At 41.4% G+C, this 144,179-nt stretch overlaps 7 protein-coding genes, 1 long non-coding RNA gene, 1 other non-coding gene and 1 pseudogene across 27 annotated transcripts in view; 7 read left to right on the top strand and 3 right to left on the bottom strand.

Annotated features, from left to right (window-relative positions):
- The window catches only part of pes (pescadillo), a 7,213-nt gene extending 5,969 nt beyond the window's left edge, over window positions 1-1,244 (top strand). Inside the window, exons 13-15 of the mRNA XM_077521044.1 lie at window positions 265-392; window positions 491-649; window positions 873-1,244. Of these exons, the coding sequence (XP_077377170.1) occupies window positions 265-392; window positions 491-649; window positions 873-947 (362 nt within the window). The 3' untranslated portion in view covers window positions 948-1,244. The remainder of the gene's footprint in view (window positions 1-264; window positions 393-490; window positions 650-872) is intronic.
- Window positions 1,245-3,764: 2,520 nt separating this feature from the next.
- On the top strand, window positions 3,765-9,564 carry gal3st1a (galactose-3-O-sulfotransferase 1a). Of its 10 annotated transcripts, none has more exons than XM_077521048.1 (3): window positions 3,765-4,096; window positions 5,797-5,928; window positions 8,112-9,564. In XM_077521048.1, the coding sequence occupies exons 2-3, from the start codon at window positions 5,801-5,803 to the stop codon at window positions 9,259-9,261; spliced, it is 1,278 nt and encodes a 425-aa protein (XP_077377174.1). In that variant the 5' UTR covers window positions 3,765-4,096; window positions 5,797-5,800; the 3' UTR covers window positions 9,262-9,564. The 10 variants fall into 10 exon arrangements, with proteins under 10 accessions (XP_077377174.1, XP_077377171.1, XP_077377172.1 ...); XM_077521045.1 differs by having other exon boundaries at window positions 3,767-4,096; window positions 5,777-5,928; XM_077521046.1 differs by lacking the exon at window positions 3,765-4,096 and adding an exon at window positions 5,176-5,279 and having other exon boundaries at window positions 5,777-5,928.
- Window positions 9,565-12,823: 3,259 nt separating this feature from the next.
- On the top strand, window positions 12,824-28,568 carry lztr1 (leucine zipper like post translational regulator 1). The gene is made up of 19 exons (XM_077522529.1): window positions 12,824-13,331; window positions 13,408-13,470; window positions 13,541-13,597; window positions 13,667-13,746; window positions 13,836-13,944; window positions 14,072-14,155; window positions 14,235-14,292; window positions 14,375-14,514; window positions 14,586-14,787; window positions 16,882-16,992; window positions 17,201-17,293; window positions 17,356-17,451; window positions 19,415-19,589; window positions 19,673-19,842; window positions 24,347-24,630; window positions 24,712-24,861; window positions 27,384-27,489; window positions 27,583-27,663; window positions 28,012-28,568. Exons 1-19 carry the CDS (start codon window positions 13,180-13,182, stop codon window positions 28,126-28,128), a joined length of 2,328 nt encoding a protein of 775 aa, XP_077378655.1. The 5' UTR covers window positions 12,824-13,179; the 3' UTR covers window positions 28,129-28,568.
- A 2,975-nt stretch (window positions 28,569-31,543) lies between these two features.
- Window positions 31,544-32,455, top strand: cldn26 (claudin 26). The gene has a single exon (XM_077522549.1). It carries the CDS (start codon window positions 31,559-31,561, stop codon window positions 32,204-32,206), a length of 648 nt encoding a protein of 215 aa, XP_077378675.1. The 5' UTR covers window positions 31,544-31,558; the 3' UTR covers window positions 32,207-32,455.
- A 9,518-nt stretch (window positions 32,456-41,973) lies between these two features.
- Window positions 41,974-73,620, top strand: aifm3 (AIF family member 3). 2 transcript variants are annotated; one of them, XM_077520906.1, is made up of 20 exons: window positions 41,974-42,344; window positions 51,399-51,571; window positions 53,572-53,785; window positions 55,313-55,422; window positions 55,501-55,610; window positions 55,684-55,728; window positions 55,811-55,907; window positions 57,393-57,505; window positions 57,760-57,846; window positions 62,295-62,386; window positions 62,461-62,591; window positions 62,743-62,858; window positions 62,953-63,024; window positions 64,845-64,908; window positions 66,282-66,358; window positions 66,681-66,798; window positions 69,231-69,329; window positions 69,391-69,466; window positions 69,600-69,704; window positions 72,651-73,620. In XM_077520906.1, the coding sequence occupies exons 1-20, from the start codon at window positions 42,283-42,285 to the stop codon at window positions 72,691-72,693; spliced, it is 2,004 nt and encodes a 667-aa protein (XP_077377032.1). In that variant the 5' UTR covers window positions 41,974-42,282; the 3' UTR covers window positions 72,694-73,620. The 2 variants fall into 2 exon arrangements, with proteins under 2 accessions (XP_077377032.1, XP_077377033.1); XM_077520907.1 differs by having other exon boundaries at window positions 51,358-51,571.
- On the bottom strand, window positions 51,105-53,788 carry LOC144018588 (uncharacterized). The gene is made up of 3 exons (XR_013283478.1): window positions 53,632-53,788; window positions 52,822-52,916; window positions 51,105-51,605 (listed from the first exon to the last, which is right to left on the bottom strand). It is a non-coding gene; the product is annotated as an uncharacterized LOC144018588 (long non-coding RNA).
- An 81-nt stretch (window positions 73,621-73,701) lies between the features above and the next one.
- Window positions 73,702-92,549, bottom strand: LOC144018587 (uncharacterized). 5 transcript variants are annotated; one of them, XR_013283475.1, is made up of 13 exons: window positions 92,300-92,549; window positions 91,625-91,736; window positions 91,222-91,315; window positions 88,134-88,188; window positions 86,064-86,204; window positions 85,838-85,998; window positions 85,638-85,736; window positions 83,639-83,784; window positions 83,389-83,560; window positions 83,018-83,130; window positions 82,654-82,741; window positions 80,452-81,393; window positions 73,702-76,019 (listed from the first exon to the last, which is right to left on the bottom strand). XR_013283475.1 is itself a non-coding variant. In XM_077520908.1 (13 exons), the coding sequence occupies exons 1-12, from the start codon at window positions 92,538-92,540 to the stop codon at window positions 81,340-81,342; spliced, it is 1,410 nt and encodes a 469-aa protein (XP_077377034.1). In that variant the 5' UTR covers window positions 92,541-92,549; the 3' UTR covers window positions 73,702-75,058; window positions 81,334-81,339. The 5 variants fall into 5 exon arrangements, 1 of the variants encoding a protein (XP_077377034.1); XR_013283474.1 differs by having other exon boundaries at window positions 92,366-92,549; XM_077520908.1 differs by having other exon boundaries at window positions 73,702-75,058; window positions 81,334-81,393; window positions 92,366-92,549.
- A 30,513-nt stretch (window positions 92,550-123,062) lies between these two features.
- trnak-cuu (transfer RNA lysine (anticodon CUU)) lies at window positions 123,063-123,140 on the top strand. Its single transcript has one exon. It is a non-coding gene; the product is annotated as a tRNA-Lys (tRNA).
- Window positions 123,141-134,513: 11,373 nt separating this feature from the next.
- Window positions 134,514-135,052, bottom strand: LOC144019555 (hemoglobin subunit alpha-1 pseudogene; annotated as a pseudogene).
- Window positions 135,053-139,328: 4,276 nt separating this feature from the next.
- Window positions 139,329-144,179, top strand: part of LOC144019732 (ribonucleoside-diphosphate reductase large subunit-like) — an 8,796-nt gene continuing 3,945 nt past the window's right edge. For 2 of the 5 annotated variants that reach the window (XM_077522989.1, XM_077522990.1), the window contains exon 1: window positions 139,329-142,264. Coding sequence is in view for 2 of the 5 variants with exons in the window: in XM_077522986.1 (XP_077379112.1) it covers window positions 143,421-144,179 (759 nt within the window). In the remaining 3 variants the exon portion in view is untranslated. The other 3 variants (XM_077522987.1, XM_077522988.1, XM_077522986.1) reach the window with 2 other exon arrangements.

Genomic DNA, 144,179 nt, shown 5'->3' with positions numbered 1-144,179 from the left:
TCAGATGAAGGGGAAGCTAATTTGCTTGTGAAGCGATCAATGTGTACTTGCATTACCAAGTAAGTGCCTCAATATTATTAGAGATTGTAGGTGGTTTATATGCATTGCTGTTATGTACAAAAGCACAACATTGTGCTTTTTTTAGTATGAGCTCCCCCCAACAATATTGTGAAAATTATTGTATCGTGATAGCGTATCGTGATGTTTGGATATCGTTACATCCCTAGTGTATTTGTCATTACTTTTTTTCAATTAACAACACAGCCCAGCAAAATGATGAGGAAGAAGAGGAGAGTGCAGAGGAGGACGATGATGATGAAGCCGAGGAGGAAGAGGAAAAGGTACAAGAGAATAAGCTCAAGAAGATGGAGGAGCGACGATCACAGCCCAAGGTTTGTGACTCATGAGCTATCATCATCATCATCATCATCATCATCATCCCTCACCCGATACTTTATAGTTAATTAAAAATGGAACTTAATGATTTCAGGTCAAAGTGACTCCCGGTATATTGAAAGTGGATAATCCAGTGCAACGGGAGCAGCAGGAAAAAGCCGAAGAGAAGCGACTGGCCATCATGATGATGAAGAAAAAGGACAAGTACCTGTACGACAAGATCATGTTTGGGAAAAAGAGAAAAGTCCGAGAGGTTTGCCCCGTTTCTTATTGATTTCCATCCCGATAAGTCTGTTTGCACTGATAAGTTGCACATTTATAACATACAGTGCGTTATTTACATTCTTATCGTTGCCGTGTGGGAATGTTAAACACTTTAGCAAACGTGTTTCAAAAAGAATGTGCAGGCCATGTGACCTCTGAGTCAACTCTTTGCATTTGTGCTTATTGGACTCGATATTTGTCGTCTCTCACAGGCAAACAAGCTCGCCGCGAAGAGGAAAGCTCATGATGACAATGAAAAGGCCAAGAAGAAAAAGGCCAGAAAATGAATTATGTTATGATTGTGTTTAACTTTGATATGTTGAGTGCTGCAAGCCCACATTCTATTCAAGTCCCTTTGGTGAGTCACATAAGTGTATGGATGCATCAATATTTGCATAGTTAGCTTTTGGAGCATAATGATTACCAAGATGTAATTGTTGATGTTGACTGTTTATCATTTTGTTGACACACGTTTCTCCACGCCATTTGAACTTGTGGACTGCATTGGCAACATAAAGCAATTACTTTTAATCATACAACAATAATTCAATACAATTAAATATTCAGCCTGTTTTCACACATCACCTGAGTGTCTGATCCACATCTGTGAGGTTGCAGTCTGACACACTGCCCCTTGAGATGCTTCTGTTGTGGTTCTGGTGGGCTCTATACCCCCCCCCCCCCCCCCCCCCCCCCCCCCACACACACACACACACACACACACACACACACACACTCAGTATCCTCATTCAGTTCGGAGTGCGTCCTCTTTACCCCGAGCTGCATTCCTTGCAAGCCCACCCAGTTCGGGTCTCAGCCTGGCACTACGGGTGCCTGAAGGAGCACGATGGGTGCTCAACAAAAGAAGCAGTGTCGAGCCGGCCGGCGTGTCTTACACAAATCGGGCCACAATGTTTATGCGCTGACCGTGTCAGATATTTTTTGCAAACATACACACGCAACCAAATAAAACTGGATGAAAGATGTCACTATTCATTCATTCGTTACAGTATTAGATATGCCATGTAATGAGATCCAGTACAAGAGCTGTATCAACAAATCTGCTTTTGCAAATTCAGTTTGGAGTGAGTCCAAATTTAAGTTGGTTTGTTTAAATTAGGGGGGTCAAAATTAGTTCTTTTAATGCCACTAATTTTTTTTAACATCACAAATAAAAATAACTGCGGACCAACGATACAATTTGAAAGGCCATGACTAAGACGATCAACTTTTAAATGTTTTATTGAAGAATCAATTCTTTAATTGAAGAACAAAAACATGAATATTGAGTTTAATATTGCTCACCAGTTACCAGTGACCCAACCCATTCAAAAATCCTCCCCGCCTGATCCCCCACCCCAATTCTAAGAATACCAACAAAGTCCCATTCAAAATGTTCACAAGAGCCACTCTTCTGTCAAAGAAATCAAGATTCTTAGAAGTCATCTGTGCATGTGATGGAGGAATGCAAAGTGAATCTAGCCAATGTGGATTGAGGAATAGCATAGATGTGCTGTATTTATAGTAAATTTCCTGTAGCCAACCTTAATTTTATTTTATTTTTTAAATCCTGTTAATTCCCGTAAACTCCCATTTATTCCCCTGGAATGTTTCCAAAATAGAATTGTGTAACATTAAAATCAGATAATTTAATTATCCTTTCTTTTGTGAACCAGGTAGATAGGAAATCTCATTCTTTGCAGGAGCAGGTAAAAACATTTCATCAATCTCAAAAGCAAGTCTCGGTCTCACCTTTTCAAGCTCAGACAGGCCAAAATGACAATAGACCTTGACAAAAACACATTATTAATATTTTTAATACATGGGATCCTTGATTTACGGTAGAGTCTGTGGCCACTGGCCTCAATTTATTATTTTGGACATAAGTTGGAACCTATCCTAGACCTAGCCTATATCACTAACCTTTGCTACTACTAACACTACTAAAGTATATTATTAACAGAAAATATTTGTATGGAAAAATACTTTACACCATAAACATAAAAAGATAACATAAAAAATCTGTAACAGAGTATTGCAGTGATTACCATTTATTTAATTTTATTTATTTATTTTGGAGATGTTTTACTCCCTATTTGATAACAGATATTTATACTTGTTTTTTTATTTTTATTTTTTTTTTATATCAAGCCCCCCCCCTCCCCACGCCAAAAAAAAGGGAAATGTCTTCACAACATAAAAACAGTAAGATGCAGTTGAGATTGGTTGATGTTGAAATGAATGACTTTTTCCTTTCAAAAATACATATGTAAGGTGTATTTTTTTACAGCTGTATTATATTTATGAACTTTTTTTTTTTAAGGATATTTAACTTATTTAGCCCATTATAACAATAAAAAGTTAATATTTTGTCTAAAATTAATTTAATACTTTATTTATTTTTCACGTACAATTAGAACCTTTAAAAACATTTTACAACTTGCTGTCGACTGAAAATTACATCACAAGGGCTCAGCTAACCAATCACAGTTCACCTGTTTTCTAGGTTTGGTCATGTGACATTCACAAGCTGAGCTGTGATTGGTTACCTGAGCCCTTGTGTTGTCATTTTCAGTCGACAGCAAGTTGCAAAATGTGTTTTTAAAGATGCTAATTGAACATGAAAAATAAAGACGGTATTATAGGCAAAATATTCATGTTTGACTGCCAAAAATGGCTAAATAAGTAAAATATCCCTTTAAGTCATTTTGCATTTCCAAAGTTAGGGAAACATGTTTTAATAGCAACAGTAAGCATGAGCCAATGCTAGCAAATTAAGCAATTTCTTATTTTTTATTTTTTTATTTTTATTTTTTGTTGACAAACTGTTTTGTGTGCACAATTAAAGTTGTATTGAACCCCCAATACATTCCACATGTAGCATGTATAGAAGGCATGTCAAAGAACTCAAAGTCTTGATTGAGTGGTACAATTTGCGCCTTTGTTGTTCTTTTTATGCTGATTTCCACCCCTCCTATCAGCTTGCAGCTCAGACTCCAGTGTGTGCACTCAATGGCCTTCTGTGTGGAGACACAGAATAGCGACTATGCAAGCCTCTCCTCCCTCGCTCCATCACTCCCCTCCCCCTCTCTCACAAGTGCTTGTCCCCTGACGGTGACCCTGATGTCGCAGGGACACAAGCCTCCCCGCAGTGCTTCATTCAGCAGAATGGATCTCAGATTAGAAAGTTAAGAGGGGGGAGGTGGCCCGAGGCATCAGGTGTGCCTGCAGCGGCGCCGTGAAACTGGAGATCGGTCAGATCTGTTAACTGTGGACATGTGATGAGTTTGAGCACGCACGGAACTTTGGCCGCCTCTCGTCTCAAGATCAGATGCGAGAAACACCGCAGGAGCTCGGTCAACTTGTTTGAGTCAAGTTGAATACGAAGGATGATGGACAAGCGTCGCGACCTTCCAGGTTGGATTTATAAATGAAGGTAAGAAACCACAAGCATTTATGTTGTTGATTTCCCTAAATGAGCTTATTTTGTCATTTCCGTAGCTGCCAATGTGCATTACATGGACATGTTTAGTAGTGTACATGACAACAGTCTTGTATTTAAATTTATAGTTATTTGCATTTTATTCACAAGCCCCAATATTTTTTTTCTACATCAAATCAATACAAAACGCTATCAACAACACAACAATAATTCATTCAATTATGAATGTAAGTTACATGAGGCGGAGAGGTGCAGTAATCTAAAACCACACATTCCATAACATCATTACTAGTAGTCATTAACCTAATCTGGACTGAAAATATTAATAAAATAAAAATAATTCTAAACACTACTGTTTGTTTTCATTAATTATTTAGCTGTGATTTTTTTAAAGGCCTCTAGAGCTATCTTAAATATTTATGTGCATTTCAGTTATTAAAATCAACCAAATGATATACTATAAATATGCAAAAGTTGGTAATAGTGTGAGGTCTTACCATAGTAACTAACAAATAAAGGAACTATCAACAAAGGCTAAATTCCAGAAGAAATCCATTACAATTTAATAGTGTCCTATTTTATAACTACTAATTGTTACCAGGCCACGGTGTTAAATGACAAAGCGAAGGCACATGATGTCTTTGGTATGCTGATGGTATCACATAGTGCCAAACACGTTTTACATAACTAGCACTGCAAACAATGCTGATACGCAATAACTTCATGCTAGCTTTTGCTGACACGGCAATGTGGCTCAAGTATTTAGCATGTAATCTGGCTTCCTCTCAAGTCCCAAAAAGATGTTTCTTAAAAGTTATGTGAAGACTATAAATTGCCCTTAGGTATGGAAAATTAATGCTGAGCCAGCAGGTGATGAACATAACGTGTGTAACATTTTGCCAATGATGACTTGTTCATCTTTTGGGACAGCTTTGAAACAAGACTAATCATTATGTGTTGCCATATCCACCTGACTACCAGCGATTCAAATTTGTCCTCTGTAGTGGACCTTGAAAACTCAATATCTCCCACCCAGGGCATACGATTGAATTAACTCATTTTGTGCTCTATAGGGGACATTCGGAACTTTCCAATGATGACAAATGCGTAGGGCTTTGATGCATCATAAAAGAAAATTGCTTCCCTCAGTGCAAGCACTTTTTAGGGAAGGAGAAATGTAAGTGTATAACACTTTTTATTGAACAAATTTAGGTAAATGTTGTTAGCATGTTTTCTATAAGACTATTAAGAACACAAAGTATTGTTTGACTTACGGTATTTTAACTGTATTTGAGCCTAGCATTTAAGTTTTAAAAAATGTCCTCTGTAGTAGACACATCAAAGCTTAAAAATAAAAACGGTTTTGTTTTGTTTTTCCCAAAAATAAATTATTTTGCAGTATTAGTTACTTCACAAAGATCAGGGAATACTGAACATTATTGGACAATATTTATTTTCCTGGTAGTCAGGAGAATATAGATCATCAGGGAAGTATTTACAACACTTCCACATTTTGTTATGAAGCGCTGTGAATAATTCTTTTGTATGCTGAATGACATTATGTGAATGAAATATTTATGAGATTGATTTATAATTCAACATCAAGTACTTTAATGTGGACACTTTCCTTTTCCAGCTAACTCATTCTACATGCATACCTTGTTAATTTTTCAGGTAACCTTTTGAATTTGCAGGCCCATGGCAGGAAAACACGGGAGGCGTTGGAGGTCCACGTGCAAACGTGTGGTCCTGGGTGTCCTGCTGACCAGCAGCATCATCCTCCTTTACTGCCTGTCCATGACCCAAGTGCCCCTGAGCATGCCTGAGTATAGCGCAACACACGCATGTGCATGTATACAGTCATTCAAGTCAACGCATAATTTTTTTTAATTTTCTTCTTTTTTTTTATTTTTTATAATATGTTCTCTGTAGTCCCACTCATCTAAACACGGGATTCGGATTAATATTGCATTTGTGGAATAGGAATTAAGCAGCAAAATCCACCTGTTTTTATCCATCCCAGGGGGCGGCCATTTTGCCACTTGCTGTGCTTGAAGGGTCAGTTTGGGGAGTGGGGGGGGGGGGGGGGTGAAAAGAGCCAATACGAAATGCAATGCAGTTAGACCACGGTGCACTACAACCACAATAATAAACATATTGAGTGTTCTTATCTTTGTAATTGCAGAATTTCCATTACAGATTTTGTTACGCATCTCATTAGATCCCTGGGCCACATACAGAAAATTGAAGAATGTAAGGCCACTTTGCTAAAAGCCATCAAATAACTGTGTATATTTATTTTTTTTATTTTAGCCATTTAAAAAAACAACAAAAAAAAGTTATTTTTAACTTTCTGTTAAAGGTGATAAGGCAATCCATTTTGGATTTATCGTGGTTTTGCGGTGGCCCCCTGCCCTGATCAAAACTTCCCAATCTTTAACCATATTTAAATTAATGTGTACTTGAGGTTCTTAATAAATGATTAATGCCGTATGTTCACATATCAGACCTTGACAGCGACAGCAGAAAGTGGTGGAAAACATTTTATATCGTGAAACTGAAATATCTTTATTCCTAAGACACTGTAAAGTGAAATGTTACAATTTTAATGCATTGTTTCCTTCCATATCTACAAATAAGTCAAATTTATTATTAGTAGCAGATATTGTTATTATTGACATATTATAGACAATATTATTAGTAGTATTAGAGGCCCCGTCAAAAGTTTATATATATATATATATATATATATATATATGGCCATAAATAGCCCCCAGGCCAGAGCTTGGAAATATTTGGGTTATACTGTAGATATAAAATGGACCTGAACTTGATTTGGTTTTATAAATTATTTTGGCTATGCTTAAGATTAACTGTTGAAGATACAGTTTTGGTGCAAAGTAAAAGTAAGGAAATAACGTTATTATTATTATTATTAGTTATTATTATTACATATAATTAGTATTATTAGGCATAATAACTTTTTAATAATAATTATCATTAGGCATAACATTTTCTTAATAATAATAATAATAATAATAATAATGGTCAAAAAGTGCTAAATAATTCTAATGTAATAATAATAATAATAATAATAATAATAATTACTATTTGGCACAATAACTTTTTAATGATGATAACTATTTGGCATAATGACTTTTTAATGATGATATTTCCTCAGAATTATTTAGCGCTTTTTGAATTATTTTCTGCCTTATTATTAATATAGAATAATAATATAAAATAGACCTTAACTTGATATGGCTTTATAAATTATTGTTTTGGCTATGCTTAAGATTAACTGTTCAAGATACAGTTTTGGTGCAAAATAAAAGTAATGAAATAAGTTGCTATTATTATTATCATTATAATTATGTATAGTAATATGAATTATTTAGCGCTTTTTGAGTTATTATACATAATTATTATTAATATAAAATAATATAAACTAGACAAACTTGATTTGGTTTTATAAATTGCTATGCTTAAGATAACTGTTCGAGATACAGTTTTGGTGCAAAGTAAAAGCAATGAAATAACTTATTATTGTTGTTATATTATTATTATTATTATTATTATTATTATTATCATCATCATTATTAGTTATAATAATAATTATTAAAAAGTTATTATTATGCCTAATAATAATAATAAATTATTATTACACAAAGCAAAATTATTATTATTATTATTAGGCATAAAAACTTTTTAAATAACGGTAAAAAAGTGCTAAATAATTCTGATGTATTATTATGCATAATAATAATACTATGCATAATATAATAAATAATAATAATAATAATAATAATAGGCATAATAACTTTTTAATAATAATGCATCAGAATTATTTAGCGCTTTTTGAATTATTATGACGCATAATAAGAATAATTATTATTAGGCATAACTTATTATTATTATTGATAATAATGCTGCATCATAATTATTTGGCACCTTTTGACCATGTTTGTTTTTCAGGATGTTTCACAACGTGTATGTTTGATTATTGCAGAATTCCAGTACCTTACTCCTGCGCCCACCACCCATCCCAGCTGCCCAGCAGACGAAGCAGCAACAGCTCCCCTGAAAGCGCAGGTGTGACATGCACCCCCAAAGTGGACATCATGTTCATGAAGAACCACAAGGCGGCAAGCAGCACCTTCCTCAACATCCTTTTCCGCTTTGGAGAGAAACACCAGCTGAAGTTTGCTTTTCCCGACAGCAGGAACGACTTCTTCTATCCCGCCTTTTTTCAGCGCTCCCACGTCAAAGACTACAAACCCGGAATGTGCTTCAACATCGTCTGCAATCACATGCGTTTCAACGCCGCCGAAGTGGCCAAGCTACTTCCGCTCGATACGGCCTACGTCACCATCCTCCGAGACCCCGCAGAACTCTTTGAGTCCTCCTTCCACTACTTTGGCCGCCTGGTGCCGTTCACCTGGAAGATAGCAGGAGATGACAAGATGGCCGAGTTCCTTCATAACCCCCACTACTACTTTGACCCGGAGGGTTTTAACGCATTCTACCTCAAGAACCTGCTGTTCTTTGACTTGGGACAGGACAACACCCTCGAGCTGGACGATCCGCGGGTTGACGAGGGAATCAAATCCATCACCGAGCGTTTTCAGCTCTTCATGTTGGCGGAACATTTTGAGGAATCGCTCATCCTGCTCAAGGACACCCTCTGTTGGGACGTGGACGACCTCCTCTTCTTCAAACTCAACGCCCGCAAGGTTTCGACCGTATCCAAGCTGACGCCCTACCTGAGGGCCAGGGCACTTGAATGGAACGCTCTCGACTGGAAACTGTACCAGCACGTGAACCGCACCTTCTGGAGGAAAGTGGAGGCTTACGGACTGCGGCGCATGGCGGAGGACGTGGCGGAGCTGAAAAGGAGGAACGCGGAGATGGCGGCCACCTGCATCGAGGGGGGACATGCCGTCGATGCCGGCAGCATCCAGGAGAGCGTCATGCAGCCTTGGCAGCCAATCGGGCAGAAATCCATCATGGGATACAATCTGAAGAAGAACATCGACAAGGTTCACGGCCAGCTGTGCCGCAAGATGTTGATGCCGGAAATTCACTACTTGAGTGAATTGGGGGTCAACCTGTGGATCACCAAGCTGTGGGGTCGCATTAAAAACATCATTAACTGGTGACTAATTATGAGCAAGTGTGTGTAATGCGGCGTAAGGGTAAATAAAAGCGACTGATGGAGAGATAAGGGATTTAGATTTATGTGACATTTCAATCATCTCCACTTATTCTAATGGGTGCTTGAGAGAAATATTTCACAATCTGTAAGTACCGAACTGAATTATATTATGTTTATTGAAGTAGTAAAATATTTATACACATTATACTGTATAAGCAATAGAATTATGTAGCTTACTATTGATATTTTCCATCTCTGCCAACTTGTGTTCATAGACAAACTAATAAAATTATTACACAATCTTTAATCAGTTGTTTTTTTAAGCAATTTCCTATGATGACATAAAAACCATGAATTCAGAAAAAGAGTAGAAAGCAAAAAGTTTCACTTCCTACGGCTTTCAGACTGTGAATTATGTCATTTCTTCTAAAAGAGCCTTAATAAAATAAAATAAAAATAAAAAATACAATACTTTACTGTGTTCCCCCACCCCTCCAAGTTCAATAACATGCCAGAGTTATCTGACTGCATGCGAGGATTGTCGGAAGCCGGATATTTCCGAGTTGGTTTTTCCCAGTTCCGACCATAAAGCGTTCGAGGCGAAAGTAAACAACTAAAATGGTGGATAGTGGTAAATGGTTGATCCCATACAGTTCAGTAGTTCACTTCACCGTATAATTTAATGCAGAGAGATATGGCATGCGGTCACGTACGTTGTGTTATGTGAAGTTATGCCAAATATTTATGAATGAAGAAAACTATCTAGTTTTATATTCGAGTAAATTGTCTTTTACCATTCTCGGTCTGTTTCCATTTCCAAAGCGGTCGCCATTGTAGAGTGACACCACTTGTAGACCATCAGTGAAGTCAGGTTGGGGTTTTTTTCGGGGTCGACTTCTCAGGTGGAATTTCCGAGTTCAAGGGGGTGTTCCCGTACACACTTCCTGGTTTGAACTCGGGAAAAGTCCGACTTCCGACTATCCTCGAATGCAGCATTTGTTCTGTCATGTTTTCCTTGTGTTCCTTTTGTCTATGCCCATCTCATTACGTTATTGTGTCCACATGTGCAACTCAGTCCCTTGTTTGGAACAATCAGCTCCCTCAGCCATGTGTGTCTTTTCCATCCATCCATCCATCCATTTACTACCGCTTATCCGAGGTCGGGTCGCGGGGTCAGCAGCTTTAGGAGGGAAACCCAGACCTCCCTCTCCCCAGCCACTTCAACCAGCTCCGCCGGCAGGATCCCAAGGCGTTCCCAGGCCAGCCGAGAGACATAGTCTCTCCAGCGTGTCCTGGGTCGACCCCGGGGCCTCCCGCCGGTGGGATATGCCCGGAACACCTCCCCAGGGAGGTGTCCAGGAGGCATCCGAACCAGATGCCCGAGCCACCTCAGCTGGCTCCTCTCAACGCGGAGGAGCAGCGGCTCGACTCTGAGTCCCTCCCGGATGACCGAGCTTCTCACCCTATCTCTAAGGGAGAGCCCGGACACCCTGCGGAGGAAACTCATTTCGGCTGCTTGTATCCGGGATCTCGTTCTTTCGGTCACGACCCACAGCTCGTGACCATAGGTGAGGGTTGGAACGTAGATCGACCGGTAAATCGAGAGCTTCGCCTTTTGGCTCAGCTCTTTCTTCATCACGACGGACCGATACAGAGTCCGCATCACTGCAGACGCTGCACCGATCCGCCTGTCGATCTCCCGCTCCATCCTACCCTCACTCGTGAACAAGACCCCAAGATACTTAAACTCCTCCACTTGGGGCAGGATCTCATCTCCGACCCGGAGATGACACGCCACGCTTTTCAGACTGAGGACCATGGTCTCGGATTTAGAGGTGCTGATCTTCATCCCAACCGCTTCACACTCGGCTGCGAACCTCTCCAGTGAGAGTTGGAGATCCCAGCTTGATGAAGCCAACAGCACCACATCATCTGCAAAAAGCAGAGATGCAATACTGAGTCCACCAAACCGGAACCCCTCAACGCCTCGGCTGCGCCTAGAAATTCTGTCCATAAAAATTATGAACAGAATCGGTGTCTTTTCCAGGTGTTTCTTATTGCCTCGTCAGTAAATACAAGTCCTGTAAATACAAATCTGGGTTTCTTTCTATCCTCGTCCAAGTAATTGTTTTTCACAGTTATGAACCTTGTTATTTTGGATGTCTGTTGATTTAGTTTTTTTTTTTTTTTTTTTTTTTTTTAAATCAATCCAGCTACCTTGTTTGCCTCTTGTTCTTTTGAAATAAACGTTTTTTTTTCTTCTTGAGTGCACACCTGCCTCATCTCCCTGTTATTGTGTCCTCAAACCAAACCTTAAAACAGTGATGTCAAATCAGCATTATATAGATCTTTTTTACCCCTTTGCTTACTATTGAATATTGTTCAATCCATTTCCCATCCGATCATATATATTTGGATCAGGTTTTGAATGGTATTCCTTTCATGAATGAGCAGCTATATGACAGAAATGTATCTACCTCAATTTTCAAGGTATGAAAAGATTTGGGGCAAAAGCAAAACATTTTCAGTCAACTGAGTCTGGAGACAGGTCACCGTTTTGAGTCATCTTCTCTTGTTGCTGCTTAAGAGGGTCATGTGGTTTTCAGCTTCGTCTTCACTAAGTGAAATGCATATTGTCTTAGGTCAACCATTAAAGAATTTTTGTTGTTGCCTTCATAAAATATTACCTGTTAAAGCTGAAAGTCCACATTTCAAAGTAAACACACATTGATTGAAGGTAAAGTACTGTATTACAAATCATCAATCATAAGCTGTCACTTTGCAAATAGCCTACTTCTTGACCTTCGAAACAGTGAATTACTTTTATTGTAATTCATACTTTTTGTACTGCCTATCCTGGAGTTACCACACAACAGGCACTGCACTGTTAAATTGTTATCCTAAATTAATGTATGTTGTCCATGTATATCAGAAGCTCATCAGTTCCAGTTACGCTACGGATAAAAACGTTAACAGTTGTTAGAGAGTGATCCAATCTGTTTTTAGACTAATCTCTTAACATCTCAAGATTCTCCTTACATGTCTGTAATACGGTTCTGTTTATTGTTTATGGTTTGTGTAACTAAAATATAGCAACGTGTGAGTTGAATTTCGCCTTATGGCATTGTAATAAGTGTAATAAAAATAAAGTAGAGTAGTGGGTGGGATGTAAATTTGCTTCTAATTCTGAAAAATTACACATACATACTTTATCGGTGTGTCTGAGAGTGATGTGGGAAATGATCCAATAAAGTTTAATAATTGGTCAGAAAATTCTTATTTATTTACACAAATAATTAAACTTTGTTAATATTTCTGACAGTGACACATATAGTGACAGGAATAACAATTAAATGATTTTCCACAATTCATACAACAGTATAAGTAATGGCTTCCGGCGACCTTCATGTTCAATTAAACGGAACCAGATTTCGTACAAAGTAAGTACTTTTTTTTTTCCTTTTTAGTAAATTGTGAAGACATCATCAATATTTCCGTACTTTTTGATATATTTTTGTTTGGTGGTGTGCAGCTTCCTCCACTAGAGGCAGTCATGAGCTCTGACGCAAACTCGGGGGCGTGGCGGGGCGAGTGTGCAGTTTCTTGACAGATCTCGTGTTTGCTAGTTTAAGCGTTCATTGTTTGTGCTCTCATTTATGTGGAATACAAGCCGCACGCCAACAAATTTAACGGAACGGATGAAGCTTTTATTATATGGGGTTGCTCATCCATACATATTGATAGATCTGTCCTTTTTGTCGCCGTATGGCACCTTAGCATTAGCGGTGCAGCTAGCAGTTGTTTTTAGCATCGTCTGTTTAGCTAGCAGTTAGCCGGAAGCTTTCGTTCTGTATAATTTGAGGATGACATTGGCTGCAGATGTGTGATGCTGATACGTGCTCACGTTGGATGAGTCGGGAAAATGTCGTGCAAATCAACCAAAGTTGCCCCCAGTGTTGACTTTGACCACAGTTGTTCCGACAGCGTGGAATATCTGACACTTAATTTTGGACCTTTTGAGACTGTTCACCGTTGGAGAAGGCTGCCTCCGTGTGATGAGTTTGTTGGAGCAAGGTAACGTGATGACAAGCTAAATATGTACTATTAATTAGGTCAAATCGTGTTTGTTCACTTTATATTTTCAATGTAGGCGCAGCAAACACACTGTTGTGGCATATAGGGATGCTATCTACGTGTTTGGGGGAGACAATGGGTGAGTCAGATATTTGACACGGTTATATTTACAACATTAAATGATGTTAAAAATGTTTATGTCTCAACAGCAAGAATATGTTGAATGATTTGCTTCGCTTTGATGTGAAGGACTGCTCATGGTGTCGGTAAGATTTGATTCAATTAAAATCATGAAATCATAAAATGTGATTATTGACTCTTAATATAATCCACAGGGCCTTCACCACAGGAACTCCACCTGCTCCCCGCTATCACCATTCAGCAGTTGTCTACGGCAGCAGCATGTTTGTTTTTGGTACCCTGAAAGCGTCTTTCCTAACTATTGTCTGCAAATGTTAAATATACTGCATGTAATGCTGATGTGCTTTTGAAATTTCTTTTCAGGGGGATATACTGGAGACATATACTCCAACTCAAATCTTAAAAACAAAAATGATCTGTTTGAATACAAGTTTGCAACAGGGCAGTGGACTGAATGGAAAGTGGAGGGGAGGTAATATATATTTAAACTTGTTCACACTTTAATAGAGTACCAATTTGAACTATGTGAAAGTTAAAATAATGCAAACCATTTATGGTTAAATGAAGCTCTGTTACATTCCTCCTGTTGTGTGTTCTAGCTTGCCAGTGGCTCGCTCTGCTCACGGAGCCACAGTTTACGGTGATAAGTTGTGGATATTTGCGGGTTATGACGGGAATGCCAGGTATGTTTTATATTGCAGTGTATGGCACTTTTATTAACAGCAACATGTGCAATTATGATGTTTATTTTTCTCCTTTTAGGTTGAATGACATGTGGACCATCAGTCTGCAGGACAGGGAGCATGCCTGTTGGGAAGAGGCTAGTTTCTTAGAATCATTTATGACAAAACCCACACAAATAAGTTCATGTGCTGACATTCATGTTTCTGTGTCAACATCAGATCGAACAGAGCGGTGAGATTCCTCCATCTTGCTGCAACTTCCCCGTAGCCATTTGCAGGGACAAGATGTTTGTGTTCTCGGGCCAGAGTGGAGCCAAGATAACAAACAACCTCTTCCAGTTTGAGTTTAATGGGCACATGTGAGCTTAACCAATGCTATTGTATGTAACTTGTACACACAATTTAGCTAACAGCCACGTCATCCCTGCAGGTGGACGCGCATACCCACTGAACATTTACTACGTGGCTCTCCGCCACCTCCACAGCGGCGTTACGGCCACACAATGGTCGCGTTCGACCGACATCTGTACGTGTTTGGCGGTGCTGCAGACAACACTCTGCCCAATGAGCTGCACTGCTACGATGTGGACTCTCAGAGTTGGGAAGTGATCCACCCCAGCATGGACAGTGAGGTATGAATTGACATGGCCCATTATTAGAGAAATTAAGACAAATAAAGTCAATGGATTACTCCAAAATAGGCTTTTGAAAAAATGGATATATATCATGGGGGTGTCAGGTGATTAAAATTTTTAATCGTAATTAACTTATTCATTCCCAGCCATTTTCACTCAAGCAATCCCGTTCGCTCTCGGCTGTTTTACTGGATTTTGACTGATTTTGCAAGGCCCACAGAATATTTTGTTCTTTTGCTATAAAAACATGGAAGCTACCAAAAGAAAGATTAAAGTCTCTTCTTTGATCAGGAAAAAAAAGTATATTTCTATCTGTTTCCGTTTTGCAGCAATTAGCATTAGAAGAGAGCTAAGTTTCACCATTATTCACAAATCTGCTTAGAATTGTAATTGAGCTTTTTTTTCCAACAACGCCCTGGTTGATCTCCTTTGTTCTGCTGCCACCTGCTGGCCGTTTGTGTAATAACTACCATTTCTTCAACCGTTCTTTGCAGTTGAGAGGCTGCATCAAAGCCTTCTGTATGCTCTAGCATTAAAAAACAAAAAAACACAAAAAACATATAAATACGTCGTTGGGACACTTAAAACATAAAAAAAAGAAAAAAAAGACGTATTTATACATTTTGGGAGCAAATAAGTTAATCGCATGACTTCAATAGGTAACTCACGATTAATTGCAAATGTAATATCTGTTCTAAATGTACAATAAAATGTTTATTTTTTTAATTTTTCATACTCTTGTTAACATAAAAGTGGGAAAAAAAACTAATAGAAATTTGGTTGCAACTTTTAGTCATTGATATATTTCATAATAGTTCATAAAATTGAGTTTAAAAAAATGTACTTTAAAAAATGAGTGTGATATTTGTGGTATTCTGTATTTTATTATGAATTTGATGTTTATTTATTTACTCACCTACTTATTAATCTATTGATTTAAATCTTATTTACTTGTATACTTACTTACAATGTTTGTTTTGTTCTTGTTTTACTTATCTTATTCTTTACTGCATGACCGATTTCTGTTCCATGTGCAGCACTTTGTATACAGCAATGCTTGTTTTAAAGTACTTTATAAAGTTGAGTTGAGTTGATTTGTAGCGGTCATTTTTTTTGCCACTAGATGGCATAATTGCCTTTGTAAGACACTGGTGACAGCTCAGTGTGTTTTTCTTTTCATATTAAGAGCTATCTAATCTGAACATGAAGTAACTTGTGAAATTGTGCACATTTTTAAAATTGTAAAATACAACTTGACCACAGTCTCCACAAATATATGCATCATTATTATTATTACATTTATTACTGCTAATTTTTTTACATGGACATGCGTTGCAATTGGAATTCCACCCGTACAGGCTTTCCAAGTAAGGGGCAGTCATTAATTGTGCGTTTAAAAAATTAGTGGCGTTAAAGGAACTTTGAATTAACTCAAAGTTAATGCACTCATTTGACACCCCTCATATATAATAGAGATGTAACGATAATGTAATATCGTGATAATAAAACTGCCACAATATCTTCTTCGTCATGCTCACAATATTTAAAGGGAACACATCTGTTAAAAAAGTCAGTTTGATTTCCATTTGTGCAGTTCTAGCACCCTCTGGTGGCTAATTAGTGCAATTTAATTTTCATTAGGGATGTTTTGGCCTTCTATGATTAAAATCTACACTAATTGTCAGATGAAGGGGAACGTAATATGCTTTTGAAGCGAGTCAATATGTGGATGAACTCAATGTGTGTGTGCATAAACAAGCAAGCACCTCAATATTGTTATTATTACAGATAGTAGGTGGTTTACATGCATTGCTGCTATGTACAAAAAACACATTATTGTACTTTTTTTTTGTTTTTTGTTTTATGGTATGAACTCTTATTTTTTTTTAAACAATATTGTGACCTTTTTTAAATATCGCCAACCCCCCCATATCGTGATAATTATCATATTGTGATATCGTACCGTGATCGTTACACCCCTAATATATAACCTAAATAAAATGATGTCATCAGGGATATTTTCCAAAAATATTTGTTTGACATTCCAACATGAGTTGAAGTTCTTGTATATTTGTGTCCTTGCGTTCTCAGATGCCCAGTGGGAGGCTCTTCCACGCAGCTGCCGTGATTCAAGACGCGATGTACATCTTTGGCGGGACTGTGGACAATAACGTGCGCAGCGGGGAGATGTACAGGTTTCAGGTGGGCATGTGTTCATCGTTAACAGGTTTCTTCCTTAGTGGCACTTTTCATTTGGCTCCATCAGTTTGCTTGCTGTTTATGCAAAGTACCTGGAGATAACTTCTGTTGTGAATTGGCGTTTATATATAGATCAAATTTATTAATTGCACTTGACTTTTATTGTCCTAATTAATCACTTTTTTTCCATGTATATTTTTGTTCCTCACAGTTTTCATGCTATCCCAAGTGTACTCTCCATGAAGACTATGGCAAATTGTGGGAGAACCGTCAGTTCTGTGACGTAGAGTTTATTCTGGGAGAGGTGGGTTTATGCTACGTTTGTGATAATTGCCTGAGTTGACTTATGTAACATATTTTTTCAAGCGGGAAGAACGAGTGCTGGGACATATAGTCATCGTGACCGCGAGATGCCAGTGGCTACGCAAGAAAATCCTGCAGGCTCGAGAAAAGCAGCGACAGGTCAAAAGCTTGAATTATTTTTTTTTGTAGCAATACTTCATGAAGACTTGCGTGCATGTAAACCGCATACATCATATCACCACATGGCTTTGACCGGCTAGCTTTTAGATACTGCATGTGTAATTGTTGGCGTGAGACATTTTGGGCTGATGTGTTTCGTTTGGAGCTGACTGCCCACAATTACAAAATCAGACATAGCCACTCCTTTTCTTACTAACCGCTCAGTGCCTCAAATGCTGACCTTAGAGGAAAATAACTGGACAACTCTTGAACAGGTTTTTCGTGATTGTATATTGGCTTTGCAATGTGCTTTTTTTTTTTTTTTTTGCTCAGACTTCACTTTATCACTTTAATGCTCGTCTACTTTTGGTCCTGTCTGGCATTGTACTATGCAAAACTACAAAACAGACACTTAAAAATGAATTAACGAATTGAATACTTAATACTTCGCTAAATGCACTATATATGTATACATATGTTTATATACAGTGGGGAAAATAAGTATTTAGTCAACCACCAATTGTGCAAGTTCTCCTACTTGAAAAGATTAGAGAGGCCTGTAATTGTCAACATGGGTAAAGCTCAACCATGAGAGACCGAATGTGGGGGAAAAAAAAAAAACTCAGAAAATTATATTGATTTTTAAAGAATTTATTTGCAAACAGGGTGGAAAATAAGTATTTGGTCAATACCAAAAGTTCATCTCAATACTTTATGTACCCTTTGTTGTCAATAACGGAGGCTAAACATTTTCTGTAACTCTTCACAAGCTTTTCACACATTGTTGCTGGTATTTTGGCCCATTCCTCCATGCAGATCTCCTCTAGAGCAGTGATGTTTTGGGGCTGTCGTTGGGCAACACAGACTTTCAACTCCCTCCACAGATTTTCTACGGGGTTGAGATCTGGAGACTGGCTAGGCCACTCCAGGACCTTGAAATGCTTCATACGAAGCCACTCCTTTGTTGCCCTGGCTGTGTGTTTGGGATCATTGTCATGCTTAAAGATCCAGCCACGTCTCATCTTCAATGCCCTTGCTGACGGAAAGAGATTTTCACTCAAAATCTCTCGATACATGGCCCCATTCATTCCTTCCCTTACACAGATCAGTCGTCCTGGTCCCTTTGCAGAAAAACAGCCCCAAAGCATGTTTCCACCCCCATGATCATGGGAGATTATCAGTGGTCTTGTATGTCTTCCATTTTCTAATAATTGCTCCCACAGTTGATTTATTTACACCAAGCGTTTTACCTATTGCAGATTCAGTCTTCCCAGCCTGGTGCAGGTCTACAATTCTGTCTCTGGTGTCCTTCGACAGCTCTTTGGTCTTGGCCTTAGTGGAGTTCGGAGTGTGACTGACTGAGGTTGTAGACAGGTGTCTTTTATACCAATAATGAGTTAAAACAGGCGCCATTAATAAAGGTAACGAGTGGAGCCTCGTTAGACCTCATTAGAAGAAGTTAGACCTCTTTGACAGCCAGAAATCTTGCTTCTTTGTGGCTGACCAAATACTTATTTTCCACAATGTTTGCAAATAATTTCTTTAAAAATCAAACAATGTAATTTTCTGAGTTTTGTTTCCCCATATTCTGTCTCTCATGGTTGAGCTTTACCCACGTTGAAAATTACAGATCCCTCTAATCTTTTCAAGTAGGAGATCTTGCACAATTAGTGGTTGACTAAATACTTATTTGCCCCACTGTATGTGTGTGTGTGTATATATGTGTGTGTATATATATAACATATAACAAAACCTCTTAATGGGATGCAACATAGTTCTAAACAAATATTAATCAACGATTCAACCCAATGCATTTTTCATTCCAACTTTTGATATGTCATTAGATTGCTCAAGAAAATCTAACATTAACTTGAGTGTATATCCTCATGCAGACACTTAAATGAGAGACGATCATGCGTCTGAACGTAAAGTAAAAACTCTTCATTGTAATGTTTTGTGTTAGAGGACCAAACAGGACAGCAGTGAGGAGAGTGACGAAGGGGCCAGTGGAGGAGGGGGCCGTCGCCCATCAGGCAGACAGCCAATGCTGGAGGTGTCCATCAGGGAAGCCGAAGCTCAGCCCTTTGAAGTCTTAATGCAATTTCTTTACACAGACAAGATCCAGTACCCACGCAGAGGTCATTTTAGCAGTTCCACTATATTCACATTACGTTTTCATTCCGTTTGAATTTGTGAAGTCGCTTTTCTTTCCTGTTCTCAGGTCACGTTCAGGATGTTCTACTAATCATGGATGTTTACAAACTGGCCCTGAGTTTTAAGCTCTCTCGCTTGGAGCAGCTGTGCGTTCAGTACATTGAGGCTTCTGTCGACCTGCAGAACGTTCTCAGCGTTTGTGAAAACGCCAACAAGCTCCAGCTCGACCAGCTGAAGGTACTTTATGGTGACCAACAGCGGTGATGTAGGGATGTAACGATATCCAAACATCACGATACGATATTATCACGATATGAAGGTCACGATATGATAATTATCACAATATTGTGGGGGGGTTGGCGATGCAAAAGAAGGTCACAATAATATATACTAATACAAACAGTACAATAAAATGATACCTTTTTTTAATTAATAAAATAATTAATTAATTAATTAATAATTATTTAAATTAAATAAGAAATTAATAAATAAAATAAATTGAGTTCCTCCACATATTGACTCTCTTCACAAGTATATTATGTTCCCCTTAATCTGAGCATTATCATGGATTTTACACATATAAAGGTCAAAACATGCCTTGTGAAAATTAAACTGCACTAAAAAACTAGCCACCAGAGGGTGCTAGAACTGCACAAATGGAAATCAACCTGACTTTTTTTTTAACAGATGTGCTGCTTTTAATATCGTGACATGACGACGACGATTTATTGTGGTAGTTTTAATATCACAACATCACGATATTGCCATTATTGTTACATCCTGTCAGTAGGTTCGTTTACCATCAAGCCGTTTCTCGCCCACGAGAGATAAAAAAAAAAAAAAAACTGTCATACAGAGACCGGATCAAATCTCAAATTTCTGCGTGCAAGTCAAAGCAGAAAAATTTTAAAGTTGGTCACTTGTAAGTCTATTTTTTATTTTATTTATTTATTTATTTATTTATTTTTTGAGAGCTCAGAATTGTTCATTCAGCAATCTTACCGATTCAACATATCATCGTCATTGCTCGCGTGTAAGTCTAGATAATCCTGTATAGGCCTGCATGATTATGGAAAAAATAATAATCACAAATATTTTTGCAATAATGGAAATAATTATTCAAACGATTATTTAGTTTTGGGCACAAAACAAGAAGATTTTTAAGCATTTAGAAATTATAAGACAAATTATAAAACAATAGAAACACTATAATTATCTAAATTCCTTTTAGACCAAACAGAATTCATGACCATATTTATTTATGTATTTATTTATGTTGGCAAAAACTTGAAGTTGGGGTGCAGTTTGTGCACTGTGCGATCTTTTATTTTTTGGTACAAAAACAAGAAAATATTTAAACATAATAAACAAAAAATATTAAGACAAAAAAAACGAGAAACTCTACAATTATGTAAGTTCGTTTTGGCCCAAACAGAATTTATAATAATATATCTTTAGAATAATATATACATATTTATTTATGTTGGCAAAACTTTGAAGTGGAAGTGCAGCGTGTGCACTGTGCAGTAGGACGATCATTTATCTTTCATTTTTTGGTACAAAACAAGAAAATATTTTAACGAAAAAAATATATAAAGACAAATAAAATTCTTTGAAACACTAATTATGCAAGTTCCTTTTGGATGAAACAAAATTTATTAAATGAGTTATTTTAAAAATTAAAAAATGTTCATATGTATGAATTTAAATAACTGCAAAATTAATATTAATAATCTTTTTTTTTACAATTATGCTGATTTTGTAATTTTGGAGTGTAATAATTAGGGCCCGAGCAGCTACCGCTGCAAGGTCCCTATTGTTTTTCGATCGGATTATTATTATTATTATTATTATTATTCTTCTTTTTCTCCGTAAACGATCACGATTTTGGGTACCTAAACATTTACGAAAACTCACCAAACTTTGCACACTCCTCAGGCCCGGCGAAAAATTTGATATTATGAAGTCGTCATAACAACGCGACTCTATAGCGCCCCCTAGCATAGAAAAATAAAAACCAAGCCCGGCATGTTTGAGCTAGAGCAACGAAAATTGGCAGGCACGTGTAGCACCCCGAGACGCACAAAAAAGTCTATTGGGACCATGTAGCTAAAATGTACAGGAAGTGAGCTATGAATTTTTTAATGTCCAATTTTGGCCTATTTTGGCACATTCACTGTGGTCATGCTTTTAACCCCTTTGCAAACATTTTTCATCCAATTGACTTCAAACTTGGTATTTATCATCTCAAGACCTGAGAGAACAACTGGGGAAAAAATCTTGCCTTTTCGAAATACTATATGACGGGGGCGGGGCATCAAATATTGCCTTTAAAATTTCATTTGTCCAGAAAGAGCAAATGCTTAATAACTCCCATGTTCAAGCTCCAAAAAATCTCAAACTTATCAGGCAACTTAATAGTCACGGCCTGAAAACATCTATATGATAAAATTCAGTTATCCATGTAGCGCCACCTAGTGGCAACAATAATTGTCAGACTTTACGTTTTTAGCTACTGTGCTGAGCTCGTTGAAGGGATCCAGTTGAAAATTGGTCAGAAAAGCCTTAAGATGTTGATCATGCCCCACACCGAATATTGTAACTTTTTGCCAAAGGGCGTGGCCGCTACGGTGCCGCAAAGTCTGAAGATTTCTCGTGACAACAAAAGCTGCATTAACTTGACCGAGATGATGCTATCTTCTCAAAATTGTACACAATTGATGAGAGTCCAGCTCTAAAGACATCTACTAACTTACATTTCATCTAACTGATAGCGCCACCTAGTGGCAATTTTTTTTCTTACGAATTTTCTTCTACGTTTTTCTCCAAACACGTTAACTGGACCTACCTCATATTTGCTCAGATGAGGGTTTCGGCCTTCATGATGTCACAACACGAAGTTTGTGAGTTTTCGCGAGTCGCTGTGGGCGTGGCTAAGCGCTGTTCGCTAAGAAAACAACGCCAATTTTGAGGGCCTAAACTGGCACAGAAACACACGAAACTTGGCACACACAGCTGGCCTGGCAAAATGAGCAATTTTTTATCGCCGATTGTGCTATTTTTACAAAAATGACTCAATAGCGCCCCCTAGAAATCTTTAACGAAACAGCCCCAGTTGTACGTTTAAGCAAGAACGACGAATATTTTTAGGTGTATGAGGGAGCCCAAGACCTACAAAAAAGTCTCTTGTACCCATATGCTAAAATGAACAGGAAGTGAGCTACGAATTTTTGAATGTCCCATTTTTGACGATTTTTGCACATTCACAGGGGGCAGACTTTTGCCCACTTCTCCTACACGTTTCATCCGACTGAGTTAAGACTTGGCCTGGACCATGTCAAGACCTGAGCCAACGACAGGGGGAAAAATTTTGACTTTTCAAAATACTATATGATGAGGGCGGGGCATCAAAATTTGTGTTTCGCAATGAAAAAGGATATGCTTGATAACTCCCCGGTACATGCTCCAAAAAATCCCAAACTTGACATGTATGTTTATCGTCAAGGCCTGAAGTTATCTCTTTGACAACATTCAGTTATATATGCAGCGCCACCTAGCCCTTGAGGCATAAAAAAAAAATACCCCACATACGGTATTTTGTACAAAAAATGTAAACTCATTCTAAGTGTGATAACTAAGTCATTTATGAATATTCTTTTAGTTTCCACCACTCAAAATGTTCACTGGCATCAGACTTATCCAAACATATATATATTTTTATTTATTTTTGATAGCCTTTATGGACATTAAAAGCAATATCGTGAATGAAGGATATGCTTAATAACTCCACGGTACATGCTCCAAAAAAAATCCCACACTTGACATGTATGCTTATAATCAAGGCCTGAAGGTATCTCTATGACAACATTCAGTTATAAATACAGCGCCACCTAGCCCTTGAGGCATTTATATATATATATATATATATATATATATATATATATATATATATATATATATATATATAAAAACCCACATACGGTGTTTTGTACAAAAAATGTACACTCATTCTAAGTGTGATAACTAAGTCATTTATGAATATTCTTTTAGTTTCCACCACTCAAATTGTTCACTGGCTTCACACCGATCCAAACGTATGTACGTTTCCATTTTGTTTTATTCATTTTTGATTGCCCCTTTAGACAATAAAAGTAACATTGTGCAATGAGTACAACGAGCGATGATGTGTATATACACTTTTACAAAAAAATACCAATCAGGGCAACTCATTGCCTAAAAATAAAAAAGGACGCTGATTTTTGCAGGTATTAACAACCACCAAAACCCGTTGAGCTTGACACACACACTGGCAAAAAAATATTCTACATGTAAACGTTTATTATGCCATTTTCAAAGAAATTTTGCTTCCAATATGCCAGTACCCCAATGTGCCAGTACCCCAACGTGCAAGTACCCCAACGTGCGAGGACCCCAACGTGGCCCGGGCTGCGAGGGCCCTTTATAGCTGCTCGCAGCTCTAGTTGAAATTGTAATTGAATTTCAATCAATTGCACAGCCCTGATCCTTTATATACCTCTGTGCAAAACTGTCTATGTCTGATTCTAAATTTAGACTTAGCAAAAGAGGTTTGGAATTGCTTATAGATTCCATAATACTTTCTTGTATGTACTTTGTTTCTATTAGACAAAGCTATGGCCGGAATTTGTGAATGCCGTAACACGACTACGCAGGGATTCACTGTCTCCAAATGACGTGTTGCCCCCCCCCCCCCCTCCTTCAGGAACACTGCCTTAATTTTGTGGTGAAGGAATCCCACTTCAACCAGGTGATCATGACGAGGGAGTTTGAACATCTGTCCACGCCGCTGATCGTGGAGATCGTCCGACGAAAGCAGCAGCCGCCTCCCAGGCTGTACTCGGACCAGCCTGTGGACATCGGGACCTCCCTGGTGCAGGACATGAAGGCGTACCTGGAGGGAGGCGGCCTGGAGTTCTGTGACATCATCCTGCTGTTGGACGGACACCCCCGACCTGCTCATAAAGCCATACTGGCGGCTCGGTCCAGGTACTGATTTTATTAATCTGTTTTTTGTTTGTTTGTTTGTTTTTTACACCAATTCATCACCTTGACTCTTTGAACCCTCAGTTATTTTGAGGCCATGTTCCGCTCCTTCATGCCAGAGGACGGCCAGGTGAACATTTCCATCGGCGAGATGGTTCCCAGTAAGCAGGCGTTCGAGTCCATGCTGCGCTACATCTACTACGGGGACGTCAACATGCCTCCGGAAGATTCTCTGTATCCTTGTCAAACTCCAACCCTTCTTCGCATTTTTACTGCAAGGAGTTTGCCATATTGTACCAGAGCTTGATGGAATAATGGATACAAATACCATTTAAGATTTGTTGGTGACTACAGTGCTCTAGAAATATAGAAAGATTGAGAACCATACATTTGTAGCTGAGTGGGGACCAATTTAAAGAAAAAAAAATCTGCTGTTACTTTTTTTTTTTTTTTTTTTGTTAACTCTTCTACTGCCACACTCTATCAATAAACCAACCCCGTCATGTTTCATTGTAATTCCATACACCGGCAGCCCATTGAAAAAAAAATTGAAAAGAGATACATTGCTGCCATCTGCTGGTCATAATTAGTGGGTGTTTTTGATTTCACAACCAATTGACCAAGCAGCGCTGCACTTAGACATTGCATTGTCGATTGATTAAAAAAAAAAAAACAAAAAAAACAAATGTAGTTGACATCATTTAAAAACTCATTCACTGCCTTTGACAAGTATACTTGTCAATTGTATTTTTTAGAGCGTGGCTAAATGGGGGCGAATCTGAGCATGCTCCACTGTAAATATTAAACTTGGAAACAACTTTACTGATGACCAACCACCGGTAGATGACATCATTGCCCCATTTCATACGAAATAAACACAGAGTCAGAGTCCATGGGATAAATGGCTGTATTTTGGCAAACCTACATTTTTCTACTGTCAATTATAAAAGAATGGGACGGGGCTAAAAGTAGGGAGTCTATTCTGTTATTTGGTAGATTCGGTTTATTTATAATTATTGAATGTAATATCACGTGAGTATTGACAATTTTAAAATTTTCTAAAATGACTGGCAGTGAATGAGTTAACGTTTACGGCGGCATACATCGTGATTTTACTAATCGTTATTAAACATTTTTGGTGGTCAAAAAGTTAATTAAATATATTTACATGCTGATTTTTCTCTTCAGCTCACCTTCCAGATAAACAAAATTCCACAGATTAGCATCAAATGTCACAGTTCAAGATGAACACTCTAAAAAGGCCTACAAACGTTTTTTTTTGCTTTTTTTGTTGTTTTTTTAACCTTAACTCATTTGCTCCCCAAAACGTATTAAAAGCATTCTATTTTGAATATTGCTGTCATCCCAAAAATTTATTTGTACGTTTTTTATGTTTTTCGTGTTTTTTGTTTGTTTGTTTTTTTGTTGTTGTTTTTTTAATAATGCTAGAGCATACAGAAGGCTTTGATGCAGCTTCTGAACTGAATGGAATGCTTAAAGCAAAAGTAGTTATAACACAAAGGGCCAGCAGGTGGCAACAGAGTATAAGGGATAGTGATAGACCTATGTGGGGGGGTTTTCAGCGCCGAGGCCGATAACGATTATTAGTCGCCAGGGAGGCTGATAACTGATATTGCAAGCCAATATTCATTTGCAGTAAAAGAGAAAATAGCATTTAAAAAATGAAAAAATGACATATAACATATATAACATATAAACAATAGACAGCTTTGTTTAATTTAAAATTTTTACAGAAATTGTAGCGAACTTCCAGGGTCATCAGCTTGTGTTAAGCTAAATTCAAAACTAAGCAAGTAAATAAATAAATAAATAATAATAATAATAAAAATAATGATAAATAAATATTTTTCCCCAAAAAAAGTTATGACAAAAAAGTTTTGACAAAAAAGTTATGACACAAACGGCCAGCAGGTGGCAGCAGAGTATACAAGATAATGATAGACCGATATGTTGTTTTTTTTGTTTTGTTTTGTTTTTTTTCAGGGCCGATGCAGATACCGATTATGTACCGAGAATGTTTTGTGCAAAATCCACCCATTGTATCCACCTCAGGGCGCAGACATTTTGCCTCTTGTTGTCGACTGAAAATGACATCCCAATTGCTCAAGGTTCAGGTAACAACCAATCATGGCTCACCTAAAATGGCCGCGGATAAAAATGGGTGGAATTTGCTGCTCAACTCGTATTCCTGTGCTGCATAGAACTATTATTGTAAAAGAAAACTTTGGGGTTGACTTCAACTACTTGCACACAATTATAATTACAGTAGCCATATCAGTTGGAAAAATTGCAGTCATGCTTGTTTCTTTCATATTTCATTGCATGTCAGTATTAGAATTTTTTTGTATAAAGCACTTATCTGTTAAAAAAAAAAAAAAAAAAAAAAAAACTTGATGTGATAGAGAAAAACTGAGACCACTTTCGTATTCTGTAGCCAAAAATAGGTTGAAATCAACCGTCAGGCCTAACGTAACAAAAATTGTTCCCCACTGTTAAGAGTTAGATGGCGCCCTCTTGTGGAGGTTGGTTAATTTTGCCTCAGTGAGTCCCGATCCAAACGTGACTGCAGTGCCTTCCAGTGGTCATTTATGGTAACTGCGTAATACACTCGCTGCATTTTGACACACAGGCGCTAAATCAAATCCATGCACTTTCTATACTGCTCATTAGGAAGTAGATGTCATAATATAAAGTAATAGTCTTTTTATTTTTTTCCTTGACCTTTTGTTCTCCAGTTATCTGTTCGCTGCCCCATATTATTACGGCTTTTCAAATAACAGGCTACAAGCTTACTGCAAGCAGAACCTGGAGATGAATGTCACCGTGGAGAACGTCTTGCAGGTATATTTTTGTGTGAGGCCACAGAGACCTGATTGGACGCTTATGTGCGTGATGTTTATTATTATTATTATTATTATTCCCCCCTCGTTGCAGATTTTGGAGGCGGCTGATAAGACGCAAGCTCTGGACATGAAGAAGCACTGCCTCCACATAATCGTCCACCAGTTCATCAAGGTGGGTGGGCTCGTATCCGACGCCCCGGGGGCTTTGCTGCCCACTGGCTTACAGCTGAGCTAACCTTGCAGTCACGTCGTCTTTGCAGGAGTCTTGACACTGTTGGCCTGCTAAGTGGACGTGGCCGGCTGAACAAGCACCAACTCGCGTATCCACGAGGCCCAAAATGGCTTCTCTGATTTGTTATTGTTTTGTTTATTCGGAAAACAGCTCACCCCTTTTCGTTGGGCTTGCTTCATATTTTCCAGCATGAGCTTAATCGAGCGCTGTTTGTTCCTTATTTGACTGTGTTTGACTGTTTTTTTCCCTCCTTTTTTAATTTTTGCTTCTCCTCCTCCCCTTCCAAAGGTATCCAAGCTCCCCAACCTGCGATCCCTCAGCCAGTTGCTGCTGCTGGACATCATTGAGTCTCTCGCCACACACATATCAGACAAGCAATGTGCCGAGATGGGCTCCGACATTTAGGAGGATGACGCCAGAGCTGCGCTTTGATTTTTTTTCTTTCCCCAAAACTGTTTACAATATCTCCGTGCCATTCCTCCCTTTTTATACACTTTTTTTGCACCTTGCATGTTTTAATCTCACATGCCTCATTCATTTGATAGCAAGGTGCTTTATCTGCATATCATTGTGTTTCGTCATTTAATTTATTTTTTTATACAGCAACGGGTTCAAGCTCCTTGCATGTTTTATTTTGCTCATTTTTTTTCTGATTTTATTTTACTGGGGGGAAGCAAAACATCAACCATACTATTGTTCCCACCATATCCCTTAACAGCTGAAACTACCAAATGATATAACTTGTATTTGCTGGATCAACATTATTACATTACACAATAGGTATATTATCATATACTTGGTATATTCTCATGCTATACAGTATTATAATAAATCATTATTGATAACCATGTGTGTGATATTAACCATGCACCACTATTAGACATTACAAATGTTTATGTGACAATACAACAAGGTATATTTAGTGATCTGTTAATACATGTTTACCCATGTGGGTTAAAATGGACTGTATTAAAAAAAAAAAAAAGGTGTTTTCATCTCCAAAATTTGATAGAGAGTATATTAGACAATTGAATAGATCCAAGACAATTGTAACACTGACAACAATGGTCAACATTTTTGATAAAATATGTATTTTCTCGGCTCTGGTGGCTGATAAGCTGGCACGTTTTTCAACATTTTGTCACGGTTTTTTCTCTTTTTTTTTTTTTTTTTCTTTGTCAGTGTAAAAAAACCAAAGGGCACTCACTGAAATACACTTGCAAATGGAGGGGGGCTCTTTGGGGGACTAGCTTTACAGCTGGTGAACACAGAAGTTTCAATTTCCAACTCTTCAGGTGGAGCAAGAGCATAAATTAAAATTAAAATCTTTATTGTATCTTATAGAAAAGGGTTATTATTGACATCATTTTAAGAAGGTCAATAGTGTAACGTAAATTTAGTCAATTTTCTACGTTTCTCAAAATGTACATGACACAAGATTGCATATAACATGGTCAAAAAGCTACACTTTTGTTCATTCACACACCTTATACTGGTTACTTGGGGTGTGGCAGAACCAAGCAATTACATTTCCAAACATTTCAAAAAGAAGAAATATACAGAAATACAGTATGTATTGCAAAAGGGTGTGTTGGGAACAGATTGATGGCATTTCTATTAATTTCAATGGGAAAATGTATTGACTTTGTGAGTCCATTGGGATATTTCATTATGGCTAGTCTTTACCTAACCTGGCAATAGCCAGATGGATCTAGTACAGGGGTGTCCAAACTTTTCCTCTGAGGGCCACATACAGAAAAATGGAAAGCTGCAAGTGCCACTTTGATTTTTTTTTTAAAAGTTATTTATTAACACATTCATTGCCAGACCAGCAAAAAAATGCATCATTTGACGTCTTTTTCCGTCAATGGCAGTGAATGAGTTAAACATAGTAAAAATCAATGAAGCAATTATAAATTGTTGATATAATGTACAGTTACTTATTGTAAACTGCTAACAGTCACAAGGCAAATAGTGACCCCTGTGTGCCACTATAATAGATACGCCTCTCCACTGAGCAGCAGCTGAATCCCAACTTGACATTCTGAACCACAACAGACCACACTTAAGAACCATTAATTTAATGTGATGTTTTCACAAATTGGACCTTGACACTAAGCAACAAGTGGATGAAACTATTTTTATTTCTGAAACTGAATTATTAGCTGCAAAGTTGTCTTTGCGGAGCTAGAAATGTTTAATCCACTCTCTTTGTTTTTTTTTTTGTTTTTTTTTGTTAAACAGTATTGAAAAATTATTTTTACAATTTGCCGCGGGCTGCCAAAAAATGTATGGCGGGCTGCAAATGGCCCCCAGGCCGCAGTTTGGACACCCCTGATCTAGTACCGCTCCACAGTAATTTTGTCGGGGAAAGGCGGTACATGGGCTACAATAATTCGAGCTGATTGGACAATGTGACATTCTATATGTTTGTTTTAACCAATCATAGCCAAGGGTGAAAATTTCGTGTTAGTTCTTGTCGAAGGGGGTGGGGGGGAAGCACGGACATCTTAACAGCTAAAAATGCCCGAAGTGCCTCTCGCTGTTCAACATTGAACAAGGAAACGGTGAGTAATTCTGCGAGAACAGAATTAATTGTAGCGTCCATTCGTCCATGTTAGGTTTGTTTGTTAACCCCTCTGCGTCGACGCTGGCTTCCTGGTTTCGTCACAGTTGCATATCCCGCCCCCCAACACAATGTCGCTCTGTGATTGGTCTGAACCACCAGTGCTTCGGGAACGGCGGTTATCAGTGGGAGCAGTACAAGATATTTTCTCCGTAGTTTGTGAGCTCACAAATACCATGAGAATTCACCTTGCGAGAGGAAGGTTAGTCTTATATCTCACTTTGACTTTTATTTTTGAAATGCCATTATAGCTTTCGTCCATTTTTGGAGTGCATTTGTTAGTTTTATGTTATCAAAAACGTTTTAATTTATTTTTGTTTTTAGTTTTAGTATTGTGTTAGTTTTTTCCAATATATGTAGCACTTTGTCACATGCATGTTAAAAAAGGTCACTAAGTAATAGGGATGGCCTACTAGCAATACCCGGTATCTTTAAGGTATCTTGGAGGCTGCCGATACCAGCCACCAATACAGTACTTTAAGGTAATTTTTGTTGTTGGTGTAATTACGTTAAATCAAATTTTATATATCAAAAGTACGAGAGATTTCGGTACTTCGTATAGTGAGTACTCAAAGAGTAAGTACTCATAGTGATATCGATCAGGAAAAAACGTAAAAATAAATACAAACAAAAATTTTGAAAGCTCATGTATAAAAATAACTAACAAAGACAAAAACAGACATTTCTGCTGTAATAGTTTTATGACATATAAACACAAAATGTAGTTGTTGTTTTTTAAGCCCTCTTCCTTTTATTTCGTTAACATTTTTTTTTCCCAAATCCAATTGTTTGATCACAAAATAAATTAAACTTGTTATTCAAGCTACTACTTTTTGTAAGTTTATAATGGTTATAAAAATCATGCCTGGGGAAAACCCAGCCTAAGACTTCCCCTTGAGTCTTGTCAATTCCCACATTTTAATTAGACACCAACTCTGTACGCGGTTGCAGAAAGGGGCCTTTATAGCGGCTGCTTCTTTTTTGTGCTCATGTTTCATTCGTTGAAGGCGTGCCCAGGATGCCATCGGCACTATAAGGTTTCATCTAAAACAGAGTTCATTGTCTTGATACTGAAAACTGAAACAAAACAGTAATTGTCTCCCACTCAGTATCTTTTTTTTTTTATGTGAAAGAGCCTCACTACATCAGCAGGTGGGCCAGACTGAATTTTCAGAGTGCACCTCTGCCAGGAAGTACAGTAAGTCCGTGATGGTTCTCCTCACCACTAAAACCATGCAAAGGACGGCAGTCTTTGTCACCTTCGGGGGACTGGTGACCTCCTTGATCACCACCTTCCTCCCACTGTGGAAGACAATGAATTCGGACTTGAACGAAGTGGAGAACTGGTACTCGGGACTATGGCACATGTGCCTCTACACGGAGGAGGTCGGGGTGCAGTGCAAAGCCTACGACTCCTTGCTGGGACTTCCCGCGGACTTGCGGATCTCCAGGGTGCTCATGTTGGTGTCGATATGCACCGGCGTTTTGGCTCTGCTGGCCGCCATGCGGGGACTGGACGGGGTGCGCGTGTCGTCGGACAGGTGTGCAAAGAGGAGAAGCTTCCTGATCCTGGGCGGGGTGCTGTCCTGGGTGGCGGGGGTCACCACGCTGGCGCCTGTGTCCATCGTGGCGTACACCACCGTGGTGGAGTTTTGGGATGGAGGTTTTCCCGACGTGATGCCGCGCTGGGAGTACGGAGAAGCCATGTTCTCCGGATGGTTTGGAGGTTTGGCTTTGCTCGCTGGGGGGACTTTGTTCTTCGTGGCTGTGTGCATGGCCGACTATGAGCTGAGGACAACAAACGGTCCGCATGGAACCCACAGGACACCGCAGTACCGCAGGACTGAGGTTTTGTAACACATATTGTATATGGAACGAAAACCGATTTGAATTGTAAAATCGGGTTGGACTTATCGATTGAATTAGTACCATCCATCCATGTATTAAGATATGTACTGAATCATCTTTTATGAGAGATGCACACCAGGTATAAATCTGTATCAATTAGAGATTTTTTTTTTTTTAAAATAGGAAATTAGTTTGAATAGTTTGGGCTTTGGAGAGAGTTTATATGTTGTTACATATTAAAAAATGTGACAAAATCTACAGCCGTAACAAACTGAATCAGTGATTTATTTATTTTTTAATTGGAAAGATGCACACCAGGCGATTAAAATTTGTAATCATAATTAATCATATGACTTAATTTAGTTAACTCACGACCAATCACTAATTTTATATTTGTTCTCAATGTACATCCATCCATCCATCCATTTTTTGAGCCGCTTGTTCCTCACAAGGGTCGCAGGGGGTGTTGGAGCCTATCTCAGCTGGCTATGGGCAGTAGGCGGGGTACAACCTGGACTGGTTGCCAGCCAATCATAGGGCACTCAAAGACGAACAACCATCCACACTCACACGCACACCTAGGGACAATTCGGAGCGCCCAATTAACCTGCCATGCATGTCTTTGGAATGTGGGAGGAGACCGGAGTACCCGGAGAAGACCCACGCGGGCACGGGGAGAACATGCAAACTCCACCCAGGAAGGTCCGAGCCTGGACTCGAACCGGAGACCTTGTTAACATAAAAGTGGGAAAAAATATTCAACTAATAGAAATATCGCTGCATTTCACCTGCCCCACTCCGGTAGAACTCCTGGCACCCCGGGCGGGCTCCGGTGGCCGGTGGGCTGTCCAGTAGCCCTGCTGCGCTGGCCCTGTCCGCCTATCGTGGTGCCAGATGGGTGGGGTGGGGGGCGGGTTGGGGGGGGGGTTAGCTGGGGGGCGGGCGTGCCACCTACACCCGCCGGGTTGGGTGAGGCCCCGCTGGTCGCTCCTCTTACTCACTTCACTAGTTTTGCACTATACACTTTGTAAATATACACATAGGGCACACAACACATTTCTTGGTGGGGTGGGGAAGGGTGGAAACACCGTCTTCACCCTTCAACTCCCCTCCAATTTTAATGCACTTCATGTCCAAGGGGAGGGGTGAGTTGGGGCGGGGAGCCATCAGAGGGGATGGACTGCAGTGCCTGGCAGCGCTGTGGTCCCCCCCATCTGTGTCCCTGCCCCACCACTTTGTCCCTCCATTTCCTTTTTTAATGCACCACACATATACATATTCATTTTTTGGGGGGGATGCGGGTGTGTCGGAGTAGGGGAAATTTTTTCGCTTTGCTGGACCGCGGTTGACGGCTTCTTTCTTTGGTGGTGGTCCTTATGCATGCCAGATCCATCGCACCAGCATCTACTGAAACTCAACAGAAGTACCCTCTCCCTCCCACAGCCCCTTGAATCAGTGGGTGCTGGTGTCTGTGGATCTCACTTTGCTTTTTCTATCCTTCCCTCCTTCCTCTCTTTAGTTTTTCCTCTGGTCACTTGAGATCTCAATTTATTGGAAGTTTGAGGCTTCTGGGGTTGGCATAAGACTCTGGTTTTGTAACCACGCAGGAGGGGTTTGGTTGGTGCTGGATTTCACTTTGATGGATTGGATGTACTGGCTTCTATGGATCTCACTCTGCCTCATCGATCCTTCCCTCCTTCCTCTCTTTAGTTTTTCCTCTGGTCTCTTGAGATCTCGCTAATTTGTTGGAATTTAGAGGCTTCCGGGGTTGGCGTAAGACTTTGATTTTGTAACCATGGGGAAGGCAGGAAGTGTTTGGTCGGTGCTGGATTTCACTTTGATTTATCTTTCTTTTCTCTTTATTTTTTCTGACCTTTTCTCTGGTCTCCTGACCATTTGAACCTCACGACTCTGGCAAGATTCTGAAGTACCTGGTTAAGGCGAAGGGTAATGGGATATTTATAAGGTTTTAGGTGAATTCATGAGTATAAATTTATACGTATTTGCACGCACGCGCACGCACGCAAACGCACGCACACGCACGCACACAAAAAAAAAAAAAAAAAAAAAGAGCAATGATGATAAGACGTTGAATCGGTAAGACTACCGAATGAACAATTCTGAGCTCTTTTAAAAAATAAAAAAAATAAATAAAAAAAAAAATAAAAAAATAAATAAAAAAGAAATATCGCTGCATTTTTTTTTGTCACTTATACAATAATTTCATAATTATTCATAAAATTTAGGTAAAATTCAAAAGATGTAGTGTAGGCCTACTATAAAAAAAAAAACAAGTGTGATATTGATTTGTGTTGAGGTCATTTTTCTGCCACTAGATGGCATAATTGCATTTGTAAGACATTGACAGATCAGTGCATTTTTCTTTTCATATTAAGAGCGATCTAATCTTTAGCATGAACTTGTCAAATTCTGCACATTTTTTAAATTTACCCCAGTCTCCACAAACATATGCATGGTTAGAGCTGTCAAACGATTATTTTTTTTTAAATCAGATTAATCACATCTTAGAATTTTGATTAATCACAATTAATCGCTTATTAAAAAGACTTTTTTATCAACATTTTTTTGCCCACCAAATTTAAAGAGCACACGTTATTTAACAGTTTTAACATTTAATGTAATGAGGACGTCTTCAACATGTTTTGACTGCAAATGCTCATCCTCCTATTTTTCTAATCACTTAATTGCTTGCAGAATTTTTTTGTGTGTGTTGATTGGGGCAGACAAAAGTTTCACTTCTTTCTGTCCCCTTTCATTTCTTTTATTTTAAAGAGTGAAATAAAATTGATTTGATTTGAATTTAAGATGGAAAAAAATTACCCCAAGAGTTTGACATGAACAAATATTCTGAATGTCATACACAAACGTTTATTAAATCCTTTACTGAGCATGTAGTTATGTTTATTGCTCAAACACAACCTGTGTGACCTTTAACGGAACCATCCGCTGTCAAGCTAAAGGATCATCTGTTCAAACTTGCTAGTGTGAATAATCTGCGTTAGTTTTGACAGCACTAATTATTATTAAATTTATTACTATTAAATTTGGAATTTATATATATATATATATATATATATATATATATATATATATATATATATATATATATATATATATATATATATATATATATATATGACGCATTTTTGCTGGGGTGGCAGTCAATGTGAGATATATAAACAAACATGATTAGTGCTGAATGATTTGTTAAACATCCAACAAGTCATCATATGTAAATGCTGAGATCAACTTGGAATATGGTAAGGAGCACTAAGTATGTTGCATTCCACAGCTGCACAGATGCGGTATTGAATTTCTTGTCAGTGAGGGTGCATGGAAGGTCCTTGGCTCATCCATGTACCGGGAGGGTCGTTAATGCACACTACTTGATTGTGATGATTGGAATTCACAAAATGTCACCCAGCGCCTTGCTGACATCGACCGAATGGATATCAATCTGCCTTCCTTGTTCCTTTTATGCGGAACAACTCCCAGGATGGCTCCAACCTGCTGGCAGCTGACACTGCATGTACTTTACATATTTTCTTCACTCAAACCAATCTTGATGTCTACTTTGCATGCGGCACCATAATTCAATCAAAGCGGCTGAACTGTTGTCTTGCTGCATCTTGATCATGCTCAAAGGAATCTGAAAGGGGTTGTCAGTGACCTTGTCAAATTATTAGAGACATAATTATGCAGTTTTGGTTTATTTTACAGTCAAGGTGGTCTACACTGAATACTAATGACATGGAGTTAAAACAATCATATAAACTACGAAGCTAAAACTGTCATGGTTTGGGTAGGGTTTTGGTTTGTTTGTTATATTTTGCTTTTGTCAGGGTTCTAGTTTTGAGTGGGTTTTGTTTGAGTTTATCATCATGTTCCTCTAAGTTTCTGTTGTGATCTGCTTTCCTTGTGTGTCTCCCATTGTCTCGTCAAGGATTGTCCTGCCCACCTGTGTTTGCCTGACTTCCTCGTGTGTCAACCTATCAGAATCCTCTACCACTTGTGTCTTGCCCAGCTCTGTCTCGTTGTGTCAATTAATGTGTGTGTATTTAGTCTGTTGTCTCCCCTCTGTCTGTGTCGGTTCATTGTCATTTTCCTCTTGTCATACTGCAGGTTTTGTTCCATGCCTTGTCTCGTTTACCCTTTTGGATTTTGTTGTTTTGTTGTTTCTTAGTTTGTCGCTCATTTTTGTCTCCTCGTTTTTGATTGTTAAACATTTTTTTTGACGGCATTCTTTACCTCCTTGCCCTGCTTCCCTGCATTTGGGTCCACCACCACACCCCTGACGTGACAAAAACAGTGTTGAAAATAACTCAAATTCCAATCTACTTGACTTGTTTTGACCCAAAACATCTTTGTTAATCACGCTCCATGTTATTTTTCACTGATATTGTAATTCCATGGACAGATTTTGCTTATATCTCATTTTAGGACTTAAAGCAAATTCTCTGCAGTGCATGAATATGCCACTGCCCAGACAGGATCCAGCCTGGTCAGCCCTACAGGTGGTTACCCAGCCACCAACAAAACTCTTTTGAAGCCACTGACCAGGTGACAAAAGGAATTTATGCGTCTGCCGAAGGAGTGTATTTCAAGCAGTCTTCTCGGAGCCCGAACAAATGGCTCCAATGGTTTGGAATACACAAATGACCGATCAAAGGAATGTTCATGACTTCTTATCAATCACAAAAGGATACTCTGGCGCCTCGCCCTTCCTGGAACGTCTAGATGGAGCAACAACACCTCCAAGTGGCGAAACTTGGAACTATCCTTAGTGACAATTCACATAAGTAACCGCATTTTACACATTTATACCATGATAATTCTTGACAGACAACTGAACTACGAATGATTCATGTTATATCTTTGTGTGTATGAACATCCTATTTCATGTGTCCTCCATAAAGAATGCAAGATAATCAATATCTCTCAGCTCAGTCAGATTAGACAAGTAGAAGTTACCTCACAAGTTAGTTTATGATGCATTAGTTATAGTGTGTGTTAAACGGGTTGTGTGGGAAAACTGATTTGCCAGACTGACCAAATTTAATGCCAAATTATTAATCTTTTTAATAATTTTCCTCTTAAAGTCTGCGCGAGCGAACAGAAGGGTGTGCCATCACCTGCTGAAGCCCCACCCAGAGACTTTAAAAAGGACGAGCAGACCCCCGCTCGCTCTCTTGCCCTCTTCCTGCTCTCACAAGCCTCAACAAAAAAACTCCCTGGCACGACCCGCAAGTGTCCCAGGCTGCTCGAACTCTTTGTTCTAACTGGCCAACCACGTGGCTTTTTCTTTCCTGGCCGTAACGGTTGACGAGAGCGGATCCTCGCTCCACGCCACGCCAAAGCAAGTGCAAACTGCAACGCTGACAAAAGACTCTTTTGTTTTTTTGTTTTTTCACCATCGGTGCTTGCCCGCCCGACTCCGCGGCCCCCGGCGTAACTTGCAACGTAGCGCCGGGCTCCAGGTTTTGCACCTAAGCCGCGCACCTCACGTGCTATTCGCTGGCGCTCCGCCGCAGTGCCAACGCACCTCCAACGGCTGGCCTTCCCCGTACGCAGGCGCGTACTGACCGAGCTGCAACACCTGAACTCGGACAGCTGCCCAGCAGAACCAACCTCGCCGGATCGCCGACCAATCAAGGCATGAGCCGCGCAACTACGCCAGGCCTGCGAGCGGCTTTCCCGGGCTCACCTGTGGAATAAACTTTTTTTTATTTTATTTTCTTGCCTTTTTGGAACGAACATTGACTATTTTTCCCCCTTTTGAAGACCTTTCTGCTCGTTCGACGCAAACGATACTCGTAAGTCTGCATTTGATTCCCAAATTCGTACCACTGCGTGCAACTTACGTTTGAAACATCTCACAAATCTGGCAGGTCAAATTTTCTCTTTTCACTGTTTCTTTATTCATTCGCATTCCTTCCTTATTTTCATTCGCTTTATTTTATTTATTTTCTTCTGACGGTAGAATAGTTAGATAGGCAGTATTTTGATTCTGTAGTATAGCAATCGTGAATAAATGCATGTTTTATGAACTATATTCCGCCTAAGTCATCTGTGTTTCCGAGTGGATTATTATTCTTTTGTTAGTACAACGAACCACTGAATATCGAGTGTGGCGACTTTAGATTATCAATGACTGATGAAAGAAGGATTTTGGTCGTTGTTTGCTCCTGTTAACCCAAAGCAAAAACAACGTGGTGCCCCAGAGGTTATCGAGGTAAATACAATTTACCTCTGTAACGTCCAGATTATTAATTCGTCCAAAAGACGACCCAATTATCGCTACACGGAGAAGAATAATAATAAGAATAACTAGAGCTGCGAGCAGCTATAAAGGGCCCTCGCAACCCGGGCCACGTTGGGGTATTTGCACGTCGGGGTCCTGGCATGTTGGGGTACTGTCAAATAGGAAACCATCTAAATTGTAAACGTTTTTGCCATGCTTTGTGTTTTTAAAGTTTCATGGAAAGGCCAAAAACGATGCACAATTAACAAAATAAAATCAAAATGGATTGGCACATGGCTATATAGAATACTTTTTGAATATATTCGGCATGCCTGCCAAAATTCACACATCTAGCTGAATCATATAATCGGAAAGACTTCATAAAAATGTCTAGAGGGCGCTATTGAGCCATTTATTACAAATTGCACAACAAATCTCTAAATAAAATATTCATGTTCCAGACAGGTCTGGTGTGTGTGCAAAGTTTTGTGAGTTTTCACCCATATTTAGACTCTCAAAAAAGCATTTTTCTTCACAAACAATGCATGGCTACAGCAAAGGAGTGTGACAAAATAAAAAAATTCAATAACTTTTCATCTTAAATATCTTAAGATGAAACACGCCAAAGAATGAAGACGATCTGATAAGTTCTGTTGAAAATATGACCCCTATAAAAGGCCCCAAAAAATGGCTACAAATACCAAAGTAAATCAAAATGGCAGACTTCCTTTTTGATTCAGCATATGGCTTTAGAAACCTTTTTGTAAGTCTTAGGCTGATAGGTATCCCAATTTTTACAAATCTAGCTGAATCATAAAACACAAAACATTTGCAAAAGCTTCATAAAAATGTCTAGAGGGTGCTATTGAACCATTTATTGCAAATTGAATAAGAAATCTCTAAAATATTCATGCTGATGACAAGCCTGATGTGTGTGTAAAGTTTCATGAGTTTTTGCACATGTTTAGACCAAAAAAAAAAAGCAGCATTTTACTTGGCAAACAATGCATCGCCATGACAACGGCGTGCGACAAAATAAATAACTTTCGATAACTTTGCATCTTAAACATCTTAAGATGAAGCACACCAAGTTTAAAGACAGTCGGATAAATTTTGTAGGAGGAGTTCGTTAAAATATGACCCCTAAAAAAGGCCACAAAAAATCCCAAACGTCCCAACGTAAATCAAAATGGTGGACTTCCTGATTGGTTTAGCATATGGCTCCAAGAGACTTTTTTGTACATCCTGAGCTCTTATGTTTGCCTGCAAATTATCATAGCTTTCGGTGAAACGTACAACCGGGAATGCTTTGTCTGTTTAATCAAAACGCAAAATATGGTGTGCAATTCCAATGCATTGCTATGGCAACAGCGTGTGACAAAATAAAAAACGTTCGATTACTTTGCATCTTAAACATCTTAAGATGAAACATACCAAGTTTGAAGACAGTCGGATAAATTTTGTAGGAGGGGTTCGTTAAAATATGACCCCTGAAAAAGGCCACAAAAAATGGCAACAAATCCCATCATAAATCAAAATGGCGGACTTCCTGTTTGGTTTAGCACATGGTTCCAAGAGACTTTTTTTGTACATCGTGGGCTCTTATGTATGCCTGCAAATTATCATAGCGCTAGGTGAAACGTACAACCGGGAATGCTTCGTTAAAGAGGAGTTTTTTAGCTCAAAATGTGATGCCCGGCCCCTGGGGGACTTCCTGTTGCGTTTAGCACATGGCACCAAGAGACATTTTTGTACATCCTGGGCTGTTACATATGTCTACAATTTTTCGTCGCTCTAGCTGCTTCGTACAACTGGGAATGCTTCATTAAGAAGGATTTTTTTCCAGCGGTCGCTGCTCGGGCCCTAATAATAATTTTTACAAAAACAATAGGGACCTCGCAGCGGTCGCTGCTCGGGCCCTAATAAGAATTCCTTGAAAAACAATAGGGCCTCGCAGCGGCACCGCCGCCGCCGCTGCTCGGGCCCTAATAAGAATTCCTTCAGGAACAATAGGGACCTCGCAGCGGTCGCTGCTCGGGCCCTAATAATAATAAGAAGAAGAATTCCTACAAAAACAATAGGGCCTCGCAGCGGCACCGCCGCCGGTGCCGCCGCTGCTCGGGCCCTAATAAGAATGAGCAGGGTGACTCCAGTTGGTGTGCTCGGTGGTAAATTTCGCTTTAAAAAACACCCCAACGGGACTTTAGATAAAACAAAAGTAATTTGCGTTTAATTAATTGCTGAATTGCACCCAATTGTTATGATGCTCTTACGTTTTGAGCAATACACGCATGTATGCAATTGCGTACATGCATTTAATCAATGTTTGCAAATGACATTCAGATAATAAAATGCATTAATGTCAAAATATTACGGTATTTTGTATTTATTTTATATTACGCAAATACACGAGTAATTTAGCTGATTAATCGTGATTAATCAAAATTTAAAAGTGTGATTAATCAGATTAAAAATTTTAATCGTTTGACAGCACTAATTTTAATAACAAAATTATAATGCATTTTCATTATTTTTTATTTGACGTCAATTTAATTAACCAACTATTTGATTAAATTAAAATGTTTTTTATTTAACCCTATAAAGCCCATGAAATATATGAGAGAAGATTCTGATTCTTTGTAAATAGAATATTTATCTGGCCTTTTAAACAAACAAGCCATTTTTATTAATCAACTTCCACATATAACTTTTAATTTGTGTCATATTTGATACATCCAGTCACAATTCTTTAATTTCGTACATTTATAACTGTCAAAAATATAATAATAAACAGACATATCAAACATACGAGTATTTCCCAAAATCAGAAAGAACATTCCCCACGATTAATAAGTAGAGGTGCAAGGTCGCTGGAAAAGCCATCAACTGGGTGATACTGCCCTCTAATGGATTATCCGTGCAATGCATATGTCAGGTCATATACGTCAGGCCGGTCAGGGTTTTAATGGGGAAAAAAATATTATACTCATGAAATAGAGGGCTCAAAATGTCTTGTATAATATGATACGTTATTTACAGCAACTTAATTGAAGAGTAAGTTAAAAAAAAAAAAATAATCCTCTCTGGCCCGATTTTGTACCCCAAATTTGATTTGCATGAAACCACTGCACCTGAAGAAAACCAACCAATCAGAGACAGAAGGCGTCAACCATTTCCAGTTTGCTGAAATGATGGCGGAAAATCCACCTCTGGATTTTGTTTTTATTAGATTCCGAGATCACACGTCTCACCAAGTGTTATAATAAACAACCTCCCTTTGCAAACACACAGGCATCACATTGAGAAGATTAACAAGCAAATCGAGGCTGAGAGGGTCTGCGCTGAAAAAAAGCCAGCATAGAGAGAGAGAGAGAGAGAGAGAGAGAGAGAGAGAGAGAGAGAGAGAGAGAGAGAGAGAGAGAGAGAGAGAGAGAGAGAGAGAGAGAGAGAGAGAGAGAGAGAGAGAGAGAGAGAGAGTGTGTGTGTGTGGCGGAGCGAGGTGCGAATTCATGCTGTGTTAGCATCCCCTCAGCAACTCCATCAATACTGCATACAGCTAAGAAACTGGCAAAGGTCCTTTGTGCTGCATTTGCAGGCTCTGCCAGCAAAAGCCAACAACTCCCACGACCGGTCGGCTCAGTCTGCTGGAAGCGCTCACTCACTCACTCACTCACTCACTCACTCACTCACTCACTCACTCACTCACTCACTCACTCCAGTGCTGCATCAAGAGGGAGCAAAGAGGGACACACTGGCCGCGAATACTCCAGTGGGGAAGAAGCAGTCCCACAGATGAAGTGGATTGTTGGGGACTGGTGCAAATATGTTGGTGTGCTCTGCACTGCAGCGCTCCACGCACCTGCTCCGTGAACACAGCTCTCTTTGGTAAGCTCTGCTTGACGTCTTTTTTGATCTTCAAGTTATTTGACAGTAGGATGCGAAATGGACGAATCAAGTATGCATGGGAGAGTGGCTTGTTGACAGAGTAATGGCGCACTAGTAACTTTACAATGCCGGGTAAGGTTTTTTTTGTTTTGTTTTTTAAAATTTGATAGCTGCTAAAAAACAAACAAACAAACAAACAAAAAACATGTGCGTGTGGCAGTAGTAAAATAGTTGTATGGGGGCAGAATGGAAGCTTAAAATGTCACATTTTACTGTTCCAGTATACGTCACAGAGAGTTTAAAAGTTCCACTCTAAAAGCTTTCTATCCACCAAAATGTATATGGGGTTTTTTCTCCACCCTCCAGGGGCGCTCTTGTCAGTGGACATTTATTAGGTTTTGCGCTGGATTTTTCCACAAGCTTACATTTAATTTTCCAAGCAAGCGTCAGCGATACAGATGCCACGTCTGCTCTACAGGTGCTGTGGTATTGATGGCTACCGTGACAAATGGTGAAAAAAAAAACGTCATCGTAAAGTTGTTTTTTCCCAAGAGGAAAACGTTTGACAGTAATTTGAGGCATTTGTTTATGTATTAATTCATTATGTATTAATTCTATGGACTGTTTATCTATTTAATTCCCAATTTGCCAAGTGACAGACAAATTAATATACACTATTTAGACTAGATGAAGAGTCACCAAACGTTTTGAGCTACTTCTTGGGTGCCAATTTTAAGGGCTACTAGCTTGATATAAAGTTCTGAAATAACAGATTTGCTCAAGACTATTTGGGGGTAAATCATCTCATCGTCAATGTGCCGGCTAGCTTGCCTCTACAAATGCTAATTATGACATTTGAACTATATTAATGTTTAAAATTGATGTCATTACCAAATTTGCACCAATACAAGTGTGATTTTAAAAAACAGTAAGTAGACCCTTTCAGTGTGATGTCACATGGAGGCCAGGGCGTCAATTTGTTTGTTAGCAGCTAGCAAGCTAAGATAGCTTTAAAACTTCGATATACAGCAAGACAAGTATATCCGGACACAAACGATTTAATGAATGACAATTATGAAAGTAGTGATCGACGTACTGTTTCAAGCAAAAACATACCTTAAGCTTCCGCTTCCACTTTGCCTTCCAACATTTTTGTAGCTAGTGGCTCCAAACGGCTGGTTTCAATGAGTCGCAGTAATGTAGTGTCCTACTCGGGATGTTTTTCGTGACACTTGACATAGTTCCCACCTTTTAACAAAAACGCTCGCCGAAAATCAAGCTCTGTACATTCAATTGTTATGGGATGTTTGCCCTCCGTGAGGCGCAGCGGAAGCTAAGCAGTGATGTCAGCTGGAAGGGTCTATAAGTGACAAGTCTTTTCTTTTGTTTGTTTGTTTAAAAAAAAAAACATTACACACATCTCACTGGTTGACTAATTTTAGAACATGCCTTCGTGTTACTCATGTTGGGTGCTAAGTGCTAACTGTTACCCACGAGCACCATCTTGGTGACAATTATCTAGAAGGAAAAGAAAAAACAAAAGGAAAACACATGTTGAAGTATTCTGAACACTCATAAAACTTTCTTTGTCTCAAAATAAACACTAATCATTTTTACTTCTATGCACAAGCCCAACACACAACTGTGTATAAGAATATTAATTAGCATTGACGCTAGTGCTATCATAGCATGAGAGGCATCCTGCCTGGTGCGCCAATGTTTCTCAGCTCTTATTTGAAGGTAAAATGGTTAACCTGTCGTGTTAAACCTTTTGGTAAACAAAACGGATGACCTCTGACAGCATGGCGAGAGGGCAGTTTTGCTCAACAGGCGAGTAAGGCAATCGGGGGATGATTCCAGCGGCTTATCTTGCATGCAAAGTGAGGGAAACGGGCGTGGACAACTATTTAGTAGGTGGCTAGATTGCAAGGAGATTTCTAACAAGAGCAGAGTCACTAAAGGAGTCAGAGGACCAAAAAAATTATACTAGCAAGTGTATTTGAACTGTTTTGGATGAGTCATTTTAGCTTCTTTTTTTTTCTTTTTTTTTTTCCTGTTTCAACTAGATTTGTTGTTCAAACAGTGTTTTGACATCATGAGACCATGACGGAAGCTACTACATATTAGTTTGAGCCTGAAATTTTGCTTGGAAGTTCATTACACCCAACTTTTTTTTGTAGTATACAACAAAATCAGTAGTGTTAATTCAACACCTACAAGTAAAAATTAACACGTCAAAAGTGTCTATATTGGTCCACTCTAATTTACACTGAGATGGAGTTAAAACAACTAATGGTAGTTGTATTAAAACAATACTTCTATAGTGTTGTACTTTTAACGCTCAAAACACATTGATTTCATTAGAATTATCACTAAACAAAACTCATGGGGCCAAACTCCTGTTCAAAGCTTGTTTTTCCTGCGAGGAGGAGGAAAATGGCGCTGACATGTTTCTCTCACACTGGAGAAGTGCAGGTGCAAGTGAAGGTGGAGCTTAATTAATTACATCGCTACAGAGCTAATCTTACACTAGGTGATCAATTCTGTAAAATTACACCTACTGTAATCCGGACTATATTTAACTCTGAAAATGAACTCCTGAAAATTCAACCTAAAATTTTAACACTTATTTTTGCTGTGAACACGATGTAGAATACAAACGTCGTCCTGTTCGAAGAGGTATGGGCGTTCCGCTTAGATTCGCGGCATTCATCATTCCTGCTTTTCTTGGTCTCAGTCAGGTTATGGATCGGGTGAGCAAGCTGCTAATTCTCCCCCGACATTCCTCTAAGCGGTCTTACATTTGTAGGGAAATGAGTGAAGGTGACAGCTTCTTTGCAGACTGGATTATTAGCATTGCTTGGGGACGGGCCCAACCAACAGCCAGCCGCTGCCATTTGCGTCATATGTTGTGACGAACAAATCTGCTTAACCTACTTTACTTTGGAACAAAATATCTCTGGCTTGTTGGAACGCCCGGATGGTTTGTTGTTCATTAGAAGTGGCAACAAGTGCAGGAGAAATGGTCATTTGGTGCGAGGAGTCTTTACAGCGGCAAAATCAAAAGTAAGAATCAGATTGGGGATTTCCAGTTGTTCATTTGCCACTGAGAGGTTTCTGGTTTCACAACTTTTTAAAAATTCCAAAGAATAAAAGTCAAAGGAGTTCATAAAAAAACATAAAACAAAACATGTCAAATTGATCTGTCCATCTACTACATCCAGGGCTGCACAATTTCGGAAAAAACCTAATTGCAGTTTTCAGACTAATATTGCGATTGCGGTTCGAGTTGCGATTTTTGTATTTTACACATTAAATGAATGAAAACACTACAATTGTGAGTCAGTTTAGTTTCAGACAAGTAATTTGATCAATATTTTAACAATGCAATACTATAATGTCACTATTTGACTAAAAGATCGAGGAGGAAACGTCCTCTTCCAGTGAATATGCTATGCTTTGACCTACATTATGCTTCTAAACCAAATAATTTGCCAATAAAAACAAAACATTGAGGCTTAGGCTATGGTGAGCTTATATTATAGTTACATATCCAGAATAATACCACAGAATGGAAAATAACATCCCAATTATTATTATTTTTTTGTAGCATCATTAAATTCAAACAAGACAAAGAGAACCATTAATAACTGAATGTAAACAATCTTCAAGTATGAAGTGTCAACATTTAACAGGTAAACATTGCACACTATTATGCACTTATATCAAGTAAACAAACCTTTAAAGCTCAATATGGTTGACCCCATTCTAAATGCCCATATCTCGGAAACTACTTGTTGGATCTTAATGAAACTAAATAATGTTTATGTTGAAGGTCATAAGTTTTATTGGTTAAATTTACGAAGAAAATAAAATTTGTGAAGAAGGCACGCTGCACTGTCTTCGGTGACTGAGTCCGAGGATACAATAGAACACGCAAAATGCCTTTTCTTTTGAAGTGAACAGCATTTCTTAACCTGAAAAGATAGAAATGCCAAACGTTACACACAAAAACTTGAAACGTTTCTACACAAGCTGTTAAAATTTGAGGTCATTCCAATGAAAATTGTCAAAATTATTGGCCTATGAAACGAGGTCAAAACATTTTGGAACACCCTGTATAAACAGTGCGAAACTTTGAGGTCTGTCCATTGTGTGCATGAGGTTTTTGAAGCCGTCCCCTGACACAGAATTTAGGGGAATCATTTCCTTGACAATATAACGCGTTATAGCCCTTGTAATTTCTTTGTGCCTATGCAAACTTTTTTCATAAGGCGTGACTAACGTGAATGCTGCTGTTAGTGATGTTTGCTAAGCACGGCCGCTACTTGTTGCCTCCCCTTCGTCAGTCTTTTTTTTTTTTTTTACCTGCTTGACAGGCTTCATACTGAAGTTGGTGGTGTTTTTTAAGTGTTGATATAAGTTGGTCGTGTTGCCTCTTGATCTGGCTACTAGCTGAATAGCACATTTTGTATCTGGCGCTTTTCTTTTGGTCTACATCATTTTTGTCAAATCAGAAAATACGTCCAAATAACAGACATACCACCCTTCTTTGGCACAAGTCGCTCTCTCTCCCCTCCTTTGTAGTGGCAGAAGTCCCTTCTTCCATTAAATCCACTTCGGTGCACGGCAGTCACAGCAAGCCTCGAGGTGCACTCGTTACGGTTGCGCTGTACAGAATGAAGGCACCGGAGCACAGACTTATGCCAACAACGCTCATTGGCCAGCGACATTTAGACTCGCGCATCAGCAATTGTGGTTGGCTAATACAGCTATTACTCAAACACCAAAGGGGGGAAAAAGAAAAAATATCTAAAACCGCACTGTTTTGCGATTAGGTTATTGCACTTGGTCAAACCTCGATGTCTGTTAGATTTAGATTTATCGTGCAGCCCTAGTGGGTTGGTAGCTGTTTTTTTTTTTTGGGGGCGATGATGGACCTTGAGCTTAAGGGAAGAACCGAAAGCTCACCCAAAAGTGACTTAACTGTACTTAACTCGTTTTCATGAGTGACTTTTAATTTCCAGTAAACCACTTAAAGATGTATGTCATATTAAAGCTCTTGATGGGGGCTCTTTCCATCATGCTTAACTCACTGTGGTCTCATAATTGACACAATGGGTCCTATATTGGTAGATAGGCATTTGTGCGCTTCGTGTAAAAAAAAACACCTCACTTTTAGTCTGGTCTAGCAAGTTGGGGGGCGTTTTTTCAATCAGACTGCCTCCAAATAATGGATATACAATAAATCAATGGCAGCTTGTGGAAAAGGTTTTGGTGCTGATTGTTAAAGTTCAACCCTTAAAAGGTAGAAGAGCAGCATACAATAGAACACAGTAGAAAAGCAGAAAAGCAGCAAGGGTAGAAAAGGCATCAAGTAATTAATTACATGGAGTCAAGAATGATGGCTTTAATCTAACTAATAATAGCTAACACCTATTAAGTAAATGCAGTTTTAATAAATAACAACAGATATTTACTGCTAGAAAACCTACAATGCCTATCTTTTAAAGCGGTGGTAAATTTAGTGTAAAATTGCTGCAGTAATTAAAAGACATCTGTCACGAGTAAGTAACTTTGTAAAGTTGATCTCCAGTGACTCAATCACAGCAGCAGAGAGGCCAGTCACAGTGGGGATCTTTCCACGTCTCATGTGGAACTTTGCAGCGCACGCATCTCATTCAGGTCCGCATACTTTTTTTTTTTCTCCCTTCCCTGAAGTTCAAGGACATTAAGATGTGATCAGAATAGCAAGTAGCTCTTTTGGTTTTTCCTTCACACGGGTAACTGGCTAATGGAGAGCTGGCTGCGTGTTGCATGACGCAACGCGTACATCCGCACACATTCAAAGCGGCCTGAGCTCGGTGGGGAGTCACTGCATATAAAATGCATATAAAATGGGTCACTCCACAACTACTGCACTTACTCAAATCACTGATTATTGGTTAGAGGAGATAGATAATAAGAAATTAGTTGGTACAATATTTTTAGATTTGAGTGCAGCTTTTGATGTTCTGGATCACAATAATTTATTGAATAAGTTAAATTGTTATGGATTTGAGTTATCTGCGTTAAAGTGGTTAGAAAGTTATATTAATAATAGAGATTATAAGGTTTATTGTAATGGGAGTTACTCTGAACTTAAACAAATGGATTGTGGAGTACCCCAGGGAAGTTGCCTGGGACCTCTTTTGTTTTCCGTCTTTATTAATGATTTTCCATTGGTGTTGAAGCATGCCACCATGGAGATATACGCAGATGATATTACATTGTATGCTGCTGAACAAACAATAGGTCAACTCAATAATATTTTAAATGAAGAATTAGTTTCAGTCACAGACTGGATAAAAGTTAACAAATTGTTTATTAATACTGGAAAAACTAAATGTATGGTTGTTGGTTCAAAATATTATTTAAAAGTGAAACCTTTGTTACATTTGATTCAGGAAAATGGTGTAATTGAACAAGTGGAAGAAGCAAAGTTATTGGGTGTAGTAGTTGATGCTAATTTATCATGGACAAGTCAAGTCAACTCTGTACTTCAGAAAATGGGAAGGAGTATGGGCACTATTAAATATTGTAAAAAATGTATTCCTCAGTGGTCGGTCAAGCAGTTAGTTCAATCTTTGGTACTTTCATATTTGTATTATGCATCAGTGGTGTGGTCAAACACTAGTGAAAGTAATTTACATAAGTTGCAGGTTGCTCAAAATAGAGCAGCAAGAATTGTGTTGGATTGCCCATACCGAACAAATGTGATAATAATGCATGAGAACTTGGCTTGGTTAACAGTTAAATGCAGATTGAGATATTTTTTAATAACGTTTATGAGAAATATTATTTTAACAAAAACACCAGAAATTATTTATGGCAAAGTCCGTTTTTTTTCAGATCATCATGGTTATGGCACACGTCAGGTTAATGAAGCAAGGTGTGTACTGCCGTCATGTAGAACAAATTAAAAGCAGCGACCTGTATTTTATCGAGCTATGGTTGCTTGGAATTCATTGCCTGGATTTTTGTTATTAGAAAATAATAAGATACATTTTAAAAAGAAGTTGAAACTTCTTTTGTTTACACAATAATGGATATGATATGAGAATTTTTGAGCATTGGAACAATAAGTTAAAATGTTGGATTTATATATTTTGTATAATTGAAAATAATTGGAGCATATTTATTTAGTTTGACTATTACAATTATGTATTTAATGTAATTTATTTTTATGTTTATTTTTGTTTAGTATATGTATGTGAGAGTAGGTGTGTATATGTCTATATGTTTATTAGAAATTATTGTAATGAATGTGAAAAGACCCCAGGAAGATTAGCTCCTGAGATGTCAGGAGCTAATGGGGCTCTTAAGAAACGAAACGAAACGAAACGAAACGAAACGAAACGAAACGAAACGAAACGAAACGAAACGAAACGAAACGAAACGAAACGAAACGAAACGAAATGAAACGAAACAAAACGAAACTGTAAGCATGCGACGCTCCAATACCAAAGCTGTTCGAGATGGGAGCGCAATGAGGCAAGAAAAGGGAAGATTTTGAAAATCAAGGGGCCCCTCGCTTTACTTTAATGTGCACTGTGACAAGAAAGTTAATAGATGGCGGACAGCAGTTAATATTTAACAGCTCCCCCATGCAAAATGCATGAACAAAGGTGGACTAATGTTGTCAATTAGCAGGATTGCTTCCTTTTTACAAGCAGCAACAAATGAGACAAATCATACTGAGATTTGGGAAAAGTGTATTTGAAAATAAAATGGTGATTATTGATTTATTTACTAATGTTTTGCTGTAAGAAGCAACATCACACTTTCATTTTTATTTTAAAGGGGAAGTCAATCCCAAACCTTTCTTTACAATATGTTCTATGCAGCCACACCAGTCTAAATAAGAAATAAATATGAATAAGGCAACAAAATCAACCTATTATTCAACCAACTCAGGGGGCGGCCATTTTGCCACTGGTTGTCGACTGAAAATGACATCATAGGTACTTAGGGATCAGAAAGCGACCAATCATGGCTATGCTTGCGAATGTCACGTGAGCAACAGGTGAGCCATGATTGGTCGTTACCTGAGTAACTTTGAGGCGACAGAAAGTGGCAAAATGGCCACTCCAGAATATTGGGGGGAAAAAAACAGGTGTTTTTTTTTCTGTATAGTTCATGTTCCACAATGCCATGTTTACACTAGTGGGTGCACAGAACACTTTATTTTTCGAAAATCTTTAGTTTGGTTTCTCATTTAACATACATTATGGCAATTTATGTAAAATAAAAAAAACAATACAGGGAAACTGTATAAATTTGACAACAGATGACGGACCTTTACAACTGTCAGGTTTACCTGTTTGACATTTATTAAACACAACAAAAAGGATAGAAGATACTCGGTTCAAAGCTCGAAAGGAGAGATGAGAGGAACTGACTGATACAATTCACTAGTGCACTCTGAAAAAAATCCTCTCCTCACCCTCTCTTTTTATTGGTGTCCACGCCCCTAGTTACATAGGCGTTCCAACCTTAATAATGCAAATGCAAAACATAGTTGGAACACAATGTACTTGTTTGTCTATGTGTGTGTGCATGTGAGTGGAAGATTGCTGAGTACATGTGTGGTCAAGCTTGCAATCATTTCTTAACAGAAAACAGGCGGTCTCAGCAGACTGGCTCTAACCATTCTGCTGCATTAGATGTTCTGGTTCTTGTACTTCTTGAGTCATCTTCTGTTAAGATAACATATAGCTAGGCTATGTGAATGTGAGTGTGGAGCAGAGTAAAGCATTCTTCATTGCAAGCAGAAGCAATTCTTATAAAGGACAACAAAATATTGCTATGAAAAGCTGTTTGACTTTAAAGGTTGCTCTTTCGAGTGGCTTAGTTGATATTACGACTACTACTGGTACGACAACGAGATACTGCGGACGTTCCTTCTGAGGTGTGATGGCGTCACAAGTGACTGTGCATATTGATGATGGGATACTATCTTGTGTCTATGCAGATGATGTGGAGGGACTGACAATGTCCATTGTGGACCTGCAGGTTCTCATACCTTCACTTCCGTGACGTCGCTGCAACCAAGCATCCCGAGGGTAGTAGAAAATCGGACCCAAACTCGCCTCCCCTCAACTCTCTCTCTCCCCCCTTCCCCTCTCCCTCGGTTTCCATCAATCCTGGACCCACCATGGGAGGATGCTTCTCCAAACCCAAACCAGGTGACAGATGACTCTATTGGTTTTGCTAGGTGATCTGGGAGACACAGAAAGGGAAAATAGTTGGGTTTTTTGGACTCTGATAAATGAAGTCACTCTATTTTAGAGGTTGTAGAGAGGCATTTTTCCCATTTCGGATCATTTTTAAGCATACAACCCGCCTTCATGCGGGGTAAAGTGCACCCTTTTACGTACAACCTACTCTGCTTGCAGTATAGTGTTTGACGGGGGAGGAATTTTAATGCTATTGTGGCATCTTACTCAAGAGGATTACATATACATGAAAATGAAAATGTGACATTGTGCGTTTGCGTGTGTTTTCGCGGTTTGAGTGCTTTTATTTCTGGCCTGATTGGAAGATGAGCGTGCATCATTGTAGGTTTTGAATTAAACATCACCTAATCTTGTATCAATATAAACATTTTAAATATTAATAAGTATAAATACAGTACAAGATATTAGCCTATTTCTAACACAAAGAATGAGCTTAAGTAAAATGACAGCAACCCTAAATTGCATGTATTGCATGTACCCTAAATTGCATGACAACTTGACACAAATTCAAACAGATCATATCTTTCATTGTGTCCTAATGTCTCATTTAAGCAAAGCACACCTTCAACTCTGGAAAGTGTTCTTTTTTCCCCCCTGCCAATTGCCCACACTACTACGATTTTCCATTAGTTTTAATTAAGACTTACTCAGCGGGAGAAAATTCCAGCCAGATTACTTTGTAAGACCTGGACAATCAGTACATTTTCCAGTCAAACAGATACAGCCTGCTGCACTTTTAAAAATACAACTAAATACAACTAAAATTACAATTATATTTTCATATGCAGTAAACCCAAATAGTGACATGCCAGGTGGAATTAAAAACATTTTAGAGTGTACACCTGTTAAGCAGGTTGTGTTTACTGTCTTCCTTTCCACATTGGAAAGTAAGAAAACACTTCACGTATTTTTTAACACATCTTCTTTTTTAACACATGTTCATGTCATAATTATGCTTTTTAATTGTAATTTAATTATAAGTAAACATAATTGAGCATCATGACTATCAACAACAAATGACTTAAGGATTTTCATGCAAAACCGTTCAAATGACTGTTGACAATTATTATAATGACTAATAAAGAATGAATGGAAAGGGGTTCATTTTTCAAATATATCATTAAGAAATTCATAATGACAGCCATCTAAAAGAAAACAAAGAAAGCAGGCAAGTTTGCCCTTTAAATGAGTCCATTCACCTTTTTCCTGCTTTCATTTGTTCCACTTGTGGAGATGTCAGACTTCATTTGTCCATTATTTGCATCCCGATGGCCCATCTTATTTGAAAGCTGCTCTAATGAGAGACAAGACAAAAAAAGTTATCACTGTAAAAACAAAAAAAAGTCATATTTACTTGGGGGGGAAAAAATAGTAAAGTTTTTTTCACTCAGAAATTCTAAGTAAATTTTACAAGGAGAGTTTTTAGTACATTTTACTAGTTTATAAAAAAAAAAAAAAAAAAGGGGGGGGAGCAGATTGGGAGACCACTCTACCACCTGAGCCATGCCACTCCTGCTGTGTGTTACTATATTGATGGTGTCAGGCAGAAATCTTCGACCTCTGAGCCGTTTTTGGTCTCATATTGGACACACTAGCAATAGTGTACAATGGTAAACAGCAAGAGTGGCATGGCTCAGGTGGTAGAGAGGCTGTCTCCCAAGCTGAAGGTCATGAGTTTGTTCCTCAACACTTGGGTAACTTTGTTTTTATATATATATATATATATATATATATATATATATATATATATATTATTTTATTTTAAATAAATTTGTAAAATGTACTTAAAACTCTTTAAATTTAAAATTTCAGTGTGGAAAACTTTACAAGTTTTTTTTTTTAAAGTAATAATAATATTATTATTATATTTTATTTTTTACAGTGCACAATGCATCTGAACAGTCCCACTCTCCAGTATTTGGTAAAATGACAATATTTGTGTTGTGCAGTTGAAGTCAAAGTGGAACTCTCTCTCCTGGAAAACGAAAAAGAGGTGGATGGCCTTTCACCTAATGGCAAGGCGAGTCCCTTTGCAGACTGCAGACCGAACGGGGCCCTCGGACACAGCTCGGACGACGACTCTACCCTGCTCCAAGCTTACCACAAATCACGGGACTATGTGGAGGCCTCCGTCTGTCATGTCAAGGATCTGGAAAATGGACAGTGAGCAGATGACATTTCATGTTGTATGCAGTGACCATAGCTATGTGAAAATTAGGGGTGTCAAAATTAGTGCGTCAATTTTTAGTTAAAGTTCCTTTAATGCCACGTTTTTAACAAGCAATTAAAACTCATTCACTGCCAGATTTTTAGAAAATTTTACAATTTTCAATACCCACACGATATTATGTTCAATAATATAAAATATATATAAACCATATATAAACCTAATCTACCAAATGACAGAATAGACTCTCTACTTTTTGCCTTGTCCCGTTCTTTTATAATTGACAGTAGAAAAATGTAGGTTTGCCAAAATACAGCCATTTCTCCCATGTACTCTGAAACTGTGTTTATTTCGTATAAAATGGGGAAATGATGTCATCTAACGATGGTTGTGCTTGTGCATCAGTAAAGTTGTTTCCAAGTTTGACATTTACAGTGGAGCATAATCAGATTTTCCCCCATCTATCCCCGCTCTAAAAAATACAATTGACAAGTATACTTGTCAAAGGCAGTGAATCAGTTTTAATATGAAAAGAAAAATGCACTTGACTGTCACCGTCTTACAAATGCAATTATGCCCTCTAGTGGCAGACAAATGACCTCAACAAAAATAAATATCACACTCATTTTTTACAGTACATATTTTTAATTTTAATTCAATTTTATGAATCATTATGAAATTACTGCAGCAATGACTAAAAGATGCAGCCTTATTTCTATTAGTTTAACAAAGTTTTTCCACCTTTATGTTAAGAGTATGAAACTTAGAAAAAAAATATTGGACATTTTATTGTACATTTAGAACATATCAAATTTGTGATTACTTGTGAGTTAACTACTGAAGTAATGTGATTAATTACGTTTACAAATTTTAATCGGCTGACACCACTTGTGAAAACACAAAAGTTGCTGAAAATCATTATTTGTTTTGAATTGAATATCCCTATGAAAAGATCCAGCCACCTCCTTTTTAGCTAGTGTTGGGTTTACACACCAAAACATATAAGAATGACAACACAAGGATGAGAAGACAAGACTTATTTGTTTATACTCGCAGCGAGGAGAGCAGAATTGCAAGGTACAAGCTGTCAAAGATGCTCTGGCAATTCTCTTGTGGCCTCTCTTTTTATTGAGGATTATTTCCTGTCCGGTTACAAAAAATAGCGTTGCACTACTAAGGGGTGGGTAAAGCGCAATAGTGCAACGCTGCATTATCTTAAAATAACATATCTGTCTGCTTGGATGTAAGTACGTTGCAAGTAAGCATGTGATTATCCATTAGCAATGAAAGTTCTCGTTTCTGCTTCTGCCCCAGATGGTGTGACTCATTTTAAACACAGCCACACTGTCTGGTACAGTTCATCAGAAAAAAAACCCTATACTTTAAACGTAACAGCTAGTCAGAAACATTGCTAGTGACATAAAACTGAAATTGTCGTACTGGGATTTAAAAAAAAAAAAAAAAAAAAAAAAAAAAAAAAAAAAAAGAATAGCTAAAGTCAGAATATGAATATCATGTTCCAGAATGCGAGAGGTTGACTTGGGAAGCGGAAGAGCATTGCTGATTAAAGAACATGGCGAGTTCTCAGCAATGGGCCACAAGTGCCCACATTACGGCGCGCCGCTCGTCAAAGGTAAATATTGAATACTGCTTACGAGATGACTTGACTTCCTTCCTGTGATCGTGCATGAAATGTGTTGTGTGGTTGAAGGCGTGCTGTCAAAAGGACACGTGCGCTGCCCGTGGCACGGCGCTTGTTTCAACATTGCAACAGGCGACATCGAAGACTTCCCCGGTCTGGACAGCCTGCCGACCTTCCAGGTGACCTTAACACGTTCTCTGCCTACTCACAGCATGTGTGTACACAAGGCTTACGTCTACTTGTTTGCTTCAGGTCAGAGTTGAAAAGGACAAGGTCATCATCAGAGCGAACAAGCAGGTAAAAAAAAAAAAAAATCATATAGAAAAGAAGGGATTCATTCAGTTTGAATAACTGATTGAGGGCTTCAAATCTTTTCCAGGCTCTTCAGTTTCAGAAGAGGTCAAAAGCAATGGCGAGATGTTTGGCAGTCATTAACTCCAACACAGGCTTCACTAATGTTTTAATTATTGGGTCAGGTCAGTGCATCATGCTCTTTTTTTTTTTTTTTCTCTCTTTCTCGGATGAATGATGAGACAGGATTTACACTAATACACTAATCACAAAATATGTGGGGGATTTCAGGATTAACCGAAAAATATAGCAGTTGGAATTCCCTAAACTTTTGAATGCACATGTCCAATTTTTCAGTATTTTAGTATTTTTTGCCCAACTTAAAATTCTGATTTTTTTTTTTTTTTTCACATCAGATGTTTGATACATCAATCGACCACTACCAGTGGTGGGCGCATCAATGAATGTTGACGGTCTGTCATTTAATTGGTACACACGTCTGCCATCGTCAATACGTCATCGTTATTTTAACCATGCCAGCCAATAATTGTGATGGTACATCGTTTTTTAATCTCTTATACTAAGTATGGCGAGCAAAAAAAAAAAAAGTGGTCGGAAGAATATGTGCAACAAAAATGTATATATATATGTATAATGGAACATGATGTTCCACAGGGTTCATTTCTGGGGCCTCTACTGTTTTCATTGTATCTGCTCACCCATCTTAAAAGCAGTAGTGGTTGTTTTTGATTATTTTGATTATAATTATATATATATATATATATATATATATATATATATATATATATATGTAGATATAGATAGATAGATAGATAGATATAGAGAGAGAGTTTATTTGAATGATGAATAATTGTCCTAACTGCATGATTTGCAATTCAAAGTTGAGCAATTCTAGTCCAGCATTCCAGCACAACTAGCTAACTATAGCAAAACTAAAGGAACACTTTCTTATTAAGCTGCACGGAGTTGGGGAATATAACTGCACTTTCTGAATTCAAGGTGAAGATAGAAAATTTGATTTAAATGCAACTCTCCCTGTTCATTTTGCTCACCAGTACAGCTGTATTAAATTTTGAAGGAAAAAAAAAATCATTTTTATTTTTCAATATAGGTTTGGTGAATGTGCATAGAAAACAAGGTTAAGCACTGCTATAAAGTAATAAATTATACTGCGTTTAATTAATTTTGCGCCTTAAGTTTTACTGATTTGAATACAAGTACTAGAATGCTTCACATATACAGCATTACCCTTTTTTTGCCGAGGCTGCTCTTTCCTTTTAGAAACCTAACCAAAAATAAAAGTAAAACATTTAGCTTTAGTGGCCTGATGCTTGCTTAACACATCTCATGAGATGTGCTGATGTCTTGCTTGACGTCTACCGTGACGGCAGATCAAACTGTGCAAAATTTGGAGGCACATTTCATATTTTGGTTTGCATTCCAAAGTGTGCAACCTCATGGGTGTTCCCACTTAAGAGATTCGCAAGATCGACTATTTATAAAGCGTCCCATCAGATTGTGGTTATGTCACCCTTGTACTACTCACATCCACTAGGGGTCATGTGGAATATGCAATATGCTGCTTTATAATATGTAGGCTATAAGTGAATTTGAATATTTTAGAACGATATATTTTTATGTGTGTGCAGGTCCAGCAGGTCTGGTGTGTGCAGAGACGCTGAGGCAGGAGGGCTTCACTGACCGCATCGTCATTTGCACCATGGACAGACATCCTCCTTACGACAGGCCTAAACTGAGTAAGGTTTGTACACAGACCCTCCACCAGGTCATAAACAGAAAGACCCGAGAGATGGCTCATGCACAAATTGCACATTACTTTTTTTTTTTTTTTTTTTTTAAGAATAATAATAGTTACAACTATAGACACGATGGTCTCGATAACATTCCCAGATTGTTTTTGTTGGACTCAAAAATTGTGGGAGAGACGTTCTTCCTTTGACAAACTTTTTTTTTTTATTTGATAGCTGCATTCATCACTAATGTACTCACCCTCAGTCCCTAGAGAGCACAGCGGAACAGCTGAGGTTGCGTTCCATGGACTTCCTGCAGGATCACGACATTGAATTGCTCACAGAAAAAGAGGTGAGAGAGGTGGTGAACTCACAATCGAAGATGAAAATAGTAACTCACACAACCACATTCATTTAGTTGGGTGAAATTTATGAACTATTTACTACAAATAGTGTATCCTTGTTGTTCATCTGTCAGTGACGTTCAGTGATAGAAAGAACAATTAAATGCTCTACCACTAGATGGCAGAAGGTACACCTGATGTGCCACTATCCACCAGAGCCTCAGTATTTCAGTATACAGTGTTCCCTCGTTTTCCGCTGGGGTTAGGTTCCAAAAAATACCCGCAATAAATGAAATCCGCGAAGTAGTTAGCTTTATGTTTTACAACTCTTATAAATGTTTTAAAGCTCTAAAATCCCCGACCGCACAATTTATACACTTTTCTCATTGAGGCATTTACATGTTCTCACATTTCTCTCTTGTTCAAACATTGACAATGTTCAAACCTTCATAAATTTTATAAAATGGGTATATTACTGTAAAAAAAATATGCAAAATTGCACTTAAAAAAAAATCCGCGATACAGCAAGACCGCGAAAAGTGAACCGCGTTATAGCGAGGGAAGACTGTACAGTATACTTGTGCCATTTATGCTTGCTGGTTTGTTGTGAGACTTTTCTAATGGTAAAAATATCTGCCTTGGGTCGATACCATTGGCTTAACATGCCGTAAGTAAAACTAAAATTTGTTCATGGTGCCGAAAAACAGCACATTACAAGTTTGATTAAATTTATTCCAAAACACAGCTGCAAAAATACAATTGTACACTTACAAATGAAAGAAAAGAGCGTGCAAAAGGCAAGAATCAAAACCACCTAAACAAGAATACTAATAAATAAATAAATTAAAAAAAAAAAAAAAAAAAAAAAAAAAAAAAAAAAGACTAGTTGGGCAAAGTCGGCAAGTCAGCAAGAGGATGAGCCCGACAAATTGGTGTACTCAGCTGCCAAAGGCAGCCTAATCAACACATCCATCCATCCATCCATTTTCTTGACCGCTTATTCCTCACAAGGGTCGCGGGGGGTGCTGGCGCCTATCTCAGCTGGCTCTGGGCAGTAGGCGGGGGACACCTTGGACTGGTTGCCAGCCAATCGCAGGGCACACAGAGACGAACAATCATCCACACTCACAAGCACACCTAGGGACAATTCGGAGCACCCAATTAACCTGCCATGCGTGTCTTTGGAATGTGGGAGGAGACCGGAGTACCCGGAGAAGACCCATGCGAGCACGGGGAGAACATGCAAACTCCACCCAGGAAGGTCGGAGTCTGGACTCGAACCCGAGTCCTCAGAACTGGGAGGGGGACGTGCTAACCACTCTCCACCGTGCCTCCCCTAATCAACACAAAACAACACAAAACAGTTGTGTGGGAAGAAAGAAGAAAAAACGTGATGCTCCTCCGCTCCCATTCATTCCTTGAAGCACGAAATGCATCTTGGGATCTATTCACAGCCAAGCATTCACCAAGCAACACCGATGCATCCTTGGTTTATAAGCTAGCAATAAAGAACGACATCCGGGTATTCCGTGTGGTCTTGGCTTATGCATACTTTCGATTGGAACAGTACTTGGGCCGCCATTGATGACGTCTTGTTATTTTGCTGGTTTGTAACAATGTTTGACCTGATGGCTTGTACTTTTTCACTAAAGTAGCAGGCAAATTCATTGCATTTATCTGTTGAGAGGAGTTCTGGCGCTGTTTGATTTGGGGGATTTTTAAGTTTGTCAACCACGGCAAATAGAGTGCGTGTATTGTTGAGGTTCCTACTAATAATTTCAGAAAAGTGTTGTTGTCTAGCTATTACTAACTCTTGGTTAAAATGACAAAGACATTGTCTGTGCAGGTCAAAATGAACTTAGAGTTTAGTTTTTCTCCACTTTCGCTCTGCTTTTCTGCATTTAGATTTCAAAGTCATTATGTTTAGTGTTGTTCCGATACCGATACTGGTATCGGCAGAGGTGCCGATACTGCATTAAAACAGTGGTATCGGTATCGGTGACTATTCACAAGTAACATGCCGATACCATTAATTCCAACGCTAATATAGGATTTTGGATGCAGCATCTTGTGTCTTGCTGGTGCACGACATTCACTGGTATGTGCCATGTTCACTGCATGCCGATCCAAGATATCCTATTGGCCCTTGAATGCTCTGAACCAATGGCAGGACAGCTTTTTCATGTTGAGGAAAAAAAAACCTTAAGTATCGGCATGGTATCGGTATCGGCCGATACTGCAAAGCTGGGTATCGTATCGGTATCGGGAGCCAAAAAACGGTATCGGAACAACACTATTATGTTGGTAGCACACCTCCAAGGTGTTTTAGTTCGGGATGAAATGGTCTTAGTTTTAATAGGAGCAACAGCATCCAAAACATTTGAGATTTTTGAGGTGAATTCATCCAGAAGTTCATCAACGGTCTCTGCATTTACAGTTGGTGATGCAGCCATTTATTCCATAAACATGTTGCTTGTATTCTCATTTATGTACCTTTTTTTTAATAGAGACAGTAGTTGTTTGAACTTCTGGGATTGTTTGTAATTCAAAAAACACAGGAATGATCTGAAATAGGCAGATCTTTCACCTTAACAGATAAAATGTCAACACCTTTAGAGATGACGAGATCAAGAATGTCACCTTGATTGTGTGTTGGACCTTTTACATGTTGTGAGAGACCAAAAGTATCAAGTATATTACAAAATTCTTTGGTATTTTTATCCAAGTTGTTGTCAACATGAATGTTAAAGTCTCCAGTTAAGACCAGATAATCATAGTCGGGACAAATTATTGACAGCATTTCTTCAAATTCCTCCATGAATCTGCCTTTTTGTTTTGGAGGTCTATAAATTATGACAATGACGATGTTTGGTTCACCTTTTACCAAAAGACCAAGATATTCAAATGAATTAAAGCCTCCCAATAACATTTCTTTACACTGAAATAGAGATTTAAAAATGGCAGCAAGTCCGCCACCGTTTTTGCCATTACGACATTTGTTCATGAAACTAAAATTTGTTGGTGTTGCCTCATTCAGAACAGTAAAGTTTTTAACCGATGTATGTTGCACAAACACATTTTGAAACATCCAAATAGTAGTACAAATCCATTGAAAGCAAGTCACATGATATAACTGCGATGAATTACGGAAATACGCCAGCGAGATATGCGTGCTTGGGAAGTACGTTCTTGAGACCGGGCTGACCAAGACCCTGCTCGTTGCGTCACAAGAACGTACTCTGTGTTCTGGATATTGAAAAACAGCCTTGGAAAACAGGCTGGAAAGGGGCTCACGAGGACCCAACTTGGCCACCCCTGCCTTAACCTGAATCCAAATGGATGGCATAAAACTTACAGTAATGCAAATGACAGAAAAAAAAAAGTCAAATTTTAAGTCAAATATAATAAAATAAAGATAATACAATGCATTTAGTAGTGAAAATTGAAGTTGTAGTGACAATCATTTTTGGAAAATTACAATTTTGAGCTCCTTTGAATTTTTTTTTGTTCATTCAGAATCACATGCAAGAATGATATTTTCCTGCTATTATTTGAAAAAAGCAGCAAATACGGTAAATCAAAATGATCAATGATTATTAAAAGTAAGGATGTTTGATACCATTTTTTTTTTCAGACCAATACCAGCATGAGTACTCAACTCTTCAGTAGTCACCGATACCAAGTACCGATATCACAAGTCCCTTTGATATATAAATCCCCCCCACCCCACAAAAAATACTAATTATAAAGAACAAGCAAAACAAAACAAAAAAAATCTCAATATGGCATTTCCCCTTCAAATATCGGTAATTTCTATTTTTCTAAATTATAATCTCTATTTCCTAATTATAACACAGGCACAAGGGGGTGGCTACGAGTACTAATACCTAGTTAAAATAGGGCTGGTGGAAAATTAAAAGACTTCAATTCACAAGAATATAGAAAGCTGAAGAACCACAACATCCAACGCAGCAGAATGGTTCGAGCCAGTCTGCTGAGGTCGCCTGTTTTCTGTTAAGAAATGATTGCAAACTTGACCACACATGTACTCAGCAATTTTCCATTCACATGCACAACACATAGACAAACAAGTACACTGTGTTCCAACTATGCCTTGCATTTTTAGGGTTGGAACACCCATGTAACTCAGGGCATGGAAAACCAAATAAATAGAAAGGGTGAGGAGAGGAATCTTCAGAGAGTGCGGGAGTGAATTGTATCAGTCAGTTCCTCTCCTCGGGAGCCCTGAACCTGAGTGTCTTCTCTGCTTTTTGTGTTGTGTTTAATAGATGTCAAACAGATAACCCTGACAGGATTGATCTTATATAATTAAACAATGGCCCCACACTCAAATAAAATACTTTTTTACTTGTTGTTTTGCACATTGATTAGTCAATCTAGGTTCTCTTATGTCAGTTTATTCACTTCTCAAAGCTGACACTTGTATTGTCTGCAGGTTGTGGCAATAGATTTGAAGATGCGCTCTGTCACCTTTGAAGAAGGCTTGAGGATGGAATACAGAAAACTCTTTATCGCTACAGGCAACAAGTTAGGAAGTCCCGTCTATCTTTTGTTTAATTTTGCTTAAAATAACCCAATGTTTTTCATTTCTCGTTGAAAAGACCCAAACCTCTAAACTACAAAGGCGGGGATGTCAGGAATGTGTTTCACCTCCGGACGCCTGAGGATGCTAACAGCATAGCGAGGCTAGCTAACAACAGGAACGCTGTGATTGTGGGAACATCTTTTGTTGGTAAGAAATTGAGTGTCGAATGTTGATTAAAAATGTACTCATTGACTTTAGGTTGGCTAATGCAAAAGCTACAGCTACAAGAGTGCCATTTATAAACAGATTTTTATGCATATACAAGTGTTTTTTTTTCTTCTTCTTCTTCTGTGTGAAGGTATGGAGGTGGCAGCCGCTCTGACTGACAAGGCCCACTCTGTCTCTATCATTGGGGTCGAGTCAGTCCCATTTAAAAAAGCCCTCGGTGAGAAAGTAGGGAAAGCCATAATGAAGGTGTGTACGCTAGCAACAGAAAATATCTTACAATTTAAACTACAAAGTCTGCGTTCATTTCTCTGTCATGTCTATGTTGATTCTCCCCTGGCAGCTTTTTGAAGCAAACAGGGTGAAGTTCTACATGCTGAATGAGGTGTCAGAGATGATCGGCCATCATGGACAGGTATTCACAAAGTGAGAGACACAGCATGATGCTCAGTTGCATGAGTTTAACACACATTGAAATTGTCACGCAGCAGTAGTGTCATCTGAACTAGAATAAAGCTTAGAAGAATGCTGAACAATGCTAAATTTGTCTGACCTGCTTGAAAAGAAAACGAGTGCAAGGCCATACTGGTCCTTTCTAGCCGTGTAGGTGCAGCGCCATCTGCTGGACCACTTGGCCCCAGTGCTAGTGGACTGTAACAGAAGAGTTGTCGTGTCACATTTTTGTCACGATTAACACTATATAGTATTTTTATCTTTTAAGACTTATTACCCGAAAGGAAGTGTGATATTTATTTAAAATGTGTTTTTAATAGTGGTGTCAAGATTAGTGCATTCATTTTGAGTTAATTTAAAGTTCCTTTAATGCAACAAAAAAAATTATAATGACCGCCTTTAAAAAAAACAAAAAACTTTCTGACAATTTTTTTGGGGAGCTTTGTTTTTTTTGAGTAATTTTTTTAAAATATTTTTTTTCTGTCATAAAAAAAGTATTCAGAAAAACGGGAAAAATATTCAGAAAAAAAAAAAAAAAAAAAAAAAACAGGAAAAAAATCCAAAGAACAGAGCACCAACTTCTGTTTTTCTGAGTATTTTTTAGTTTATTTTTTTTTTACCTCTGAACTCCAAATGATTTGTCGCAGATCACTGACGGCTTGTACAAGCGTGTATGGGCCATCGGCTATCCAGTCATACATACAGGTCAGTGGTCTGCAACAAGTCACTTGGAGTTCAGAGATTAAAAAAAAAAAAAAAAAACAGAAGTTGGTGCTCTGTTTTTTGGAATATTTTTTCTGGTTTTTAGATTTTTTTTTTATTATATATTTCAGAATAATGTTTTATTATATAAATATTCAGTAAAACAGCAAAAAAAAATACTCAAAAAAAAAACAAAGCTCCCCCAAAAATTAGTCAGAAAAACAGGATTTTTTTCAAGTGAATGCAACACATTAGGTAGCTATTAATATGAAAAGAAAAATGCACTGAATTGTCACCCTCTTGCAAGTGGAATTATGCCATCTAGTGGCAGAAATATGACCTCAACACAAATCAATATCACACTCATTTTTTTTTTTAAAGTACAGTACATCTTTCTAATTTTATTATGAAATTACTGTCTCAATGACTAAAAGATGTAGCCATATTTGTATTAGATTAACATTTTTCCCACTTTTATGTTAACAGTAAAACTAGTAGTATGAAAACAAATACTTTATTGTGCATTTTGTTGTACATTTAGAACAGATAAAATTTGCAATTAATCATGAGTTAACTATTGGTCATGCCATTAATTACGATTAAAAAATTTAATCACCCGACACCCCTAATTTTTAATATTAAGAACTTTCTAGTTTGTTATTGAGCTACGGATAATAAAGTGACATGGGGTGAAAGCAAAAGGTGAAATAAAGTTTTTTTTGTTTAGAATGAGAAACATTCCTGTTAGGGTGAGAAACTTATTTACCTGCGAGCGGTAGCTTATTTAACAAATGAGACTTCAGAATTTTTAAATGTCTCAGACACAACAGCAATGCCCTTATAATAAAGTCTCGGGTGAAAATATAACCAAACTAGGTCATTTTCCACTCACATTTAACCCAAATGTCACTTAAGGGCTGCGAATTGAGGGACATTTTGACATTAGGCTACTGCTTTATTTCTGAAAAGTGCAAATTGTTCAAATAGAATCACTTTTTAGGTTTTGCACATATCTTGTCTGTTTTTCAAATTAAAACGTTAAAATAAAACATACTGGTGAAATCTGTATCATTCTTTTAGCTGAAGGAGGTCGTACTGAAAAGTGGTAAAATCCTGCGAGCGGACGTCTGCGTCATTGGAGCAGGTGAGCAAGTCAAAATTCTGCTTCCTTTTTATTGTGAAATTTTTCATGGAGTAGTGATAGACTGATATGGTTTTTTCAAGGCCGATACCGATTATTATTAGTAGTCAAGGAGGCCGATAACCGATATATTTGCAGTTAAATAGAAAATAACTTTTTCTTTTAAACTATACTGACAGATTTGTTTAAAAAAAAAAAAAAAAAAAAATTGCAGAGCTTCCAGGGTCATTAGCATGTGTTAAGCTAAATTAAAAAATAATAATAATAACATAAAATAAATCAATAAAAAGCAAGTAAATAGATCCCTAAAGATTTCTACTGTAAATAAAGTCTTCTAAAATTTCAACATAATTTCTTGATTTATTATTATTATTATTATTATTATTATTAAATAAAAACTGTAGGGAGTTCCTATTTTTTATAAAGTGGAAATTTAAATAGATCCATAAATAAAAAGTTCCCTGCATCTTATCCATCCATCCATTTTCTTGACCGCTTATTCCTCACAAGGGTCGCGGGGGGTGCTGGCGCCTATCTCAGCTGGCTCTGGGCAGTAGGCGGGGGACACCCTGGACTGGTTGCCAGCCAATCGCAGGGCACACAGAGACGAACAACCATCCAAACTCACACGCACACCTAAGGGACAATTCGGAGTGCCCAATTACCCTGCCATGCATGTCTTTGGAATGTGGGAGGAGACCGGAGTACCCGGAGAAGACCCACGCGGGGACGGGGAGAACATGCAAACTCCACCCAGGAAGGCCGGAGCCTGGACTCGAACCGGAGTCCTCAGAACTGGGAGGCGGACGTGCTAACCACTCATCACCTCCCGCCCTCCCTGCATCTTACTAAGTGACAAATGCATGTGAATGTATAGCTATTTTTTTTTGTTAGGGTTTGTAAAACATTTCGAAAGATCTTTGTAGTGAAAAATTGTATGAATATGTTCCAAATGTGTTTACGACAAGTAAAAAGTTACTGTGAACATCTTACAATTCCCGATGAAAACTCCAAATTCGCTGCATTTGCAAGTATTCACCGCTCAGTGAGATATCAGCTTTATCGGCCTTCAGATTCAAAGAATGGCCGATGCCGATATTTTTCAAAATGCCAAATATCGGCACCGATAATTGGTCTATCCCTATCATGGAGCAACCCAATATTGAGATCTTAAGAATTACTGTAGTAACACATGATTCAGCACTTTCTAAAGCCAGTGGCAGCTGAGCAAACTTCATCCAGTATAACAAACAGTACTTTCAGGATGAAAAGCTCATCTCTTCTCTACTATTTGGACAAATGCTGTTTTTCTAGACTCGACAGAACTGACACTTACACCTGTATGTTAGCGTGCTCACCACTCGTCTCTCTTGCAGGCTGCGTTCCTGCAACGAGCTTCTTGAAACAGAGCGGCATTCACATGGATTCAAAGGGCTTCATCACTGTCAACAAGGTATTTTGCTGCACTCGACCGTCTGCGTACGTCAACCAGCCCAGTCGTTGTCCTTTAAAAAAAACAGGAAGAAAGAATTGTGAATTCATTTCTTGCTCTTTTGCCAACTTCAAACCTGTCACAGTTTTGTCGCTTTCTATGTGGCATGTCCAAGATTTCTTTAAGTCTTCGACGACTACTTTTCTTCACATTGAGCATTCTGCGTACTCGTGTGTAGTGATCTTGCAGTCATGTGATCATGATGAGTACAAGCTGGGAAGCGAAGCAACTGTATTGAACTTTCAACCAGGTCAAATGGACATCTCTTGTTGCTCTCTTTGAGATGATGCAGACAAACGTGGATGGGGTCTTCGCCGGGGGAGACGTGGTGACCTTTCCTTTTCCGCCACGAAACAATAAGAAGGTTAACGTCCCCCACTGGCAAATGGCTCACGTGCACGGTGAGTGCGTCATGATTGTTTTCACCTGGCGTCGGAGATGGAAAGTAACGAAGTGCAAGTAAAGGGAGTCCTCGAGTTAAGGCACACTCGATCTAATGCCGATGTCAGACTACGCGATTTTTTTGTCTTACATGACAGTTGCGCTGTCACATTACCCGACAAATTCGCTCCGTGTCGTGTAGTCACACTAGTCTGAACGCGACAAGACACCAGCCGATTCGTGTGTTGAGGCAAAGGACAGTGAGTGTTTGCGTGAATGGAGCACGCACCGGGCAAGTGTGATGTGAGCGCATTGCTTGCGCTCCCTGCTCCTCAATAGTGTTTAAAATATTATTTAGTAGCCAACACTGTATTTTAATTTATTTAGGCCTACATGCACCGGGGAAATATAGCCGATTTGTTAATTAATTTGCGGGATGACATCTTGTTTTATTATTTTATCCAACACTGAAATATTATATTGAGTATTTTTTTATACTGCTTCATTTATTCATATTTGACTTGTTTTAGTATGGTGCTTTGGATAGTACGCCACTCACTCCGAGGGGGGGAACTTTCAAGTGAAAGCGGGTGACAATTAAGGCGGCCAGGCCTGGTCAGACTATATGAAAATGTGATTGATCCTCACTAAATATGTGCCCATCTCTACTCATATGCCCAAATCTCTGAAATTATTAGAGCAACAGTCACAATATGTATATATATGTATATATTTTTTTTTGGTCCTCTATTCATGTCGCCATTGCCTTACGATGAGTTGCATGGATGCGTGCGCGCTCCATGCCGCAGCGCTGCAGCTGAGCGCTGTTCCCCCCCCCCAGTTGCACCTGTCTGGCCCCATCCCATGAGATATCCAGGGGATAAATAAATAAATGAATAAATAAATGAATGAATGAATGAATGAATGAATGAATACACAAATTAAAAGAGCTATAAAGTGCTGTTCAGTGTGTGATTGACGTTTCGCTCCCTCTCGCTATTGGTCAATGCTGTGGAACCAAACGGACGACGACGTAGGTATGTCACATTATGCGTCAAGACAAGCAAAAATTCTAACATGCTAGACTTTCGTCGTGATGGTCGTGAACTGTCCCGGATAACAGGCGACCAATCGTTGAACGTGGCACACTACACGAGCGACGCTACGTCAAGACGACCCAAAATCGTTTACGGCATGCCTCGTTTGTCCGACACATGGTCGGGCTAAAATCGGGCTCTTTTCGTGAAGTCTGACCAAGGCATTAGGCGTTTCGAATTGACCACGGTTACACCTGGTCCACCATTTTGGCTCCTCGTCCGCTGTTTAGCCCTTAGCTAGTGCTAGCATTCTTGCACTTGTGTGAGTATCTTTGGCTTTTTCGCGCGCCCCCCCCCCCCCCCCCCCCACACACACACACACATTAGCCTCCCCACCCCTTCTTTTCTATCCACCCCTAAGTAGTAATGATAATTAGACCATCTGATGTTTTTATTTTAATGTATTTTAGATTTTTTTTAATGCAAATTATTTTGATGTAAATATTGACTTTAATGGGGAAACTGGGGTTACATCGCTAGCGTAGGACCGGACCTCTGACATAACTCAAGGACTCTCTGTACTTTACTTGAGTAGTTTTTTTCAGACCTTTTTTTTTTCCTGAGTATGTATTTTTTAAGACTAATTTTTACTTGTATCCATTATATTTTAACATGAGTATCTGTACTTTTTACTTGATGCATTTTCAAAACGAGGTTGTTAACTTTTGTTTTGTTTAAAATACTTGACCTGGAAGAAAAAGCAGCATCAATGTCTGATGTGCAAATTGGCGAGATTAGAATAACCCGTAAATATAAGGGAAATGCGAACTACCACTACGGAAGATAATTTGAACTTGATTGCAAGTCAGTGAGTCAAATGTATCCCCATTTTTGCTTCGTTAGCTAATATCTTTCAAGAAAACATCCGGTAAAAATACTTAACTCATTTGCTCCCAAAATCGTACATTCTATTTTAAATGTTTTGAGTGTCCCAGACATATTTATACTTTTTGCTAGCATACAGAAGGCTTTGATGCAGCCTCTCAACTGCAAAGAACGGTTGAAGAAATAGTAGTTATTACACAAACGGCCAGTAGGTGGCAGCAGAGCAAAGGAGATCAGCCAGGGCCATGTTGGGAAAAAAGCTCAAATACAATTCTAATTAGAGTTTAAACTTAGCTAGATTCTAATTGCTGCAAAACGGAAACAGATAGAAATATACTTTTTTTCTTTCCTAATGAAAGAAGACAAATATTTTTGGTACGTGTTTTTGAGTGAGTACTTTTACTAAAGTTTTTTTTTTTTTTACACATTTTTTCCCACTGCCTGGTGTGGTGATTAGTTGGTGAGCTAAGTCATACTTTAAAAGTTTTTTATTTATTTATTAATTTATTTATTTTTTTCACTTATGACAGGAAGAGTAGCAGCTCTCAACATGGTGGGCAGAGTCACCGAGATAAAAACAGTGCCTTACTTCTGGTCAGCCATGTTTGGGAAGACCATACGCTATGCAGGTATGCTTATTTCACGGGCCGAGCTCGAAAATCTTTGAACCGTCAATTTTTTTTTGTCAAGGTTATGGGGATGGATTCGATGATGTCATTATCCAAGGTGATCTTGACGAACTGAGATTTGTCGCATTTTACACGAGGCAAGTGTCATTTATATAGTTATGTAACAAATGTCAGTGGGGGTTTTTTTCCCCCATAACTACATTTATTATTAGATTTGAATGTAATGGCACATGAACATTGTTTGTTTGATCTTGTCTGGGTCATTCACAGGGGCGAGGAGGTGGTTGCAGTGGCCAGCATGAACTATGATCCTATTGTGTCCCGAGTGGCTGAGGTCTTAGGATCCGGAAAGACGATTAAGAAACGAGATGTGGAGTAAGTCGCTATCCAAGATTTAAACCTGGTTGCGATTACAATAGTCTTTATGTTCTGTACAGTTTTCAAGCTTTTGAAGGGACACATGAACACAACAGCTTGTGACTTTCATCACATGACAAACAGGACTGGAGTTGTCTTATTCAAGCATTTTGTATTCTACAAAGGATCTACAGGAATATATTGCATGGCTCAGGTCATATTATATACATAATTTCTAGGATACTTTTTTATTTATTTATTTATTAATTATTATTATTATTATTATTATTAGGGGTGTCAGGCGAGTTAAAATTTGTAATGGTAATTAAACGCCTTACTTCAATAGTTAACTCACAATCACAATTTTTTTATCTGTTCTAAATGTACAATAAAAAGTGTAATAAGTTGTCATACTCTTGTTAACAAAAGTGGAAAAATAAGGCTGCATCTTTTAGTCATCCATCCATCCATTTTCTTGACCGCTTATTCCTCACAAGGGTCACGGGGGGTGCCTGCGCCTATCTCAGCTGGCTCTGGACAGTAGGCGGGAGACACCCTGGACTGGTTGCCAGCCAATTACAGAGCACACAGAGACAAACAACCATCCACACTCACAAGCACACCTAGGGACAATTCGGAGCGCCCAATTAACCTGCCATGCATGTCTTTGGAATACGGGAGGAGACCGGAATACCTGGAGAAGACCCCGTGCAGGCACGGGGAGAACATGCAAACTCCACCCAGGAAGGCCGGAGCCTGGACTCGAACCCGAGTCCTCAGAACTGGGAGGCGGATGTGCTAACCAGTCATCCACCGTGCCGCCTTGCTTGAATCTTGTCTGTGGAATCATATCAGCTATCACATCAAAGCCTGATGCAGAGTGCCAGTAGTCCTCCATGGCCGGGGAGTCAAAAACACCCATGAAAAGGAGCATAGCCAGGAAATCTTCGATCTCTGTAGGATTAGTCTTGATTGGATCCCCCAGCTCTCGGACAGAGTACAAATTGGATTGATGAGCAATATGTTGAATCATCTCATCTGTGAAGATCATTTTGAAGTACTGAAAGGGTGTCTTGACCATTTTGGGGTGTTCAAAATTTGAATCAGGAACCTGGATGTCCTCAATATCTACAATAGCTTCTAAAATTCATCTGGCTTCTTTTTCTTTTTTTTCTCGCTTTCTTCTTCTTGCCAGGGGTTGACAGTCATTTACTGTTTTTAGGGTATTTCCCCCCCTTTCTCTTCCTTCTTAGCAGGTGTGCTGGTTGAGGGCACCTCATCTTCATCCATAGATTCAACCATACCACTCTGCTTGTTTGGGCAGATAATCAAGATACCCAATTTCATCATCAGAATGACAGATCAGCCTCAGAGTCTTGAGGATCTACTGGTACAAGGGCAAGAAAATTCCTTGGCCTTGAACCATAAAATGATTTAGCGTCCATTACCCCCCGGAAAACAAATAGAGGGAGGATAAAGAAACGACTCACCATCATCAAGCATGTTTGCTAAATTGTACAGCCTATCAATCAATCAATCAATCAATCAATCAATCAATTTCAATATAAAAACACTATAGTTAAAACATATTGACAACAATGTATGAATAGAAGTGTTTTTATTGTGTAGAAAATTGTAAATGTCTGTGAAATTAATACAACTTCACTGACCTGTAACCATATGGTTGAGCTGCCCAGCCATGCTAATTTTTACCATGAACACGCCATCTCAACCATTTGGTCAAGCATGTTTTTAAAAAATTATTTGACCCTTATAACATGTTTTTGTGTTGCATCAACTGACATAATTTGGCTAAGTAACATGTTTGATGATAAAACATGTTTGAAAAAAAGCAACTTATCTTTCAAAGTTCAGCCAACGATAGTGCCCATGTCAGCAGTGATTTGCAGGTTTCTCACTTGCTAATGGCAGGATGACAGAAAGCTCTGTCAAAAAGTAGAGTAACCTCTAGTGGTTATTTGTGCTTGGCATACCTCAACCAAGTGGTAGAGATGGCCCAATCAGGCTAAGTTCAGTTCAACACATTTTCCAATAGAATATAGTGACTCAAAATGTGGTCTCCCAAATGGTCGAGCAGACCATTTGGCCAGGGTTAATTAAGAAACCTTTTTATGTCATAAGCTGCATCAAAGCCTTCTGTATGCGTTTGCATTAAAAATAAATAAAATAAAAACGTGTAAATACGCTTTGGGGCGTGAAGGACAAAGTATTAAAAATGTGTTTACACGTTTTTGGGTTTGAATGAGTTAATCGCATGACTTCATTAGTCAACTCACGATTAATCGCTAATTTTATATCTGTTTCAAATGTACAAAAAAATATTTTTTCCGTAGGTTTACTTGTTCACACTCTTGTTAACATAAATGTGGAAGAAAATGTTAAATAGAAATATCGCTGCATTTTTGGCATTGAGAGTTTCATAATTATTCATAAAATTTAGTTAAAATTAAAACGATGTAGTGTACAGTAAAAAAACAAGTGATATTGATTTGCGTTGGTCATTTTTCTGCCACTAGATGGCGTAATTGCATTTGTACAATGTTGGTGACAGCTCAGTGCATATTCCTGTTCATATTAAGAGCTATCTAATATTTAACATAAAGTAACTTGTGAAATTCTGCACATTTTTTAAATTGTAAAACACAACTTGACCCCAGTCTCCACAAATATATGCATTAAATTTATTATTGCTATAATTTTGATGCGCATGTGTCTGCTGCATTGCGACTGGAATTTCTCCAGTACAGCCTTTCAAAGTAAGAGGTGGTCATTAATTAATAATCGAGCGTTAAAGAAAATTAATGCACTAATTTTGACACCCCAAATTGTTATACCAAATTTTTATTAATATTAATTTTTGGAATATGACCGGACTCCAGGAATGTCTCACAACATAGCCAACACATGACTAATTTATGTCTTTCTGCTGGCTGTTTTATGCAGGACTGGAGACATTTCCTGGTTGATTGACAAGGGCTCCCAATAACATCACATGTACACGTGCATGGACCAGGTATGCACTGGAATTCTGGATGCAAACACTAAAAAAAATGGTGCTGAGACAAAAGGCAGCTATTCCTAGTTTTAGGGAGAGGATTTTTGGCTCGTTTCAACTAGCAATAGTGGTTTCGGCTGCAAGATGTCACGTACATGTACACTTTGTTTATAACAAGCCATGAATGGGCATTGGTGTTTTGTATTCATATTGTATATAGCTATAATCCTGAATGCACTGCAACTAAATGGAACTTCTATTTGGGATGATTTTTTTTTTTTTAAATATAACGGAATGATAATATTCTCGCATACAGGCCTTTTATCTGCATGATACTTTTTAAGTTTTGTGTAGAGAAACTTCACTGGACCCTTCCATAGGTACACATGTATAATGCAGTGAGATCCAATACAAGAGCTGCATCAAATATTGTTATGGATCTCTTTCATTGTGTAAATGTACCTATCGGTGTGGCTTGTGATTGTGTAACACACACGCAGCTTTAATTTGTACTTAATGTTTAAAGATTGAAATATACCTCCTTATTATTGGCTGCCTTGCTAGATTGCACAAAAAGTTTGATTTCTTTGATTCCACATTAATGCTTTTATGGTAGATTCAAGTATTGTCTAACACAATACAGTATGATGATGCTAATTGTTAATAGCGGTCTCCTCCATAGGAATGTTTATTACTAACTCAGGGAACAAAGGTTTGTGGCCTCTATGGTACCCTGTAATTTTTCAAGAAAGGCATTTCTTGGTTTAATTTTTATTTTCCAGTTGTTACATCTTCACTGATTCTGTCTGTTTGAATTACTTCAGGGTAAAACAATGTTTTAAAAATATATATGTTGTTCTTCCTGCAAAGGAGTAAGGGTGGGATTTTTATAACTTTGAAATAAAGGTCTTCTGCTTCACACAATGGTTCATTATTCCAATAGCAGGACTATCTGATTCCATGCATATGTGAAATAAAAAGCAAAACACAGAAAGGAAATTGTCACGGGAAAATATTTAATGAGTTCAACAGAGGCTGCAAGGTTCATGTGTGTGGTTGACATATTTCATTCTGAGGCAGAAAGGTATTAGTGTATGAATGAGGCTTTTTCTCCCATTTCATATCACGAAAATACAATTTAAAATATATAATTTAAACTCAAAAAGATCATACGGAGACGTGATTTTACGTAAAAAAATTAAAATATTCCTTGATATTTACTTGCTAGGTCATGTTATGGTTATGGTGGAATGGCGGTCACTGAAATGTAACACCACAGTCTCACTATATCATCACATGCTCCAGTAGAAAAAAAAAAAAAATCATCAAACAAGACACATTTTAAGCAAAGGTGAAAGTTGTAAAATGTTCATTTCACTTTATTGCCGCATCGTCTGTACTGTACTCATAACTACATTATTTAAAAAAAGACAAAACAAAACTCACTGATGCACCTGCACAATGTAATAAAATCCAGTCTATAAACTGATACTCGTTACAAACACATTACATTATAAAATATTCAGTACAATAGATATTACATATTGTAACTGTATTAAGCCTCATTATTTGTAGACAATAAGAAAATATATGTAATTAAGATTATTTAAAAAGTTGTATAAATACTAAGGGTGTCACGATTTCGATTTTTTATCGAAATCGATCGAAATTACGTCACGATTTCGAGCATCGAAATAGAAGAGAGGACACACGATTCGATGCCCCCCCCCGCGCCCGCCGCCACCGCCGCCACCGCCACCTCCCAGGAAAGCAAATGAGACGCAGCCATTCAGCTACTAGCTAACGGCACTTGTTAGCTGACTTCTCCTGCAGTCATGATGGCAAGCGCGGACAGACACAGCAATGGTGCTTCAAGCCGCTCCCGCTTCTCTCGTCACCAGTTTGGAAACATTTTGCGTTCCCGGTGAGTTATGTCGACAACGTTCACGTTGTCGATAAAAAGACCACAGTTGCAAGATATGCTATGTGCGCGTACTGTACTCGGCCACGGTGTTACGCCCGGCTCGTCAAGGGGAAGGGAAGTAACACAATAACAGAAAATATAGAGTAGATAAACACGGGTCGACTTTAACATCTGAGTAGTTTTAATTGAAATTTCAGGCAGGGGTTTGACAAGGGAGTGAAAGTGGAAGGTGAACAAATAATAACCGCATTTGACAGAACTGACAGAACGGAGGAGAAACAACAATAACCAATAGGGGTATAATACACGGATACACAATAGCGTCGCGCTGGCACAGTCGTCCAATCGGAGTGTCGCGCTGGCACAGTCGTCCAATCGGAGTGTCGCGCTGGCACAGTCCTCCAATCAGAGTGTCGCGCTGGCGCATTCAAACTGAAGTACCATTATACGGGCACCAGCCGACACAAACACACACATACATACTATTTATAGCAGCAGACCTGCAGCCTTGGAAAACGCTGGATTCAAACATTTAATTAGTGTACTTGAACCACGCTACAGTATGCCCAGCAACTGTAAATGTTGGGATATAGTTTGTTCAGGCTGTATTTGTTCCATGACTTTGGATACAATATATTTTTTGTTGTTGTTGCACATTGCACATTATTTTAAGAGGAACGCACAGCACACTGTTGTAACCAAAAACAGTCAATAGATGGCAGGCACCCACTGTGACTTTTTGTTTTTGTTTTTTTATTTTTTATTTTACACTTCAGTAAGAACAAGACGGTTAACTTTATATTGTAAATAAATTCTTTGAATTTGATCATTCCTGCCTAATGTCAATTATTATATATTACATAAATTTACACAAAAATAATATGGAAATTGCATCACCTATATGTAGCCGATCTTTTGAAATAAGATTTACTGTACAATGAATTGAACCAATGATCATAGACTAGCCTTAGCCTACAGAAGCATATGCCTCTGTGTTATAAAGTGGGGGAGCGGAAAAAAAAAAAAAAAAAAAAAATCGAAAAAAAAATCGAATCGTGACCCCAAAATCGAAATTTAAATCGAATCGTGGAGTTGGCGAATCGTGACACCCCTAATAAATACAGACCTGCCCCTTAAACAAAAGTTACGAATGTAACTACGGTTCTATGAGTCCCTCCCAACCGCCAGGTGGAGGTGCTGTAACCAGCACGGAATTCCCCTTATCGCAACAGCGCCATCGAGCAAGAATAACAACATATGCTTGTCCCTAGTTCCGGCTGACGTAATCCCGTATATACATAGGGAACGTCACCAGGACCCATTGTGTAGAACCTTCTCGCGCAAACCAACACGAGGGTTCTGAGTGACAAGCAATGCTGGCGGTCGTTCGGGACTCATAGAACCGTAGTTACATTCGTAACTTTCGATCTATTTCGATGTCCATAACCGCCTGGTGGCGGTGCTGTAACCAGCACGGAACGCCGAATACCAGCGATGTCACGAAGACCCGCAAAGTGTACCTCACAACGGGGCCTCCGCAGGACCACGAACCATGTCCAGTGGATGAGGAGAGGTGACATCCAAGCTGTAGAATCTCAAGAACGTGCAGGGCGACGACCAAGAGGCAGCCACATAGATGGCACGCCCCTCAGAGCAGCCCACGACGTAGACGCCCCCTTGGTGGAGTGACTGCGAACCATCGTCAGAAGGGACTGACCAGAGACTCTGTACGATTGTCAAATCACATCTCCGGTGTTGCTTGGAAATAGCGGCCCCCTTAGTCGGGCCGTCCAAAGACAGAAACAGCTGGGTGGATGTACAGCAGCGTGTCACGGCATCCAAATAAGAACGGAGCGCCCTCACAGGACAACAAAGGCCTGGCGTGCTATCCCTGTCCGTTGACGTTGGAGGAAAACGCACAAACCGAATAGGGCGTCCTGGCCCAGCGGGCTGCTCCTCTCCCTCAGAGAAAACCAGAGGGGGCAGTGAGTGGACTCCTCGGAGGCGAACCACCGCTGTGCTGAAGCGCCTCCAAATGTTGTCGACCACCTCCGGGTGGAGACGCCACTCTCCCTGAGGCGGACGACAGCGGAACAAAGAGTCCCGACTGGTTGGCAATGCCTGGGAGAAACACAGCCCGCAGGCTGGCAAGGCGGGGAGCGGCCCATTTGAGAAGACCTGAGGCCCGTAGTAACTGGGCTGACCTCGTCCCTCCCTGATGATTGGTGTGATACACAGTGGAGGTGTTGTCCGACCACACCAGAACATGTCTCCCAACCACGTCTGGCAAAAAGTGAATGAGGGCCAGATGCACCGCTCGCAGTTTCAGCACATTGCTGTGAAACGATCTGTCCGCAGCAGACCACTGACCCTGAGCAGTTCTATGTTGCCAAACTGCACCCCAGCCACTCAAACTGGCATTGGTGGTGAGTACTTCGCAACGTGTTGGTACCACCCCCAGTGGAAGCCCCGCCGACAGAACAGGCCTACGGCGCAAGAGCATCCACAAACTGCCTGGACACGCGAAGACGTGTTTGACGGTATTGTAGGGGATCGAGGCGGAAACTGATCAGCCACCGTTGCAATGGTCACTGCGACAGCAGTCCCAGTGGCACCAGGGCCGTCAGAGGTGTCAATTTTACCAGCAGCCGCAGAAACTGGACGTACGGCAGCATCCCATTGGCATGGAAGCGGGAGACAAGGCGCAGCACATCGTCCACCCTCTGTGGGGAAGGCCGAGCTATCATGGAGGTGGTGTCTAACGACATCCCTATGAACAGAGTTCTCTGAGACGGAACGAGAGAGGATTTCTCCAGGCTACCTTGAGGCCGAGACCTGTGACATGTTCCAGAAGCACACCCATGTCTTGGAGTGCCTGAGCTCTGGACAGTGCGCATATCAGCCAGTCGTCCAGATACGGGAGGACTTTAATGCCCCCCGACTGCAGGGGTGCAAGGGCTGCCTTCACCACTCGTGTGAACACCCTGGGAGAGAGTGACAGACAGAATGGGAGTACCCTGAACTGCCAGTGGCGACCTCTGTAGGCAAAGCAGAGAAACTTGTGCAACATGTGCTGATGGGCCACAGGGACGTGGAAATAAGCGTCCTTCAGGTCAATTGAGGTAAACCATTCTCCCCGGCCGACCATCCGCAACACAGCCGATGTAGTTAGCATGCAGAAAGGCAGCACCTTGAGCCCTCTCAGATCCAGGATAGGACGGAATCCGTCTGTCTTTTTTGGAACGAGGAAGTAGGGGGAGTAGAATCCCCCTGGGTGAGCCAAAGGATCCACTGCTTCAATAGCAGATTTGGCTAGGAGGGCCTCCAGCGCCTGATCCAGAGCCCTCACCGGGTTGCTGATGACCATCTCTCTGACCCGGTTGGAGAGAGGGGGCCGGCGTCGGAATTGAATCCTGTACCCATCAGCTAAGGTTGAAAGCACCCATGGGTCTGAAGCGAGGGCAGCCCAGCAACTGAGCTGCTGACAGGAAAAATAACCAACTGCCGGCCCCTCGGGCTCAATCCCTAACCCTCCCGGATTTAGGATTCCGGGAGGGACGATGTGCAGTGCGTGCAGCCCGGGAACGACTGGGTTGGCCTCGCTCAGAGGGACAGTCCCCACGGGCATCCGTACCCTGTCTCCGTGAGGGCTGATGAGTCCCGGAACCCCCTGGATGATGAAAAGTCAGTCTAGCCCGTGACAAAGGGCAGGCTGGCACAGCCGCCGCTCGCCAAGGGCTTGCAGGAACAAATGGCCTGGTCAGGCTAGCTAACTTCTGCTTTGAGTCATTGGCACGCACTGTACGTTCAAGTGCTCCGGTTGCGGCCGAGCTGAAAAGTTGGCCCGGAACCACCGGGAGGCGCCACAGTTCCTCCGTGAGGCTCCCACAAGGGAGACTGAGCCAGCCAGACCTGTCGGCGTGCTTGGGTGAGCAAAGACATACAACGGCCCTGCTCCCTAGCAAGGAGGGACAAATCCCTCAAAGCCATATTACAAAACGCTGAGGCCTCCTCCACTTCGTCGGCCGCGTTAGCAAGAGCAAGCAAGAGATGAGCCTGTGCATTGGCCAGGCACGCTACAACTGCTGCTGTGTTATATGACTTGGTTATCAGTTCATCCGTCAGGCGCCACAGAAGGTCAGGGAACCTGGCATTCTCTCTCAAGGCTTCCTCAGCAGAGATGATCAGCGAAGCAACAGAATACTCCACCTTAGGCATATGTTCCAGTCCGATAGGAGCAGGGAACCTGATATTAGTCAGCACACGTCCATCCGCAGGGAGCCGAAGAAAAACACTCTGGTTGAGCCAGCAGGCCTGAAGGTCAGTCAAGAACAGACGAGATTCAGGGATCCAAAAGGATTCTGAGTAGTCCATCGGAGTGAGGCCACATTCGGGAGGAGGCTGAGAAAACACCGACGTGTCCAACTCCACAACCAGCTGAAATCTGCTCTGAAGGAGGAGACGTCGGGGCCGAGGACACAGAGTCCCCTCTCATCACCCCCGTCATCAGCATCCTGGAAACAGGCTCCAGAGGCCGCAATGGAGATTGCATCATCATCGACCACGTCCGCTGGGGAGGCATCAGGCACGTCCACCTCAGCTGCAATCATCATTCCCGCCGTGGCCTGCGAAGTGGAAGGGGTTTTGCCACACCACTGAGCCTGCATTGCAATCATAGTCGCTTCCAAACACCTCATGTGAGAGGCCAACTGCGACACAGTCTTGCTTTTCTTACTTGTGGGGGCATGTGCAGTAGAAACAGACCTGCGTTAAGCTTGGGCACCCCGAGGGAGGGGGGGGTGGCATCGCCACTCCCGACGCTGGTCGCCCCTGGTCGGTCACAGCGGTCTGCTGAGGCAGCACATCCATCGACGTTGTGGCCACAGGAGGACGGGTCGCTGCCGCCGTGTCCGCCCCTGAGCGACAGTCGAGGCAGCAGTCAGTGCGACCTTCTTCCAGCAGGAAGGAACCTCCACAGTGTTTACAGTGAGCAGCGTCGTCCATAGCAGCATCCAATCGACGCGCAGTCAGTGAGTGCGCATCGAAATGCTGCTATCTTTTTCTGGGAGAGGAGGCAAGCCACCCCATCACCAACGGAATCAAACGGAGCTCCGTGCAACGACGGCGGCAGACGCCGTGTGGAGGGAGCGACCACCCGCGATGGAAGAGTCACGTACGTGGTCTATGTGCCGAAGCCCCGCGCAGAGATGGCGGACCGGCTCCATGAGGAGAGGGCGCCCACACAGCAAGTAAGGAGTCGCTATGTGGCATCATAAACAGCACCTTAGCTAACCGAAAACATCAAAGCAGCTGGTGCTCCTGGCAAGAGTTGTGTCAGCCTGAAAAGCACACACTACAGCCGAAAACAAAACAAGCTAGGAGAGGATACGATCAGCTGTATCATCACCAGCAAGTTGTAAACAAAACAATCCAAACGGCTTTCATTAAAGACGTTGACTTAACTCATACGCACCCCGGACCTGAAGCTGTACACAGCCGAGAGGCGTCAAAAGTGGAGAAAACCCGTAATGATGGCAGGAGAGCTCCAGTCTACCCGTAAGAGAAAATGCACTGAACCGTCGCAGCCAAGGGGGGCGAGGAACACCCGCATCTCCGATCAACCAGATCACAGGCTACTTGCGACGGACGGAGTGTATTAAGCTGCGCGAGAAAGGTTAAAGAGGCGACGTTCCCTTTTTATATACGGGATTACGTCAGCCGGAACTAGGGACCAGCATATGTTGTTATTCTTGCTCGATGGCGCTGTCGCGATAAGGGGAATTCCGTGCTGGTTATAGCACCGCCACCTGGCGGTTGGGAGGGACCAAATAGAACAACTTGCTTTGGTATTTACTGTACATAGAAGACCCATGACATCGTATGTGGAAATAGTCAGTCTTAATTGACACTGTGAGGGAGGTATTCATTGAAAAAAAATTTTTTATCAGTGCGTACAACTGTTTACTGAACTGCATCACACTGTGCAATGTATGATATTTTGCACCAGCCACAAAGCAAAGGTACTGTAATCAAAATAATACACGAGAAACAGCTCTTACTATAATGCACCACCGCAAACTACAATCACATTAATAAACAAACATATTGCTAACAAGTCCTTGATAGAGTCAATGAAAACTGAACATTCCCGTATTCTTTGTAAGCATTTTTTTTTTTTTTTTTTGCTCTTGAATTGGAGCCCATTGAGTTGTGGCTTCAGTCAGATACAATTCATTGTTTTGTGTAGTCCAATCATAGAAAAAATAATGGCATGAGTGTTATTGGTATAAAAAGTAACAACAATAATGTCCATTTACTATGACATTATTGCTTAATAAAATAGCATTTGCCGGACTACTGTTGTGACACAAGGAGAACATTTGGGGACGGCGCAGTACGGTTTAAAAACATATTCCAAAGCTTTGAAGAATTGAGTAAGTGCATTTGTAAACCAAACATTCTATACAGAGTAAAAAGGTATTCACATTTGTTTTCCTACTAGAATCACAGTTTCTTGACTATAGTAAACAGCTAAGGCACTTTCAAATTTCGAAAACACCGCAACACTCTTGACTGCATTATTTGGTGAATGATTGTCTTTACAAACTCGCCAGTGTGTCCTCAGAGAATACAGAACATCTTTTGTCCGTACTGACCTTTCGACGTTGTGCTGATATACGTACGTATGTGAAGAACATTCATCTTACCTAGGGTCAAAGATCATATTCCGCAGCACATTGCTGGAGGTACCATTCATACAATTTTGCCTGTGGAGTAAATAAAATGTAAGATTTAGGTTAGTAGAAATGGACGACCTCGATACATTCCCCCATGCTACATCCAATTGTTTACGATGAGCTTCCCAAAAAGTTGTTTGACACCATCAGGTTCCAAATAATGACATCTGCTACAATGAAGCTGTTAGCTGTCTTGTCAATAGCGTATGTTAATAAATAGTAAAGACATGGTTTGTACAGCTGTAGAAGAACTGACGTTCTTGTTGTCTGCCCTCAGAGGCAATTCTCATTTATTTAATTAATGTATATTATATTATTTGATTTGGTTGAAAAGGGACAACAAAATAAAGTCATTATTTAATGTAAATTGTTACATAAGTTAGAGTTTTCAGATAATCTATTTTGGGGTTAAAGATTCATTGAAAGGGGGAAACTTTTTTTTTTTTTTTTTTTTTATTCCATCAGACATAGTTGTTAAGGGACATATTAACAACAAGGGAGGAGCTTAAGGTAAATGTTTTGTCATTTTCTTTTTTAATTGTTGAAGGTTAATCCTCCTTTTCTGTGCACCAAATGAGTTTATTTAGTTCTTTTCTTAGTTCTCGCGGCATTGTTGAGGTGTTGATTTGACATGTGGACGACATTAACCCCAAAGAACGAAGTTGAGCCTTGACAGAACTCGGAAGGAGTAACATCAATTATATACATACGGTAATTGTTTCTGCTGAGAGTTAACAAGTCGCCAAGGTGGGACCAGGGTTATTGTAGTTTTGGAATTTTTCATTTTAATTAGTTTTCAGGATGGTTCTGTTAGTTTTAATAATTTAATAAATGCTTTGTTTTAGTTTTAGTTAAGCCTGGTTCACACGGCAGGAGAATTGGCCCGATTTTAGCCCCGAATTTCCCCTCCCGACAATCGTAAGGACGCGCCGAGACGCAAGCGATAATCTTCATAGATAATCCTGCCGTGTGTTTAGTCACCAGACACGGCGCCTCCCGATATCGGCGCTTGGAAGGACCCCCGACTTGAAATCGGGCATATCCAACATGTTGGATTTTTTGGTCCGATTTCGCTCCGAATGAATTAGCAAAGATGAAAACAAAGACATTTTTGCTATAATTATATTTAGTTTTGTAAACATAAAGTGTAGTTTCAGTTCATTTTCGTTTTTTTAAAAAGCATTTTCGTTTTTATTTTATTTTGTTAACGAAATAGTTTTTTGAATTTTAGTTTTAGTTTTTTCATTAGCTTTAATTAACTAAAATAACCCTGGATGGGACTAGTCTTACCTTCTTGGTTTTGACGATATCCAGGATATAATCACTGTACTCTGTCATTTTTCTCTTCTCCTTCTTTGTTAAAGTCTTGTACCTTTGACTAGAGGAAGAAGCAGACTTAGAATTAAATTACGTGTATGTAATGATTCCACAAAATCAGGGCGGCTATCAAGACTAGATGACTAATCAATTTCTCTACATCATGACTCTACAATTAGAATGTGACGTCGGCTAGTCGCTAATCCACTTTGAACTGGACATTCGTCATATTAGTAACTCTGGACAAAAAATAAAAAATAAAAATAAAAAATAAAAAAAATAAAACGTCATTCAGTAATATATACAATTATTGTGAGTGTTTGTGGTAAAGACTTACCTAGAAAAATGTTTGGCTAGGAAAAGTAGGAGGGAGCAAAGAGCTCCAAAGAGCATTATAAACACAACTTGACCATCTTCTGGTATGCAGTCCCATAAGTACATCACGATTCCCTGTGAGGTGGAAATGGAGGAGAGAGATGTATGCATGAACAAAGTTGCAAAAGGTAAGATTAGTTTTAACTAATAATGTCAGTAAGGTAGTCATTTAATAACATATATGTTGGTTATTGTGGTTCGTCAGTGTTGAACTAAACAGCATCATACATACTATATTTTTATTTTAGCTACTTGAAACGGAACTTTTCATCCTTAGATTGGGGTCATCAGGCTGTGTAGGTGTACCAATAGAATATAAGGGAAAGGACTCACAGTGCAGATAGAAAGGGTTTGTGCCGGCCCATCGCCCATCAGCTCGCTCAGCTGCTCTTTGGAGAAGGTACTCACAATGAAACTAAGGATGAAGAGAAGAGGAAGGAAGACTCCCAAAACGCCGCACACAAACGAGTTCAGGCGGACGCTTTTGTTGTAAGTGGCATCAGTCCTGCAGGTGCAGTGGATTCCCCTATCAATACAGTTTCAAGCGACAAAATGGGTTTTCAACGTGTTGTTTTTTTTTCACCTATCCTGTTGGAGTCTGTTGCTGATGGTACTGCAAATCAAGACACAGTCTTTCTCCAACTGGTCCAACGTCCTCTGCACAGCTTGGTTGATGGTTTTTTCGATGGTCCGACACACTCCGTCAATCTGGTTCACACAGCGGCTTGGCTGAGAGAGACAAAAAAAAAAAAAAAAATGATTACACCTTCAACTTGGGTGTTCGTTTGCATCCTGTTCAGGGCAGAAGATGCACGTGATCATAAAATAGCCGGTCCGGTTAAGATGGAGGATGCTTAGCGGATCTCTGTGGCTGTAAATCAGGATGATGCAATACTTCACAGCCACTGTCAAAGGGAACTTATCAGTGGCTCTAGTTTACAACCCCCTGTGCTCTACTCTTATTGCAAAATGTGTATCATCTTGCTCCGGTCTTCCGCAGTCACCAGGAAATAGATCACATTGCAAGATATTCAATGGATGTTGAAGTTGAAGGACCGCTGGACCTTGAATTTTAGATCATAGTAAGACCTAGATCTGAGATTTAAGACTAAGACCATTATTTAGCATAGTAATTATTATTATTTACTAGGGATGTAACAATGCCAGCAATATCGTGATATCGCAATATTAAAATCTCCCACAATATATCGTCGTCGTCATGTCATGATATTAACTCATTCACTCCCAGGCGTTTTCACTGTTTTACTGTATTTTGACTGATTTTGCGAGGCCCACACAATATTCTGTTCTATTGCTATAAAACATGGAAACTACCAAAAGAAAGATTACAGTCTCTTCTTTCATCAGGAAAAAAAAAAAAAAAAAAAAAAAGTTATATTTTTATGTTTCCATTTTGCAGCAATTAGCATTAGAATATAGCTACGTTTCATCATTATTCACAAACCTGTTGAAAACACTGGGAAAAAAAGAGCTTGTTGCAACATGGCCCGTGCTGATCTCTTATACTCTGCTGCCACCTGCTGGCCGTTTTTTTGTTTTTTGTTTTTTTTATAACTATTACTTTAAGCGACCTCTTCAGGTCTGAAGCTGCATCACAGCCTTCTGTATGCTCTAGCATTTAAAAAAAATAATAATAAAATAAACAAAACAAAAAAACGTATTTGGGACTTAAGGTCAAAGTATTAAAAACGCATTTATACGTTTTTGGGTTTGAACGAGTTAAAGGCAGCACAACTGTCAGGTTGATTTCCATTTGTGCAGTTTTAGCACCCTCTGGTGGCTATTTATTATTATTATTATTTTTTTTTTTTAGTGCAATTTAATTTTCACAAGGCATGTTTTGGCCCTTCTATGTTTCAAATACACACTAATGGTCAGATGAAGTCAAGTCAGGTCATCTTTATTTACATAGTGGGGAACTTAATATGATGTGAACCGAGTCAATATGTGGAGTCAGTGCCACAATTCATATATTTATATATTCTTATATATAATATTAATAATATTATATTTTTCATTGCTGTATTGTACAAAAGCACAGTATTGTGTTGTTGTTTTTTTAACAATATTGTGACTTTTTTTTTGTATCACCATCTTCCCCACAATATCGAGATAATTATCGTATCGTGGCCTTCATATCGTGATAATATCGTATCGTGATGTTTGGATATCGTTACATCTCTATTATTTACACCAGGGTTTCCCAATTCTGGTCCTGAGGGCCGCATTCCTGCAGGTTTTCCATTTTTCGCGCCTACCATCAGTGTGCCTGATAATAACCCTTTAGTATCAGGTGGCAGGTTGGTTGGTAGGACAAAAAATAGAAAACCTGCATGACTCCGGCCCTCAAGGACCGGAATTGGGGAACCCTGAACCCTGATTTACATTGACCAGCCTGACTATGCATGAGCTCTATCAACAAAAAAAAAAGAAAAAAAAAAAAGAAAAAAAAAAAAAAGTCTACCTTGCCAACGGTAACAGAGCCAGTGTAACATTATGGTCTCAATATTATGTCAACTCGTGATTGTCTGAGTGTTACGTGCACACAAATTGAAGTTTACCTTCTGTGGATTAGGGATATATATTGTTGGCATTTCAAAACCACATTTGTTGAGACCTGGGCGTCGGCACAATTCCTGGACGATCTGCATCATCACCCTCTATGAAAAAATCAATTTATATATATAATGTATTTATGTTGGCTGTGTTCAGTTGAGATTTTAATTATCTAATTGAAAAAGGAGACTGTTCATTCGGATACCTGTCGATCGGTTTCCCTGCCGGCTTCATCAGCCTTGCTGAGATAGAACAGCAGCTTGTCTCCGCATTTCTCACTCAGTTTCTCCACAATGTTCAGCGTGCGCTTGCACAGTGCTTGACCCATCGGGTCGAAGAATACAAATATCAGATCGGACTGCTCTCCTGCATAGAAATAAGAGAGCAACAGGTCACCTCAGACTTAAACGCATAGCGCTATTCAAACCTACCCAGCCATGTGATGGCGCTGTTGACATTAAAAGGGTAAATCATGTCTCCGTCCACCAAGCCAGGTGTGTCCACAAATGTCACGAGGCTGAATTTCTTCTGCTTGGATGTAGAGATTTCTGCAGACAAGTAGTCCATGACACCTGGAATAATACAATATATGGACTATATATATATATATATATATATATATATATATATATATATATATATATATATATATATATATATATATATATATGTGGCTGGGTAGATAGATGGCTAGATAGATAGATGGCTTGATCGATAGTAGGGGTGTGCCAAAAAAATCGATTCATAAAAGAATGAAGATTCTCATTATTATTATTTAAATTAGAAATGAAGAAACAGTGGAAAAGGCAGTTGTAGCCCACACGATGTTTTGTGGAAAAAGGCACTTACAATACAAAATTAATGAATGTTTAAACAAAAAAAAGACACTTTAATGTCTCTATTTGACATTTTGTCTTGCAAAGCAGACTGGAGTAGATCATGACAATGCTGTGCATATCTGTAAATTGAAGCAGAAATCATTTGTCAATCAAATAAGTTTGAATCGAAAAATCGATTCTGAATCGTATCGTAGACCCAAAAATCGTAATCGAATCGAATCGTGAGACAGTCAAAGATTCCCAGCCCTAATGGCTAGATGGCTAGATGGCTAGATGGCTAGATAGATAGATGGATAGATGGATAGATGGATAGATAGATATCCAGCTAGATAGATCGATATCCAGCTAGATAGATCGATAGCTAGCTAGGTGGCTAGCTAGTTAGATAAATAGCTAGCTAGACAGATAGATATTTGCTAGCTAGATTGATCGATCGATAGCTGGCTAGACAGACAGACAGACAGACAGATAAGATTTTAAAATACGGAATAAATTCCTAGAGGATAAAAATGGGCAACAGCAATTTCAACACATCCTGTAAATGAATTTGCCAAGTCAGTTTTTCACCATCCCCTGTGTAGAAGTCTGTTGTCATGGTTACACACAACAGCTCTTCAACTGGCAGCTTTAGCGTAGGGCGTGGGACATAAAGCTAGCCAGTGAAGAACGACTGTGAGGCAACGCACTGTGAGATTTCTATACACCCATCAGAACAGGGCCACTATTGAGACGTAGCCACCACACACACACAAACGCACACAGAGCAAAGCAGGTGTTGAGCGGCTACACAAATTACATCCTTGTGCTGCACACAGCAGAGACGCTGGTGGCACATTAGCATTCCTCTACACTGATCCCATCAGCTTGGCCACCGTATCAATACATCCATCAGCTAGGATGAACGGAGGGCACATTCTGCATGCCGCATATACATGACATGGCAAGACAATCGTGCTTCTCAAAGGAATATGACGAAAGATATGTCCACGTTTAATCAACTTTATTCCTCGACTAACTCCTAACAGCATCATCAACAGCTGCTACTTTTCTCAAGGGCTTGAAAGTGGCAAAGTTCCACCACTGATCCTTGGCTGAGAAGTGAACTTCTTGGACTAGAACATTTCAAGCCCAACGAGATCATTTTACTGATAAGGATAGTGTCAGACAACACAAGCTTCTCCCATAAGGACCTACAGTATGCTGCATTTTTGATGAGTCATCCTCAGTTGCTCTGCAGAGTAAACATATGGCCGCTATAGGGTGTTTCCAAGTTGCAGCATTGAGGTTACAAAAAATAAATAAATAAATAAATTAATTAATTAATAAAAAAACAAAAAACAAGCTTGTATTCCAGAGCAGATCCGTCAGCGTGGCGAAGTTGCGGACCATGGAGCGGTTCGGTGCTGTGCTGTCTCTGACGGTTGGCCATTTCTCAGCAGCTCCTCTTCTCTGTCCCCACCGCCCTGTTTCTCTCACCATACTGCCAGCACCCAGTGAATCTTCAATTCCACTGCACAGACATACATCACTGCCCCCACCTTCCTTTAACCTCCCCACCCATGCACGCCAACCGCTCCCTGACACGAAAAAGTCCGACATGTCTGTCTATCTAGTATCTATCCAACAACAGGTCCCATTTATTAACACTATAAAAAGGCTTACCTTTGAACTCAAGGAGCGGTCGAAAATGGGGGTAGAGATGTAATGTTGCGTTCCCCTGTGAATCAGAAAGTGTGTGAGAGAGAAAGCGAGAATGTGAGAGAATTGATCTTCAGTAGTTTTCTGAGCAGCCAGCCCTCGCTGCTGTGAGTGCTTGCACTACTAATTATTCGTTTTCATCTTCAAAACCGCAGGAGGAGAATTGTGCAGAGAAGGAAGGTGCCTGCTGAGTCAGTTTATACTCTGCAGAGAGTATGCGTGCATTAGGTATTGCTAATGTTGTGGGCACATCAAACTGTTTAATCAGTCACATGGTTGGGATTGCCTCCTTTTGCTTTCCATCATGCGAAACACGAAAGAGCTAATGGTTTCAACTTTCAAGTAAGTGTGCAAAAGTAAAAACTGGATCATATAGAGGCTTGTAAGAAGGAGAATAATAGTGTCTATCATTTCTATGGCAACTCCAGAATGCCTACTTATAGTGGTCTATAACAACAGTGAAGTAACAGCCCAGCCCTCGTGCACATGTATCAATATATCATATTCATTTTTAAAGACCTGACGAGAGACGTTTCATAAGCATGGTTTGGCTTCCTCGAAATACAACAGAATATTATACCTGCAATAGACAAATTCCATAAGAACATACATAACAGCTAATTAAATACTAGCTATGTAAATAAATACGAAAGCAACCATGTAAATTACTCATATCTTGAAAGGACACTATGAAGCAAAAAAAAATAAAATAAAATTATAAGATATAACTTTGTCCACAGTAATTCATCACAGAATAGACTGTGTGTGTTTTGTTTTTTATTTTGCTTTTAAAGATAAGTGTCATTACATAAAAAGTTGCACTAAAAAAGTCATGCTTGAGTGTACCTCAAGAGAGCTTAGCCATACAAAGATTTTTTTTTGCTCTTCTACCTCAACAAGGGGTGTTCAGAAAATGAATATATATTGAAAATGATATATTTTTTTAAAAAAGCAGACTTGCTATCACAGTTATATTTTTACATTGGTTACAGACTAGTGCACATGCTGTATGACAGTTCACGTAAAATCTTACCAAAAGTAACTTCACCCTAGCATGGATTATTTCTATTTTAGTCATTTGAAATGGGAAACATTGGAAAACAAGCAGATATAAAAAAATAAATAAATAAAATAAAAAAATAAAAAAGTGTCTCACAGAGCTTTGAGGTTGCATTTGCTTACAGCTTTGTGTGCGTGTGTAGTAGGGCTGGGCGATATGGCCAAAAAATAAAATCGATTTTTTTCTGACATTCTGGACGATTACGATTTTAATCGATTTTTAATCAAAAGTAAAAAAAAAAAATTAAAATTTAAACAAGGTTTGATTTATTCAAAAATAAATCTTGTGCAAAATGTACAATAACGTACACTGAATTTGAATCAGTTTTAACATAAATTTAACATACATAGCTTGTGCAAATAAATATACTCATGTCTTTTGCATAACTTAAATGCCACATAGCTGGGCAAAAAACCTACTGCTTTTGCGCAACTTAAATGCCATAAATAGCTTAGGCGCAAAAAAAAAGAAAGAAAAACAAATAAATAAAAAAATAAAAAAATAAAAGCTAATTATAGTTTTTGCGTAAGCTAAATGCCACATAGTTTGTATTAAAAAAAAAAGCTACTCATATCTTTTTGCTTAACTTAAAGGCACTGTCTGCCAGTTTCACTCTGGAAAAGGCACTTTTTAAATACAGGATTTAAACAATCAAACTACTTCTCAATTTACAGATCAGGGCTTGTCTTCATTTCTGTTGGTGAGTTTGTCCTAAACCCGCACAGCCTGTATTTTACCATTTTGTGTTTGTTTTGTAAACAGCGGGACGTTTCTGTGGGAAGACACTATTTACAACCCTCCAACCAATCGCAGACCCGGGGGTGGCGTGTCGCAAACGGGGCCGGGCGAACGTGTCAGCCGCGTGACGTCACTCCCGCGGCAATTTGAAAGCACGCACGGATTTTTTTTTTCTTCGCTCACTCATTCACACACGTAAGCTTCTGTGAGTGAGTGAGTGAAAAACAAAAAATCCGTGCGTGCTTTCAAATTGCCGCGGGAGTGACGTCACGCAGTTGAAACTTGAAAAGTTCACTCAGCTCAGAAACTCGGGTATGAAAATAAATTCCCAGTTCTCCAGTAGAAAATACGACATGTTCACGTGCAATTGTCTACTCAACATGTGCTATTTATTTACCATAATTACGATACCGCATGAAGGCAGCAACTCTTCGTCTTCTGCAGCAGACATGATGTGCGCGAGTGGTAACGTAGCGTTCGCAAAAAGGCGCTCCGGTGGGGGGGCTCCGGTGGAGGTGGGGAACATCATGTCACTTGCCTTCGGTGTCACTTGCCTTCGGTCCGGGTGGCGTGGGTTCGCTTCGCCGTGTGTGTGTGAGTGGGTTGGGGGGAAGAAAAAAAAAAAAAAAACAGGCAGTATGTGTGAAATGCCTGTACGGCCGTTGCGGGCTCCTGTGCGCATTCCGATGACGTCTCATACCGCAGCTTTGCTATAGTAGGGTGACATCATCAGCAAGCGCGCCAGCCACCAAACGAAGGAGCCCAAAGCAACGAGCGCAAGCAGACGCAAGCCGGAGGGGATGTGTATTTGTTTATAAGCACCTCAATGTCACGATTTAACTCATTTTCACATCGTGGTGCTTTAAATGGACGAATTAATCGAATTCGATTTATCGCCCAGCCCTAGTGTGTAGTAATGACAATGCTCCATTTGTGCTACTTATGTCAAGTTTTTAGGGCTAGTTAGACTGTTTTACTCTTTTAAATGCATTTTGAGCAGATTTCCGAAAGGTGGCATGACGTAAAAACATTCCCACAAAAAAACTGAACTTCTCCGGAACATATCATCCGATTTTACGTATTTTTTTTTGTTTGTTTGATGCACGCAGGATGAAGTGGCCATTCCAACAAGACTTTGCAGTGTCATTTATGGGAACTCGCTTCATCAACATTCGCAAGAGATGCCCAAATTTCACAACAACAAGCTGGACTGAAGCATTCCTTCATGCCATCAGCGTAGCATTCACTTCTTACCGTCAATGATTCTCTTTTACGCCCACTCGTGATGAATGTGAAGCCCTGCGTTTCGATGGCAACACCAGTTTTCTGGATGTGCTCTTCTACATACCTGAAAAGACAGCAAATATTTTGGATATTGTCAATATTTGGGTTGCATTTAGCAGTATTTGGAAGCGGTGCTTTTTAGACATAGGACAAAAGCTACCCAACATTTTATATATTTATTTATTATTAGATTTTAAATATCCAAACATTTCTGTTTTTGTTCAAATTCAAAATTTTAAAAATGATTTATGATGGCAATCAATTACATTCAACTTGTTTTCAGTACAAAGACTTAGCTATAAGTTATAACACTTTGGAGCAAACTACAGTTGAGAAGCCAGTTATTGGATGACAGGCTGACTTTGAATCGTACCAGTTAATAAAGGAGCTCTTTCCTGCAGAGTGGTTCCCCATGATCATGACAATGATCTTCTTTCTGGGCGGCAGGAGACGCACTCCAAGGCTGCTGGCTATTTTGACCAGGCCTGGAAGACAAAACATATAAAACATAAAGTAGTCATCAGGAACGTGGAGCAATAAATGATCATCTTCAATGTAAGCAAGTCAAGTGTTACAAGTGTCAAGTGTACAAGTGTTATTCACATGCAAAATTTGAGCTATTTTTTTGAAGGTTTGTAAGACATACTAAGTGGCATTGTAGTTGACAGTTGAAAAAGTTAAAAGCAGTAGCACAAACAAATGGCCATATAAACTGGAAGCCTCATTCTGGATCTGTATTTTATTTAATTTTTTTACGTTAATATGTTATTTAATATTTCAGTCGCTGTTGTTTACATTTAAAACGGGCTAAATTAAGTTGTCAACACCATATTCCCACGAGTCAAGTGCAGTGACAGCCGCTGCAGAGCACCAGCAGTGTCCAATGTCAAATGTCACATGCTGGCACAACTGCAGAAACATAAAGCTATAGCTTTTCATTAGCTACTTTGACATCGTACACCACGAACTTAAACAATCGCAGTGAATATATATTTTTAAATAAGATATGTATAGTACAGTCATTAAAAAACAGAAACAAAACAACTACCTGTTAATGTTTTGCACAAAGTTAGCTCAAAACTCAAGCTCGGCCACGTCGTTTTTCATAGTTTACCGTTTTCGCTGTCGACATACAAATTGTGGCATTCTTTCAGTATCCTCTCACTCGATGAAGTGATAGAGGACTCCAAAGGGTTGGCCACCGAGCGAGGCTTTCTGGCCGCCATGACGAACCGGGTCAAGGCATGTGTCAAGACTATCCGGGGTCTTGCACGATCGGTGACGCGCATGCGCAGAAGATCGGCTGCTAACTACGGCACACACACTAGAACAAAATACCTTTATATGCCTATCGCGTTCGTAAAAAACATTCAACAAAATAAAAAAAAAACGTATTTATTGATGCATTTTAAAGAAACTATTTTAAACTACAGGTTTTAAAGACGAACGTTTTACTTTTGATCCCATGTATTCCTCGTGAGTCTTCATAATTAGAAATTACGTTGAGTCTGCAGCGTGTGTGTTAAACGCCTCTCCATAGACATTATGTTCTAAAGAGAACAAAAATAACCCGTACCCACTCTCACAGAACTATAATTACAGTATGTGTCAGAATGTCATACAAGACATTTTTGAGTACAGACCTGCTTTGATTCAAATAAATTCAAAAGAAATGTGCACCTGTCCTGTACCTTTCGCAATGTCTGTTTCATATTTTTTTTCATGTGTATGCAAAAATTATTACATCTACATATAGCATATACAAGTGTCAGCATTAATAAACATCATTCAATGTGATTTTACTCAACAAATAATCACACACAAACCTGATTTTAAAAATAAAATGAGAAAAGAATCCTTTTCCATACCTAGTTATATTAGAATTAATTACTAATTACCTTATTCATTTGATTGAATTTGAATTTAAATTTATTTGAATATGGACTGAGCTACAACCACTTTGTTGTGTTGAGTAATATTTGACCATTCATTTGAAACAAGTACAAGTAACACCAACACTGAATTCACACCGAAAGTGATCACACAGAAAGTGTTTATTCAAGGCTGATATAAATTCTGCCTGGCCTTTGTTTTGGGTCTTCACAGCGACCCAAAAACATACAGCATATTTACTCATCTGCCATGTCAAGAAAAATGTAGCCAGTCAAGTGCAGCCAATATACGGTCCACTGGTCCCTGTTTATTGGGAAAAAAAACAGGTATATTGTACCATATACATATATATGTATATATATATATATATATATATACACACACACACCTATACACCGTATTTTCCGCACTATAAGGTGTACCTAAAAGCCTTCAATTTTTTCGAAAGCTGACCATGCGCCTTATAATCCAGTGCGCCTCATATATGGATCAATATTGAGCCGCAACAGGTTTCGCTGTCAAGACCCTCTCGGTGACCCTGCACGATCGGTGACGCACATGCGCAGAAGATCCCGCCATCTTGGATCGCTATAGCTAAGACTAATACTTCACCTCAGAGAAAATAATAAAACAGCTGATTATTCATTTTGGGAGTGAATGGAGTTGTCAGAAAGCTGGTTTGTCATCTATTAATAAAGTTTGACTGACCTATCTGTTTTGTTGACATTCCCTTTAGCGCAGCACCATCTAATGGATGCATAACGTAACCCCAGCCTCTACTGTAGCGCCTTATATATGGAAAAAGTTTTAAAATACCATATGTCATTCATTGGGTCTTATAATGCAGTGCGCCTTATAATGCGGTGCACCTTAAATGTGGAAAAAGTTTTAAAATATGTCATTCATTGAAGGTGCGCCTTACAGTGCGGAAAATACGGTGTGTGTGTGTGTGTGTGTATGTATATATATATATATATATATATATATATATATATATATATATATATATATATATATATATATATATATATATATATATATATATATATATATATATATATATATATATATATATATATATATATATATATATATATATATGACACTTGTATATACTGTATGTAGATGACCGATCGTGCAAGATCACGGATAGAGTCTTGACATACCCCATTGCATTGAAGCGTGGGGGTGTGCAGCCAAAACGGACACCGATTCCATCTTTCTTCTACAGAAACATGCAATCCGTGTCGTTTGCACAACAATCCATTATTTATACAACTAAAACTTTTCAAATTTAATGAATTGGTGAAGTTTAACCAGGGCCGTTTCTAGCTTCATGGGGGCCCTAGGCAAGATTCTGTTTGGGGGGCCCCTAGTTTGCCAAACTACAATGAAGAGATTCCTAACCATTGAGATGGTCTCCTAAGGTACCACAATCTATTACACTTTATGAGCAAAACAGACTACAGTTAAAATGAAACATCTTAAGTTGACAGTCCTCTTTACGTCAATAAATAAAACAGCTTTTGAGTGTTTAGAAAAGTGTTTAATTTAAATAAAACACAACAAAACAAACTATTTTAAAGTGCAACAAGGAAAACTAACTTAAAATAATGCTTCTTTAACATCAGTCTCACAACAACACTGTTAGGTGTTATGCTGATGTTACATCAGCATAACACCTAATACTGTATACTAGTCGGGAGATCCTGCAGAGGAAAGTGGTGGTCCTGGGGCTTCCTGGTCAAACGGAGGTCCTCCTGAAGGATGTGATGGTCCTATGGCGTCCTTGTCAGGAAGTTCAGAAGATCCCCCTGGCTCATTATCTGGAGCTCCAAAATATTTTACAAGTGCTCCTAGAAACACAAACCTCCTTAGTTATCAAGTAAACAGACCATGAGTGAATATTCCTATTCCTTTTTTTCCTTTTTTTTTTATTACAGTAATATTGCAGTAGTGCCTTGCGATTCTGGCAACCAGTCCAGGGTGTACCCCGCCTGAGATAGGCTCCAGCACTCCCCACGACCCTTGTGAGGAATATGCGGTCAAGAAAATGGATGGATGGATGGATGCAAAGAAAACTCCCTTCCGAAGTTCGGTCTGTTATTAAGTGCATTGTGTCAATTTGACTTGGTTTTTGCACATTTGGTGGCCTAAAACTGGAGTATAATAGCCCTTACTTATGGCAAATGGTGAATTTATCATGCCTGCACGCTACTTGGAGGAGTGAGGAAGAAAGAGAGAGAGAGAGAGAGAGAGAGAGAGAGAGAGAGAGAGAGAGAGAGAGAGAGAGAGAGAGAGAGAGAGAGAGAGAGAGAGAAAACTGCTTGTGGCCGTAGCTCTCCTGTTAAACAGTAAGTAGATTAAGTCTTCCTATTACTGATGCGTCGGGGCAGCCGCCATCTTACGTGTGTCTGGCCGGCGACAAAATTAATTAAAACTCTTATTTATTTAACGATTTTGACGCGGATTGTTTTGTTACAAACACAAGACATGTAGCGATGTTAATTTTCTCCCTTTTCAGTTTAAAGAGACCACAAGCAAACGCTAAGAAGCATCTTAGTAGTGGTGAATCGGAGTCCGTCCATCCATCCATCCATTTTCTTGACCGCTTATTCCTCACAAGGGTCGCGGGGGCTGCTGGCGCCTATCTCAGCTAGCTCTGGGCAGTAGGCGGGGGACACCCTGGACTGGTTGCCAACCAATCGCAGGGCACACAGAGACGAACAACCATCCACACTCACACGCACACCTAGGGACAATTCGGAGCGCCCAATTAACCTGCCATGCATGTCTTTGGAATGTGGGAGGAGACCGGAGTACCCGGAGAAGACCCACGCGGGCACGGGGAGAACATGCAAACTCCACCCAGGAAGGTCCGAGCCTGGACTCGAACCGGAGACCTCAGAACTGGGAAGCGGACGTGCTAACCACTCGATAAGTGTTATGCTATTCTTTAATATGTAACAAATGTTTTATTTTGGTTAAATATTTCATAATGATTATTTTAACAACATCATACTTTTAAAAAAATAATGACATTTAATTTATTTTCAAGGTTTTATAAGATAAGAAAACGTTGTTTTACAAAGTCAGTTTTTATTTCTTAACGTCCTTTTCCACAATGGTCTTCTTTTACATAATGGCGTTTTATAGCCGAATTACTTGGTCTGTCAATCAAATGACATGAGGCGGAGCCAGTTACGTGATTGGCTGAGTCCCTTATACAGACATGAGCAGCACCACTTGCAGTATCGATTCACGCGTGAAGAGTTTAGCGCCTGATGAGGAGCCACGGCGGTCACAGGCTTGCTAAAGCACGGATACGGAAGATAAGTCACTTTCAGAAGTACTCCAAGAAGTAACAAATCGTTTAAAATCGGATCATAACGTAAAGGCCTTGTTAAACCTCTGCGTCAGGCTACGAGGTAAAGCCTAATTTATGCCTCCACGTTTGCTCTCGCGTCGATGAGCGCCGTCGATCACATGATCGACGCGAGCCATGAATTTTAAGTGCTGCGTCGCTCGTGGCCGGCCGACGTGCACACGTCGCCAATCGTTGGACGCACGTCAATGGCGGGGCGTCGCTCGCTTCTGATTGGTCCGTTCGATGGCGTTTTTTCTTTTTTTCTCTCTCTCTCTCTCTCCCCGCCCCCCGCCCAGATAGTTTCCGTGAAGGCAACTGGCGGCGCAAATCGACATCCTGCTCGGAGACGACGGCTGTGCATGTGGATATGTGCCTGGGACGAGAGGCGGAAAACAACAATAACAAAAAATAAAAAACTGTGTTCGCTAAGCGCACGGCTGTTGTGTTTTGGCGAGTTTACGGCCGACACCGGTGCAAATTGGCAATAATTAATTGCCACGGTGATGAACTTACTCTCCCCCCGGCTTTGTTTCGTGTTTCTGAATTAAATTGAACTTCCTGAATCCGTCATAAAATGCAGAGGAATCGCCACTCTGTGGCGGCCCAGCCATAGCGACAGCGGGACTTGGTGTGAAACTTCAGCAGACACCGATGTGTATTGCGCACAAGTCGGAAGGCAAACGCACGAGCGGAGCTCCAACGTGACGCCTCGACGCGAGCCTCTCGCAGGAGCATACTGAGGCCGGGGGGCGGGGAGAGAGAGAGAGAGAAAAAAAAGAAAAAACGCCATCGAACGGACCAATCAGAAGCGAGCGACGCCCCGCCATCGACGTGCGTCCAAGGATTGGCGACGTGTGCACGTCGGCCGGCCACGAGCGACGCAGCACTTAAAATTCATGGCTCGCGTCGATCATGTGATCGACGGCGCTCATCGACGCGAGAGCAAACGTGGAGGCATAAATTAGGCTGTAGGCGTCACGGCGATCTCGGCTCACACAGGTGGTCCCACCCACTGACTTTGATTGACAGGCCAAGTCCATTATGTAAAAGAAGACCATTGTGGAAAAGGACATTATGAAATAAAAACTGACTTTGTAAAACAGCGTTTTCTTATCTTATAAAACCTTGAAAATAAATTGTCATTTTTAAAAAGTGTGATGTTAAAATAATCATTATGAAATATTTAATAAAAATAAAATATTTGTTACATATTAAAGAATAGCATAACACTTTTCATAATAATACTAACACCTCATTTTAAAATGTAATGTCCATATTACATAATTGTCTGTTATTTATCAAAAGGATAGTTATTTCAAAAAGGCCTTTTTATTATTTATTGAATTTTGACACTTTTGGCCTTCCATATTTAGTCACCAGAAATACTTTATCCTATAGTGGCAAACAGCAAGACTAAATGGCTCACATGATGAGTGTCTATAGCTACCAGGCTGAAGGTCTTGAGTTTGCTCCTGCTGCACTTTAGTAACTTTTTTTTTTTGTGTTTGTTTTATGAATAAATTGGTAAATTGTACCCCGAACCCTTCTTGTAAAATTTATAATGTACTTTTTTTCAAGAAAATATCTCTTCCCTTTATTTATTTTACAGTAGAAGAGAAGTTGGATTATTACACAATAGATTAATTCACAATTGCACATATTGCAGGCATTCATTCACACACTATATGCACTGATTTATAATATAAATTAAATCACCAAAAAGATCTTCTCCAAAGTCGGAGAGGTCATATATAACCGACTGAAACCAAATGCTGCATAAATGATCTTTTAAAATGAAACACCCAGATCCCCGTCCCAGTGTCAAAAGCATTTTATTCAAATACCATCAACAGTTTTCTGTTGCACAAGTATTTCACTTTTTCATTTAAAACTGACACAACAGTATCATATTTTTTAATGACGCTTTGCCCTTTTGCTGAATGTAAATAAAATATATTTTTGTCCAGTAGATGTCATGTCACCACACTGAATTGTGTCGAAGCACTGAACCATTTCAACACAATTGCTTCAGTGGTACAGAAAGCAGTGGTGAAGCAGTGTCGTGACTCACCACACTGATTCGTGGCAAATGCTTCATGACACTGAACCATTTTGACACACTGCTTCATATTGATTCACTGCTTCAGAAAGCTTCGGTTTCTCTTTTAGAACCAGGCTAAATGTATGCGTTGGAAACCTGTTTAGAGCTTCTAAACAGGTCTCCAACGCATACAGTTAGCCTGGTTCTAAAGGCATGTAAAAACGAGTTTAGATACCATAAAACCAAACAGTTAATTGGAAAAGTCACAGTTCCTTTTGTGTGTTTAGTGCTGAACTTGATGTTCAACTCTGTAGGCTGAGTGCTCTAACGGACATGACCGGCCAATAGGAATTGGCGTTCAAGGTCTGGCCAACGCATTTGTTCTGATGGGTTATCCTTTTGAAAGCCTGGACGCCCAGAAGCTCAACATCGAAATATTTGAGACACTCTACTATGCCGCCTTGGACGCCAGCTGTGATCTGGCGGCTGAGTCTGGGTGTTACGGATCCTACCCTCGTTCTCCTGTCAGCAAGGGGGTGAGCTGCTTTGAGAATGTCTCAAATCAATTTTTTTAGGTCAATGAATTGGCCTGTTAAGAAATATATAATGAATACAACTTATTTTTGGGTCCCTGAACTATGAAAGCATGGAACTGCCAATGTGGAGTGAATATTTTTGACTAGCAAATAATTCTGGACATATTTGTTAACCCGTACTTGCAAATACGGTCAAACGTATTTGTCATAAAAATTGGTCAAAGTATTATTCATCCATCCATTAATTTTCTTAACCTCTCTTCCTCACTAGGGTCGCGGGGTGATGGATCCTCTCCCAGCTGGCTTCGGGTAGTAGGCGGTGTACACCCTGAACTGGTTGCCAGCCAATCGCAGGGCACACAGAGACGAACAACCATCCACACTCACAAGCACACCTAGGGACAATTCAGAGCACCCAATTAACCCTTCACGCATGTCGTTGGAATGTGGGAGGAGACCGGAGTACCCAGAGAAGACCCATGCGGGCACCCAGGAAGGCCGGAGCCTGGACTCGAACCCGAGTCCTCAGAACTGGGAGGCGGGCGTGCAAACCACTCAAATCACCATGCCGTATCACTATATATATATATATATATTGTCAACTTCCGCTTACCCGCAGGACTTAAATCGGGAAATATGTCCTGATCGACTCTCCAATTAAAGGGTTAGAAATTCCCCTTTTTCCTCACCAGCTCTAAGGCGTCAGCGTGAGGAGACGGGAATTAGATAAGCCGATATATCAAAGTGGATTCACCTAGGTTTGTTCACTGTCTTCTTATCATGAGGCCAATCCGTTTCCATCCACCTATCAATCCTGAGTGAGTAACCACACACACAGAGCCCAGGAATGATAATCTGAACACCTCACTTAAATTGGCAGCTCCACTTTTCTAAGTTGTTTGCATTTGTTATTGACCTAGTCATTTAATAATCCTTGTTAGAATCATACGGATTTGTTACATATCAAGCTGGAGTATTTGACTTTATTAATACAGATGGAGACACTCATTAGATGTTATCCGAGTGCACTTACCTTTTTCCAAATGTCCGTTGCCGTCGTGTCCTCCTCAAAGAGGGGAAAAAATAATATTGATGCGGACTTATAAAATGTCCAAAAAGAATAAAATAAAATCAAAGACAAATAATAAGGTCTTATAAAACGACCTTGGACTTATAGAACGTCCAAAAATAAAAATAAAATCAAAGACAAATAATAAGGTCTTATAAAACGACCTCGGACTTATAAAAATGTCCAAAAGGAATAAAATAAAAGTTAAAACAAACAAATAAACTAATTAAATCACAATTAGTTTTTCAATCATTTTATCTGGTCTTATAAAATGACCTCGGACTTATAAAAATGTCCAAAAGGAATAAAATAAAAGTTAAAACAAACAAATAAACTAATTAAATCACAATTAGTTTTCAATCATTTTATTTGGTCTTATAAAATGACCTCGGACTTATAAAACGTCCAAAAATAAAAATAAAATCAAAGACAAATAATAAGGTCTTATAAAACGACCTCGGACTTATAAAAATGTCCAAAAGGAATAAAATAAAAGTTAAAACAAACAAATAAACTAATTAAATCACAATTAGTTTTTCAATCATTTTATTTGGTCTTATAAAATGACCTCGGACTTATAAAACGTCCAAAAAGAATAAAACCAAAACTAAATAAAATAAAGACTGACAAAACAATAAAATGATTGACTCAAAAATTGTCTTTTAACATTTTTATTGTCAATAATAAAATAACCAATATAAGTAATATTAATATTAATGATAAAACCTTAAATCAATAAAAATAAAATAAAATAAAAAACAGGAGATCAAGAATAATAGAACCTTTTACAGAAGCTTTCTAAGATTGATCATTTCTCGGAAAAGCTTAAGACCTGATTCACAATAAGATGTTTTTGTCTAAAAATAATTTAAAGATATGAGAGTGTATTAAATGGCCCCCACCCCTAACTCGCGATTAGTCATTCATATCTTCCTATTATACATCATTATTGATAAAAGTTTTGTACTTTACCCAATCAGTGAAGAATATTCCATTCACGGCTAAAGAGTCCAAGTTCCTTCGTAAAAAAATCTTAAAATCCATCCATCCATCCATCCATCTTCTTCCGCTTATCCGGGGTCGGGTCGCGGGGGCAGCAGCTTCAGGAGGGAAACCCAGACTTCCCTCTCCCCAGCCACTTCAACCAGCTCCTCCGGCGGGATCCCGAGGCGTTCCCAGGCCAGCCGAGAGACAGTCTCTCCAGCGTGTCCTGGGTCGTCCCCGGGGCCTCCCGCCAGTGGGACATGCCCGGAACACCTCCCCAGGGAGGCGTCCAGGAGGCATCCGAACCAGATGCCCGAGCCACCTCAGCTGGCTCCTCTCAACGCGGAGGAGCAGCGGCTCGACTCTGAGTCCCTCCCGGATGACCGAGCTTCTCACCCTATCTCTAAGGGAGAGCCCGGACACCCTGCGGAGGAAGCTCATTTCGGCCGCTTGTATCCGGGATCTCGTTCTTTCGGTCACGACCCACAGCTCGTGACCATAGGTGAGGGTTGGAACGTAGATCGACCGGTAAATCGAGAGCTTTGCCTTTTGGCTCAGCTCTTTCTTCACCACGACGGACCGATACAGAGTCCGCATCACTGCAGACGCTGCACCGATCCGCCTGTCGATCTCCCGCTCCATCCCACCCTCACTCGTGAACAAGACCCCAAGATACTTGAACTCCTCCACTTGGGGCAGGATCTCATCCCCGACCTGAAGACGACACTCCACCCTTTTCCGACTGAGGACCATGGTCTCGGATTTGGAGGTGCTGATCCTCATCCCAGCCGCTTCACACTCGGCTGCGAACCGCTCCAGTGAGAGCTGAAGGCCCCGGCCTGATGAAGCCAACAGCACCACATCATCTGCAAAGAGCAGAGATGCAATGTTGAGGCCACCAAACCGGAACCCCTCCACGCCTCGGCTGCGCCTAGAAATTCTGTCCATAAAAGTTATGAACAGAATCGGTGACAAAGGGCAACCTTGGCGGAGTCCAACCCTCACCGGAAACGAATCCGACTTACTGCCGGCAATGCGGACCAAACTCTGGCAACGGTCGTACAGGGACCGAACAGCCCGTATCAAGGGGCCCGGCACCCCGTACTCCCGAAGCACCCCCCACAGAACTCCCCGAGGGACACGGTCGAACGCCTTCTCCAAATCCACAAAACACATGTGGACTGGTTGAGCGAACTCCCACGCACCCTCGAGGATCCTGCGGAGGGTGTAGAGCTGGTCCATTGTTCCACGGCCAGGACGAAAACCACACTGCTCCTCCTAAATCCGAGATTCAACCTCCCGACGGACCCTCCTCTCCAGCACCCCTGAATAGACCTTACCAGGGAGGCTGAGGAGTGTGATCCCTCTGTAGTTGGAACACACCCTCCGGTCCCCCTTCTTAAAAAGGGGGACCACCACCCCGGTCTGCCAATCCAGAGGCACTGTCCCCGATGTCCACGCGATGTTGTAGAGGCGTGTCAACCACGACAGCCCCACAACATCCAGAGTCTTTAGGAACTCCGGGCGGATCTCATCCACCCCCGGGGCCCTGCCACCGAGGAGCTTTCCAACCACCTCAGTGACTTCGACCCCAGAGATAGGAGAGCCCACCCCAGAGTCCCCAGACTCTGCTTCCTCAAAAGGAGACGTGTTGGTGGAATTGAGGAGGTCTTCGAAGTATTCCCCCCACCGCTTCACGACGTCCCGAGTCGAGGTCAGCAGCACCCCATCGCCACTATAAACAGTGTTAACGGTGCACTGCTTTCCCCTCCTGAGACGCCGGATGGTGGACCAGAATTTCCTCGAAGCCGTCCGGAAGTCGTTTTCCATGGCCTCACCGAATTCCTCCCATGCCCGAGTTTTTGCCTCAGCAACCGCCGAAGCCGCGTTCCGCTTGGCCATCCGGTACCTGTCAGCTGCCTCCGGAGTCCGACAGGCCAAAAAGGCCCGATAGGACTCCTTCTTCAGCTTGACGGCATCCCTTACCGCTGGTGTCCACCAGCGGGTTCGAGGATTGCCGCCACGACAGGCACCGACCACCTTACGGCCACAGCTCCGATCGGCCGCCTCAACAATGGAGGCGCGGAACATGGCCCATTCGGACTCAATGTCCCCCGCCTCCCCCGAGACAAGGGAGAAGCTCTGCCGGAGGTGGGCATTGAAATTCCTTCTGACAGGGGATTCCGCCAGACGTTCCCAGCAAACCCTCACAATACGTTTGGGTCTGCCAGGTCGGACCGGCATCTTCCCCCACCATCGGAGCCAACACACCACCAGGTGGTGATCAGTTGACAGCTCCGCCCCTCTCTTCACCCGAGTGTCCAAAACATGCGGCCGCAAATCCGATGACACGACTACAAAGTCGATCATCGAACTGCGGCCTAGGGTGTCCTGGTGCCAAGTGCACATATGGACACCCTTATGCTTGAACATGGTGTTCGTTATGGACAAACCGTGACGAGCACAGAAGTCCAATAACAGAACACCGCTCGGGTTCCGATCAGGGGGGCCGTTCCTCCCAATCATGCCCCTCCAGGTCTCACTGTCATTCCCCACGTGAGCGTTGAAGTCCCCCAGCAGGACGAGGGAGTCCCCAGAGGGAGCGCTCTCCAGCACACCCTCCAAGGACTCCAAAAAGGGTGGGTACTCTGAACTGCTGTTTGGTGCATATGCACAAACAACAGTCAGGACCCGTCCCCCCACCCGAAGGCGGAGGGAAGCAACCCTCTCGTCCACCGGGGTAAACCCCAACGTACAGGCGCCGAGCCGGGGGGCAATAAGTATGCCCACACCTGCTCTGCGCCTCACACCATGGGCAACTCCAGAGTGGAAGAGAGTCCAACCCCTCTCAAGAGGACTGGTACCAGAGGCCAAGCTGTGTGTGGAGGCGAGTCCGACTATGTCTAGTCGGAACTTCTCTGCCTCACACACCAGCTCGGGCTCCTTCCCTGCCAGAGAGGTGACATTCCATGTCCCAAGAGCCAGTTTCTGTAGCCGGGGGTCGGTCCGCCAAGGTCTCCTCCCTTGGCCGCCACCCAGCCTACACTGCACCCGACCCCTTTGGCCCCTCCCACCGGTGGTGAGCCCGTGGGAAGATCTTAAAATCCAACAGCAGTAAATCATCTTAAAATCCAACAGCAGTAAATCCATCTTCAGAAATACACTCCATCCAGACCAGATCGCAGGGAAAAGGGCGGCGATCCCAGCTGGTGACGACTTTTTATCACTTTGGGTCATATCACTGATTTCTTCCGGTGAGTGTCCTTCCGCATCTCCTCATATCAATGCGCACTTGTTGAGACTCATTCTCAGTAATTTTCCACAGACGAGTCATGAAGATGAGTCATAAATTCTTTACAATTGAGTCATGGATACACAACGTTGAATGACAATATGAGTCATACATACTTTACAAATGTGTCATAAACATATGTCAAAGGTCTTCAGCTCTATTCGACAATGATAAACGTTAAAATAAATAACATCATAGATATATTAATTAAGCAAGCTGGGGGACGGGCGTGCCACCTACACCCGCCGGGTTGGGTGAGGCCCCGCTGGTCGCTCCTCTTACTCACTTCACTAGTTTTGCACTATACACTTTGTAAATATACACATAGGGCACACAACACATTTCTTGGTGGGGTGGGGAAGGGTGGAAACACCGTCTTCACCCTTCAACTCCCCTCCAATTTTAATGCACTTCATGTCCAAGGGGAGGGGTGAGTTGGGGCGGGGAGCCATCAGAGGGGATGGACTGCAGTGCCTGGCAGCGCTGTGGTCCCCCCCATCTGTGTCCCTGCCCCACCACTTTGTCCCTCCTTTTTTTTGGGGGGGGGGGATGCGGGTGTGTCGGTGTAGGGGAAATTTTTTCCCTCTGCTCCGACTCACCTTCTCCCAATTTTAATGCACCACACGCACACACTTGTATATACACTGGGTGGGGCCACATTCACGGTGTAAGGGTAGAGCTCGCCAGTCGGCGAGCTGGCGGACTCAGTAACAGGGTTAGGTGTCACTAGTACGCTGGCGTGACGACCGGGGCCTCTCCCCACCGGACTCGGTGTTCTGGTGCTCCGCCTTTTCCCCCGGTGCTTCCTCCTCTGATTCCCCCCTCCCGCCGCTGTGCTACTCTCGCACGGCTGGAGGTGGGGTGGGCACGTTTTCCCTCTCTGTGCTGCTGCCCGGTGCCGGTTTCCGGGGGTGGGGGGGGGGGGCTCGCGGGGGGCCGGGTTCGCGGGGGGGTTGGCGGTCGTCGGGGGGGGGGGGGGGCGGCTTGTTTGGGGGGGTGGAGGTATGGGTGGGTGGGGGGTTGGGTGTTGGGGGTCGGGGTGTGTTCGGGGGTTTGGGGGCCGGGGGTGGTGGGGCCTGGGTCGTGGTGGGTGGCGGGTTTGGGTGGGGTGCGGGGGGGTCGTGGGGGGGTGGGGGCTGGGGACCGGTAGGGCGCTGTGGGGGCCCGCTGGGCCTCGTTCTGCGGCCTTGGGCTCGGGGGTGTGGGCCGGGGCTGCGGCGGGGGGTGTTCCGGGCGTCTGGGTCGGCTCGCCGACCGGTGTCCGCTCGGGTGGCTTGGGGGTGGCCTTGGTGCTGCCGCGGCCTGGGGATTTCGGGGGGGGGCGGTGCTCGCTTTGCTGGACCGCGGTTGACGGCTTTCTTTCTTTGGTGGTGGTCCTTATGCATGCCAGATCCGTCGCACCAGCATCTACTGAAACTCAACAGAAGTAGCCTCTCCCTCCCACAGCCCCTTGAATCAGTGGGTGCTGGTGTCTGTGGATCTCTTTATCTATCCTTCCCTCTGACGAGTAACACGGGCTGAGGGCTGAGCGGATGTCACCGAAAGTTAAAATATAGATGATGTCACTAACATGTATAATGTGAACCTGTGCCATGTATTAACAAATGAATGCAACGATGCAATGATTGTTTGAGATAATCGCTATGTCACACAAATCTGGTATGTCACACAACACTGGTCTGAAATGTCTTTGGTGTGGTTGTCAACTTCATTAGCGTTTAAACATGCCCCATAATTGGTAAATATACTTGCAGCCAGCATAAAACACATATATACATATCCATTTACGGTAACACAATTGCACACACTTTGCACACACAACACGCTCAAATGTCAAAGTACATACTTAAATGGAGTGCGGGAGTAAAGGCCTTTTGACATGTCGCCATGAGATTGCAAGAAACGTGGTTTTGACATAACATGTATTTTATTTGAGTGTGGTTTGAGTTTTATGTGCATATTAATCAGTATTGGTGTGGTGTGAGCAAAAGACTTTGAAGGGATTTTATTCACAAAGAGGAAGTACGGTTTATTTTAAAGACGTGAAGGTTTTATCAGCATACCCCTATATGCTAAATGAGGAAGTGATTCTAACAAGCGAAATAAGAGTAAATTGTGGTAGACACATTGCCTTATTGGGCTATTAGAAAATAATAAGTACCCTTGTTTTGATCAGTTTTGATAAAATTAAACAGCCGGGATAGTAAATGGTAAACTTCCTCAATTGCTTCCTTTTTGCTACTAGTTTAGCTCAAAGATAATTAGGCCCAGGTGGTTCATCACAGAGTAATTACCTGTCTCGACCACCCAGCAAAGGAATAATTCTTTTTCAAAGCTTTTGCCCTTCTTTTTGGTTTTTGATTTTTCTTTTCTTTTTATTTTCTTTCTTTCTTGTTTCTTCAATTGACGATCTGGAGTAAGGAGCAACAAATTGTGAGTACATGTGATTCTGTTTGGGTTGAATTTATGATGTGAATCATCACCTTTTGTCATTGATCAGCATATATACATTATTGTACAAATTCTGCTTTGCTATTGGTTTGAACACTGATCAAGTAATAAATCAAGAAAGACAAGATGTGGTTTAGAGTTTTTATGTGTGTGGTCACATTAATCATTGATTTCTTGAACCCTACCTTCACTTTTCTACTTTAACCTGTTTCTCTCGCTATCTGAGTCATACTTAGGGATACCTTGTTAAATAGATAACAGTTTCATCTACATGTTGGCCGCGTTCCAAAATTCCTGTAAGGTTATTTCGGCTTAAATGAACAAATAGAACAAGCCCTTGCGATTCTAACAAGAATAGCCAACCCCTATTTAGGTCATTCTAAGTGCAATCGATCATATGAAAAGGAGCCGCTGTAAAAAGAGTGTGATTAGAATTATATCCTTAAATCATTAAAGGTTACTCGTTAAGGGTGTAGTCTAAAGGAAGTCGGGGCTGACATTCTAAAACTAGGGCGGTGAGAACCTAAACGAATCCTTTTCGACGCCAGCTTGAAGCACCCCCGTCACCTCCGTAAATCCCGTGTTACTACGGTTGGAGCCAAAGGGGGGTCTTAACCCTTTGTAATGGAGAGTTGGCCAGGTAAGCGGGATCAGACACTTCCCAGGTGCATCATGACTTGGGATCGGGTGACTATAATGCACCTTCAACAACCTCTCCCACAACCAAGGGAGCGTATTGTTGATCCAGTGTTCATAGTCAACGATCAAAACTCTTTTAACAGTTTGTGCCTTATTAAACAAACTACTTGTCATGTACGTGGTCGATGAAGGACCACGCACATGATAATTTAACTCACAGGAATCCATAACATTCCAATAACAGGGTTTTAACTTATTCTGAGCTAAAGCACACTCATTCTGTCGCTGATTCAGTGTGGCTGTGCTCCTCTTACCTCTAAGAGGGGATTTCCTTTTGCTGGGCTCCAGGAACCTGGCTCTCGTCCAACGTCTCGAGTCGAGAGGGGAACGAACACTTCCCGTGGTAGTTGCTCTGACAGATTCTGGGCTCACTCCGCAGCTGTAATCAATGCAACTAAAGCATGGCTCCCACGAGGGCCTAAACTCTGTACAAAACCTTTGTCTCTCTTGTGCTGGTGTAATGATATCTCGCTGCCGACTAGGATCCGAATATTCCCAATATCCTGTCGCGTTGAGTTCCGGGATTGGTCGGCATTTATGATTAGAATACCAGGATGGTGTTTGACCTTTAATTTGGATCCAATTAGTTCTGACTTCTCTTTGTTCAAGCTTTCTTAGTCCTATTAAAGAAAGTAACAGCTTAATGGGATCAGCTCCACGATAAATTGTGAAGAAGAAATGTCAGGTTCATCAATACTGACACTTATATAATAATTTTACACAGACACAAAAAGGAGAGAAAGACACCGTAATACCTTTTAACACGCTAGCGAGGAGAGCAGAGGAGAACTGTGCCATACAGTTCAAACCTATGCTTCTAAAACAGTCCCTCTGCCCCCTCTCTTTTTATTTGAATCATCTGGCACACAAAATGAAAATAGGGAGGGGAAGCGAAAGAGATACTGATTATCTTCTCCATCCAGGTTCTTCTTTGACGTTCGATCATGACTTTGCAGAAACTCAATAAACATCACGTTTCATGCAAGGGCACTTTCGATTGCCAACGGATGCATAATTTCCAGATCTTCAAGAGCAGTTTTGCTCTCGCTAAAAACACTATATTTAATATGAATGATTATGAAAACTTAGCAAATGTATGATAAAACAATATAGTTAAATCAATCAAATCATCTTCTGCAAATCACACTTGTTAGATAATTATTCTTAATTCAACAATTATTCTATCATTCCCCCCTTTTTATCCTACATTTGCTACCACAAAGAATATCATTAGAAAGACCTCCCAATGGCTTTACCCCAATAAATCATAAATTCTTCAGCAAAGAGAAAAATCAACACCGCCGAACACACATTCGCATAGACAAAAATATTATTGTAAATAAAAATTGGCTCAGAAAACGGGCCAATACGAGGATAGAGGGTCGTCACCAGTGTTGGCCAGGTCATCCAGCAAGCCCGTGTTAACCCGAGATTCATCCTGTCTCACCAACAAAGGGAATAAGTCATTGAATTTAGAATTTGTAGGGGTTATAGCGGCGGAGATAAGGCGGCTGAGGAGAAGGCGGATGCAGGGGATCATACAACAACCACTAAATGGCAAGAACAACAACTGAGGCGGCAATGGAATCCAGAATAGTGAAACCCAGATTTTTGTACTCGCCAAACATGCTATCCCATCACTCAGCACAGGCAGAGGTGTCCAGACCTGAGTGCTCCTTCATCTTGTGGTTCAAGGTGCGCAGGCCATCTATGGCCTTCGAAAGAGCGCCCTCCGTGGCGGTATTTTTGGCACGTAAGTGCAGCAATGGCTGCCAAACATAGCACAGACACCACCTTTTTCAGCAAGGAGCATATCGACCGCAGTGCGGTTCTGGAACGCCATGAGTGAGGTAGCAGCCAATTGTTCTCGAATTGCAATAAAGCCAGTCTCAGTGTAATTTCCCCGTTTTTGAACATTGTAGTGGATGTAGTTGATCCGACCGCCATTCTCATTGGGTATTATCCAATCAAGAATGGACTCCCACCCTGCTGCAATCTAGTCAACCAACTCATACTCATCCGGTACTCCCCGTGGCACGCCAATGCAGTCAATGTAGGTCAGATTCCCGTCCTCCCAGGCAAGCAAGCGCCTCCTGGAACGTTGGAAACGTGACCCCCCTTATATATTAGATTATAATCTAATATATACATGACATGTTAATCCCAAATTCTCTCAGGGAACTTAACAGGTTAATTCCAGTTCTTGTTTCACATCTTGTATATCATTGTTGAATCAAACAATACATACAGATAATCTTTTCAATGCAGTTACAGCAATATTATCAGCGATAAAAGACAGTATCGCTTGTAAATAAAAGAAAAGAAAAGAAAAGAAAGACAGAAAAACTTCATAGTTGGGCTCAATGTGCTGTAAACATTGATCCAAAATTCAGGTTAACAATTGTCGAATATAGATTGTGTTGTGTGTATTATTACTTAATTCAGGATATCATTTATCTATTTATCTACACCTATGGCCTTATAAGGAATGTATGTCCGTTTGTTGAGTGGGTGGCTTAGTTGTACAGGTTTGGCGGCATCTGGTGGTTATTTTGAGGAACTACACCCAGAGGCCAAAGAATAATTCTCAGTCCTACAGACACCTATTGGTCTCTAACTAAGAATTGAGTCTAGCCCATTAATTTGTTATCTCATTTTACATGATATGGCGTTTCATCTGACCCTACTCAATCCACTCAATTCAACACCCCCTCCTAGAGATCAATGGTGTCCAAACTGATCAACCGCAAAAGCCCCCAGCTCCAACCAGTCACCTGCATTCAACCCCCTTGTGTCATCCGGCAACGGAGACACCGAGGATTCAGAAGGCAAGGAGTCTGACGGAGGATCAGTAAGAGGAGACCACAGGCCAAGCTCACTTATCATCAGGGAGGGAGATGACCCCGTTCCACCCCCATCCTCGCCTGGCACACCCTCCGGGTCATCAGTGGTCGATGAAACCGTGGGGGAGGGTGATCTCAACAGTGGCATAACCTTACCAACTGGAACATCCTGTCGGGCGGCACTGGGTTCCCCAGGCTCGTCAACCCGGTCCAGGAAGGGCGAGGAGGGCGTTACAGGCTCGTAGGGCCACTCATCCCGATTGGATCCGACCTGTCTCAAAGGAGTGGCGGCTACACAGAAGCCAGCCAAGGTGTTGAATGTCAAGCGCCGAGTACCGTCAGGCAGGCGCCATATCATGCGCATTAAAGGGAAAGTTCTCCCGATAAATTCACCCTCAACGTTAAAATAATAACGTATCTCTTTCAAGCGACTTTGAACCAAACCTTCCAACTTACTTGAGCCCGCGAGATCAGCAAAGCCAGGCCATACCCAGGAACCACACTGGATATCAATGAAGAGATCACTGACGAAATTTAGAAAAAACCCGTCTGGTATGAGCCACATTTCTCTACTCTCATCCTCTGCGGGAAAAGGATACCAGCAGTGTCCATAGAAAGCGTCCCCCACCACCAAAGCGGACGTGAGGAGATCACTTCCACAGAAGACACACCGCGGCTTATCCTGTTAAACACACATCCAAAATTCGACAATTCTTAGACCTGGGGGAAACCTAAAATATTGCGGCTCCCAATATATACATTCTGATCTTGGTCTAAGTTTCCATCCGCATCTACTCCATCAATGCGGAACACCTCTACTACGGGAGAGCGAGGGTGTGGTCGCTCTTCCGAGTAGCGGAACCTCTTGGCGGGAGAGTAAAAAAAAATACATAGATAAAAACCCAAATTACTAAAAACCAAGTGGTCGACCAGACATAACCAAAGGAGAATTAAAATTATTCCCCACACTATTAATTTAGTTGTTCGCTATATCCGACACAACAATAAAAAAGCCATATTATAAAATTTATCCAATATTCCACTTCATTACTCACGTTTTGAAGGGCGCCTGGTCTTCCAATGATACCTTTACCCAAAGCATTATAAGCCATGGTTAGTTGTTGGTTACTGTTCCGCCAAAAGATTTCAGTGAGAAGTGAGGAAGTCAGGGCTAGGGCATCTTATTTATAATTGGGTCGATCCCGCCCTTTTCTGAAGCCCATCCTCACTTCTCAATAATTTCCCCTTAGTCGGCCCCCCCATTTTTTCTGCAGCTCGTTGGCCAATAACTGAGCTTTAACCTTATTTGGTGAGGTTTTCTCTTTATAATTTTGGTGGGTAGATAATGCCAAGGTCCCTCTTTTGATAACTGCAACAGCTATAACTGCTGACAGGACAATTCCTGACACTAGCAGGAACCATACTCCTACATCATATAATAAGCCATACAGCCCTGTACTTATCCCAGTAACCGCCGTCTCCGCTACATCTTCTACAACTTCCACGGCTGTAGTGGCCACAGTTTTTACTACACCTTTTATCGCCAATCCTATCCTCTCATACCAAGTACATACATGTTCCCCCTTATGATCAGATTCGTCACTGTGTCCACAATGCAGCCATCTTTCAGCAGGTTCGTGGCATGTGCCAGGGCCATAAATCTTATTAAATCCCAACCAATCAAACCCTGTAACTATATCCCCCTTACAAAGGGTCTTCCTAAATGCGTGACCTTCTAAGATCTGCATAATAGAGTCAGGAGGCTTGGGGATCATTCTTAATCCTACCATTTTGGATAAGTCATGATCTTTGTCCCATTGCGTACAATATTCTCTACCTGCAGCTTGGCTCCGGATCCATTGATTACTATTATCCTTGATCCATACTGCCCCCTCATAGTTGGCATAATCCTCATCGCGATAACGTACATTACAAAAATTCCGAAATCGGGAGACTTTATAACAGGGTATACGTGCTAATACAATTGTGCATTCATTAAAATTTTCCACGGACTCTCCCCCCTTACACAACATTTCCCATGGTCTTGGATTAGCGTATAAGGCTGGTCTTTCAACGTCAGGCCAAATATCGTTCTCTTTAGAATACACCGTCGCCATATATTGATATTTAACCCAATAATTCTCCGACTCTCCTAAGCAAGGTATCACATCCTGAACCATCTCATCTTTATTGAGCCCCCACCATGTCTTACTTTCATCTCTCGTGTGTCCTTCTTTCCATGCTTGTAGCACTCCTTTAATCGTTAGGTTTGTGTTCAACCCTTTACAGTTATATATCCAATGAGTCAAAGGTGGCGTTCCTGTCTCCACCAAGGGGCATCGCGGTGAAATTCCACTTATCCACTCCTTCCTATGCAATCTGTTATACATTCTTAATGCTACACATTGGTCAATTTTAGCAAAGTCCCCTTTTGGGACATTATGTAAATCATCCGGTGTAGGAATACGTTGAGCCCACATCCGTGCCCATACTACTTTTAACACATTTATTCCCAAAGTTTTATTAAAGGTTGATTTCAATATAAATGTACCTCTTTTCCATATCCATGGAAAGGAATCATTTAGCCATACTTCATGTTTCACTTCTATTTTCTTTTGATCCAATACATTTCCGGCATAAAATCTAATAAAGGGACTCAGGATTAAACTTACATCCCCCCTAAGCCCTATATCGGAGAGTATAATTCTATTACCCTCATCTGCATAACAAAACATGATAGGGCTCAAAACAATATTTCATCATATTCCAATCACAATGACTATTATTATACGACTGGGCCTTTTCTAACATTAACTTGCATCCTGGCCGTCGCGTTATTACTAATTTCTTCTGTGGTATTGGTACAGGCTTTTCAAGTTTTGCAAACCCACGTAGTTTAAGAAATTTAGGTGACCTACCTGATGATGGAGTAGGAGTACCTGGCAGGTAATCAGTGGTCCTGTTGGTCCCTGGCTCCTCGCACCGAAAGGTTATACAGTTCCAACATCGTTCCCATGCCGGGCGAAATTCGGTACAGGTGTCATTTCGTGGGGCCGCTGGGTAGGTGAAGTCAGAGGCGTCATGGCCTGTCTTCAACCAGTCAAAGGTGGCGTTCCTGTCTCCACCAAGGGGCATCGCGGTGAAATTCCTTGAGCAAGATACTGAACCACCAATTGCTCCCACCTGTTGCATCTGGCAGTCTTGCACAATATTCGTTGAAGTACCAAGCAGGTTCCTCCTTCCCGATCTGGACCCAGTTCTTTCTGATGATTCTTTGTTCTTGCTTCTCCAGACATAACAAGGTAATATTGACTGTGAAGTCGCTTGTTGTGTTATCAACTCGTAGAATCACTGGATGTGCACACTTGCTTTTTGATTTCGCAGGATATGTAGTACCCCTTCTCAAAACCTCTAGGGTTTCACTATAATATGTGCTGTTGAAGGTGCGAAGATAGGAATTTATTACTGCTATCTTCTCCCTTCTCCATCCTACCTCACAGGGTTTTTCCTCTCCGGCACCACAGGCTCCCCTATTCTTTCCCTTCTTCCTTCTCCATTCCTCACAAACATGCTTCACCTCCACCTTCCAACACGTCTGGTTGGTTACTTTAGTGGTGCCATGTCGTATTTCAACCAGGTCGAGGGGATTAATCGGGGCTGTGCTAGCGATGCTAGATTTTTGTCTCCTCAAATAATATATCAAAAATATTACCATAAAACAAAGTTTGATAGTTATCAAAACCTTTCCATACCTCCAATTTTGTCGCTGGCGGTTAATAGCCTTAGGTTGTTCATCAACTGTGTCCGGTGGGTCTTCTAGCTTAGTACTAGAGCTTAGCTCTAGTATTACTAGCTTGCTACAACCTTGCTCTTCCTCCATCTCGTAGCTCCGTTTCATGCTTTCTTCTATTGGTCTTGTCCTTTAAGGACTGTTGCGTTTTAACATCTCATTAGCTCCTCCTCCTTTTCTTGGGGGTTGGCCTTCATTACACAATTATCTTATCTTTTTACAAAAACTTATTTTCTTTTAAAATAGGCGGGAGGGGCGGGGGGGGGGGGGGGGCCTTCTTAATTTATTGATAATCAATTTTCCTAGCTTTTTTGATCTTTTGACCACTTATCTTCATCATGTCTGGCCCTTCCCTCCATTCCGCCTTTGACCTCGCGGCTGGAGTTTCCAATACTTTACCCATCTCCATCTGTTCCTCCTGGGGAAAAACGGAATGAGGGGCCTTTCTACACTTTCTCACCAATTCCTTCCATCTAGGTGATTTATACTGACATGGATTTGCCTCGTTAAAACTAGGACATCCACGTAGCGACCAATGTCTTTTGTGGTCGCCGACTACATGTCCTTCACCGGTACAACCCGGGTATGGACATCCTTGCCACCATTTTTTCTTTGGGCGACCTCTAAGGTCAGATTTTCCCCTGACATGGGTCACTCGTTCTTGCCCGAGCCTTCCCTCACTTAATGAACTCGCATTAAGTTTTACTAGCTTTTCTGTGGCCACCTGAGCTAATGCCATCATCTTCTCATTACCACTAGGCCTTATTTTTTCACTCTTTTCATCTCTATAGGTTCTACCACTATACATTCTTATCTGTGCACTACTATGGCACTCCCCATAAAAAGTACATTTGGGGTGAAGCCGCTTGGCCTCCTCCTCTGTACTCATTGACACTACCATCCCCAATGAGTATATACCCTCATAAGGTTTCATAGCCATCATTATTTTTACTTTTATCCAGTATCCTGGGTCAGACCTCGTATCTTGTTGAGGCGACACCACTGGACTCACCCTTACTACTGCTGTTTTAGCCTTATATTCCATTTTATCCAATGTAGCGTACATTAACACATTACTACTACACACACTACTAATATTTATTACCCTTTCTTGTGGGACGTCAGGTAATGTTTCCATCGGAATATCCCCTCGGGCTAACACACCATTGATTACTGCGGCCCAGGGTACCCTTGGTTCAACTACACACTTAGGTTCAACATATATTAGAGTTGGCGTCGCCTCCGAGCCAACAATAAGCGGAGCCGGGCGATACTCACCTCCTTCTGGCGGCCAGTTGTTGTAAAGCAGCGCCTGAAATCTCGGGTCGCACGTCCTCTCGTTTATCTCCATAGGCCAATAGGTCAGCAAATCGGAACTCAGCGACTTTATCGGGGTTTCTGCTCTAGTTAGCTGCCACCCTTCAGCCTCCCCAGCTCTTATTAGTGAACCTCTTCCCATTCTCATCCAACAATGTTGACAATACAATACCTTCTCTCCATCCCACATACATTTACAATACTGTGCATCCGTATTCTCTTGCGGGGCTAAATCCCACTGAGCATGCACTTTTATTCTAGGTAGGCTCTTTATTCTACAATACCCACATACCTGTATTTCAAGTATCTTAGCCATGCCTACCTCGCTCAAATCCGGCTTAAGCTCGTCCAACCAGCCTTCGTCGGATATCTGTTCCACATTCCACTGGCTCCTCGACTCCTCGCTTCCACTACAAATTATGCAGGTCAAGATAGCCGGTTGCCAACTAAAATCTTCTACTCTATTAACAATATATCCTCTTATTGCATTTATCCAAAGATTAAATGCCCTACCAACCATTGTTTCCTTTTCAGTCCTCCGCACGATGACAGCTCCTTTCACCATAACGAGCTTGACAAAGGGCGGAGTGGCTTGTTCCATCTTTTAATTATTTGTCTTACTCCTTAGCTTTAGGCTGAATTAACTGGCATTGGTTTCAGCTGCTCTACCCCTTGGAGTCCCTTCGTTTTTAATCGCACTGTATTTCTGTCTAAAACTTCTTCATTGATGTCAGATTGGTCATACTTTGCTTTTACTGCCTGGCTATCAGATGGACCATGAGATTTTATCCACACTCTCTGTCCTACCTGAAATGGGCACTTTCCCTTCTGAGTGTTTTCTGTACTTTGCATTCGTCCAACCTCAGGAGCGACAAAGGGGCGCTGGTTTAACTCCTCTGAAGGGGAAGGTCTATCTGCTCTGCTCCTCCCATTCAGGTCCTTGACCAACTCCACCAATTTTTCACTCCATTCTTTTCCATTAGCATTTTTCCCGAGCCAACTTTTAACTAGGCCAATGGTTCGTTCAGCCACGCCATTAGCTGGAGGGGTGTAAGGCGGAGAGTAAGTTCTTATTATTCCCCACTTTTGACACCACCTGTCTATTGTAGCGTTTTTGAAATGAGTTCCATTGTCAGTTCTTAACTCTCTCGGTATGCCTAACCACATACAACCCTCTTCCAGTGTTCTTAGTACGCTATTGGCATTCGCACTACGCACCGCTTTTAATCCAAAATGTCCTGACATCGAATCAACAAGCACAACAAGATACTTCTCACCTTTAGTGCCGTTTACTCCCATGGGGCCTGCTACGTCCATGCAAACTGATGCCCATGGAACAGTGCTTTTAATCGTCAATCCGTCCACTCGTTGCCCTCGGCGTCCTGCATTATACTTATTACACAAATCGCAATTTCGTATAACTGAACGGATTTTCTTTTCTGGGATCCAAAGTTCCAGTTTCTCCAGCTCTCTCTTTGTGGGCAAGGCACCTCCATGGCCTAGCGCTTCATGTACGGCCTTAGTAACCTCACACACAAATTCATTTGGGACCACTTTTCCTCTTTTGGGGGTATTGTCCCATTTTTCTGCTCCTACAATTACCAATCTTCTCTCTTGGACGTATTTATCTATTTCATCATTTCCTCTCCAGTGAGCCCCCTCCTTGACGTGGGCTTTCTGGTGAACAACATCGATAGTCATATTTAACCTTAACTCGGCTATTTTCTTCCATAACTCAGCATGAGCAATTTCTTTACTCCTCGCCCCTTCAAACCCATTTTCTTCCCAAATGGATAAATCTTCTTTGAGCGCCTGAGCGCAATAGTGACTATCGGTTATAAGTCTTACTCGACACACGTGTAGTCTTATGGCCTCTAACAATCCTTCTAACACCGCTGTAGCCTCTCCTGCTTGGGCACTGCCAGGAGTCTGACCTTTCCTGCGGCATATCTCTTTACCATTGTGTTTCAGGATGAAGCCCCAGTGGGCATACTGGTCTTTACCCTTTTTGGATCCATCTGTGTATAGAATCCATTCATATGGTCTCTCCTCACTATTTACAGTTTTCGCCTGTTTTTTAGATATGGATTTTGCTGGTCCTATCTCTAAATCAGGGTCTAGCAGGATATCTTCCCACCTTCCCCATCTCACATTAGTTGCTTTAGTACTTTCTAGTGTGTCTTTACGCAGGTATCGATGTACTTGACTCTGCGTAACAACTTTAATGCCTTGTCCCTGGGCTAGATCTTTTAATGTTCCCCAATATTTAGCAAGAACCGCTAATTCTCTCTCCTCCTGGGGAAACTTTTTCTCAACATTATTTATAGTGTAAGTCCATAGTGTCACTAAGCCGGCACCTTCATTACTAACACTCACCATTGCATTATCTTCATCACATTGTATCTCGGCAACTAACCTAACTTCCAAGCTTCTCGGTTCGAGGCGTATAGCATTTTTTACTGCGTTTTTGAGCCCTTCTAAATTCTCTTGGTCTTTAGCCGACCATGGCCAATTTTTTGTTTTCTTTTCGTTAGGAATTTTACGCAATCGGGCATAAAGGGGTCTCGCAAATTTCTGATAATATGGAACATAATCTCGAACATAATTACACAGTCCTAATATTTTCTGTAGCTCGTTCTCGGACGTTGGAGGCAAAATCTGTTCTATTTTCTCTCGATACGCTTGTGACAGCCCCAAGTCTTCAGACACTTGGAATCCCAGGTAATCTACCTGAAACCTGGCAAGCTGACACTTCTTAAGATTTAGTTTTAATCCTGCCTCCGTCACTCGTTCGAATACGGCCTGCAGAATCTCCAAATGTTCCTCCTCCGTGTCACTAGCGATGAACACATCATCGATGTAAACTGTGACTGGGAGACCTTCCAAAATATGCAAGACAGCTGATTGAAATACATTCGGGGAGTTCTTATATCCTTGCGGCAACCGCTGCCAAACGTATGCTTTTCCTTTATGCGTAAACGCTGTTTTCCCTTGTGATGCTTTGGCAATTCTCAGGGAAAAGAATCCATTCGCAAGGTCAATACATGATTTATACTTCTTTACTCTTAATGTTTTTAAAGACGCCTGGGGGTTTATGAGGCTCGCTCGGTTAGCCACCGTTCGGCGGTTTAGAGCTTTAAAGTTAATGACTGGCCTCCATCCCCCTCCTACCGCTTCAGGTTTTTTAACAGCTTGAATTGGGCTATTGGTAATAGGGTTTAGTTCTTCACGAATAATGCCAAGTGCTAATAATTCTTTTACAATTACCTCCATTTCGGCCACTGCTCCGGGGTTGAGGGGATATTGCCTTACTGGCGGATGTACCCCCCCAATTATAATATGCACATAATTTGAGCCTAAATCACCGCAATCATTCTTAAAATGTGCGATGGCGGCTTTGTCTAAAATTTCACCTAATTTCTTTTTCCCTTCCAGTGTTAATACACTGTCTTGGATTTGTTGGGCTTTTACAGCAGGTACATCTACTGATTTATACCATTCTTGGTCGGGTATTATTTTTGTAGGGCCTACTTTCACTCATTTCGGTTTTAGTTTTTCCCATCTCTTTTTCGCAACTTGCCTTTTACTTTTAGGTATTTTCATTTCTTCTGCATCTTTTAATGTCAACAAATTGTATGGTCCTAACACCCACACAATTCCCTTCCAAATCCCTACCGGCATTTTGGCAATCGAGCCATCAGCTACCATTACTTTTAGGTGTCCAATACGTTTTAAGGCTTTACGGGTCATGGACACCTCGGCCCCTGTGTCTACTAAATAGGGCATTCCCTCTACCTTAGCATAAAGGTTATCCTCTATTCTGTAAACCCCTGCTAGGGTGACCCGTGCCTCTGTTTCCATTATTTCCCAGGCCCCCCAGAGGCTGCAGCCTTGCGAGCCTCGAGGAAGGCCTTCCTTTCTTCTGGGTTCAGTTTGTCAAATTCTTCTTTGGGCATATATGCTGGACCTGGTCTTCGCACTGCTGGCTGTTGTCTTGGTTGGGGCCTCGCCTGCTGTCCTGGCTGGGTGGCCTGTCTCTGATTTCCGTTCGTTCTCTGCTGTTGAGGTCTCACGTAGGGGACAGTCTGAACTGGTTGCTGAGCTCCCTGCTGGACCCGCTGTTCGTTCCCTCGGGTGCGACTAGCGACTGGTCCGGTTCTCCTTTTCTCAGCGTTATGCTTAGTTAGGCGATCCCACTTCTTAACGGAGGCTTCAATTTTCAGCATCGTGCTATTTGGGGCCATTTTCACAAAGACAGCTTCGTTCCCTCTGTCCTTGACAATCATCCGCAGCACTTTGATATACCTATTTGGAGATATAACTTCCTTAATTTTGTGCCACACATTTAGCAGTGAAACGTCCCTTTTGAGTTGCTCTCTAGCCCTGCTAATATAGGCATCTTCATCCTCATCTTCGCCGTCCACCCATCTTTCGTAGACCTGTTGTGGTGTTTCGTTTGGTCCGACAGGGCTAGCAATGATGTACTGAAGCCATAGTTTCTTAGCACCATCTCCTCCTGGGGCGTCTCTAATCATAGGCCATGTCTCAACTAAATACTCTTTAGCTGTCTCTAGCCTACCTTTTTGGCGAACCAACTCCTTCAAGGTCTTAAATTGTTGCACATCACCCTCCATGTCATGTGGTTGGGGTACCGGGTTTGGTACTATTGTAGTTGATCCCAGCTGTGTCACATATTGGGACTGTTGGTTCAAAGAGGTTCTTGGGGCGGCTGGTACCGTTACAGTAACCGCTGCTCCATCATTATCCGAATCTGAATTTAGGTCATCGTCGGCTCTCAGCTCACATTTTGCTTTATTATTTATTGCTTTTTTAAGCCTTCTCAACATAAAATCATGTGCCACCGCCACGTAGCCATCCCTGAAATTCTTAGTCAGGTCTTGGTGAATTAATAATGTGGTATATGGCGGAGCCTGTAAAATGTTAATAGCCTCGCGACACATTATTCGCATCATTAGAGGCATTTTACTATCTAGCTTATTGAGCCAGGCAGGTGGATAGGGGCGATTTACTTGCCCTGCCTCGGGTATGTAAGCTTTTCGCCCATCCTTTGTCTCGATCCATCCCAGGTTAAGATCTCTAGCTACCCTTGCTGAGGATTGGTACACGTCAAACGTAGGTTGAGGATTTTTCTTTCTTTTACTAACTGGTCTTGTAACTATTTTTGGGTTCTGGCCAGGGTTGCCCGGGTCATCTTCTGATGAGGTTGAGTCTTGGTCTTCGTCAGCGGGGTTAGCGCTAATCGCGGTCGAAACAGGAGCTTGCTCTTCATCGTCTTCCTCTTCGCTCCCATCTCCTGGCATCGATAACGGTCCCATCGGGTTTACATTTCCCATATGCCTTTTTTGCGAAACCTGTGGCAGGGGCACCGGCGTCATTGGGGGTTGTCCCGAAAAGGGATCCCGTGCTGTTCCAGGGGTAGACGTGACGGGGCTAAAGGTCACCGTTCCCCTTGGGGCCTTGTTTTTTCCCTTTGGGGTTTGTCTGCTCGGTCCCGCTTGCTCTTCGTCCTCCACCTCCCGGGCAACTCCTGACTTCCTTCCACTTACCGGGAGAGGCACGGGAGATGTTTTAACCCGGGATGATGACTGGGGTGAGTCCCTGGGTTCTCCGTTTATTGATTGCTGGAGCTGGCGTCGTTCACGATCCATCTGTCTGGTACGGGTTAAAATCTCGTCTGTCACTGATTTAACTCGTTCCTCTCTCTGCTTTTTTGATATCACTATCACAAATTCTACTCCCGATGGTGTTGTTACAGGAGTCTTAGCTCTTAGAGTGAACGCTGCTACTGCTATGGACTCAGCCTGTTGCCACTGCATCTTTCGAGTTTTAATCCAATTTACAGCCATCACTATTCTCTCCGCTCCTTCTCCTAACGCTTTGTCGACCCCCCTCTCCAATGCTTTTGCCATCTCGTCCGCATGGTGTGACTGATCGATTTTGGGGTTCCACTCTGTCCCTGGCACGTGTATTATCATGCACCCTACCCTCTCTGTAGGGCTGGGGGGCTTTCCCCTCCCATTTCTCCCTATTACTCTTTCCATTATTTCACTAGCGTGTTTTATAGCCCGCTTTGCTTCCTTATTGTAGGAGTGGAGCTATCTATTTCCGAAGCCTTTCCCGCGCGCTTTTTGGGTTCAGGGACGTACTTTAGCTCCTGGCTACTCAGCTCCGTAACCGTGTACGTTGCCTCTACCTCTATCGGGACTACCGCCTTCGGGTTTCCTACCTTTACTCGTCGACGGATGTCCTCTCTCGAACGGTGGGGTGTGTTATTCTTTAGGTCGGTTGCAATCCTTCCCGCTTCTCCTTTCCGGGATGTGGATTTCTTCTTGTGTCAATAGACACTCCTATTATGGAACCGAAAAAGGCTGCCTCCACTAGAACATTAGTCTAGTGGAAACACCTACCTTCTCTCCTTGGTTCTCGACGACTTCCTTCTTGTTCCAATGGACACTCCTGTCAGGGAACCGAAAAAGGCTGCTTCCACTAGAACATTAGCCTAGTGGAAACACCTACCTTTTCTCCTTGGTTCTCGATGACTTTCTTCTTGTGCCAATGGACACTCCTGTCAGGGAACCGAAAAAGGCTGCCTCCACTAGAACATTAGCCTAGTGGAAACACCTACCTTTTCTCCTTGGTTCTCGACGACTTTCTTCTTGTGCCAATGGACACTCCTGTCGGGAACCGAAAACTTAAAATTTTTCCAAAAACTCCAGGAGAAAAGGCAAGAGACAGGAAATCAGGGTTAGGTTTGCAGCGTCAGCCTCTGACACTGAGTCCGCTATCCAAGATAAGGGACTATAAATATTTTCAGGCACGCCGCAATAACTAAGCAAAGAGTATGGTAGTTTTGCTATAAATGGATACCTGAGATAACAAACCAATAAAATGGGCAACCGCACCCAATATGAAAAGCCTAAATAGCGCAAACCATAGTTTAACATCACAAGTCTAGAAGAGACTGCCTCTCTCCGAGCAGCCTCTCAACATTAACTCTAACTGTTCAAGCCCTCCTTCTTTTTGTGGACAGGCCTGAACCACCCCTTGACTCAACCCCTCCCTCAGGAAAGCGTAGCGCAGCGCGATCTACCAGGTACACTATCAGTACCTTCACAGCCGACCAGAGCAGCAGGTCGCTGTTAAAGCCCATTCACTTTGAATGGCCTTCTCACACTCAACCTCTTTTGGAGTGTAAGTCTCCTGTCTCCTGGGGGAGCCAGTCACCGTTCCTTTAACACAAAATAGTACAATCAACTTCAACTCAAAAATCACACTAGACTTCCACAATTAAAGAAGTTCTTTTCCATGAAACACTATTCATCAAAGAGACTATTTTGTGTTAGCTCAGGGTCGTATGACATGACAATTTATCAGCGAGTTCGCTATCAGCTCTAAGCACTGTGCCCTCCGCTCAGAGCCGCAAGCCGCGTTCACTCGGGTTCCTGTTTGGGCCTCGATCGATCCCGATTTTGACAAAAATGAGTCAATCGAAGCCTCACGTTATGGGCGCCACATGCGGCTAGCTCAGTCGGTAGAGCATGAGACTCTTAATCTCAGGGTCGTGGGTTCGAGCCCCACGTTGGGCGCCACATGTCAACTTCCGCTTACCCGCAGGACTTAAATCGGGAAATATGTCCTGATCGACTCTCCAATTAAAGGGTTAGAAATTCCCCTTTTTCCTCACCAGCTCTAAGGCGTCAGCGTGAGGAGACGGGAATTAGATAAGCCGATATATCAAAGTGGATTCACCTAGGTTTGTTCACTGTCTTCTTATCATGAGGCCAATCCGTTTCCATCCACCTATCAATCCTGAGTGAGTAACCACACACACAGAGCCCAGGAATGATAATCTGAACACCTCACTTAAATTGGCAGCTCCACTTTTCTAAGTTGTTTGCATTTGTTATTGACCTAGTCATTTAATAATCCTTGTTAGAATCATACGGATTTGTTACATATCAAGCTGGAGTATTTGACTTTATTAATACAGATGGAGACACTCATTAGATGTTATCCGAGTGCACTTACCTTTTTCCAAATGTCCGTTGCCGTCGTGTCCTCCTCAAAGAGGGGAAAAAATAATATTGATGCGGACTTATAAAATGTCCAAAAAGAATAAAATAAAATCAAAGACAAATAATAAGGTCTTATAAAACGACCTTGGACTTATAGAACGTCCAAAAATAAAAATAAAATCAAAGACAAATAATAAGGTCTTATAAAACGACCTCGGACTTATAAAAATGTCCAAAAGGAATAAAATAAAAGTTAAAACAAACAAATAAACTAATTAAATCACAATTAGTTTTTCAATCATTTTATCTGGTCTTATAAAATGACCTCGGACTTATAAAAATGTCCAAAAGGAATAAAATAAAAGTTAAAACAAACAAATAAACTAATTAAATCACAATTAGTTTTCAATCATTTTATTTGGTCTTATAAAATGACCTCGGACTTATAAAACGTCCAAAAATAAAAATAAAATCAAAGACAAATAATAAGGTCTTATAAAACGACCTCGGACTTATAAAAATGTCCAAAAGGAATAAAATAAAAGTTAAAACAAACAAATAAACTAATTAAATCACAATTAGTTTTTCAATCATTTTATTTGGTCTTATAAAATGACCTCGGACTTATAAAACGTCCAAAAAGAATAAAACCAAAACTAAATAAAATAAAGACTGACAAAACAATAAAATGATTGACTCAAAAATTGTCTTTTAACATTTTTATTGTCAATAATAAAATAACCAATATAAGTCATAAAAATCACATTTAATGATAAAACCTTAAATCAATAAAAATAAAATAAAATAAAAAACAGGAGATCAAGAATAATAGAACCTTTTACAGAAGCTTTCTAAGATTGATCATTTCTCGGAAAAGCTTAAGACCTGATTCACAATAAGATGTTTTTGGCTAAAAATAATTTAAAGATATGAGAGTGTATTAAATGGCCCCCACCCCTAACTCGCGATTAGTCATTCATATCTTCCTATTATACATCATTATTGATAAAAGTTTTGTACTTTACCCAATCAGTGAAGAATATTCCATTCACGGCTAAAGAGTCCAAGTTCCTTCGTAAAAAAATCTTAAAATCCAACAGCAGTAAATCCATCTTCAGAAATACACTCCATCCAGACCAGATCGCAGGAAAAAGGGCGGCGATCCCAGCTGGTGACGACTTTTTATCACTTTGGGTCATATCACTGATTTCTTCCGGTGAGTGTCCTTCCGCATCTCCTCATATCAATGCGCACTTGTTGAGACTCATTCTCAGTAATTTTCCACAGACGAGTCATGAAGATGAGTCATAAATTCTTTACAATTGAGTCATGGATACACAACGTTGAATGACAATATGAGTCATACATACTTTACAAATGTGTCATAAACATATGTCAAAGGTCTTCATCTCTATTCGACAATGATAAACGTTAAAATAAATAACATCATAGATATATTAATTAAGCAAGCATGAATAACATATATATACATGACATGTTAATCCCAAATTCTCTCAGGGAACTTAACAGGTTAATTCCAGTTCTTGTTTCACATCTTGTATATCATTGTTGAATCAAACAATACATACAGATAATCTTTTCAATGCAGTTACAGCAATATTATCAGCGATAAAAGACAGTATCGCTTGTAAATAAAAGAAAAGAAAAGAAAAGAAAGACAGCAAAACTTCATAGTTGGGCTCAATGTGCTGTAAACATTGATCCAAAATTCAGGTTAACAATTGTCGAATATAGATTGTGTTGTGTGTATTATTACTTAATTCAGGATATCATTTATCTATTTATCTACACCTATGGCCTTATAAGGAATGTATGTCCGTTTGTTGAGTGGGTGGCTTAGTTGTACAGGTTTGGCGGCATCTGGTGGTTATTTTGAGGAACTACACCCAGAGGCCAAAGAATAATTCTCAGTCCTACAGACACCTATTGGTCTCTAACTAAGAATTGAGTCTAGCCAATTAATTTGTTATCTCATTTTACATGATATGGCGTTTCATCTGACCCTACTCAATCCACTCAATTCAACAATATATATTGTGGGTGGGCGGGTGGGGGTGGGGGGTGCTGGGGGACGGGCGTGCCACCTACACCCGCCGGGTTGGGTGAGGCCCCGCTGGTCGCTCCTCTTACTCACTTCACTAGTTTTGCACTATACACTTTGTAAATATACACATAGGGCACACAACACATTTCTTGGTGGGGTGGGGAAGGGTGGAAACACCGTCTTCACCCTTCAACTCCCCTCCAATTTTAATGCACTTCATGTCCAAGGGGAGGGGTGAGTTGGGGCGGGGAGCCATCAGAGGGGATGGACTGCAGTGCCTGGCAGCGCTGTGGTCCCCCCCATCTGTGTCCCCGCCCCACCACTTTGTCTCTCCTTTTTTTTTGGGGGGGGGGGGGATGCGGGTGTGTCAGTGTAGGGGAAATTTTTTCCCTCTGCTCCGACTCACCTTCTCCCAATTTTAATGCACCACACGCACACACTTGTATATACACTGGGTGGGGCCACATTCACGGTGTAAGGGTAGAGCTCGCTAGTCGGCGAGCTGGCGGACTCAGTAACAGGGTTAGGTGTCACTAGTACGCTGGCGTGACGACCGGGGCCTCTCCCCACCGGACTCGGTGTTCTGGTGCTCCGCCTTTTCCCCCGGTGCTTCCTCCTCTGATTCCCCCCTCCCGCCGCTGTGCTACTCTCGCACGGCTGGAGGTGGGGTGGGCACGTTTTCCCTCTCTGCGCTGCTGCCCGGTGCCGGTTTCCGGGGGTGGGAGGGGCTCGCGGGGGGCCGGGTTCGCGGGGGGGTTGGCGGTCGTCGGGGGGGGGGGGGGGGGGGGGGCTTGTTTGGGGGGGTGGAGGTATGGGTGGGTGGGGGGTTGGGTGTTGGGGGTCGGGGTGTGTTCGGGGGTTTGGGGGCCGGGGGTGGTGGGGCCTGGGTCGTGGTGGGTGGCGGGTTTGGGTGGGGTGCGGGGGGGTCGTGGGGGGGTGGGGGCTGGGGGGGCCCGCTGGGCCTCGTTCTGCGGCCTTGGGCTCGGGGGTGTGGGCCGGGGCTGGGGCGGGGGGTGTTCCGGGCGTCTGGGTCGGCTCGCCGACCGGTGTCCGCTCGGGTGGCTTGGGGGTGGCCTTGGTGCTGCCGCGGCCTGGGGATTTCGGGGGGGTGCGGTGCTCGCTTTGCTGGACCGCGGTTGACGGCTTTCTTTCTTTGGTGGTGGTCCTTATGCATGCCAGATCCGTCGCACCAGCATCTACTGAAACTCAACAGAAGTAGCCTCTCCCTCCCACAGCCCCTTGAATCAGTGGGTGCTGGTGTCTGTGGATCTCACTTTGCTTTATCTATCCTTCCCTCTGACGAGTAACACGGGCTGAGGGCTGAGCGGATGTCACCGAAAGTTAAAATATAGATGATGTCACTAACATGTATAATGTGAACCTGTGCCATGTATTAACAAATGAATGCAACGATGCAATGATTGTTTGAGATAATCGCTATGTCACACAAATCTGGTATGTCACACAACACTGGTCTGAAATGTCTTTGGTGTGGTTGTCAACTTCATTAGCGTTTAAACATGCCCCATAATTGGTAAATATACTTGCAGCCAGCATAAAACACATATATACATATCCATTTACGGTAACACAATTGCACACACTTTGCACACACAACACGCTCAAATGTCAAAGCACATACTTAAATGGAGTGCGGGAGTAAAGGCCTTTTGACATGTTGCCATGAGATTGCAAGAAACGTGGTTTTGACATAACATGTATTTTATTTGAGTGTGGTTTGAGTTTTATGTGCATATTAATCAGTATTGGTGTGGTGTGAGCAAAAGACTTTGAAGGGATTTTATTCACAAAGAGGAAGTACGGTTTATTTTAAAGACGTGAAGGTTTTATCAGCATAAAGAATGAGGCCTTGTCAACAAATTTGTATTGCAAAACTGTTAAGGTCGCGTTTTTTGAGAGGAACTGAAACAGCGGGTGTAAGCACTAGGCTCGGGGAATTTAGCAGTTCGAATCTGGTACAAACCGGCTAGAATAGACTCCCACCCAATCTGGGCTTAGTCATGCTATAGTCAGCAATCCGAGGTTATAACTTGTTTGGGGGAAACGAAACTGGGCGCGCAAAAAAGGAGCGAAGCTCTCTCCCCCGGCCAAGGGAGACATTTTTCGTCTCTGTGCCCCATTTACCCCTATATGCTAAATGAGGAAGTGATTCTAACAAGCGAAATAAGAGTAAATTGTGGTAGACACATTGCCTTATTGGGCTATTAGAAAATAATAAGTACCCTTGTTTTGATCAGTTTTGATCAAATTAAACAGCCGGGATAGTAAATGGTAAACTTCCTCAATTGCTTCCTTTTTGCTCCTAGTTTAGCTCAAAGATAATTAGGCCCAGGTGGTTCATCACAGAGTAATTACCTGTCTCGACCACCCAGCAAAGGAATAATTCTTTTTCAAAGCTTTTGCCCTTCTTTTTGGTTTTTGATTTTTCTTTTCTTTTTCTTTTCTTTCTTTCTTGTTTCTTCAATTGACGATCTGGAGTAAGGAGCAACAAATTGTGAGTACATGTGATTCTGTTTGGGTTGAATTTATGATGTGAATCATCACCTTTTGTCATTGATCAGCATATATACATTATTGTACAAATTCTGCTTTGCTATTGGTTTGAACACTGATCAAGTAATAAATCAAGAAAGACAAGATGTGGTTTAGAGTTTTTATGTGTGTGGTCACATTAATCATTGATTTCTTGAACCCTACCTTCACTTTTCTACTTTAACCTGTTTCTCTCGCTATCTGAGTCATACTTAGGGATACCTTGTTAAATAGATAACAGTTTCATCTACATGTTGGCCGCGTTCCAAAATTCCTGTAAGGTTATTTCGGCTTAAATGAACAAATAGAACAAGCCCTTGTGATTCTAACAAGAATAGCCAACCCCTATTTAGGTCATTCTAAGTGCAATCGATCATATGAAAAGGAGCCGCTGTAAAAAGAGTGTGATTAGATTTATATCCTTAAATCATTAAAGGTTACTCGTTAAGGTTGTAGTCTAAAGGAAGTCGGGGCTGACATTCTAAAACTAGGGCGGTGAGAACCTAAACGAATCCTTTTCGACGCCAGCTTGAAGCACCCCCGTCACCTCCGTAAATCCCGTGTTACTACGGTTGGAGCCAAAGGGGGGTCTTAACCCTTTGTAACGGAGAGTTGGCCAGGTAAGCGGGATCAGACACTTCCCAGGTGCATCATGACTTGGGATCGGGTGACTATAATGCACCTTCAACAACCTCTCCCACAACCAAGGGAGCGTATTGTTGATCCAGTGTTCATAGTCAACGATCAAAACTCTTTTAACAGTTTGTGCCTTATTAAACAAACTACTTGTCATGTACGTGGTCGATGAAGGACCACGCACATGATAATTTAACTCACAGGAATCCATAACATTCCAATAACAGGGTTTTAACTTTTTCTGAGCTAAAGCACACTCATTCTGTCGCTGATTCAGTGTGGCTGTGCTCCTCTTACCTCTAAGAGGGGATTTCCTTTTGCTGGGCTCCAGGAACCTGGCTCTCGTCCAACGTCTCGAGTCGAGAGGGGAACGAACACTTCCCGTGGTAGTTGCTCTGACAGATTCTGGGCTCACTCCGCAGCTGTAATCAATGCAACTAAAGCATGGCTCCCACGAGGGCCTAAACTCTGTACAAAACCTTTGTCTCTCTTGTGCTGGTGTAATGATATCTCGCTGCCGACTAGGATCCGAATATTCCCAATATCCTGTCGCGTTGAGTTCCGGGATTGGTCGGCATTTATGATTAGAATACCAGGATGGTGTTTGACCTTTAATTTGGATCCAATTAGTTCTGACTTCTCTTTGTTCAAGCTTTCTTAGTCCTATTAAAGAAAGTAACAGCTTAATGGGATCAGCTCCACGATAAATTGTGAAGAAGAAATGTCAGGTTCATCAATACTGACACTTATATAATAATTTTACACAGACACAAAAAGGAGAGAAAGACACCGTAATACCTTTTAACACGCTAGCGAGGAGAGCAGAGGAGAACTGTGCCATACAGTTCAAACCTATGCTTCTAAAACAGTCCCTCTGCCCCCTCTCTTTTTATTTGAATCATCTGGCACACAAAATGAAAATAGGGAGGGGAAGCGAAAGAGATACTGATTATCTTCTCCATCCAGGTTCTTCTTTGACGTTCGATCATGACTTTGCAGAAACTCAATAAACATCACGTTTCATGCAAGGGCACTTTCGATTGCCAACGGATGCATAATTTCCAGATCTTCAAGAGCAGTTTTGCTCTCGCTAAAAACACTATATTTAATATGAATGATTATGAAAACTTAGCAAATGTATGATAAAACAATATAGTTAAATCAATCAAATCATCTTCTGCAAATCACACTTGTTAGATAATTATTCTTAATTCAACAATTATTCTATCATTCCCCCCTTTTTATCCTACATTTGCTACCACAAAGAATATCATTAGAAAGACCTCCCAATGGCTTTACCCCAATAAATCATAAATTCTTCAGCAAAGAGAAAAATCAACACCGCCGAACACACATTCGCATAGACAAAAATATTATTGTAAATAAAAATTGGCTCAGAAAACGGGTCAATACGAGGATAGAGGGTCGTCACCAGTGTTGGCCAGGTCATCCAGCAAGCCCGTGTTAACCCGAGATTCATCCTGTCTCACCAACAAAGGGAATAAGTCATTGAATTTAGAATTTGTAGGGGTTATAGCGGCGGAGATAAGGCGGCTGAGGAGAAGGCGAATGCAGGGGATCATACAACAACCACTAAATGGCAAGAACAACAACTGAGGCGGCAATGGAATCCAGAATAGTGAAACCCAGATTTTTGTACTCGCCAAACATGCTATCCCATCACTCAGCACAGGCAGAGGTGTCCACACCTGAGTGCTCCTTCATCTTGTGGTTCAAGGTGCGCAGGCCATCTATGGCCTTCGAAAGAGCGCCCTCCGTGGCGGTATTTTTGGCACGTAAGTGCAGCAATGGCTGCCAAACATAGCACAGACACCACCTTTTTCAGCAAGGAGCATATCGACCGCAGTGCGGTTCTGGAACGCCATGAGTGAGGTAGCAGCCAATTGTTCTCGAATTGCAATAAAGCCAGTCTCAGTGTAATTTCCCCGTTTTTGAACATTGTAGTGGATGTAGTTGATCCGACCGCCATTCTCATTGGGTATTATCCAATTAAGAATGGACTCCCACCCTGCTGCAATCTAGTCAACCAACTCATACTCATCCGGTACTCCCCGTGGCACGCCAATGGAGTCAATGTAGGTCAGATTCCCGTCCTCCCAGGCAAGCAAGCGCCTCCTGGAACGTTGGAAACGTGACCCCAGCCCTCCAGCGGTTTGGAAGAGCAAGTCTCCCCCACCAGGTTGAAGGCCAGACTCCAGGTTCGTCACAGCCAATCGGATGTCTCGGTCTGTAGCTGGAAAAACAGACACGGGTAAGAGGAGTGACACAAGCGCAGCCACATGGACCAGTCTGATAAGAGGGTGCAAAGTTTTTGAAAAATAACCAGTCGTATAACTTGATCGGTCTCTACTGGTCTCAGCAAGCAGTGTTGACAATTTAAATCTCGCCAATATATACCAAACATACCCCTTGCCATGACTATAAGCACTATACCCATGCTCTTCTTCAACCTTAACAGATCTGGTCTCGGTTAGCAAGATATCAGACCATAGAAATATAAGAATAATAGTAGCACAGCCGGAAGACTGAGACTGACTGGACTGGGAGTCCGTAATTGATCAAGGATGCAGGAAGAGGAAAAATTTTTTGTTACTGGGCAATTTATCTGTCCGCATTGGTCCGGGTTTAGCGAGTGTCACCTTTTTATGGTGATGGTAATTTTTTTGTTTTGTATTTATTTATTTATTTATTTTTAACCTTAGCTTTTCGGAAGTTCTCTATTAGATCGACTAGCTACGCTATATGCCTGTATAGCAGTGGTGTACTAGTTTCTTCATTCGGCCCCCCCCCTCGGAAATGTAAACCATCAACTGTGACATAAGAATCAGCCCGATATAAAGCAGACACAACACTGCAGAAATCGTTACCATTATAATGACATAACACGCAGCGGCACATTTCAGACACTTACGACACGTCATTGTCAGCTGAGATACTCCTACAATGGTTCAGGCGTCTTGTAAATTCTTCACTGGCCCTCAGGTATTTTCAGACACTAAAAATCTGCACCCACCTTTATGCCAGACTTGGCTCACCGTCCCCCCTGAGTTTCTCAGATGAGATGACCTTTTTACAATGTGTGAGATGTATCTAAGTCTTTCTTTCTGCGATCTTGACAGCTGTTGGTGTAGTCATCAGCACTTGATGCCAATGCTTCCTCTTTATGGCTCGCACCAGGACCCAATCTCCAGGCGTAGTCAGCTCTTCCTGTGAGGGGGAAGCAAAAACTCCCCCTGGCATTTCTAAATCTTTAGCGCATATACTCTACCAAAGTAGCCTCATCGTCTTAACTACCACTGTGTAGTAAATATTTACAGTTTATACGGTCTCCCAAAAAGAGTTTCAAATGGAGTTAGACCTGCCGCGCTAGTTATATTAACATACAGTTTTACTAAGTCTATACATTGAGTCCACGGCTGTTTTGTTTCCTCCATAAATGTCTATAGGTGGTTTTTTAATTGTTCCGTTCATTCGTTCTACAAAGTCCACGCTCTGTGGGTAAGCTCAATGGTGTTTTAAATTAACATGGAACATTTTGCCAATCTTTTCAATAATTGTATTCACAAAATGTGTTCCATTGTCACTATAAATAGCTTCTGGAATGCCATATCGCGGTATTATATCTTTACATAATGCCTTGGACATGCTAGCCATCATGTCTGGTGAATAAATTGTGGGGCTTTCACAATACCCCTGTGGTAGTCGCGTGTACGTATATTTCTTTCCCTCGAATGTAAAAGCAAACCAAAATTGGCTGTCTTTCGCCACGGGAACTGAGAAAAACGCATTACTGATATCTACTACTGTGAAGAAAGAAGCATCCGATCGCAAATTGTTTAGCAACGTGTGCGGATCAGGAACACAGGGTGCCCGCTGTATTACGGCGGAATTTACTGCCTGTAAGTCCTGAACCATACGCCACCCAGTAGAAGGCAAGGCCTTCCTTACTGGACAAATAGGAGTGTTACATGGAGAGTCGTTACACTCTACTAACACTCCTGCCTTTGACAACTCCCGGACTACTGGTCTAATACCTTCAAGCGCATCTGTTTTTAACGGATATTGTCGCACACAGGGTCTGTGCTCGGATTTAGGCCTTACCTGAACCGGTAGTGTCCCTCTTATGAGGCCCACATCAGCTGGTCCTTTTGACCATAATTTTTTCGGGGACCTCTTTTATCAGGGCTTCATCACTTTCAGTAAGGCTTAGCATGACCTCTATTTGTAATGATCAGTGGTCATGCATTCCCGCATACAATTGTATTGACCAGTTAACCCGTCTTCTATATAAATTAGCTTCCTCACTGTAGTCTAACTCTGCATCCACATTTTCCCAATCAGAAATTAATTTTGCTTTTTGTATGAACCTCCCCATATCTTTCCACTCCTGCCCCTTTTCTTTACACAGTGAAATATGAGGGGGAGTATTTTGCTTGCAGAGCAGTTTCGCTTCCTTATCTAACTCGACACTCGCCGCCGCCACTGCCTCCCCATCAGAGTACAAATAGTCAACATTAACGCATGTAGGAGAAAGCAGGGCCAATTTTTTCCAATACTGCGAATCGGGGCCCGGTGTGGTTTTGTACCACATTGTTACATGTAGCCGATCTGGTCTCATTTTGTCCTCCGGTCTCTTAAGCATACCGCTTGCCTTGAATAACAATTGCTCCCCCTCGGCCTCCCCAAGATCATATGTGTAGATCAAATAATTTATTTTTAGTTTGTCCTGAGGTGACCGGAGGTATGCAGTCGTTGCCGCTGAAAAGTCCCCCCGCCTCCTCACTTCTATGTTGCCTTTATCTGTGGGCACCAGGCCAAGCCCCAATCTCAATAGCCCGTCTCTCCCCAACAAATTTACAGGGCAATTTGGGGACATCACGATTGACAATTTGCATGTCTCCCCCAGGGGGTCTCTAATACAAACTGGGGCAGTTAGCGGATCGAGAGAAAGCCTTCCGTCCGCTGACCTAGTCAATACATTTTCGCCGGACAATTTAGCGCCTGGTATACTTTGATTACATACTGTTCTACACGCCCCAGTGTCACAAAGGAATTTCATCCTTTTCCCATTTGCTTTGGAGAATTCAAATGGTAATGGACCTCTCGCCCTGTTGACCCGCGAAGGCCCTTCCTCTCCATCGCCTGCCGATGAGGAGGGTGATGCAGTAAAAGAAGGCGGAGGAAGGAAATTTCTGGAGATGACGAGGAGTTACATAACTGCCTCTTCCTTTTCGCCCTCCCCCTTTCCCTTCAACTCCACTTGTCTAGCTTTATCGCCACTTCGCTTTTCTATCATAAACATCCAAAATTCGGTATCGTCATACCCATCATTTTACATTTTCTTCTTATTTAATTTTCACATGTTTTTAATTCCATTTTGTAACTCGAGTATTTTTATTGTATTAAGCTGGCCAGCAAAATTATACTTGTTTATCCATTTATTGAGATATTTTATTTTATCAGGACATTGACTTCCCACAAATTTCCAATTCTTACATGCTAGCTTTTGTTTAAGAAGGAGAGGGGTGTTCTAGTCATGCAGTAGCATTCCCCCTTGCCTTCGGGCAGTTTCTCCGAATATGACCAGTGTTGCCACACCGCCAACAAACTATCTGTTTTTTCTCAGTCCGACTATTGTCATTGGAACTCCCACCTGCCTGCCTTGTTAGTTTTTGCTTCGGATCCTTTATTGAAACTGAGCCTACCAGAGAGTGAGAGAAACTAACAGAATTCTCTGGGCATGGTTGATGTTGTTTATCTGTACTTCTCGGCAATGGCAAGAGTCAGGGCAGCCAGGAACGTATCCATGCAGACATGGACCTCTGGGGTGAAATCCACGGGGAACAGCATGGCCATCACCACAAGCATGCAGTGGGACAGAATCTTGAAGTTGGCAGGGTCCACTCTCAAAGTGAAAGCGTGCAGCTCGCTGAGGTTCAGCAGTCCACCTTTCAGGTCATCGATTTTGCCCACAGCTTCGGTGACGCCGCCCATGATCACCTTGCCGTGCTTCTTGACCGGAGCGGAGTTGAGGCTCAAGTCCTTCCAGTGGGAGAAGTAGGTCTTGGTCTGGGGGTACACGAAGATCATCCTGGACAGAGCTTCGCTCCCGATCAGGTCTACCTTTGCGGAGGCCACCTTCCAGAAGGCCTTGACGGTTTCTTTGTCCTTGGTGGTGAGACTCATCTTGGTGCTTTTGCTGAAACTTGAAAAGGCTGGTCGGGGGGGCAAATGACTCCAAGGACCCGAGGTCATCTCTCTCATCCTCAGGTGGCGCCCTCGGGCCGGTGTCCCCTTCATCCTCACTTTCTTCTTCTTCGCCGGATGAAGATGAAATTGGCGGAGCCATCACCTCAGCGTCTCTGTTTGTTTTCTTCAACGCTTTCCTACCCATGACTTCTTTGGTAACAGGGGTCGGAGTGGGGCCTGCTGGCGCTCAAGCAGGATCTGCAACTTCCTCATTGCCTGTCTCAGTCACTGTTCCTCAGCAACAGCAAAACACGGCACAGCCTGTGTTAATAACACAGGCCCCAAATGATTTGGCTACGTTGGATGATCAGGAGAAAAACATGCGAGCATTTAAGGCCTTGAAGGCCATGGTTCGAGTTAAAGACCCAAAAGAAACAGTGAAAGAGTATTTATATGCAACTTGGCCCATGATCAAAGACGCCCCAGGAGGGGAAATAGCCAAAAAGATGTGGTTGCAATTAGTGATTTCCGACCCAGTAATGTCCCACGAAACCGCACAAGGAGTTTATGAACGATGGGTTGATGAAGACGAAGAAGACGAAGAGACATATGTAACCCGGGCCAAAGAACAACTCAAGAGGGGAGTCACCTTGATGAATGTGTGGTACAAGTTGAAGCAGATTATAACACCAAACAGGTACGTCAAAGTCCTGAGGATGCTTGTAGCTGATAAAGCAAACCAAGCTATGTTTGTGAAGATGGGACCGGAGAGTTCAGTCTTGAGGATTGAAGAATCTATCAGACAATGGGACAGGTTGACAAAGCATTATAATGAGAGAAGGAAAGAGGTTAACAACCGGCGTGAGGGCGACCAGCTGCGTCAATCTACCCCGAAGACACCCCAGCCTGTCCAGCAAAGAGAAAACTATAGCCAGCAGCCTCGGAGAGCTGCTTATGCTGGTCCGCAACCACGCGCACACGAGGGGGAGACATATTCGTTGCCCCGGCAACAGCAGGGAGCTGTGCCGGGCCCAAGGCCTCAGAGGGCCGCATACAGCAAGCAACAAGCTTCTAAAAACACATATGTGAAACCAAATAATGATGGACGGGACCCGCAAAATGATCCGACCAAGAAAAGGAATCCTGGAGCATATGTGTCGAGAGAAGAATATGGGAAGATGACCACGGAACAGAGAAAGGCCCTGCAAGAGGCGCGCAAAGCTGCTGCGGCCTCCCAGGGGCCTGAGCAATGAGCCCGAAACAGGCGCGAGTCACCATTGAAGGCGTCTACCGAAGGGGAGATAATCTCTACAGAAATGTGGGAAAAATCCCCTACCTGGTGGACACGGGAGCAGAGGTGTCCATGACTCGCAAAGCCTTAAGACAACAGGGACACCTGGATGTGATAGTAGCTGATGGAACAACAACCAAAATGCCTTTTGGCACATGGAGAGGAATTATATGGGTTATGGGACCATATAATTTATTGACTTTATGTGATGCTGAAGACATGGGAAAACCGAAGAACAAGCGCCGGTCTGCAAAGAAGAGACTGAGTAGATTACAAGCTAAATTGGTCCGTGTAGGCCCGACCAAAGTAACACCAAGCAGAGAGTGGTATAAACCGGTGGATGTGCCAGCTGTCAAAATCCAACAAGTAAAAGACAGCAACCTGTCTCCTGGAGGAAAGGAAAGGCTGGCCGGAATCCTGGACAAAGCTTCCATTGCTCATTTCAAAAATGACTGCGGAGACCTGGGAACGAATCACGTGCATGCCATCGCGGGTGGGGTCCATCCCCCGGTAAGACAATACCCACTCAATCCAGGGGCGGTAGCCGAAATGGACATGATCGTGAAAGAGTTGCTGGAGTTAGAAATCATCAGAGAGGAACTTAATCCGATTACGAACAGCCCAATTCAGGCAGTCAAGAAACCAGAAACTGCTGGAGGCGGCTGGAGGCCGGTAATCAATTTCAAAGCCCTCAATCGAAGAACAATAGCTAACAAGGCAAGTCTAATCAACCCCCAAGCATCCTTGAAGACATTAAGGGTTAGAAAATACAAGTCCTGCATTGATTTGGCAAATGGATTTTTCTCATTGAGAATTACGAAGGCCTCGCAAGGAAAAACTGCATTTACACACAAAGGGAGGGCATACGTGTGGCAAAGACTGCCACAAGGGTATAAAAACTCCCCCAATGTATTCCAGTCAGCAGTCTTACAAGTACTAGAGGGACTGGAAGTCACGGTGTATATTGACGATATTTTTATTGCCAGTGACACCGAGGAAGAGCACCTAGACATGCTACAAGCGGTGATCGAGAGAGTTTCAGCTGCAGGACTCAAACTCAACCTCAAAAAATGTCAACTGGGCCGCTTCCAGGTAGATTATTTGGGCTTCCAGGTTGATGAAAACTTGGGACTGTCAGATGGGTATCGACAGAAGATTGAACAGATTCTGCCGCCAACCACTGAGAATGAGCTCCAGAAAATTCTTGGATTGTGCAACTACGTGCGAGACCACGTCCCACATTATCAAAGACATGCAAGGCCGCTGTACGCGCGGCTCCGGAAAGATCCAGATGGGACAAAGACTAAGAATTGGGTATGGTCAGCAACAGATCAAGCCAATTTGGTAAAATTAAGGGAAGCTGTAAAGAATGCTGTACGCCTGGAACCCAGGAGCCTGACCACGCGGTTGGTCGCTGAAATACACTGTGATGACGATGATGCCATGTTAACCGTCAGCAACGAGAAGGCAGGTATGGTGGCATTGTGGACTTACACCTTGACCAGTGTGGAAAAAAAGTTTCCCCAAGAAGAGAAGGAACTTGCAGTTCTGGCCAAGTATTGGGGGCCGTTGAAGGACCTGGCACAAGGACAAGGTATTAAAGTCATCACACAAAGTCAAGTACATCGCTTTTTGCGAAAAGCCACACTTGAAAGTACAAAAGCCACTAATGTCAGGTGGGGAAGATGGGAGGACATATTGCTTGATCCCTATTTGGAAATCGGTCCAGGGGCGAGCCATACAGGAAGACTGAGGACCGAGGAGGAAGGGGGAACTCCGAGTGAATGGGCCTTGTTTACGGACGGGTCGAAGAAGGGTGAGGAAAAGCACGCACACTGGGGCTTCATCCTCAAACAGAGCGGGAAAGAGGTTTGTCGCAGTCGCGGCAAAGTTGCCGGAAGCGCGCAGGCAGGGGAAGTAACCGCAGTGCTAGAAGGGCTGTTGGAGGTAACAAAAAGACACATAAATCATGTGCAAGTTATAACCGATAGTTTTTATTGTGCGCAGGCTCTCAAGGAGGATCTAGCCATCTGGGAAGAAAATGGTTATGAGGGAGTGAAAGGGAAAATGGTAGCTCACAGTGAGTTATGGAAGAAAATAGCTGAAATGAGACTTTCATTAAAAATTGATGTTGTCCATCAAAAGGCACACCTTAGGGAAGGGAGCCACTGGCAAGGAAATGACGAGGTTGACCGGTACCTTCAAGAGAGAAGGTTAATAGTTGTAGGAGCAGAAAACTGGAGCAGAACACCACAGGGGAAGGTGGTTCCAGATGAGTCCGTGCTGGGGGTGGCTGCGGCTGTACACCAGGCTATAGGTCATGCTGGCCCCCTGCCCACGAGGAAAGCGCTGGAAAAGCTGGAGCTTTGGATTCCTGATAGAACAATCCGAGCCGTGTTGCGGGACTGTGAGGTGTGCAATATGTACAATGCAGGAAGACGAGGGAAACGGGCAGACGGATTAACCATTAAAAGCTCCGTGCCCTGGGGGTCAATTTGCATGGACGTGGCTGGTCCTCTGGGGGTGAACGGAGCTAAAGGTGAGAAATATCTGATTGTACTTGTCGATTCCATGTCAGGTTATTTGGGACTTAATGCTGTGAGAAAGGCTAATGCTAACAGTGTACTGAAGACACTGAATGACAGCTGTATGTGGCTGGGAATACCCAATGAATTAAGAACAGATAATGGGACGCATTTTAAGAATGCTAAAGTTGATGAATGGTGCAGGAAATGGGGAATTATGAGAATATTCTCGCCTCCTTACACGCCTCAAGCAAATGGGGTAGCAGAAAGAACAATTGGGTTGGTTAAAAACTGGCTCGGGAAAAATGCCAATGGGAAGGAGTGGAGCACAAAGCTGGTGGAATTGGCAGTGAGTTTAAATGGGCGGAGCCGCACAGCTCGACTGTCTCCGTCGGAAGAATTGAATCAACGCCCAGCCATAGCTCAACATGCAAAAAGGGAACAAAAGCTGTCAGCGCCGCAAAAAGAGGAATGTCCTTTTACAGTGGGTCAGCAAGTTTGGATTAAGTCAAGAGACTCATCCAACAACACAGCAGTTAAGCCTAAATACGAGCGGCCTGACATTGTTGAAGAAATTTTGGACAGAAACACAGTCCGATTGAAAAAGAAAGGAATTCAAGGCGTGGAGCAGCTCAAAGCTACATCCAGCTCAAGCCAGGAAATAACCAGGGAATTAGAATGGCCACGAACATCGCCGACATCCCGCCCTTCATCAAGCTAGCTTCAATCAAGGGTGCGGTAATTGCACGCCGCTCGCCAAGAGGTATGATGGCCGGATTGGCAGATTGCATTTTGGAAAATGCAAAGTGTGGATTTTTAACCACAGCGGTGGAGGAATTTAAATGGAGGAATGCAGAGGAGAAATGTGTGATTTGTCTGTGTTCTAACACCTTGCCGACCAAGTGGACCGGGACTGGATTCAGGAGACCTCAGGCTGAACCACTCCAGATGCCTCGGTGGACAGGAGAGAGGGGTGATCCACTGTTTCCTGTCAAAATCCTGGATGAGGTAATATGTGAGGAGTGCCAGATCAAAAAATTGCCCCGTATGAAGGTTTATACGCAATGGGAAGTAGGAAAGGGGGCATTGCAGCTGGTTCGGCCTGGACAAAGTTGTGGATGCACCTGGGATGGACAAGCTCTGAAACACTGCGCCCAGTGTCGGGACTGCGAGGCCAAAGGCTATCTGGTAAGTGGAAACGAATCCGAGGGTTGGCAGCTTACGTCTGCCATTACACCACTGGTTAGACTCCGTCCGGCCTTGAGGGCCCACGGAGGAATTAAGGCGCTAGATAGTTATTTGGCACCAGACAGACTTAACGAGCTCATGCCTGAGAATTGGCCTTGGCAGGTAGCACCTCTTAACCTAGCACCGCTTATGAGCAACTCTGTCCCTGAATATCTGGAAATAGATGTGCAAATTGGTCGGGCGGAAGAAATCACAGAAGAGGAAATTGCGAGGGGACCTTGGGCTCCTAAAGTATGGGCCTCTCTCGTTGGGCAAATTCTGGCACGCACGGACACCCCTCTTGAGGAGGTCCCAGGGCCGGTAATGGACAAAAATTGGTATGCGCATGACATGTATTGCTATACCACAGTTTTGGACCCGAGCCCTAAAAAACTGCAGTACAGGAAAAAAGAGTTAGTGTACTGCTTGGCACCAAGACCGCCACGATGGCAGGAAGGACGGAGAGAACAAATCCCGAACGAGCTGCGACTGGATTCAGCCATGGTAACAGTCACCGTAAACATGGCTGTAGTGCCATATGAAGGAATTTATTCCATCTCTATGGAATTGAGTGCGATCCCTATTCTTGAATGGCTGGCGATACAGGAGAGGAAAAGACAAAGTTTTGAGGAATTCTTGGCATTAAGGTATATTGTCCTTAAAGACGCCTGCACATCAACCGCAGACCTATGTCTGGGGGGAGAAGCAGAAGCGGAACCCCCGACAATTGACCTAACCACCGCCATGGAGGAAGAAACACAGCCACATCAGGATGACAGCGCAGAACAAAGCGCACCCCCTCCCCCTCCTGCTAGTATTGAGCAACCAAGATGTGTTCTTCATATAGGAGGGAGGAGGCGAAGGATCCACGTGCTGTCTCAGCTGAGCAGACCCAGCAGAGATTTGGGATTTGCACCTCGCGCACCGGAGTAGCAACCATGACTGAAACAAGGCAGCCTGAAGAAAATCACCCCTTTATCACGAGCTATTTGACCTTAAATGAATTAATGGCCCATCGGGAGAACCCGACCTATAATCCACGGTGCGACTACGACATATCCTGTAAAGGTAAGGGCTCAAATAATTATTGGATTGAAACTGAAATGTCATTTAGGAATGGTGATTTGGGACAAAAAAAGGTCAGTACAAAAGACCTACAAATTAAATGGGGTTGGATGCCGCACCATTCTGAGGCTGCAATGTGGTGCGAAGATAGTGGTGCTTTAAATGTAACCAATTGGCAATGGCAAGAAATAGAAGCCACAAAATTCCCCACAGGAGCCCCTTGGATTCTGAACATTCATTATGATAAAGAATATGTCTACAGATGGGGACCAAATTATTATGATAATGTACAGCCCCCATACGTAGATGTGAGATCCCACAGCTTGTCCCTGATTTGGACAAATGATGAATGTATGTATCGCGAGGTTGAAATGCGCCGGCAAGAGCCTAAATGGAAAGGTGGAATTGGCCGTCTAATTGAAAATTCTACTGATTACTTACCGGTACAGGTGAGGAAAGAAGAATTCAAAATTGATTGGAAAAACAACTACAGTTGTTTAGGCAATCACGGGTTCGTCAAAGACTCGTGGTGGAAAATAACATCTTTAATTAACCACAATGAACAACCAGTGTATGAGGAATTGGTGCAAGTAAAAGTGGTAAAAAGTGAACAATTGGAATTTTGGTGGATGTCCAACAAATGGAATCCTGACAATCCTCCTAGGAACACATCGTGGGCGTTTCAGGGACCCGCCCCAGTTCCAGGGGTGATTAAAGTAGTTACTTGGAAGTGGCTCGATCGTAAAGTGTGCCCTAACTTGACCGGGGCACAAGGGCAGAGGTGGCAAAAGGCCCCCTACTACGCAGATTGGTGGAGCAAGGAAGCATGGGATGAGGACACAGTGTCATACACATCGGATTCATCTTGTGATGCTACTAATTATCATCCCCTTCGACCTGGTAAAAGGGCAATAAGGCACGAAGAGAAAAAATTTGAAAAGGCCCTGAAGCAACTTGAAGTAGAAGCTCCTGTGTCCAAAGGAGGAAGTCGCAAACTTAAGGCCCCCACCTTTGTGTATCGCGGAACGGCTGCCAAGGAACTTCCTCCGCCAGCAGACGGCCGCGATGACGACCAACCGTCAACAACACGAAAGGCGAGAAGACAGAAAACCAAGAAGCAAAGGTAAGTAACATATACCTTTTCAACCTCCAGGCCCTAAATTATCCATGCCACAAAGAGATTTTAATTATGAGAGTGAAGACGTGACTTCTGTTGAATATTGGTGTAGCAAAGATATGCACTGGAGGAGTAATGACATGTCACGGACAATGTATCAAATTGAACAAACGATCGATCAATGGGGAAGATTACAGTGGTATCATGGTGTTTCCAATCGATTTGCCTACCAGCGTTACCCCAAGCCATTAATAATACCAAGAGTGGTCAGGAAAATTAAAGATAGAGAAATGCCTGCAAAACTTCCCTGGATATTAAATTCAGTGACAATTGGCCATGCTTTAAAAATACGCTGGGGCCCAAATTATTATGATAACTGTCAACCCATGTATTTTGAAATAACTATACAAGGATTGCTGCTCTTTACAACGAGCGAGCACATGTTTCACTTCCTAAAAGAGCGCCCTCATGGCAACATGCACTTTTACGTGATTGAAAATGTAACAATGCCGTTAAGAATGACAGAGAGAAGTGGAGAGTTTGTATGCAAAAAATATACCAAACCTCCTTTTAAATGTTTTGCAAGTTTGAGTCAGTATGGTCCGCTATGGTGGAAATTGACCTCGGTTGTAACTGAACAAAACCAGCCCTTGTGGGAAGAGCTCATTTTGGTCAGGAAAGGAAGATATAATAAAGATTCGGAAATATCAGAGGAAGAGCAGGAATTGATAAAGAGGGAAATTGTGCTGTAGGCTACAACTGGAATAGGTCTAAAAATAGTGGAGATCAGTCTTAAAGTAACAAATAAAGATTTGTTTGGTTGTTTGAAAACCTTAGGGAGCATAAATAACACCAGTTTATTTGGGCTGACTGCTCAGGTCCAAAGCACGGCAAGGCGGGCTCAGAAATACGCCAAAAAGGCTGATCTAGGGGAATGTTGAAATAGGTATGAAACCTAATTGAAATATCCCACCACTAGTAGTTACTAATAAAAGTTAGCTAAAGTAATAGCCCTTTTGTTAGTAGAGAAGAAGTGACTCTGTAACCAGAGGCATTGAGTAACCAGAGGCTATAGTAAGTCCCTGACCCTCTATGCGCAAGAGGGAGGCAACTGAAAAAATAGCTTCGACCTACAACTATTGTAAAATCGTAAGGCAGCAGAATGCAAAGGCCAAGCGAATCCAGTGAAGATTTAGTGACCTCGGGTCAAGAAGGGCCTGAGGCACTACAACAGTCAGTTCATGGACAACCTCATATTCAAACACGGCTTTTTCTTCATGGGCAAGGTATAGGAAATTGGCATCATGAAAGAAGAGAAGCAATTAACTGTCTAAACCCGTCTATCCCCCCAGATAAACTCGGAGGGTTGATAGAAGATACTATTCAGGATAAAGGCATTTTTTATGCTGAACTCACAGGACAGGGATATTTGCTAACTGCTGTAGTTAAACATCCAAGTGTTGGACAGACAAAAGAAAAAGGTGAAATATGGCTAAAGTGGTGGGTGGAAATATTCAGAGAATATAATGTTGTGCAATTGGTCAGCACCCAACCAGAATTTGATCCGGTGGTAAAAATGCTCGCCGCAACAGCCCAGATAGAAGGGAAGTTGATAAAGCCTAGTGAAACGAGAGCTATGCCCCGCTTAAAAGAGTATCAACCACTATTGGATCAAATAACCGAAATAGCAGTATATCGAAAACAGAGAAATATACTGGAAAGTGGAAGTGAAATTGATTCAGGTGATGAACGCGAACAAATTACAATGGAAGGTATAGACACAGAATATGACAACAAAGAAAGTGAGTGGCAGGCTAGAGAGGAAGTGAGACATAAAGCACGAACTCAAAAAATGAGTCCTCTTCGGCTGCAGCCTCCGCTAATTCCTTTGCCGGATGAAACCACCAAAAAAGTGAATGTA

Source organism: Festucalex cinctus, chromosome 5 (genome assembly GCF_051991245.1).
Source record: "Festucalex cinctus isolate MCC-2025b chromosome 5, RoL_Fcin_1.0, whole genome shotgun sequence".
Lineage (NCBI taxonomy): Eukaryota > Metazoa > Chordata > Actinopteri > Syngnathiformes > Syngnathidae > Festucalex > Festucalex cinctus.
This window is presented reverse-complemented; position numbering and strand designations above follow the sequence as displayed.

Coding starts and splice junctions, on each gene's coding strand:
- gal3st1a (XM_077521048.1), top strand. CDS start 5,801: ATGGCAGGAAAACACGGGAGGCGTTGGAGGTCCACGTGCAAACGTGTG. Junction 5,929..8,111: donor GTGCCCCTGAGCATGCCTGA/GTATAGCGCAAC, acceptor TGATTATTGCAG/AATTCCAGTACCTTACTCCT.
- lztr1 (XM_077522529.1), top strand. CDS start 13,180: ATGTCGTGCAAATCAACCAAAGTTGCCCCCAGTGTTGACTTTGACCAC. Junction 13,747..13,835: donor CAGCAGCATGTTTGTTTTTG/GTACCCTGAAAG, acceptor ATTTCTTTTCAG/GGGGATATACTGGAGACATA. Junction 27,664..28,011: donor TCGTCCACCAGTTCATCAAG/GTGGGTGGGCTC, acceptor CCCCTTCCAAAG/GTATCCAAGCTCCCCAACCT.
- cldn26 (XM_077522549.1), top strand. CDS start 31,559: ATGGTTCTCCTCACCACTAAAACCATGCAAAGGACGGCAGTCTTTGTC.
- aifm3 (XM_077520906.1), top strand. CDS start 42,283: ATGTTGGTGTGCTCTGCACTGCAGCGCTCCACGCACCTGCTCCGTGAA. Junction 55,611..55,683: donor ACAGCCTGCCGACCTTCCAG/GTGACCTTAACA, acceptor TGTTTGCTTCAG/GTCAGAGTTGAAAAGGACAA. Junction 55,908..57,392: donor TGTTTTAATTATTGGGTCAG/GTCAGTGCATCA, acceptor ATGTGTGTGCAG/GTCCAGCAGGTCTGGTGTGT.
- LOC144018587 (XM_077520908.1), bottom strand. CDS start 92,540: ATGCGCGTCACCGATCGTGCAAGACCCCGGATAGTCTTGACACATGCC. Junction 91,316..91,624: donor AAGAGCTCCTTTATTAACTG/GTACGATTCAAA, acceptor CTGTCTTTTCAG/GTATGTAGAAGAGCACATCC. Junction 85,999..86,063: donor CAGCGCCATCACATGGCTGG/GTAGGTTTGAAT, acceptor ATTTCTATGCAG/GAGAGCAGTCCGATCTGATA.